We start from the raw sequence: 133,531 nt of genomic DNA, 5'->3' as shown, positions 1-133,531 counted from the left end.
GCACTCGGCAAAGAAAGTGTGTTAGGGATGGGCACATGACCAATGCAGTCTAATAAAACTCTTTCCTACAACTACTGCAAAAGAGAATTTCTTTTTTCCGAGATGAAAGCCTGAAACTGCTAGGAATCAACAGGTGAAAAGAATCTGCTGAGGATGAGGCCAACACTCTTGAGAACAGAGGGGATAGTTAAGTAGAGAGTAAGTCTTAAATTGCTTGGGCATTTGGATCCAATTTGCCTGAAGTACCATGGTCTTTTCTATTTCCCAGGTCAACAAAGTCCTTATTTTGCTTTAGCCAGTTTCACTTGGGTTTCAGTCACTTGCAATAGGAAAAGTTCCTGACTTAGACATTTTAAAGATACTCTGCTAGGCTGAATAGGGAGTAGAAATTTAAAAGGAAAAAAAAAAACCTGCTTGAAAACAAGATTACAACCCTCTTCTGAAATCCTCCAGCAGCTTTTTCTCTACCATGACACTCACCTTACTCTATATTGTAGTCATTCTATGCTTCATCTATTATATTAGGCTGTAAGGCAATGGCACCCCACTCCAGTACTCTTGCCTGGAAAATCCCATGGATGGAGGAGCCTGGTAGGCTGCAGTCCACGGGGTCGCTAAGAGTCGGACACAACTGAGTGACTTCACTTTCACTTTTCACTTTCATGGATTGGAGAAGGAAATGGCAACCCACTCCAGTGTTCTTGCCTGGAGAATCCCAGGGACAGGGGAGCCTGGTGGGCTGCCGTCTATTGGGTCGCACAGAGTCGGACACGACTGAAGAGACTTAGCAGCAGCAGCAGCCATCTGTCTTTAAGGCAGGTTTAAAAATTTTTTCCTATGTTGCATAATTCCAGGCTCCAAAAGTTGCTTTCTCTCCCTCTTTTCCTCTGTCTTCTCTCTTCTCTGCTCTCTTGAGTGCTACCTGGCATGAGGTAGGCACCCAATACATATTTGTGGAAAGAATAAGTAAACACTAGGCACTCAGTAAATGCTTACTGAATTTATGCAAAGATAATAGTTGCAGTTTCTGCTGAGGATGGTGGAAAGAGGACTAAGAAAGAAAAAACAATGGTCAGTAGGGGCAGACCAATATATAAGCAAAGCCAATCTTTTATTATTTTTCAGGTTTCGATTCACAGGGAGATGTGTTCTATGCTTTCCTTAGGGTTTGAGGTGGAATTTTTTTTTCCATCTTTTATGTTGATCTATTTCAACTATGAAGGTTAAATAACTATTAAAGCTTTAAAAGATCAGAAAGTTGTACATGGTTGAGACAAGAATAAAGATGCAAGGAATAGGGGAAAAGAAAAATTGTCTTTATTAAATATTTCCATGATTTATCCATGAAAATGAATGTAAGTTGTGGTCCCTAGAGACTCAAGCAGAAAGATGAACTTGGAGGCTACATTTTGGGCAATTCATTCTGTCCCAAATGTATTACTAAGAATATTTAGCATACTATTTATGTGTTTTGTTTCGTATATATTTTTTTCTATTTGCTATATCATATCCCAGTTTTTTTTCTTGCTGCAAACAGAAAGACTTCTAAGCAGAGCTATATGCTTTCTGCAAAATTAATTAATCTTGCTTTCCTTTTCTATTATTGTGGTTTTTTAAATCCTCTTATTTGCACCTCATATAAACATGAGTATGCAAAGAAAAACATTTTCCTCTGCAAAGAAAAATTCAGGATGTCCTGTTACATTGATGGAGTCACCAAAAGAATCTGCAATAGCTGAAAAAAATCAGTAAAATTCTGAATGATATAAATTGAAATTGTGCTTGGAAAATTTCCTCTATAAAATAAGAGTGAGTCTGCTTGTTTGCGAAACTGTTTTCCTGATCCATATCAATAGCCCTGTCTAAAATACAATGAAATACTTGACTAGCATAGAAAAATTTTTAAATTCAGCTAAGAAGAGAGCTCTAAGACCTACCCCAACATGTTGTTAAAAAAAAAATCCCATAAAAAAAAATCCCACCCCAGTGTGTTGCTTAATAGTTGCTTATTTCAATGACAATATATCCTTTTTTTAACTTAACAAAAATTTATTCATTTCCCACATGCATAGTTTGTATCATGAAAGTTACAGAGCTTGTTTTGAGGAAACATTATGATACAGTGGAAAGATAAATGAATTACTCAAGGGATTTGGGTTCTAGTTCCTCTCACCATCAGTTTTCTCATTAGGAAAGTCAAGGTGTGCTCTCAGTGATTTGTGAAATTCAGGAAATAATAGTGTTTTCAGTCACGATCTTTAGAGTTAGGCATATCTGAGCTGGACCTTTCATTTCAGGATTTACTTTATCAGGGATCTCTGGCATCTAGTTTAATCTCTCTGAGCCTCATTTTCTTCATATGTAAACCATATCAGTAATTGTGATAATTAGGTAAAAAGTGTATTGAAAGTTACTTCTACAGTGGCTGACATATAATGTTACTTCCCTTTCCTTTCCTTGACAGACTTTTAGTGTAGCAACTTGTGTAATTGTTTAAAAATTTGCTCCCCCACTATCCTATATCCCATCTTCTTGCAAAATGCCCAGTACAAAATGCTGTCAATAAATACCTGTTGAGTGGAAGAATGAGTGTCAGTCCCCTTCCCTTTCTCTAGCAGGGCACTCAGTAAATGATTGATGAATGAATGAAATAATTTTAGAAAACAAAAACTGCAACATGTCATTAATAATTATATGGCTGGCACACCTGAGGAAAAAGGAAACACCATAACACCGTAGCAAAACAAGCTGGCACAAATGTAATTTAGAGATAGCATGCCCAGTCCACTGCCTGATTTTCTCTTTAAAAGCTCTCCCCATTGGAGACATATTTATTTTGAAAAGACAAACCTAGAAAATTATCTTTATAATACTGCTTGTGAAAACTAGACTTCAAACTTAAGTTTAAAATCATGAGCATCCCAAGAAAAATATGTCATCATCAAACTCCCCCATGTGAACATTACGTTACTATTTTTTATAAAGTCAGGTTTATTCAAATTGAAGACACCTTTAAAAACTGTTTTTAATGGGCTTTATTTCTGTAAATCAGTTTTAGGTTCACAGATGCTCCTTGCCCCTACATGCGCACCGCCTCCCCCATTTAGCAATATCCCCCATGAAAATGGTACATTTGTTACAACTAGTGAGCCCACACTGATATATCCTTGTCACCTAAAGACCTTAGCTTACCTTAGGGTTCACTTTTGGTGATATACATTTTATGGACTTGGACAAATGTATAACAACATTTTCCCACTATTATAATATCATATGGAGTATTTTCACTGCCATAAAAATCCTTTGTGCTTCTTCTATTCATCCCTATCTCTAACCCCTGGCAACCACTGATCTTTTTATTGAACAGACTCATTTTTTAAAACAATTTTAAAATGTACAGGAAAATTGGGCCAATAGTATAAAAACTTCTCATGTGCTCAACTGCTGCAGTTTTCCTATTATTAACATCTTACGCTAGTATGATATATTTATTACAATTAATAAACCAATACGGGGTTTCCCTGGGGTCCAGTGGTTAAGAATGCACTTTCTAGTGCAGGGGATGGGGGTTCAATCCCTGATCAGGGAACTAAGATTCCACATGTCTGGTGGCAACTAAGCCCTTGGGCTGCAATGAAGACCCAGTGCAGCCAAAAAATAAAAATGATATGTTACCATTATTAACTACATTCCACAGTTTTATTTTTATCTGATGTCCTTTTTCCATTCTATGATCTTATCTAGGATACCTTATTACATTTAGTTATTATTTCTCCTTAGGCTTCCCTTGGCTGTGATAGTTTCTCATATTTTTCTTGGTTTTGATGACCTTAAGAGTTTTGAGGTGTACTGGTCAGGTTTATTGAAGGATGCCCCTCTACTGAAATCTGTCAGTTGTTTTTCTCATGATTAGACTAACGTTGTGGGTTTGGAGGAGGAAGGTCATAGAGGTAAAGCCATTTTCATCACATCATATCAATGGTAAATAGTATCAACCTGACCTCCACTGTTGATACTGACCTAGATCATCTGACTGAAGTCCTGGCAGGTTTCTCCAATGTAAATTTTTGTTTTGTTTTGATTTATTCTTGGATTTTCCCTACCATCCTCTTGAGAGGAAAATCACTATGTGAGTCATTATTAGTTGATTGCATTTTATTATAAAAGCTGTACATTTTCTTCTATTACTTTAGACATGGTGTCTGCTTTAGTTTCATTACTTGTGAATGAGAAGGTTGAAATTCCAACTGTGTTGCATTAGTAAAAGGAGGAGCAGAATGCTTTCCAGCTGAATCCTAATGAGACATGAATGGCAAGGAACTGAAGTTAACAGAAAATTAAAAACCAAAAGAAGTGATCAGGAGGGAGACTAATCGTTTCCAAAGCTCTGTGTCTCATGATCAAAATTATTAAGGGCCTCCAAAGGGCTTCCCAGGTGGCTCAGGCGGTAAAGAATCTGCCTGCAACGTGGAAGGCCTGGGTTCAATCCCTGGGTCATGACGATACCCTGGAGAAGGGAATGGCAACCCACTCCAGTATTCTTGCCTGGAGAATTCCATGGACAGAGGAGCCTGGTGGGCTATGGTCCATGGGGTCATAAACATTCAGATATGACTGAGCAACTAACACACACACACAAAGAGCTTTTGCTAATCTATAACATTATTAAAATTAAAGCTGAGGAAACTACAAAATTCAGATGAAAGAAATTATGTATATATACAAATTATGTATATATGTGTGTATATGCATATGTATATATATGTGTGTATGTATACGTATACATGTATATGTATATATATATATATATATATATGTAAATGGAGAAATGGACTTCCCTGGTGGTGCAGTGGATGGGAATGCACCTGCCAATGCAGGGGACACAGGTTCGATCCCTGGTTCAGAAAGGTCCCACAAGCTGCAGAGCAAGCCCATGTGCCGCAACTACTGAGCCCCCTATAACACTAGAGCCACAACTATTGTAGCCTACGTGCCCTAGAGCCTGGACTCTGCAATAGGAGAAGCTACCACAATGAGAGGGCTTCCCTGGTTGCTCTGGGGTAAAGAATCCGCCTGCAATGCAGGAGTCACAGGAGACGCAGGTTTGTTCCTGGGTAGGGAAAATCCTTTGGAGGAGAGCATGGCAACCTACCTCAGTATTCTTGCCTGGAAAATCCCACGGACAGAGGAGCCTGACGGGGTACAGTCCATAGGATTGCAAAAAGTCAGACACGACTGAAGCGACTTAGCACACAGCACACACACACACCCACAATGAGAAGCCTGAACACCATAATGAAGAGTTGTGACTGCTCACTGCAACTAGAGAAGAGCCCACGTACTGCAATGAAGACCCAGTGCAACCAAAAATAACTGGAGAAATAGTTCATGTTCATGGAATGGAGCATTCAATTTTTTGAAGGTGTCAGTTCTTCCCAACATTATCTGAACACAATACCAATCAAAACCCCAGGAAGCTATTTTGTAGATATCAACACACTGATTCTAAAGTTTATGTGGAAAGGTAGAAGATCCAGACTAGCCAACCAACACTGAAGATGAACAAAGTCCCTACCTCCTTACTTGAAAACTCACTTAACAACTGTAATAATCAAGACAACGGTGTGGTATTGGTGAAAGAATAGACACAACCATCAGAGGAACAGAAACAGAGTCACGCAAATATAGTCAACTGATACTTGACAAAGGAGAAAAGGCAATTCAACCGAGAAAAGATAATCTTTTCAATAAATGTGCTGAAACAAGTGACATCCACATACAAAAAAAAAGGCCTAGATATAGACCTTTCAACTTTCACAAAAGTTTACTCACAATGGAGCATTCCTGAAGGTAATGTACAAAACTATGAAACTACTTAAAGAAAATGGGAGAACACCTAGGTGAGCTTTCATTTGGCAGTGAGTTTTTAGATGTAGCACCAACAGCATAATCCATGACAGAAAAAAAAATGATGTCAGATTTTATTAAAGTTTCTGCTGTAGGAAAGACATGGTTAAAAGTATCACAGGATAACTCACCAACTGGCAGAAAATCTTGGCAAAATACATATGTGATAAAGGACTTGTTTAAAATATACAAAGAACTCTTAAGAAAACAAGTGACCCAATTAAAAAATGGTGAAAAGACTGAATAGACACCTTGCCAAAGAAGATATACAAATGGCAAATAAGCAAATGGAAAGATGCTCAATATCATTGACCATTAGAGAATTACAGATTCAAACAACAGTAAGATACTACTGCACACATATTAGAATGACTAAAACTCAAAACAACGATGCACTAAATGCCGGTGGGAAAGCATTCATTGCTGCTGCTGCTGCTGCTGCTGCTGCTAAGTCACTTCAGTCGTGTCACACTCTGTGCGACCCCATAGACGGAAGCCCACCAGGCTCCACTGTCCCTGGGATTCTCCAGGCAAGGATACTGGAGTGGGTTGCCATTTCCTTCTCCAGTGCATGAAAGGGAAAAGGGAAAGTGAAGTCGCTCAGTCGCGTCCGACTCTTAGCGACCCCATGGACTGTAGCCTACCAGGCTCCTCCGTCCATGGGATTTTCCAGGCAAGAGTACTGGAGTGGGGTGCCGTTGCCTTCTCTGACTCATTTCTAGTGGGACTGTAAAATGGTACAACCTGCTTTGGAAGGCAGTTTGGCAGTTTCTTATAAAGTTAAGCATATTCTTACAATATGATCCAGCAGTTACACTCCAAGGCATTTGAAAATGAAAATATGACTGATTTGAAAGTATGGCTTCACCAAAATCTGGACACAAATATTTGTATTATCTTTACTCATAACTCCAAAATTTGGAAGAACCAAGATGTCCTTCAATAGGTGAGTGAATAAAAAAACTGTACTACATCCATACAATGGGATACTATTCATCAGTGAAAAAAAAAGCAAGCCAAGAACACAGGGATAAATCTTAAATGCATATTACTAAGTAAAAGAAATAAGTCTGAAAAGGCCACATACTTTATGATTTTAATTATATAACATTCTGGAAAAGACAATATGATAGCAACAGTAAAAATTAATGGTTGTTAGGAGCTTGTAGAGGAGGGAGAGAGGGTTGAATAGGTACAGGACAGGCAGTTTTTTAGGGGTAAAATTATTCTATATGACATTTTAATTGTGGATACTTGACTCTATGCATTTATCAATATTCGTAGAAACTTACAGAACATCTAGTGAACCTTAATACATGCAAATTAAAAGAAATCATTTAGAAGGCTATAGGATCCCCAGATGAAACACAGAATATGACAAAATAATTTAACACTATTACATGTATGAGCCAGCTTCAATGAAGAAGGTAGGGAAAACATACTCATTTGAAAATGAAACAAATCTGTAAGACTAAAGACTAAAGAAAATGTATGTAAACACTGTACTCTAGTTGATTAAGTCTTTTTCCCCTGAGGGTATGGCTTAATTCTGATACTGGTTTACATGTATACTGAAATTAAATAACTACGTAAGTGGATAGCAGATGGCAGGACCCAAGCTTCTTCCTGTTGGAGTGGGAGTTTTTCAGATAAACACAGGGAGGTGGGTAGAATAATCCATTTGGTAGTGGATTTGAGTTGAAGAGATCTCCAGGACCTTGTTTATCTTAATATAGATACAGGCAGTTACATATAGAAATATTTACAGATAGGTATATGTGGATGGATTAGTAAACACATGTCTATTTCCTTGCTCTATCAGCTGAGAGGACTTAGAAGCAATGACACCCTAGTAGCAGCAAGCACACCTATAGCCAGACGTTGGCTTTAATACCATTTTCCAATTAAAAAACAACAACAAAGCTCTTTGGAATAATGTCTGGTTCTAGGACTGGAGCTGATTCCAGGTTTCATACACAAGATGAGCCTGGAGCATTTTGTAGTGCCAGAAATAAGGAAATCCATCACACACAGAAAAAAATGACAGGAATATATCAACTGAAAGAGCACTCAATAGCAAAAGTTAAGATAATGTGAACCGCAAAATAAATAAGTTAATCTTAGATTATAACCACAAATATAAACATCTATGAGTCCATATTGATATAAATAATAATTGAATAAAAGGTAAAAGGGGGAGAAGAGACAAATCTCCCATTCAAGAAGATTTTCAAAGAATTTATATACTCAAGGAGATGGAGAGTAACTCCCTAGTTCTTAAGTGTGGTCTGCACATTAAGAGTTTCTTCCAAAGAGAATAGTACAGAAGGGGCAGAGGGAGTAACTTTACAGTGGAGAAATGACACACACTCAGCCAGGTGATCAAGGTTAAAATCAGCAGTGAGGCATCACATTGATAGTATGTACCCTTGGTATAATGTAATGAAAATGGCACTTCTGTCGTTCCTATTTAAAACCTATAATTTGAGTCTAATCATGAGAAAAACATTAAACAAATCCCAGTTGACCAGTGCTCCTCAAAACTGTTAAGGTCAAAACCAAGGAAAGTCTGAGAAACTATCATAGCCAAGAGGAGCCTAAGGAGAAATGAAAACTAAAGGTAATAAGGAATTCTGATGAGATCCTGTGATACAAAAAGGACATTAGGTAAAAACCAAGGAAACCTGGTAAACTATGTAGTTTAGTTAATGATGTATCATTGTTGGTTCATTAATTGTAACAAATGTACCATATCATTTGTAAGAAAAGAAAACTGGATGTAGGGCAAATGGGAACTCTCCCTGTATTAGTTCAATTTTTTGTATAAATTTGAAACTGTTCTAAAAATAAAGTCTCTTAAATCATTAAACCTGAGAAATCATGAAGCTATTTTAATATGCATAAATAACAATGATATGTCATTGCAAGATAACGTTCATAATTTTTTGAAATATGTATTTTGAACTGACATATTTATGAAAAAATAAAATATCTTTTTTTAAAGACAAAAAATGTTTTGTGAGAACAAATATATAATTGGAAAAGGGGAATATTTTATAATTTTTTTCAGATAACTGTGGCCATTCTACTAAAACTAAACTCAATGAGGGGTAGTTTCTTAAATATTAGTTGTAACATGGATTATGAAAGCGTATCAATAAACTTTTTGTATTCTTTACATTAAAATCTTGTATTTTAAATGGAACTTTTACTCATACATAATTTTGTAGCATTATACACTTGCCATTTGGAAAATAATTGTTCACTGAAATATACAGATATTCCAAATGTTAATACATTTCATCAAACAATATAAATATTTAAAAAAATCAAATACATCAGAAAATCCTTAAAGTATTAGAAAGTTGTCATGCTCACCATGGTGAATAAAAGTTTTGCGAATTCCTAATTGTCATTTGGAAGCTTGAATTTAACCTTTAGTAATAAATACTGTCAATTGTTTTACTAAAAGTGACAGGCTCACTTTGTTTATTTGATGTTTTGTGAAAATATTTGCCAAATATCCAAGCCTGAAAAACTATAGTTTGTCAGTTCTTTCAGATAAAAATGTCATTCCTTGAATCAAGTTGTTAGGCTAGCTTACAACTCAACTGTGCAAGTATTTTTCCTGAAGACCACCATTGTACTTTAGTATGTAGGATGTGCCACAGAAAATATTAAAAATAATGTACTCAGTGCTTTGGCTGATTAGGCATTAAGTTGTGTCCAACTCTTTTGCAACCCTATGGACTGTAGCTCACCAGGCTCCTCTGCCCATGGGATTTCCCTTGCCATTTCCTTCTCCAGATCTTCCTGAATCAGAGATCTTGACCCATGCCTCCTGCATTGACAGGAGGATTCTATATCACTGAGCCACCAGGGAAGCCCACTCAATGCTTGGGATCACATAAAGAATAATATCTCTTGATTCATCTAGGATATTCATAAGTGAAATTGGTGATGAAGAATACAATGAATGTTGGTATGATTTGGTACCACTGCCTTCATGCTAATGTGCCAACCCTTTTACTTATCATTGCTTTTGTACCTTCACTTCCAATGTCAATAAATTTTGTAATTTCTTTATGTTGGAATTTTATAAATTATGATTTAATTTTTTGGGCAAACAGGTAGCATTTACATACAAGTCAAGAAGGAGTAGAATTAGGAATGTAATACACAACATGATAAATATAATTAACTGATGTATGTTATGTATGAAAGTTAATAAGAGTGTAAATCTTGAGTTCTCATCACAAGAAATTTCTCTATTTTTTAAATTTTTGTAACTATATGAGATGATGGGTTTACCCTAAACTTGTGATAATCACTTCTTAATGTATGTAAATCAAATCTTTATGTTGCATACCTTAAACTTTTGCTGTGCTGTCAAGGATATCCCTTGGACTGCAAGGAGATCAAACCAGTCAATCCTAAAGGAAATCAGGCCTGAATATTCATTCGGACTGGTGCTGAAGCTGAAACTCCACTACTTTGGCCACCTGATGCGAAGAACTGACTCCTTGGAAAAGACCCTGATTCTGGGAAAGATTGAAGGCAGGAGGAGAACCAGACAACAGAGGATGAGATGGTTGGATGGCATCACTAACTCGATGGACATGAGTTTGAGCAAGCTCCGGGAGTTGGTGATGGATAGGGAGGCCTGGAGTGCTGCAGTCCATAGGGTCGCAAAGAGTCCGACATGACTGAGCAACTGACCTGAACTGAACAAGGGTATCTCAGTAAAACTAGAAGAAAAAAAAAAGACGCATTGGAAGAAACTTCATGACTGGTTAAGGTCAGAAAGTGCTGAAAATAGTATTACAATGAACATAGAAGTTCTTAAGCGAAATATATTTTTAATGAGATGTGTTGATGCAAAGGCTGCTAACATTATTTAATAGCATCAGGAAATTAATTCAAAGAAAAAATAGATAAGTAAACTATATTACATATCCTTTCTCTCATGCCCCATATTTAATCCATTAGTAAGTTTTGTTGATTTTTGTCTCCCATTATCTCAAATTTGTCCATTTCTTTTTGCCATACAGCCTCTACTCCTGACCAAGCCACCATTATCTTACCTCAACATATGATTGATTTCTTCCTTTATTACTCAATTCATATTTCATTAAGCAACCAGTGATCTTTTTTTTTAAAAAAAGATCTGATTTTAAATTGGTATAATCTTACCACTAATCTAATGTCATCCCTTCATACAAACTACCTAATGGCAACCCATTGCATTTAGGATTTAGAAAAAAATCAAATATCCTTATAGTCTACCAGGCCCTGAGAGATGTGGCCTTTCTTTAACTTACCTCACCTTGTGTCCCTTTTACCTTTAAACACTGATTGTCCATAGTGATCTCTTAATTCCTCAAACATAAACATGAGAAAGCCCTTTTCTACATCAGGACCTTCATCTATCCTGTTCTTTCCATTTACGATATTCCTCCTTTCCATCCAAGCTGGCCTAATGCCAAACTGTCAGATATTAGCTGAAATATTACTACTTTAGAGAGGTCTTACCTGATGCCCACTTCCATAGGTCTCTGTGTTATACTCTCGTAACACCAATAGAGAACATCCCTTAATTTGCAGGGTTAACTGTTTAATATTTACCTCTTTACTTTTGTCTGAGCTCTGTGCAAGCAGACGCTGTGTCTGTTTTGTTCATCAGTGAATCTCCTGAAACCACTGCACTACCTGACACACAATACACATTCAATAAATAGCTAATATATAAGTGAATATGATAGGGAACTTTTGATAAGAACAGAGAAGAAATTATGATAGGAGATTTTAAAATATTTTATTTGCTTTTCAAAACACATTTTAAAGAAAAAATAGTTAGCTGTCTGTTGTACTCAGAACTCTTTCAGCTGAAAGTAAGAATAACCAGAAAGACCACTTCAATAAGAAGAGTAGCTCATTAGTTCATGTAACTGAAAGTCTAAGGCATAACACTGAACACATGTGGATCCAGGTGCTTAAATGAAACTCATCAGGAATCTTTGCTTTTTCTCTCTGCTCTTCTGTTGCTTCCCATGCCTGCCTCCCTGCTTCCCCAAGTTGCATGTAGAGAAGAAATGGTCCTAGCAAAGCTAGGTTCAGAGGCTTCATGGACCTTTTAACTTCTAGAGACGAAAACCCCTTCTCAATAGCTCCAAGAAAAATTATGGGGACTTCCCTGGTGGTCCAGTGGTTAAGACTCCATGCTCCTGGTGCAGGGGGCCCTGGTTCAATCCCTGGTCAGGGAACTAGATCCCACGTGCCGCAACTATGAGTTATCATGCCACAAGAAAGACCTGGTGCAGCCAAACAAATAAATAAATTAAAACAAGTAAATGTTTAAAAAAAAAATTCTGTCAATGTCCATCATGGCCTAGGTTGGTCCACGTGTCCATCCCTGGACCAAGAGAATATAATATTCTGATTGGCCACTTGAACTACACGGGAAGAATGAAGCAGAGGGAGTTATTGAAGGGAAAATCAAGGAGCTATTGCTTCAAAAGGGGGATAGATATTGAGGAGGCTAAAAGAGTCCCACTGTAACTATACAGAAAAATTATCTGAAGAGGAAAAATACAGATTAAAAATAAAACTGTATGTAAAATATTTGTCATTGAGAAAAATCTTAAAAGAGAAAAGAAAAATTTCTCTACTTAAAAAAAATCAGTTATTGACTACAGAAAAGAACATGATAATATGAGCTATGAGATAGTGGAATAATAATAACATAAATATGCTAATAGAATATTATCAGGTTTATAGTTAAACTAATCCAAGAACTAATTTCTGCAAATAGACAGTTAATACAGGGATGGGCCCTGTACCGTCAACAGACTATTTTAAGCACCTTCAAATAGTTTCATTCTTCCCAGGAGAAGGGCATGGCAACCCACTCCTGTATTCTTGCCTGGAGAATCCTATGGATAGAGGAGTCCTCCAGCTATAAGACCATTGGTTCACAAAGAGTTGGACACAACTGAAGAGACTTAGCATGCACGCATGTTCATTATCTTGGCTTGGTAAATAGAACTTAAAGTGCAAACATAATATGTAAGATGCCAAGGCCATCATATTGATGACAGAATCAATTTTTTTTTCCAGAATCTATTCTTATATTAATAATAATTATAATAATTTTATATTAGGCTTCTCTGGTTTCTCAACTGGTAAAGAAGCTGCCTTCAATGCAGGAGACTCTGGTTCGATTCCTGGGTTGGGAAGATCCCCTGGAGAAGGGATTCTTGGACTTCCCTGGTGGCTCAGATGGTAGAGAATCCGCCTGCAATGTGGGACACCTGGGTTCAGTCCCTGGGTTGGGAAGATCCCCTGGAGAAGAGAATGGCTTTTTATTAATAATAATTGTTAATAATCTTATATTAATAATTGTTAAATCTCAGAAGTGAAACAGTTTCACTCTAAGTGAAAAGTTGTGTGTAAATTGAATAAAATTAGGTATTTTGCTTAAGTAAAAGAACAATTTGGAATGTTTTACAGTTTTTGATTTCATTAAGCATGCCCAGATATTCCAAGCTTAGTAAATAACATGTCTTAAAAAGATCAAGTAGAATTATTAGTAGAGGAAGCATTGTTATCCCTAGCATGAGTGTAATGGTGATATGAAAAACTGTCATCTGTCTTATTATAACAATAAAACGATTAACATTAAAACAAAGTTTCATTCTTAAGCAACTGAAATCATGGTGCATGCTAATGCGCTTTACTTGTGTCTGATCTTTGCAACCCTATGCACTGTAGCTCACCAGGCTCCTCTGTCCGTGCGATTCTCCAGGTGAGAATACTGGAATGGGTTGCCATACCCTCCTCCAAGATCTTCCTGACCCAGGGATTGAACTCGCATCTTTTCTGTCTCCTGCATTGGCAGGCGGGTTCTTTATCATGGTCTCATATAATTGATAATAAATTGGTCTTATTGAGTTGTCAATGTAGACCTCTAAAGACCTGTATTTAGTTTGAATGATTAAAATGTTTACCCTGATTTGAGTATTAGCCATTAGTTACTGCCTGCAGCCTTCTTTTTTCTAACTGCTGGCATCTGGCCTGGGTGCGTCAGTTGTGACAAGGTTTGTGGATGTACAGTTGATGTCTCAGTTCCACCATGTGTTTGGAATTAAGTTTGTGTGTGCTGCTTAGTCGCTCAGTCGTGTCTGACTCTTTGTGACCATGTGTACTTTAGCCCATCAGGCTCCTCTGTCCCTGGAATTTTTTGGGCAGGAATACTGGAGCAGGTTGCCATTTCCTTCTCCAGCGGATCTTCCCAACACAGGGATCAAACCTGCATCTCTTGCATCTCTTGCATTGGCGGGTGGATTCTTTACCCCTGAGCCACCAGGGAAACGATGATGAGGGTAAATCAGAGTAAACAAAAAAGTGCTTGTAGCTTCCTTCCTATACCTACTTTATTCCAAATAAAAATGAAATTGAAAATTTTACACACAGAAGTTTTAATCTTTTCTTCCTATCCCCTAGGCTATACTCCCTAAAGACACACACTGTATTTTGGAGACCACTGACCTAGAGAAATCCTTATACACAGGCCCCAAAAGATAAATACAAGAATATTCATAGAGGCAACTGTTTTTAGTAATGAAAAAATTGAAAGCAATCTACCTATCCATTAACAGGTAAGTGAGTGAAATTTTTTTGTGTGTGAGTGAAACTTTTAATATTTATTCAATGGAATATGTGTACTCAAGGGACTACCTTAGAGCAGATCAAAGTTAGCTGGATTAGAGCTACCTGTATCATAGTAGACACGTCTCAAAAACATTGTTGAGGATAAAGGAAGTTTTAGTATTATATGTAGCATGATATGATTGTTTGGGTCTTCCCTGTGCCTCAGATGGTAAAGAATCTGCTGGCAATGCAAGAGACCCAGGTTCGAACCCTGGGTCGGGAATATCCCCTGGAGAAGGACATGGCAACCCACTCCAGTATTCTTGCCTGGAGAATTCCATGGACCGAGGAGCCTGGAGGTTATGGTCCATGGGGTCACAAAGCAACAGACACGACTGAGTGACTAACACTACACTACATGATTGTTTAAAACATGTTAAATAGTCATTTTTATAATATACAAAAACTGAAATGTACACATGCATGGCAATCAAAACACTGAAGTCAGAATAATGGTTATTCTGGAGAGGGAAGGAGAAAATTGGGAATGAAGAGGAATGTAGAACAAATGCAATAAAATGGTAAGATCTGACAAAGCTTAGAGGGCATTCTGTTGTTATATATATAATATTCTGAATTACCTTTCTATGTGTTTAAATTATCATGTCAATATTAAAATTTTAATAAGGTAGATTGAAAAGTTATACCAAAGAAGGTATAGGAGAAAAACTAGAAAGAAAAAGCCAGAATTATTTTATGTTTACTCTATGCCAGAGTGGGCTTCCCTTGTGGCTCAGCTGGTAAAGAATCTGCCTGCAATACAGAAGACCTGGGTTTGATTCCTGGGTTGGGAAGATCCCCTGGAGTAGGGAAAGGCTACTCACTCCAGTATTCTGGCCTAGAGAATTCCATGGACTATATAGTCCACGGAGTCACAAAGAGTCGGATATGACCGAGCGACTTTCACAAGCCAGAGCAAACCCAGTAGGAAATGGAGTGGTATAGGCCTATTTACTGAATACTAAAATGACTAGATGGGACACTGAAAGATGAACTCCCCAGGTCAGTAGGTGCCCAATATACTAATGGAGATCAGTGGAGTAGTAACTCCAGAAAGAATGATGGGATGGAACCAAAGCAAAAACGATACCCAACTGTGGATGTGACTGGTGACAGACGCAAAGTCCGATGCTGTAAAGAGCAATATTGCATAGGAACCTGGAATGTTAGGTCCATGAATCAAGGCAAACTGGAAGTGGTCAAACAGGAGATGGCAAGAGTGAACGTCGACATTCTAGGAATCAGCGAACTAAGATGGACTGGAATGGGTGAATTTAACTCAGATGACCGTAATATCTACTACTGTGGGCAAGAATCCCTTAGAAGAAATGGAGTAGCCATCATGGTCAACAAAAGAGGCCAAAATGCAGTACTTGGGTGCAATCTCAAAAATGATAGAATGATCTCTGTTCATTTCCAAGGCAAACCATTCAATATCATGGTAATCCAAGTCTATGCCCCGACCAGTAACACTGAAGGAGCTGAAGTTGAACGATTCTATGAAGACCTACAAGACCTTCTAGAACTAACACCCAAAAAAGATGTCCTTTTCATTATAGGGGACTGGAATGCAAAAGTAGGAAGTCAAGAAACACATGGCGTACAGTCAAGTTTGGCCTTGGAGTACAGAATGAAGCAGGGCAAAGGCTAATAGAGTTTTGCCATGAGAATGCACTGGTAATAGCAAACACCCTATTCCAACAACATAAGAGAAGACTCTACACGTGGACATCACCAGATGGTCAACACCGAAATCAGATTGATTATATTCTTTGCAGCCAAAGATGGAGAAGCTCTATACAGTCAGCAAAAACAAGACCGGGAACAGACTGGCTCGGATCATGAACTGCTTATTGCCAAATTCAGACTTAAATTGAAGAAAGTAGCGAAAACCACTAGACCATTCAGGTATGACCTAGATCAAATCCCTTATCAGTATACAGTGCAAGTGAGAAATAGATTTAAGGGACTAGACCTGATAGACAGAATGCCTGATGAACTATGGACAGAGGTTCGTGACATTGTACAGGAGACAGGGATCAAGAAAATCCCCATGGAAAAGAAATACAAAAAAGCAAAATGGCTGTCTGAGGAGGCCTTACAGATAGCTGGGAAGAGAAGAGAAGCGAAAAGCAAAGGAGAAAAGGAAAGATATTCCCATCTGAATGCAGAGTTCCAAAGAATAGCAAGGAGAGATAAGAAAGCCTTCCTCAGCTATCAGTGCAAAGAAATAGAGGAAAACAACAGATTGGGAAAGACTAGAGATCTCTTCAAGAAAATTAGAGATACCAAAGGAACATTTCATGCAAAGATAGGCTCGATAAAGGACAGAAATGGTATGGACCTAACAGAAGCAGAAGATATTAAGAAGAGGTGGCAAGAATACACAGAAGAACTGTACAAAAAAGATCTTCACGACCCAGATAATCACGATGGTGTGATCACTCACCTGGAGCCAGACATCCTGGAATGTGAAGTCAAGTGGGCCTTAGAAAGCATCACTACGAACAAAGCTAGTGGAGGTGATGGAATTCCAGTTGAGCTATTTCAAATCCTCAAAGGTGATGCTGTGAAAGTGCTGCACTCGATATGCCAGCAAATTTGGAAAACTCAGCAGTGGCCACAGGACTGGAAGAGGTCAGTCTTCGTTCCAATCCCACAGAAAGGCAATGCCAAAGAATGCTCCAACTACTGCACAATTGCACTCATCTCACATGCTAGTAAAGTAATGCTCAAAATTCTCCAAGCCAGGCTTCAGCAATACGTGAACCGTGAACTTCCAGATGTTCAAGCTGGATTTAGAAAGGGCAGAGGAACCAGAGATCAAATTGCCAATATCCGCTGGATCATCAAAAAAGCAAGAGAGTTCCAGAAAAACATCTATTTCTGCTTTATTGACTATGCCAAAGCCTTTGACTGTGTGGATCACAATAAACTGTGGAAAATTCTGAAAGAGATGGGAATACCAGACCATCTGACCTGTCTCTTGAGAAACCTGTATGCAGGTCAGGAAGCAACAGTTAGAACTGGACATGGAACAACAGACTGGTTCCAAATAGGAAAAGGAGTACGTCAAGGCTGTATATTGTCACCCTGCTTATTTAACTTATATGCAGAGTACATCATGAGAAACGCTGGGCTGGAAGAAACACAAGCTGGAATCAAGATTGCCGGGAGAAATATCAATAACCTCAGATATGCGGATGACACCACCCTTATGGCAGAAAGTGAAGAAGAACTAAAGAGCCTCTTGATGAAGGTGAAAGAGGAGAGTGAAAAAGTTGGCTTGAAGCTCAACGTTCAGAAAACTAAGATCATGGCATCTGGTCCCATCACTTCATGGGAAATAGATGGGGAAACAGTGGAAACAGCGTCAGACTTTATTTTTTTGGGCTCCAAAATCACTGCAGATGGTGATTGCAGCCATGAAATTAAAAGACGCTTACTCTTTGGAAGGAAGGTTATGGCCAACCTAGATAGCATATTTAAAAGCAGAGACATTACTTTGCCAACAAAAGTCCATCTAGTCAAGGCTATGGTTTTTCCAGTGGTCATGTATGGATGTGAGAGTTGGATGGTGAAGAAAGCTGAGCGCCGCAGAATTGATGCTTTTGAACTGTGGTGTTGGAGAAGACTCTTGAGAGTCCCTTGGACTGCAAGGAGGTCCAATCAATCCATCCTAAAAGAGATCAATCCTGGGTGTTCATTGGAAGGTCTGATGTTGAAGCTGAAACTCCAATACTTTGGCCACCTCATGCGAAGAGTTGACTCATTGGAAAAGACCCTAATGCTGGGTAGGATTTGGGGTGGAAGGAGAAGGGGACAACAGAGGATGAGATGGTTGGATGGCATTACCGCCTCGATGGACATGGTTTTGGGTGGACTCCGGGAGTTGGTGATGGACAGAGAGTCCTGGCGTGCTGCAATTCATGGGGTCGCAGAGAGTGGGACACGACTGAGCGACTGAACTGAACTGACTGAAAATGACTAGGGATTATGGTGGGCATACCATGGGAGAGAATGAGCCAAGAGCTAAAATCTCCTAAAAATGAGGGGGGTGGGGTGAGCCTGGGACATATATACAGAACAGCCACAAATAAAGAGACTGTGTGATATATCCTGATGACAAGCTGGGGGCTTTTAGGGAGGGGAGGTGGAAGTGATCATCTAGAAGGAACGAGGGCACCGAGCATACCTACTCCATGACAAGGCTCCTAGGGGAGTGCCACGTTCCCTTTAGAACAGGAAAGTTAAGGGAACTTTCCAGAGAAGAGGGTAATGATATAGCAGATTTTGCTTATGACCGATCATGAGTTTTAGAAGGCTCTCAATAAATGAGTGCTTATTAAGGATTAGTGAAAAATGAGATCTAAAATGTATCTAATGATTGTATAAACTCTATGTGAAATGTAAAGTGCTACATAAATGGAAGGCATCATTCCTACCTTTTAAAATGCCTCAACTGAGAAAACTTTATTCTGCTTTCGTGGCTTTTTTTAAACATTAATTTGTATTTTCTAAAAGTAACAATATTCTTTTCCAGCCTTATTCATTTTTCCCCTTATGGTTCCTCTTACATTTCCTATGTATCTTTTCTAAAATCCGTTTGCAGAGAGGAGAAAGAAACTCCTTTTAAGCAATACATCTTCATGCAACTCTAATTGCTTAATCTCCCATTATTTTGTCTGCCTTAAACATAAATACATCGATGACAGGAATTTTAGAGCTTGAAGAGAACTTAAAGATACTGTAATGCAACCTTTTCATTTTACAACTGACCAGAGAGTATATGATTTGCCAAATTGACTTGCCTGGTTACTAGCAGAACCAGGGCTAGAATCCATGCCTCCTTTCCAACTTCCTTCTGTTTTTCTCTAAACAGCAGAAACACAGAAATCATCTGCTAGAGGGACACTGTGTACTGATAGTTGACTGCAGGCTCTGAGGTCAGACTACTGAAGTTCAGATCTTAAATCTGCTACTTATTAGTTGTGTGACCTTGGCCAAGCAACCTAACTGCTTTGTGCTTCAGTTTCTCCATCTACAAAATGGAAGGCATAATTATATCTACTTCATAGAGTTGTTATAATGGTTAAATGAATTAACGTCCTTAAAGCACATACAGTGCTTGGAACATGAAGTGTGACCAGAAATCCAAGCTAGTGTTACTATTTAGCACATACTCTGCTAGCTGCTGATATAACAGAGATTAACAGAGGCCAGGGATATTACTCACAGCTGCTTTTGTTTGGTTTGGAGTTTAATAAACCAAACCAAACCAAAGTAACAGCAAAAAATGCACTTGAAATAATGTTTACAAACCTGGTTATTTCACGTAAAGTTCTAAATTTCCAGTTTCTCTTGAAAATCAGAAGGTCTGACATCTAGTCCCAAATTCAGATGTAGCAACAACTGGCTGGAGCTAAAAGCAGCTACTCAGCTTTAGTCCATACCACTCACATAATGTATTCACATGCTTGCCTCTGAAACTGCATCCCAGGCTTAAGACAAACCCTGTTCTCAAGGAATTCACAATCCAATAGGCAAGATGCATCTGCTAAATAACCCACAATACAGTGTGACAGAAACAAGTACAACGTTGCCAAGCAGTAATCTGAAGGAACAGGGCATGTACTAAATGGTGGAGGGGTTGCTGGTGACGAATGTTGTCAAGAAAGTGGCTTTGAAAAAAAAGGAGTGCAAGAGGGTTGCAGAGAAATAGGATACGCAAAGAACATTGAAATGGCCAACAGTTTGTCCGTTTCTCAACTGATGAGTTCAGTTTTGGAGACTACAGTTAAGAAAAGGACAGGTAGGCTGACACTAGGTAATAAAAGCCCCTTAATTTGGATTTCAGCCAAGAGATGGATAGCCCTTGAGATGTTTTCTGTCATTAAATTCTAAATCTAACTTTAATGCATTTATGCTTGGATATTCTTACCATTCTCTGTCAAATGTCTTTGGACCTTGTGTTTGAGAAAGAAATAATTTACAACTCACAATATTCTATGAAATCTCTTTCAATAGCAAATTGCCACTTCAGGAAGAAGCCTTGTCTTTATAATTGATAAAATACAGTTTTTAGGCTTGTCTGCAAGTAAAGTTTCCTTATCTGTAAATGGGGATAATAGCACCTAACTCAGGGCTAATAAATTGGGAATTCAACTCAATGTAAGTGATGTAAAGAACTTACCAGGGTATTTGATACATAGTAAAAGTGGTTAATTAGTATGTTATTATGATTAGGATATATAATGAGTTTTCTTTGTCTAGCATCCCTACCATTGAAAAAATAAAACATTTCAGTAAGTCAAATATGTATTTTTCATTGAAAACTGAAGTTAAGACTGGAGGCATATTCAGGCTGCATATGGTAAACTGGAGCTGTGTTAGTCGCTCAGCTGTGTCCGACTCTTTTTCACTTCCATGGACTGTAGCCCACCAGGCTGCCCTGTCCATGGAATGCTCCAGGCAAGAATACTGGAGTTGACAGCCATTCCCTTCTCCAGGGGATCTTCCCGACCCAGGGATCGAACCTGGTCTCCTGCATTTCGGGCAGATTCTTTACAGTCTGAGCCACCAGAGAAACCCGCATATGGTAAAAAAAAAAAAAAAAAAAATGTAAAACACACTAGAGAAAAGTGCCAAGATAAAACTTCCTTTCCTTTCATATTGAAAAAGTTTCAAGAATAATTTAAAGATTTTTGTGCAACATAGAACGTGCAAGTTGTCTGCAGAAACTAATTCAACAATAGTTTAATAGTGGTAGTAAAAGTGCTTAGGTAAAGAGACATTTCTCCAGTTCCTGTAGCCTTAAAGAGGAGGAAAAACCCTCAGGCAAAAGACCTTCTCACATCTGACAGTAGCATCCTGGATGGCCTGGAAGCTCGGACAAACACTTGGCGGGAAAAGAATAAATACAGACCAAAATCTCACAATCTGTTTCTGTTTAGTTTATAAACTGCGACCGAGTCTGGCAGCTTTCGTGCCTTGTGGGACTTGAAGTCCAGAGGGGAGAAGCATTCAGGGTAGTTGAAGCTTCGAAGCTGGCAGTCCCAGCAGGTCTGAACGGTAAGGACTACAATTCCCGACACAGACTGCGAGGCCGCGCCGTAATTACCGGCAACCAACCGGACCGGAGCAGGACTCGCTCCATCCCCCGGCTCGGGAGGACGGCCTCCACCAATGGCAGAGCTCTCAGTGCTGAGCCTGCGGGTTAGGTTGTGAGGCTCCGGCGGGGGCGGGGAGGAGCCGAGGGGGTTCTGAACGGGCTCGGCGGCTGGGTGGGTCGGGGCGTTCGGCGCGCCCTTCATTGAAGCGGCGGTGGCCGGGCTGGGCGCCGGGAGTGGGAAGCGGCGGCGCGGCTGGAAAATGCCAGTCCATTCCCGAGGGGATAAGAAGGAGACGAACCATCACGATGAGATGGAGGTGGACTACGCCGAAAACGAGGGGAGCAGCTCGGAGGACGAGGACACCGAGAGCTCGTCGGTCTCCGAGGATGGAGATAGCTCAGGTACGCGACCCAGCGGGCTGGGACCCCGAGTCCTCGCGCCGGGCTAGCGACAGGCCGCTCTCCGCACGCCGGGCAGCTGCGTCCTGCTGGGAGAGCGGGGCGGGGAGAGAGGGAAGGGGCGGAGACTGGCTCCCGGCCCTCCTTGGCACCCAAACTGTTCGCGGGGCGCTGCCCAGCTCCTGGCGGGTCCCGGTTGGCGGGGCGGAGCGGGGCCGGGCGCGGGCCTGGACTCGTCCAGCTCACGGACGCTGCTCGGTTCTGTTCTCGATCCGCCCCGCCCTTCGGACCTCTGGGTAGTGCCTCAGGCTATCCGGAGCGGAAAATGTCCCGCATCTTGTCTGGCAGACGCTGGAAATGCCTTCTCTCCCCACACCGCCGACTTATTATTTTGCACCTTTGCAGCCCTTCTCAGCGTGTGTGGGTTGTCAGGAGCCGAGGGTACTCGGTCTTGGCTGGTTTAGAATTTATTAATGTCAGCTTCCAAGGCAGCGTGTCAGTCAGTACTTGACATTCGTCCTCTTTCGGGGGGCTGACGTGGGAGCTGGGTCATCTGCATCACTTCTGTGAACTTTTCAAGACTGAGAAGGGCCCAACATCAGGACTGATTGGAGATCTTCATATGCTTATAAATAACCGGCTGATTTTTGGCAGCTTTGAAGTTCTCCAAATCTTTTCTTCCCTGCAATCTCTTCTAACTTTGTGCTGTTTCAGATTTTTTTTGTTTGCTTATTTGTTTTTGTTTTCTGTTTTGAAGGGAGTGGGATGGGGTAGAGTGGAGGGGGACAGGTTAACACACAAATCAATTTTTGCAATCTTTTAGGAATGGTTATTTTAAAAAGAAATGAAATTTATGATTACCTGGGTTCTTTTCCTTCTATCCATACAATGAAGATGAGACTTATTTCTTTGTTTTGGCCTGATTTTGGCCATGTGAAGCAAGGATTTGATGACAGGCTGACGACAGCCTATCATCACCCTGATACTCTCTTTTTTAGGTTTCCCTTTCAAAGAAAACCTCCATAGAAATATGTAATTTCAGTCAATAAATCAGCCACCCCGAATAAGTGTTTCTGAGTGACTTCCTTTTGCAGTATTGGGTTCTGCTCAGTGGAAGGTATAAATAGTTATGATCTGACCACAATTAAAGACCTGTCATAGGTCACCACTTGATTCACTTGCCAAATGAACGCTTATTTATAAACAAGATTGTAGAAAATCAGAGGTAAAGGAAATCTTTTCAGTGCCAGGTGGTCAGCAAAGGCTAGTGGGATTACCTAAATTACCATGAAGAATGGGTGGAATTTGGATTGGAGTGGTAAAGTTCAGATGTTTCTGTAGAAGAAGCAATATAAGAAAAAGTGCAAGGCCAGAGCTTAAGCCTTATTTAAAAGAGTGAGAAAACCAGTTTGGTTGGGAGAAGGATTTGAGCTAGAAAAGGAAAAGATATAGGTGTGAAAGACTTCAGTAAAAGCAGAAAGTGGGATTGATGACTACAAGTTTAGGAGTCAATGTAAGAAGAAAAACCCAAGTACAAGGAGAATGGTGGTAGTTTGAGCAGGAATAGAAAAAAAAAAAGATTTGAGATGAAGGTAGAAGATAAAATATTACAGACATGTTGTTTTTGAGGTCCTGATGGTATATTTGAGTCAGAGTGCCCAACTGACAGGTGGTAATGTGGCATTGGAACCTGCCTGGGATGGGAAGCATAATTTGGAACTCATCTGCTTAGTCATGAAAATAGGTGAGACTTCAAAAGTGAGGAATACAGAGAACATCTCTACTATATATGAGTACGTTTTCTAGATCTGTAAAACATTTCATCTTCACATGTTCTTTGTTTTTGTTTTTATGGGAGTCAGGATCTCGCAAAATGACATCTATTTACTAAAATTCTGCCTCTCTAATTTTTATGTTGATCCTTGTGGGCTTTTTTTTTAATTACTGTTTTTTATTCTATCCCAAAAAGTAATGGACAACTTAATTTATGAAGAATATGATAATAATTTGAAGCACAAGTCAGATTTTTTAAGTACAAAGAAATTAAATAAATTTTCCAGTTGCGTGTTGCTTTTGCATCTCTTTTCTACCATTTATCTTGCATGTTAAACTCCCACTGTTTTATTCTGTTCCAACCTTTGTACTGGGCCAGTCCTAAGGCTACAGAAAAACTCTATCTGGAGATATTGGGGAATGAGTCATCTTGAGGGACCACATTTTAAAGAGTCAAGGAATAAGCTCTTAAGAGCCAGAAATAATTTTAATCTGTTTCAGAAAAATATTTTAAAAATCATACTTTCTTGCTGTAGAAAGTAACTAACCATAATTTAATTTTTTCTCATAGTTTGACCTTTATTTGATGATGATCAATATGAACATCATTTTGTGCTTAGGTTATTCTGATGTTGTCAACTATATGTGATGTATTGATAAAAACAGACAATATGAAATATAGGAGAGAGCTGGTAGCTATCAGTTGTTTTCCTTGAAAAGTTTGCTTGTCTTCCTCCTTCCTCTTTCTCACTGACTGACAGTAATTTGGGGAGAGGAAACAGTGGGAGCCTAGAAGTAGGAAACCAAGATACTCTGTGGTAAACATAATGAGATTAATTTTCTGTTTTTATTTGACTTGCAAATTATCCATGTGAGCATTCCGTAAGTGGAATTCCGTAAGTATTCTTGAGCAATATTAACCTTTAAAGGACATAATCATTTTGGTGCTTAAGTTCTGGTGAGTTGGTGGAAAACAAGCCGAAAGTGAATTAATTACTTTATAGTCCTAGTTTAAGGTCAGCCTTTTTCTTTTTGGCTATGCTACAGCATGTGGGAACTTAGTTCCTTGACCAGGGATCGAACCTGTGCCCCTCACAAGTGGGAGCACAGTCTTAACCACTAGACTCCTGCCCCGTCAGCCCTTTAAATCATTTTAAAATGATTTAAGAGTGAATAAAGAGGCTTTCCTGGTGACTCAGTGGTAAAGAATCTGCCTGCCAACGCAGGAGACACAGGTTTGATCCCTGATCAGGGAAGATCCCACATGCCATGAAACAACTGAGCCCATGCACCACAACTATTGAGCCAACTCTAGAGCCCAGGAACCGTAACGACTTAGCCTGCGTGCTGCAACTGTTGAAGTCTGTGCACCATGCAGCTTGTGCTCTGAAACAAGAGAAGGTGCCACAGTGAGAAGCCCATGCGCTGCAACAAGAGAGTAGCCTCCACTCATTGCAGCTAGAGAAAGGCTCACACAGCAACAAAGACCCAGCACAGCCAAAAATAAATAAATAAAATTATTTTTAAAAACAAATAAAATTAAGAAAGTCTAGCGAACTGTTTTAATTCTTATCTGTATTTTACATTAAATCTACAGTGGAAATTATTTTTGATAAATGTTTATTTTAAGTCATAATGTAGGCCTTGCTTCAGATTTCAGCTTTTTCTGTGTTTTTTTTTTTTTACCATTAGAATTAACATTCAGATGTATTTGGAACGTAACCTTAGTTTTATCTTTGATATTTACATTTTATTAACAGAAATGGATGATGAAGACTGTGAAAGAAGAAGAATGGAATGTTTAGATGAAATGTCCAATCTTGAAAAACAGTTTACCGATCTCAAGGATCAGTAAGTAGTAACTTGGGAAGGTCACTGTCACTGAATCTCAACCTTGTCACATGTATACTAGCATGAGAGAAATTATATTCATTCTAAACTATTTTCCTTTTTATTTTTTATGTGACTGACTGACCTGAAAAAGGCTTCAACTATTGTTTGCCTGTTGAAGACCTCATTAACTAATCAAGGGTTTTGAGGCTGGTTTTAGGGGGGATTTAATAAGATTTTTATGTCGATATTGGTAATGAAAGTGTTTTCCTTGGATTGCTGCACCCTTGGTTCTAATATGCTTCATTCATTCCTGTGTTAAATAACTGGATAAAGATAACATTTTTGAAAAAATTTGAGAATAAGAGTTATTTCCCAGAGATGGCATGGTGATTTTTATTTATATCTTAACATTGGATAATGTATACATTGCATGTTTTCACATGCATTGTTTAGTTGGCTTCTCTGTAAGGTTGGAAGATAGTTTTATCTCTCATTTACTCTTAAGAAGATTGATGCTCACAGAGGTTAAGTGATTTGTTCATAGTTTATCAGAAGGTGATAAATTAAGCCAGGCTTTCTGCCTCTTAAGTGCTATGGTGTTCCTTCCACTAAGGCACATTACTTTGGAGGAATTGTAGTGGAATCACAGACCCTGAATCCAGGCTTTCTTGACAGATTCCAAAAGTATAGTAATAGATTCTTTATTATCTACTGTAAAGATTGAATGAGCAGTATATAAAATTCTCAGCCATTTGTCTGGCATATAGTGTATGTTTATAGATACTGCTTTTTCCCCCTCTTTATAATGCCAGAACTCTTACGTAAAGTTGGTAATGCGAGAAGGGGCTCCAGTGATTGGAGAGACTAGAATAGATGCAGATTTTAAAGAAATCTTAAAGGTGAACATTCAGTTTGGAACTTGCTGGCAAGGTCATGGGGCATGATATACTTCAGGAAACATAAATGAAAGGGAGAAACCTTTGATACCATAGATAGTTTAACTTATTCAGAAGCTGCCTCTTCAGTTTGTGGATTCTTTGTGATTTTGCTGCTTATTCTCTTTCTCCTGCTTCTTCTCTAGAGAGGCCCAAAGAAGAGATGAAAGCCCATTTAATATCTGGAATTGCCAGCCTGAAATAAGACAGATTTCGTTACCAGATGAATCCTGCTGTTTATGCCATTTCTGATGTTAACTTTCATTGGTATTAGTGATGAATATATAGATAATGTTCTATGCTAGTGTGACAAATTAATATAAGCAATCCAAAATAATCCATAGTGTAAAATTTTGCCTTTAAAAACCATGATATTTTCTAATGCTAAAGATTTACATTATTAATTTGAAGTTAAAATTAGTTTGGATTCCCAGGAATCCATTATTTGGGCAACACAGTTCCTTCAGTTTATTTGGTATCATTCTGGAAAAGAGGAAGCAAATTTATATTTTAGCATAAGAAATCCATGAAAGAGTGATTCTTAAACAGTTATTTAAGATATATGTATTGAGCTTTTATAGAGCCTTTTTTGGTTATCCAAGAAATGAAAATTGTTGTAAAGCTCTAGTATAATATATTACATAGGAGAAATTTGCATCTAGTGAGTCATTAGGTCTAATCTTGTTCCCCTTGGGGCAGGCAGTTGCTTTGGTTTTTGCTTTCTCATGGCTCACCATGATCACCAGCCGTTTCCCCCTACCAGCATTATTCATTTCTGAAAGTATTAAAAGTAGACTCATTAACACTATTTAATAGGATTCTTTCTCAAGGAAATTGGTATCTATAAATATATTTTTGAAAAAAAAATCTTGGCACAAGGTTTATAATTATTTTTTTGTCTTGCCCCATTGCTTTGTTTTTTATTTTTGTCTTCTCATACTGTGTATCTCTTTAAGCTGTCTCAAATCCTCTTTGGAAGAGGTGGGAAATATAATATTAATAATAATAATAATAAATATCCTGCTTTGCCTGTTCTAGCACTATAGGCCACATATAGCACTCCTTTCCTAAGGCAGAAAATCCACAAACTTTGCAGTTTGTAAAGTGATGGAAGGTGAGTTCTTCCACCTTCTTAAAAAGAGAGAGGGACTTGTCCCACCCAGGTGTCCATTCATTTCAGTGTTCAGCATCCAACAAACATTAATTAGCTTCTATTCTCTGAATAGTATTGCGGTTGCTGCTGCAGGACTCATGATCCTTGCCTTTGATGAGTTTATACTTGATTCCAAGGTTGTTGAAATTATACTGATTTTGAGGAATCTATTCTTTTAAAAGAGTTAATTGAATACTGTTAATTCACATATCCTCTTCATTCAGGATGTCCACCTATTCCGGATACCTTATTATCTATATTTTGTATGAGTTTGATGTTTTTCAGGTGCAGTCATCTTTTGTATTAGTTTTTTTAGCATTTTGTCTGAAGTTGTATTTATAATTTCAAAAACTATTAGTATCGTGTTATACTTTTTGGATTTCATACATTGTATGTTGAGTTTTAGAAAAATTTAACCCAGACATGATAATGTATTATTTTGGAAGTTGATTCAGATGATTTTTCCTTTCTGGTTTTAAAAAAAAGAATATTAACTAGTTATTAACTAACATGAAAACTCAAACTTGCTTTATTCCTTTAAAATCATTATGTAAATCGCTATGCTAAATATAATGATCAATAATAGACAATATTAGTTGTCTTAGTTGTATTAGTTGGTATTTTCAAGAGGAAAGAGCGGAATATTATATGAACGCCAAGTATCATCATGTTTTCAATAGTCAACTGCTATTTATACAAACACCTATAAGCATAATCAGTGGTTTCTTCTGGGAGTTACTATATGGCATCCTTGTGATGTATTATGACATACTCACCTGTGATGCAGTAATAAATGGCAAAAAAATTTTTTACATAATCTTAAATGGTTAATCTGCTTTGAAATTTTAGAATATCTTTGAAATTCCACAAAACCAAGGTTAGAAGCACTTCTCCTAAAGAATGACAGTTTCAACATTTTCTTGTTAAAAAAGTTCTACCCTGCAGGAGTATTGGTAAAAATAAACATTGAGTTGCCTGACATACTGTCTTTGATAATCGAGCTGGAAGTATTGATGGGACAGCTGTCCCATCGGGCCTGTTCACATGTAGCCTCATAAAAAGAGCAACGGGGGTTCTTTGCCCCACTTTTCACTTCCTCGTCTGCCGAGCGACTCCTGTTGTTTTAGCTTCTTCATTCGCAGTCTAGGTGAGCTGAGGATGCCAGGTCTTAAGTTCCTTGGCCTTTGGTTTTACCTTCATCACTGTTTCTTCTTTGTTCTCTTAAAGATGAAGTAGGTTGAATATTGTTACACACTGACTCCTTTTCAGGAGATTTGGGGAGGAGACAGGGAGTTATTTATTTTTGACAGCTAGTAATGCCTGGTATCTAAATTACTCAAAATGATTTGTTCCTTTTAAACTCAGTGTTTATTTGACCTTTTCTCTTAGAATTGATTTGTTCTGCAATTAAAAACATCTACAGTGTCCAGAGGTAGTCATTTTGGTTGTATTTTTTTGATTTGTAAATTAACCATTAAAAAGCGATATATCTAAAAAATAGAAGAACATTTCTTTGTGATTATTTGCATAAAAGTCAAATGATGTAACTGTGTTCTTGTCACCTGAGATCAAGGAAAAAATACATTTGGTAGGCTATTAGACTATGAATGATATTAAGAGATAATGTATAGAAATGGTAAATTGTTAGCCTTTACTGGGCTTTTAAAATTAATATCTTAATTTTTGCTTTGTTAAGACTTTATAAAGAACGATTAAGTCAGGTGGATGCAAAACTACAAGAAGTCATAGCTGGAAAAGCACCAGAATATTTGGAACCACTGGCAACTTTACAAGAAAATATGCAAATTCGCACAAAGGTAGCAGGTAGGAAAGTGAAACATCTTTTCCATATAATAGAATATGAATTCTTCAATAGATTTAAAAGGTGTTTGTCAAATAAGTGGTTGTTGTTAATAGGAGTACAAATGTATTTACATTGACCAGAGTATTATACTATCAATCAGCCCACAGTTATTTTAATTTATTAAATGCCTCCTGCTTTTCTCTGCTGCTGTGGAGGGTTAAATAAAAAAAAAAAAGCCCTCAAATTGCTCACAGTGTTGTTGAAAAGGTATTTCCACATGTGAAACAATTAGAAACCAGGATATTTTCATTGAGGGATACTGTTACTACCATAGTTTATTTTTCTATCAACGCTCAATTTCTCTTAGTATTTTTCATCTTTAAGAGTGATAAAGAGTTCTTATTTATAAAAACATTTAAAAAAACATTTGATTAGGATGTTAAGGAGCAGGGAATTAACCTTCAAACCTGTAGTTCAGTTATAAGTTTTTATTTTGAAAAGTTTGATGATGCATTTGTGACTATGAATAAATGAAGATGTATTTATTTGTATGGTTAAATTTCAATCTTCTGTTTGTAACTGGGATCTGGTCTCAGAATTGTGTCCTACCATGCATAACAAAGGATATATCTATTTGAAGATCATTTAATGATTTTTCATAGTCAAACTAAAAACTGAAATTTACTGGAGATGCTGATTGTTTTCTTTTTGGGGAACAATAATTGATCCTCATACACCTGTTATGTATTAATAATACCTACAGCATTGTTGATAATAGGTTCTTATACTGAATCCGCCTTAAACTGAATTTTAGTCGAATGCTTAATATTAAGTATGTAGATAATGTGATGCTTAATCTGCTATCTTTGCACATTGACTTAGCACATCCTTAAAAGTAAACATGTCCTTACTTCTCTTTGACATTTGAAAAGAACTAAGTGAGACTTCCTAATGTTTTGAGAATATTACTTGAGTCAGTTATTCACTTTGCTACTAGGTGGCCTCCTTTACTTTTTGATTGTACAAAGAGTAGTGTGTGTGATTGTGTTGCTGATGGCATAGTTCCAGATAGCTGTTCCTTGCCTTCACTGTACAAGAAAGAGTATTGCAGTTCTAGGGGCAGCTATGGCATAGAGTTAAGTACGTACATCTAGACCTCTTTGCCATTCTTGTGATGGCGTATTTGCATGGCCTATTTTATGTGTTTTTTTTAGGGTGCCTATTTTATGCGATTGTCTCGGTACCTCCAAGTTAAACTCTTGAACATCCATCCTCTAGGTAAAGCTCTGTCAGAAGCACTCAAACATCGTGTTAATTTATAAATTTGTTATATTAGTTTATACATTTAGTCTTCTTGGAAGCTTTGGACTCTGAAAATAAGTAATAGTTAAAAAATAGTGGTTTCGATGGTTATGGTATCCAGTTGTTAGTTTGAGTATATATGGTTGAGAAACCACAGTTTTTTTGACTCTGTTTCCCTTTTGAGTCCTGAGGCATTGTTTTTCATAGGTGAAGAGTTTTATTTTCATTTTAATCATTCTCTGTCAAGCATTTAGAAATAATTCTTTAGAAAAATGGGTAAGAACTAAAATTTGCAGCGTAGTTTCTCTCTAGCTCTTGAACTCTTAGTTTTGTAGTCTTCTTTGACATATATTTTGACTGAGCCTTGTTATTTCTAGTTTTTAAAGGTAAAGTTAGACCCGCCAATTTCTTCTTGATTCATTTTATAAAATAGGACAGAATTCTTACAGGGAAGTGATAATGAAACTCCTATTGCTAACATAATCAGAGTAATTGTGTTTGGTTGCAGGAATCTATAGAGAGCTCTGCTTAGAATCTGTAAAGAACAAATATGAATGTGAAATTCAAGCTTCTCGCCAGCATTGTGAGGTACTGTTATTTTGCTTAACTTTTAAGCTGATTTCAGTTCTTCAAGTCTTCTTCTGAGTGCAGCAGTTAAAAAAGTAAAATAAATGAAACAAAATTGAATAGTTCTTTAGCTCAGCCCACTTATGCAATTTTTTTTAATACAGTTTCATTGGAAGCTATATTGGAAATGGGACGCAAAGAAAGAATCATACAAAAGAACTAAGTGATATAATTTTAGATGTTTTGCAGCTGTCACCTTAAAAAGACTTTGTAATGATTATGTCATCTGGCATCACCAAAAGTAGTATAATTAGTATAATGTTAAAGACTCAAAAAATGTATATCCAGTAGTTATATAAATTTCTCAATTTTTAAATCTGTTTCCACATCTTAGGGCAAAATTCTCTATGGGGGGAAAATGGATTCTCTCTGTTCTGTTTATTTTTAATAGCACTGGAAAACATAGTGTTGATTTTGCAGATTACTTTTCATAAGACCTAGACAAGATCATAAATAACTAGTGAAAATAAGAACAAGTTCTATGATGATTCTTATCTTAATGTACCATATCTTTATCAACCATTAAAATACTGGGAATAGATAGATATAAAAATGATGGAGCTTGTGTCATTTTCTTGGTTATAACTGAGAAGAAACATCTTTCAATGTTTACTGGCTATTTGGATTTTCTTTTCTAAGAAGTACCTGTATATATTTTTTGCCTTTATGTTGAGCTTTTAGTCTTTTCCTCATTGACTGTAGAGATTCTTCATATATTCTGGATACAAATGCACTGCTGGTTATAAGCTTTGCAAATATTTCTACCCAGGCAATGGGTTATCTTTTTCAATCTTTTTGATGACCTTTTAAACAAAATTTCACATTTTAATGTGGTTGAATTTATCATCTTTCCTTTATAATACTGTATATGTTTCTTGTGTTTCCCCCACTTTGAGTGAAACGATATGTTTTCTTTTAAAATTTGAAATTTTGCTTTTGTTGCTAAACTACCTTTAATTCATTTTCATGTGTGATTAAAGTATGGGTCTAATTTTAATTCTTTGCGTATGGATAGGTAATCTCACTGTTTATTACATACTTCATTGTTTTCCCACTAATCAGCAATTCCATCTCTTTTTTATACCAAATATCCACATATGTGCTGGCTTGTTTTTAGCTTTTTTTTCATTTGTTCCAGTGGTTGGTTTGGCTCCTCTTGCACCAGTTTCACACTTTCTCTTTTTACAGCTTTCATTCTAGTAAGTTGATGACTCAATAGCCTAATAATTTTACCTTGCTCTTTTCCTTCTTACAGTTGTTATTATTATTAATTTTATTTGTTGTTTCGTAACAGCTTTTTAAAAATTACTTTTTTACTTTTTATTTTCTGCTGCTGCATAGAAAAGTGAGTTTCATATATTGATACTATATCCAACCATGTTACCCTTTCTTAATTGAGTGTAAATAATATAAATAAATCATCATATAAATAATAATGTGATCTGTGAATAATGCCGCAGTGAAAGTGATGTATGTATTCTTGGAACCCTTGGTGAAGTTCAGTTGACCATACATGCATTCGTTTATTTTTAAGGCTCTCTATTTCTGTTCCATTGGTCTAAGTTTTATTCTGGTACCATATTGTTATAATTGCTGTAGTTTTATAATATGTTTTAAAATTAGGAAATGTGAGGCCTCCTCACATTTGTTTTTCTTTCTCAAAATTGTTTTGACTACTTGGGGTCCTTTGTATTTCCATATGAATTTTAGGATTGTTTTTTCTATTGCTGTTAAAAAAGTCATTGGAATTTTGATAGAGGTTACATTGATTTTTTAAATTGCTTTGGGTAGTATGGACATTTTAACAATAATAAGTCTTCCAATCCATGAACATGGGCTCTCTTTCCACTTATTTGTGTTTTCCTTTATTTCTTTCATCAGTGTTTTATATTGTCAGTATACAAGTCTTTCACTTTAGTTTATTCCTAAGTATTTTATTGTTTTAGATACTCTTGTAAATGAGATTTTTAATTTCCCATATCTCCTTAATTGTATCAGTTTTTGCTTTATATATATGTGTGTATATATATATATAGAGAGAGAGACGGAGACAGAGAGAGAGTCTGTATTAGCACACATATATTAAAATTTTTGTATTTTTAATGAGTATAACATTTTAACCTTTTTTTTTTTTAATAAATTTATTTATTTTAGTTGGGGGCCAATTACTTTACAATATTGTAGTGGTTTTCGCCACACATTGACATGAATCAGCCATGGGTCTGCAACATTTTATCCTTTTTTTAATACCGTTCTGACTCTGTAACAGTGATTTTTGCCTTAAAGTCTATTTTGTCTTGACAGTTAAAGCAGGTACCCTAGTTTTATTTGGCTTGGCATCTGCCTAATAAAAGGTTTTTTCATTCTTTATTTTTTTCCTCTTTCAACTTTTTTCTGGCCTTGTATTTTAGGTGTATTACTTATAAATAACATATACCTTGATTTAACATAAAACTATTCTAACAATTTTTGTCTTTTAACTGATAAATTTAGTCCAATTATTTTGATATTTAAGTCCAACCTATCCTGTGTTTTTAATTTGTTCTGCTTTATCCTTTTTTAAAATTCTCTCCTGACCTTTTTTTGATAAGTATGTGTGATTTATTGAGTTTTAAAATTACATCAGAAATGTATATCCTCTATTTCTATTTTATTGATTACCTCCACACTTTCCATTTCTGTATTTTAAAGATTATCTTAAATTTTCAGTATGCATACCTCCATTAGTAGAATCTAAATATCAATCAATAGTTCTGTCCTCCTCGATAGAATTTGTATATAAAGGACCTTAGAGCTCTTAACTGCAGTTACTCCCTCCCAAATTGCAAGTTATAGTTGTTCATTATTTCTTACCTTTCATACTTTAGATGAGACATTACTTTGATCTCATAGATTTAGTTCTGTTTAGGTTTATCCATATTTTATTAATACTAGTTACTTGTTCACTGTTTTTTTGTTTTTTTTTTTTATAAATTTATTTATTTTAGTTGGGGGCTAATTACTTTACAATATTGTAATAGTTTTTGCCATACATTGACATGAATCAGCCATGGGTTTACATGTGTTCCCCTTCCCGGACCCCCCACCCACCTCCCTCCCCATCCCATCCTTCTGAATCATCCCATTGCCCCGGCCCTGAGCCCTTGTCACATGCATCGAACATGGAATGGTGCTCTGTTTCACATATGACAATACACATGTCTCAATGCCATTCTCCCAGAACGTCCCACCCTCACCTTCTCCCTCAGAGTCCATAAAATTGTTCCATGCATCTGTGTCTCTTATTCTGTCTCGCATGTAGGGTTATCGTTACCATCTTTCAAATTCCATATATATGCATTAGTATACTGTATTGTTGTTTTTCTTTCTGGCTTACTTCACTCTGTATAATGGGCTCCAGTTTCATCCATCTCAGTAGAACCGATTCAAATGTATTTTTTTTAATGGCTGAGTAATATTCCATTGTGTATATGTACCACAGCTTCCTTATCCATTCGTCAATTAATTAATTTGTCTATATCAGATCTTAGTTGTGGCATGTGGTATCTTCACTGCTGCATGCAGGATCTTTCTCTAGAGGGTATGGGATCAGTAGTTGCCACACGCAGGCTTAGTTGCCCCGAGGCACATGGGATCTTAGTTCCCTAACCCAGGATCAAACCTTCATCCCCTGCATTGGAAGGTGGATTCTTAACAATTGGACCACCCGTGCAGCCCCTTGTTCACTCTTTTTGAGTTGCAACTCTTCCCTGCAGGTTTATGTTTTGCTTTTTTGAAGAATATCCTAGGCATTCCTTCCCTGAAAGTCTTTTAGTTTAGTTTTTATTTGTTCAAAAATAGCTTTATTTGTAAACATTGTGGAAGAACAGTTTAGGGGGTTATAACATTCTAAGATGACAATTATTTCCAGTTAATATTTTTAGGATCTTGTTTTCCACAGTCTGTGCTAGAAGCCTACAGTTATTTTAGATAATTTTTTTCCCTTCCCCTCACTGGGTGCAAAAACTCTTCTCTTTGTTCTTTAGTTTCTGTACTGTGTGTCTCCACAAGATTATTTTTCTCTCCTGACTTGGATTTGTTGTGACTTCTGCATCTCAGAATCTGTTTTCCATTAATTCTGTTTTATGTTTTTTTGTTTGTTTTTTTGGCCACGGGGCACGTGGGATCTTAGCTCCCCGACCAGGGATCAAACCTGCACCGCCTGCATTGTGAGGCGAAATCTTATCCACTGGACTGGCAGGGAAGTCCCTCAATTAATCCTGAAAATTTCTCAGCTGTAAACTCTTCTGGTATTGCCTCTCTTCCATTGTCTTTACTTCCATCTTCTGGAACTCTAATAAGTCATATGTAAGTCCTCATTCTGTCTTTCATACTGCTCAATAGTTAATCCATATTTTTATTCAATAAGTCATTATCAGACATTCTTCAGAGCCTAATTCTGCTGCTTCTTATTTCTGCCAAACCTCACAGTTTGTTTCCTTATTTCATGATTCTGGAGGCTTTATTGGTAGGGATTCTGTGAGCCTTGGACAGAAGACGTAGCTCTTTAGATTGTGTGTATGTGTGTGCGTGCATATGCTCAGTCATTTCTGACTCTTTGCAACCCTGTGAACTGTAGCCCTCCAGGCTCCTCTGTTCATGGGTTTCTCCAAGCAGGAATACTGGAGTGGGTTGCCATTTCCTCCTCCAGGGGATCTTCCCAACCCAGGGATTGAACCGTGTCTCTTGCATCTCCTACATTGGCAGGCAGGTTCTTCACCACTGTGCCACCTGGGAAGCCCCCTTCAAATAGTATCTGCTTTTTTTTCTGCTGAGTTGTTTTAGCCAGATATCCTCATCTGCTACCAGCACATGACTGCTTTAGTTTTTTGGCTTGGGATTTTCTGTGTTTAAATCTCAGATATGTAGAAATCAGACCTGAGATGCTGTATGTTCAGGGAAAACTTTTTTCTCCATTTACGCTCTATGCTGAGACAGATTTTCCTCAGGTTTAAGTCAGCCTTTTCATAAAATGTAGTAGTAACCCTTCAGAACCATGCAGGGATCTGTTACCTCCAAGATCTTTCTCTTTTAACCAAATAGCCACTAAAAACCATGCCTCCTCTGTTCAGTAACCAGCAAATACCCTCAAGGAAACCACAGTTTCAGTATCAGGTTAGCATACTGGTTTCTAGCTCCTTGTTTATGTTTGATCCTTAGAGATATCTCTTATTTTCTTGAGAGATTAGCTGTATCTTTAAAAAGATTTTGTGGTATTCTATCTAGAATGTCTAGATGTGTTGGGAGTTTTATTCAGTTTTGTTTTTTGTGAATATCTAGTGCACTACATTGCCATAAATAAAAGCCAACAAGATAGAGTCAAGTAATGTTTTTTATGTAGGCAATTGTATTGATATTCTTTCTCTTCCATCATTTTTCAGCTTTGAAAGTCCTTGCTTCTTCATAGAGATGCTGAATATTTACCTCAATTTCTTCTGGTTTAGTTATGGCTTGATGTTTTAAATGTTTAATATATAATTACTATTATAATTAATCTCTTTAATTATATAATTAATCTGAAAATACTCACCAGTAGTTCAAGAGCATTTTAAATAGGAAGTAGAAGGTGAATAGGAACTTTAAATATTTAGAGTGTTATGTGTTTTACATTCACTCTCATTTTAATCCTTACAATAATTTTGCAGAATAGGAATTGTCTTGATTGTTATGAATGGGTTAACAAAGACTCAGAGAGGTTAAGTAATTTGCTTGGGAGTCACACAGTTAGTAAGCAGCAGAACAAGGATTGAAATCCTTTGTTTGATTTTTCTAGTTATTTATGTAGTTTAATGTTAAATCTGAACTTTGTTATACAGGGCTTTGTATCTGCTTATTCCTTAGTTCTTCATTTGACTCATATATTAATAATGGAAATAACCCGAGGAGTGAGGGAAGTGGGAAGAAGGAAAACACACTGCCAGTTGTCAGAATAAAAGTTTGATTAGCAACAGATAGAAAAGAGGGGCCAGGACCAGAGACTAGACAGGTTCACGCAGGTATACACACAGAGAGTGTGCCAAAAACCACAGAGGCAATCAAGGCAGCAGATGGTTTGTGTCAAATTAAGGAAGAAAATCATATTTATAGAATACTATAATGTGCCTGAAACACTAAGGTGGGTAGAGATGCTTTATTTAGGTTATCTCATTTAAGCCTCCCCATAGAGCTGGAAATGAGTTTTAAGATGTGATGGCAGGTGGTAGCAAGGTTTCAGCCAGGCCCTTAGGGTTCAGGGTTAGCATTCCTATTTTTAAAAATTGTTGAGAGCTCTTCAGAGCTCTGATTTTTTTTGGTTTTCAATTCATTTGATTGTTTTTTTCTGGTTATAACATTAATAAGTGTTTGATGAGAAAACTTGAGAAATAAGTCTAAAGAAGAGAGTAAAAGCAACCATAATCTACTAAGCAAAAGTAATTACTGTTAATAAGTGTGCGTGCATGCTCAGTCGCTCAGTCGTATGCAACTCTTTGTGATCCCATGAACTGTAACCCACCAGGTTCCTCTGTGCATGGGATTTCCCAGGCAAGAATACTGGAGTGGGTTGTCATTTCCTTCTTCAGGGGATCTTCCCAACCCAGGAATCAAACCCGAATCTCCAGCATGCAGGCAGATTCTTTGTCAGTGAGCCACCCAGGAAGCCCTAAGTGTGTGTATGTTTGTCTAATTGTTTTTCACATAGCTGGTGTGACTCTATGTATACTGTTTGTATCCTAAGATTTTTATAAGCAGCATTTCATAAGCATATCCTATTGCTCTAAATATTTTTTTATTAAAGGGTCATTTTGTGTTTTATTGTTTATTTTTAAAAATTAGAAGATGGTTCTTTTAAGGCACTAGCCTGCCATCTTCTTGATCAGCTGGCCCCCCAAAAAAGTCTCTTTCTTGCCTCAGCCCCTTGTCTCTCAGATTCATTGGCCTGTTGTGCAGCGAGCAGATCAAGCTTAGACTCAGATCAATTTAGCTTAGCCAACCAGGAACTTGCTACTCATGGCTAGCTGATCCTAATCAAGGAATACTGGGGCAAGACCCTAGCAGCTGCTGGGACCATTTGTCCTGAGGTTCTTTCCTTCAAGATTCCCTGCAATGGCCTGGCTGCCCCCAGTTCTTGGCAGTTGAGAAAAGGAACAGACAAACTTCTACTAGTTGATAGACTCAGATTTTGTTTGTAGGGATTCATTAATGACAAACCCAGCCCTGTGTGAGATAGGTCTATAATCTCTTCAGAAACTCGACATCTTCCAGCTCAGTTCAAAACTGAGTGAGCATCCAGCAACCACTGGCTCATTCACTGCTTTGATGAGGTTTCAGCTTTGGAACCCAGAACAATAGAGAGTTATGCACTTAAAGCTCAGAAAAGGATGCAGAACACTATGTGCAAGATCAAGCCATGAGCCTTTGGAGTGGGAGCACTGACTCCAAGACCCTAGGCTACCAGAGAACTAACCCTAGGTGGTATCAAATAGTGAGGACTCACACAAAGGAAACCTCTGGAATACAAGACCCTGCATCACCCATCCACCAGTAGCACCCTGTGCAGGACGCCTCACCTAAACAAACAAAACAAAAATATAAACCAAATCATCAGCAGACAGGAGCACCAACTCACCCAGCCTTGCCCATCTGAGGAAAAAGAAACAAACAAACACGCAGCACAAATCTCACCCTGTACGAAGCTTACACAAACCACTGGACCAAACTTAGGTGGGCAGAAACCAAAAGGAAGAAAGAATTCAACCATGAAGCCTGGGAAAAGGAGACCTCAAGCATAATAAGTTAAAAAAAATAATGAAAAGGCAGAGAAATACCACATGAAGGAACAAACTAGAAACAAAGAAGTCCAAATAAATGAAGAGGAAACAGGCAAACTACCTGAAAAAGAATTCAGAATAATGATAGTAAAGATGATCAAAAATCTTGAAAACAAAATAGAGAAAATGCAAGAATCAATTAACAAAGACCTAGAAGAATTAAAGAATAAACATGCAGAGACAAACAACACAATTACTGAAATTAAAAATACTCTAGATGGAATTAGTAGCAGAATGTCTGAAGCAGAAGAATGAATCAGTGAGCTGGAAGATAAAATGGTGGAAATAACTTCTGAAGAGCAGAATAAAGTAAAAAGAATGAAAAGAACTGAGGATAGTCTCAGAGACCTCTGGGACCATATCAGATGCACCAACATTTGAATTATAGAGGTCCCAGAAGAAGAAGAGAAAAAGAAAGGGTATGAGAAAATTTTTCAAGAGATTATAGTTGAAAATTTCCCCAACATGGAAAAGGAAATAGTCAATCAAGTCCAAAGGGCACAAAGAGTCCCATACAGGATAAACCCAAGGAGAAACATGCCAAGACACATACTGATCAAACTGACAAAGACCAAACACAAAGAAAGAATATTAAAAGCAGCAAGGGAGAAGCAACAAGTAACATACAAGGAAAACCCCATATGCTTAACAGCTGATCATTCAGCAGAAACTCTGCAGGCCAGAAGGGAATGGCAAGATATATTTAAAGTACTGAAAGGGAAAAATCTACAACCAAGGTTACTGTACCCAAAAAGGATCTCGTTCAAAATTGATGGAGAAGTAAAATGCTTTTCAGACAAGCAAAAGTTAAGGGAATTCAGTACCACCAAACTAGCTTTACAACAAATGTTAAAGGGACTCATATAGTCAAGAAATATAAGAGAAGAAAAAAGATCTACAAAATCAACCCCAAACAATTAAGAAAATGGCATAGGAACATATATATCAATAATTACTTTAAATGTAAATGGATTAAATGCTCCAACCAAAAGACACAGACTGGTGAATGGATACAAAAACAAGACCCATACATAAGCTGTCACCAAGAAACCCACTTCAGACCTAAAAACACATATAGACTGAAAGTGAGAGGATGGAAAAATATATTCTATGCAAATGGGAAGCGAAAGAAAGCTGGAGTAGCAATCCTCGTGTCAGACAAAATAGACCTTAAAATAAAGAAGACTACAAGAGATAAGGAAGGACACTACATAATGATCAAGGGATCAATCCAAGAGGAAGACATAACAATTGTAAATATCTGTGCACCCAACATAGGAGCACCACAATGCTATGACACTAGATATCAGTTACAAGAAAAAAACCTGTAAGAAACACAAACACATGGAGATTAAACAACACGTTTCTAAATAACCAACAGATTACTGAAGAAATCAAAAGGGAAATAAAAAAATTTCTAGAAACAAATGACAGTGAAAACACAACTCAAAACCTATGGGATGCAGCAAAAGCCGTTCTAAGAGGGAAGCTAATAGCAATACAATCCTTCAAGAAACAAGAAAAACATCGAATAGACAGCCTAACTTTACACCTAAAACAACTGGAAAAAGAAGAACAAAAAAACCCCAAAATTAGTAGAAGGAAAGAAATCATAAAGATCCGAGCAGAAATAAATGAAAAAGAAATGAAAGAAAAAATAGTAAAGATTAATAAAACTAAAAGCTGGTTCTTTGAGAAGATAAACAAAATTGGCAAACCTTTAGCCAGACTCATCAAGAAAAAAAGAAGAATCAAATCAACAAATTTAGAAATGAAAAAGGAGACATTACAACAAACAGTACAGAAATACAAAGGATTATGAGACTATTATGAACAACTATATGGCAATAAAATGGATAACCTGGAAGAAATGGATGGATTCTTAGAAAAGTTCAATTTTCCAAGACTGAACCAGAAAGAAATTATGAACAACCCAATTACAAGCACTGAAATTGAAGCTGTGATCAAAAATCTCCCAAAAAACAAAAGCCCAAGGCCAGATAGCTTCACAGGAGAATTCTGTCAAACATTTAGAGAAGAGCTAATGCCTATCCTTCTAAAACTCTTTCAAAAAATTGCAGAGGAAGGAACACTTCGAAACTCATTCTACGAGGCCACCATCACCTAATACCAAAACCAGACAGAGACAACACAAAAAAAGAAAACTACAGGCCAATATCCCCTTCTCCTCCTGCCCTCAATCTTTCCCAGCATCAGGGTCTTTTCAAATGAGTCAGCTCTTCGCATCAGGTGGCCAAAGTATTGGAGTTTCAGCTTCAACATCAGACCTTCCAGTGAACACCCAGGACTGATCTCCTTTAGGATGGACTGGTTGGATCTCCTTGCAGTCAACGCGACTCTCAAGAGTCTTCTCCAACGCCACAGTTCAAAGGCATCAATTCTTCGGTGCTCAGCTTTCTGAGCAACTCTCTTTCTGTCCAACTCTCACATCCATACATGACTACTGGAAAAACCATAGCCTTGACTAGACGGACCTTTGTTGGCAAAGTAATGTCTCTGCTTTTTAATATGCTATCTAGGTTGGTCATAACCTTCCTTTCAAGGAGTAAGCGTCTTTTAATTTCATGGCTGCAATCACCATCTGCAGTGATTTTGGAGCCCCCTAAAATAAAGTCTCTCACTGTTTCCACTGTTGCCCATTTATTTGCCATGAAGTGATGGGACCAGATGCCATGATCTTAGTTTTCTGAATGTTGAGCTTTAAACCCATGATCAAGTTGGGTTTATTCCAGGGATGCAAGGATACTTCAATATATGAAAATCGATCAATGTGATACACCATATTAACAAATTGAAAGATAAAAACCATATGATAATCTCAATAGATGCAGAAAAAGCCTTGACAAAACTCAGCACCCATTTATGATTAAAACTCTTCAAAAAATGGGCATAGGAGGAACCTACCTCAACATAGTAAAAGCCATATATGATAAGCCTACAGCAAACATTATTCTCAATGGTGAAAAACTGAAAGCATTCCCCCTGAGATCAGGAACAAGACAAGGGTGTCTACTTTCACCACTATTATTCAACATAGTTCTGGAAGTCCTAGCTATAGCAATCAGAGAAGAAAAAGAAAAGAAATCCAGATCGGAAAAGAAGAATTAAACCTCTCACTGTTTGCAGATGACATGTTACTTTACATAGAAAACCTTTAAGGTAGTATCAGAAAATTACTAGAGCTAATCAGTGAATTTCTCAAAGTTGCAGGATACAAAAATCAATCAATCAAAGTTGCAGGATGCAGAAATCACTTGCATTTCTATATACTAACAATGAAAAATCAGAGAAATTAGGGAATCAATCCTATTCACCATTGCAACAAAAAGAATTGAATATCTAGGAATAAACTTACCTACGGAGACAAAAGAACTGTACGCAGAAAATTATAACACACTAATGAAAGAAATCAAAGACGACATAAACAGATGGAGAGATATACCATGTTCCTGGGTAGGAAGAAGCAATATTGTGAAAATGACTATACTACCAAATGCAATCTACAGATTCAGTGTGATCCCTATCAAATTACCAGTAGAATTTTTCACAGAACTAGAATAAAAAATTTCACGATTCATATGGAAACACAACAGACCGTGAATAGCCAAAGCAGTCTTGAGAAAGAAGAATGGAGCTGGAGGAATCAACCTTCCTGACTTCAGATTATACTACAAAGCTACAGTCATCAAATAGTGTGGTACTGGCACAAAAACAGAAATATAATAAACCAATAGAACAAGATAGAAAGCCGAGAAAGAAACCCATGCACCTATGGGTACCTTACTTTTGACAAAGGAGACAAGAATATACAATGGGGCACAGATAACCTCTTCGATATATGGTGCTGGGAAAACTGGGCAGCTACATGCAAAAGAGTGGAATTGGAACACTTCCTAACACCATACACCAAGATAAACTCAAAATGGATTAATGATGTAAATGTGAGATGAGAAACTATAAAACTTTTAGAGGAAAACATAGGCAGAACACTCGATGACATAAATCAAAGCAAGATCCTCTATGACCCACCTCCTAGAGTAAAGGAAATAAAAACAAAAGTAAATAAGTGGGACCTAATTAAACTTAAAAACTTTTGCAAGCAAAGGAAACTATAAGCAAGATGAAAAGACAGCCCTCAAAATGGAAGAAAATAATAGCAAATGAAACAACAGACAAAGGATTAATTTCCGAAATATACAAGCAGCTCATACAACTCAATTCCAGACAAATAAACAACCCAATCAAAAAGTGGGGAAAAAGCCTAAACAGAAATTTCTCCGAAGAAGACATACAGATGGCTAACAAACACATGAAAAGATGCTCAACATCGTTCATTATTCAGTTCAGTTCAGTTCAGTCACTCAGTCGTGTCCGACTCTTTGCGACCCCATGAACCGCAGCACACCAGTCCTCCCTGTCCATCACCAATTCCCGGAGTCCACCCAAACCCATGTCCATTGAGTCGGTGATGCCATCCAGCCATCTCATCCTCTGTCGTCCCCTTCTCCTCCTCCCCCCAATCCTTCCCAGCATCAGGGTCTTTTCCAATGAGTCAACTCTTTGCATGAGGTGGCCAAAGTATTGAAGTTTGAGCTTCAACATCAGTCCTTCCAGTGAACACCCAGGACTGATCTCCTTTAGGATGGACTGGTTGGGTCTTCTTGCAGTCCAAGGGACTCATTATTAGAGAAATGCAAATCAAAACCACATTGAGCTATTACTTCACACGGGTCAGAGTGACCCTCGTCAAAAAGGCTACAAACAATAAATGCTGGAAAGAGTGTGGAGTAAAGAGAATGCTCTTGCACTGTTGGTGGGAATGTAAATTGATACAGCCACTATAGAAGACGGTAAGGAGATTCCTTAAAAAACTAGGAATAAAACCAGAATAAAACCAGCATATGACCCAGCAATCCCACTCCTAGGCATATCCAAAACTGAAATAGACACATGTATCCCATTGTTCATAATAGCACATTTGCAATAGCTAGAACGTGGAAGCAACCTAGATGTCCATTGACAGATGAATGGAAAAAGAAGTTGTGGTACATATACACAATGGAATATTACTCAGCCATAAAAAGGAACACATATGAATCACTTCTGCTGAGGTGGATGAACCAAGAACCTATTATACAGAGTGAAGTGAATCAGAGAGAGAAATATAAATATCATATTCTAATGCACATATAGAATCTAGAAAAATGGTACTGAATAATTTATTTACAGGGCAGCAGTGGAGAAACAGACATGGAGTATAGACTTATGGACATGGGGAGAGGGCAGGAGAGGGTTAGATGTATGGAAAGAGTAACATGGAAACTTACATTACCATATGTAAAATAGAGAGCCAACAGGAATTTGCTGTATGGCTCAGGAAACTCAAACAGGGGCTCTGTATCAACCTAGAGGGGTGGGATGGTGAGGGAGATGGGAGGGAAGTTCAAAAGGGAGAGGATATATGTATACCTATGGCTGATTCATGTTGAGGTTTGACAGAAAACAACAAAATTCTGTAAAGCAATTATCCTTCAATAAAAAAATAAAAAGAAAAAAATTTTTTCTTCTAGTTTTATGAAGATGTAACTGACATATAGCACTGTGTAAGTTTGAAGTGTGCATCATAGTGATTTAATTTACAGGCATCATGATATCATAAGTTTAATGGGCATCCATCATCTCATTTATATACAAAATTTAAAAATAGAAAAATAAATTTTTCCTTGAGATGAAAACTCTTAGGATTTATTCTTAACAACTTTCGTATATAATACACGGTGGTGTTAATTATATTAATCATGTTGTACTTGTTTATTTTTTTGTTGTACTTGTTTATTTAACTGGAAGTTTGTACCTTTTGATGGCCTTCAACCAGTTTTCCTCTCCCTAAATACTCTTTTAAAAATCTGTTTTTACTGGGTAATGTGTGTACATATTTCTGAAAGCACAGGCTTATAATGCAAAACAGCAGTCTCACTCCTATCTCTGTGTTCTACATGCAAGCAGCAATTGTCTATCTAAATCTTTCATCTACTGCTTCTGGAGTTTAGCCTCATTTCTAAATAATATCAGTTTTGAATAGTACCTTTTGAAAGCTGAGGATTCCATAATAGTTTCCCTCATCTCATTCTTCTAATATTGTTATATCACAATTTTTGTTTTTGTTGTAACAATAACTGTTTTTTACCGACCCCAGAGTTATGCTTTGCTTAAACTTCCCTTCTTGTAAACTATTTTTTTTTTTTACCTTGGAATTAATTGTTTCATTTATTGTTTGTTAGTTTTCTCTTATTTATCAGTTCTCTCCAGAGACTCCAGCAGATTTATGAAAACCCCCAGTGACATTTTCCACATGGTCAGATGCATCAGGTAATCCATGAGACCCGTTTTCTCCATCCTGGGAGCAAGTCTTCCATCCCTGGACCTGTTCCTTTCTGCTCCATCCTTTAGATACTTTCTATGCCAGTTGCATCTCTTCACAAGTAAAGTAATTCCCTTTACTTCTTTCCCTGCTATAATCTTGTCTTCTTTTTTCAGTTTTGTTGAGTAGCTTCTTGGGAAAAAGTGTATAGAAGTTAGTTGTTTGAGACTTCTTGTATTGGTTATCTATTGCTTTATACAAAATTTAGTCACTTGAAACAGTAATCAGCATTTTATTTTGCAGTCTCTATGGTCAGGAATTGGGAGCAAATTAGCTGGGTGGTTCTGGCTCAGGGAATCACATGAAATTGCAGTGAAGAGGTCAGCCTGGGAAGCAGTTATTTGAAGGCTTGCCTGGGGCTGCAGGAGCTGCTTCTGCGGTGATTGACTTAAAGACTGGCAGATTGTTGCTGGTTGTTGGTTGGAAGCCTTATTGCCAGAGGCCTCTCCACAGGCTGACTGAGGGCCCCCATGACCTTGTGACTAGCTTCTCCCAGAGTGACTGGTTCACAAGAGCAAGACAGAAGCGACAGTGTTTTTAATAACCTAGATTTCTGCCACATTCTGTTCCTTACAGATGAGTCATTAAGTCCTGCCCACTTTCAAGGGGACAGGAATTAGGGGCTACGTTTTGAAGGGAGGCATGTCAAAGATTTATTGGACATGTTTTAAAACCCTTACATCTTTCATGTCCAGAACCATCTTTTAACTTACCCTTCAAAGTATGGAATTCTAGATGGTAAGTAATGATGTTTCCTCAGAATTTTGAAGGCATTTTCCCATTGTCTTCTAGCTTCCAGTATTGCTTTGAGAAGCCTGTCATCATTATGAATCCTGATCCTCTGTACATGACCTGTTTTCTTCCTGAATAGCTGTAAGATGTTTTCTTTATCCTTGATGCTATGGAACAGCAAGGTGATATGTGTGTCTCTTTTCAATCATGTGAATACTCAGCGGAACATTTATATCAGGAAACATATCTTTTGTTCTGAGAAGTTTCTTATATTGTTTCTTCTCCATTATTTTCTATTTTCTCATTTTGGAACTCTTATTGGTTAGCTGCTGAACCTCCAAGATTGATCTTTGAATTTTCTTATATTTCATATATATATTATATTATTACATATTATGTAGATCTTATATATTATATTTTTATGGTACTTCCCTCCACTTCCTCCCTTCATTCTTATTTTATTCTTTTTAAGAGTGTATTCAACTTTCTTTTCCAATCCTTTTACTAAATATTTTATTTCCATTTTGTATTTAATTTCCAAGAGCTCTTATGTCCTCTGATTACCCGTTTTTTATATTTTTTTTAACTCCTGTTCTTTTCTCATGGGTGTAATCTCATCCCTTTATGGGTGTTAAATGCAGTTGTTTTGAACTTTTTTTCTGTATCTTGACTTGTTTCTGTTTCTTTATACTTCTTTTTTGTTCATTTGTCTCTGTGTCTTTCATTTTGATGCTTTTCACAAATAACTAGCCACCTTTGGCCATCATTCATATCTAGGAGTAAGTCAATAAAATCTGCCTGTGTGCAGAGCTTGTCAGCTGCTGAGCTCTAGAAGTTTTCTTCTCACTGGTGAGCTTTTTTCTCTTTAGGGCTTTCCATGTATTTTCCCCTATCCAGACCCTTCTTCATTTCTTTCTAGATTTGGAAGTATGACTCAGACTTTTTGAATAGTCCGCCTTTCAAATTCTTTCTTTACAGAGTGCCTGCGTTTGTATAGTGTACATAATGCAGATCTTGGGGTTCTGTCTCAGTTTAGTTATCATGTTCAGAGGTTATGGCATGGCATTGTGCTCCTTCCTTTGTTTGATAACTATAAGTGTAGCTTGTTGATTTATTTTTACATGTTTTCTGTTTACTTCATTATGTCTTTGGGAAGAGAAATATGATCTGGATTCACTTGTAATTTTACTGTAGCAGTTTTTCCCTACTTTTTGAATTCTGAATGTTTGTTATCTGCAGAGTAGTAGTATGGATGTCGGAGAAGGCAATGGCACCCCACTCCAGTACTCTTGCCTGGAAAATCCCATGGATGGAGGAGCCTGGTAGGCTGCAGTCCATGGGGTCGCTGAGAGTTGGACACGACTGAGCGAGTTCACTTTCACGCGTTGGAGAAGGAAATGGCAACCCACTCCAGTGTTCTTGCCTGGAGAATCCCAGGGATTGGTGAGCCTAGTGGGCTTTCGTCTATGGGGTCGCACAGAGTTGGCCACGACTGAAGCGACTTAGCAGCAGCAGCAGCAGCAGTATGGATGTACAATGATTTATGTAGCCAGTACTCTGTTATTGGATTTTACTTTGTTCCTGGTTTTATGCATTACAAGTATTGCTGCTGTAGGCATCCTTTTCCATGCAACATTGGCCAAGGCTGTTATTTCTTTAGGATGGAATCCTCAGCTCAATTACTAGATCAAAGGATATAGTCAGTGAAGTCCTTAATACTTATTTGTAAGTTACTTTCTAAATTGTTGAGTTGGTTTATATTCTCTGTATCACTTGGCATTGTTTATTTATTTTAAATTAATTTGTTTATTTTAATTGGAGGCTAATTACTTTACAATATTGTAGTGGTTTTTGCCGTACTTTGGCATGAACCAGCCATGGGTGTACATGTGTCCCCCATCCTGAACCCCCCTACCACCTCCCTCCTCATCCCATCCCTCAGGATTGTCCCAGTGCACCGGCTTTGAGTGCTCTGTTTCATGCATCAAACTTGGACTGGTGATCTATTTCACATATGGTAATATCCATGTTTCAGTGCTATTGTCTCAAATCATCCCACCCTCGTCTTCTCCCACAGAGTCCAAAAGTCTGTTCTGTATATCTATGTCTCTTTTGCTGTCTCACATATAGGCTTGTCATTACCATCTTTCTAAATTCCATATATATGTGTTAGTATACTGTATTGGTGTTTTTCTTTCTGACTTCACTCTGTATAATTGGCTCCAGTTTCATCCACCTCATTAGAACTGATTCAAATGCATTCGTTTTAATAGCTGAGTAATATTCCATTGTGTATATGTGCCACACCTTTTTTATCCATTTGTCTGCTGATGGACATCTAGGTTGCTTCCATGTCCTAGCTATTGTAAACAGTGCTGCGATGAACATTGGGGTACACGTGTCTCTTTCAGTTCTGGTGTCCTCAGTGTGTGTGCCCTGCAGTGGGATTGTTGGGTCATATGGCAGTTCTATTTCCAGTTTTTTAAGGAATCTCCACACTGTTCTCCGTAGCAGCTGTACTAGCTTGCATTCCGACCAACAGTGTAAGAGGGTTCCCTTTTCTCCACACCCTCTCCAGCATTTATTGTTTGTAGACTTTTTGATAGCACCCATTCTGACCAGCATGAGATGGTACCTCATTGTGGTTTTGATTTGCATTTCTCTGATAATGAGTGATGTTGAGCATCTTTTCATGTGTTTGTTAGCCATCTGTGTATCTTCTTTGGAGAAATGTCTGTTTAGTTCTTTGGCCCATTTATGATTGGGTCATTTATTTTTCTGGTAGGCGTTGTTTATTATAATTGAAAAGAATAAAACAGCTTTGCCAAGTGAAGAATAATATTATATACTGCACATTTTAATTTACACTTGTATTTGTCTGTCTGTCTCTTTTGGCTGTTTTTGGTAGTGAGTATGGACAGTATTTAGATTTTTCTTACTGATTTATCCATGCTTGTTTAATTTCATCTGATGGTTGTTAAGGTTTGTGATGTTGTGGATATTTTTATTGCTTCCTTCTTACCTTTGTTTGCTTTTTAATGTGTCTTTAATTTCTGTGTGCACACATAGTTTTTTAAAACATAACTTGTCCTTCAGATTTTTGTGCTTTGAAAAACTTTCTTTGTCCCAATGTTATTCACTATCTTTCCTTAATTCCTTTAAATTTCATTTTGTAAATTTAACTGTTTAGTCCATTAATTTTTTTGTTTCAGTTCAGTCGCTCAGTCGTGTCCGACTCTTTGCGACCCCATGAATTGCAGCACGCCAGGCCTCTCTGTCCATCACCAACTCCCGGAGTCTACCCAAACCCATGTCCATCGAGTCGGTGATGCCATCCAACCATCTCATCCTCTGTCGTCCCCTTCTCCTCCCGCCCCCAATCCTACCCAGCATTAGGGTCTTTTCCAATGAGTCAACCCTTCGCATGAGGTGCCCAAAGTATTGGAGTTTCAGCTTCAACATCAGACCTTCCAATGAACACCCAGAATTGATCTCTTTCAGAATGGATTGATTGGATCTCCTTGCAGTCCAAGGGACTCTCAAGAGTCTTCTCCAACACCACAGTTCAAAAGCATCAATTCTTCGGCGCTCAGCTTTCTTCACCATCCAACTCTCACATCCATACATGACCACTGGAAAAACCATAGCCTTGACTAGACGGACTTTTGTTGGCAAAGTAATGTCTCTGCTTTTAAATATGCTATCTAGGTTGGCCATAACCTTCCTTCCAAGGAGTAAGCGTCTTTTAATTTCATGGCTGCAATCACCATCTGCAGTGATTTTGGAGCCCAAAAAAATAAAGTCTGACGCTGTTTCCACTGTTTCCCCATCTATTTCCCATGAAGTGATGGGACCAGATGCCATGATCTTAGTTTTCTGAACGTTGAGCTTCAAGCCAACTTTTTCACTCTCCTCTTTCACCTTCATCAAGAGGCTCTTGAGTTCTTCTTCACTTTCTGCCATAAGGGTGGTGTCATCCACATATCTGAGGTTATTGATATTCTTCCCGGCCATCTTGATTCCAGCTTGTGTTTCTTCCAGCACAGCATTTCTCATGATGTACTCTGCATATAAGTTAAATAAGCAGGGTGACAATATACAGCCTTGACGTACTCCTTTTCCTATTTGGAACCAGTCTGTTGTTCCATGTCCAGTTCTAACTGTTGCTTCCTGACCTGCATACAGGTTTCTCAAGAGACAGGTCAGATGGTCTAGTATTCCCATCTCTTTCAGAATTTTCCACAGTTTATTGTGATCCACACAGTCAAAGGCTTTGGCATAGTCAATAAAGCAGAAATAGATGTTTTTCTGGAACTCTCTTGCTTTTTCGATGATCCAGCAGATATTGGCAATTTGATCTCTGGTTCCTCTGCCTTTTCTAAAATCAGCTTGAACATCTGGAAGTTCACGGTTCACGTATTGCTGAAGCCTGGCTTGGAGAATTTTGAGCATTACTTTACTAGCATGTGAGATGAGTGCAATTGTGCGGTAGTTTGAGCATTCTTTGGCATTGCCTTTCTTTGGGATTGGAACGAAGACTGACCTCTTCCAGTCCTGTGGCCACTGCTGAGTTTTCCAAATTTGCTGGCATATCGAGTGCAGCACTTTCACAGCATCACCTTTGAGGATTTGAAATAGCTCAACTGGAATTCCATCACCTCCACTAGCTTTGTTCATATTGATGCTTTCTAAGGCCCACTTGACTTCACATTCCAGGATGTCTGGCTCCAGGTGAGTGATCACACCATCGTGATTATCTGGGTCGTGAAGATCTTTTTTGTACAGTTCTTCTGTGTATTCTTGCCACCTTTTCTTAATATCTTCTGCTTCTGTTAGGTCCATACCATTTCTGTCCTTTATCGAGCCCATCTTTGCATGAAATGTTCCTTTGATATCTCTAATTTTCTTGAAGAGATCTCTAGTCTTTCCCAATCTGTTGTTTTCCTCTATTTCTTTGCACTGATCGCTGAGGAAGGCTTTCTTATCTCTCCTTACTATTCTTTGGAACTCTGCATTCAGATGGGAATATCTTTCCTTTTCTCCTTTGCTTTTCGCTTCTCTTCTCTTCCCAGCTATCTGTAAGGCCTCCTCAGACAGCCATTTTGCTTTTTTGCATTTCTTTTCCATGGGGATTGTCTTGATCCCTGTCTCCTGTACCATGTCACGAACCTCTGTCCATAGTTCATCAGGCACTCTGTCTATCAGGTCTAGTCCCTTAAATCTATTTGTCACTTCCACGGTATACTGATAAGGGATTTGATCTAGGTCATACCTGAATGGTCTAGTGGTTTTCCCTACTTTCTTCAATTTAAGTCTGAATTTGGCAATAAGCAGTTCATGATCCGAGCCACAGTCTGCTCCCGGTCTTGTTTTTGCTGACTGTATAGAGCTTCTCCATCTTTGGCTGCAAAGAATATAATCAATCTGATTTCGGTGTTGACCATCTGGTGATGTCCACGTGTAGAGTCTTCTCTTGTGTTGTTGGAATAGGGTGTTTTTATTACCAGTGCGTTCTCGTGGCAAAACTCTATTACCCTTTGCCCTGCTTCATTCTGTACTCCAAGGCCAAACTTGCCTGTTACACCAGGTGTTTCTTGACTTCCTTCTTTTGCATTCCAGTCCCCTATAATGAAAAGGACATATGTTTTGGGTGTTAGTCCTAAAAGGTCTTGTAGGTCTTCATAGAATCGTTCAACTTCAGCTTCTTCGGAAATACTGGTTGGGGGATAGACTTGGATTACCATGGTATTGAATGGTTTGCCTTGGAAACGAACAGACATCATTCTATTGTTTTTGAGGTTGCATCCAAGTGCTGCATTTTGGACTCTTTTGTTGACCATGATGGCTACTCCATTTCTTCTAAGGGATTCTTGCCCACAGTGGTAGATATAATGGTCATCTGAGTTAAATTCACCCATTCCAGTCCATCTTAGTTCGCTGATTCCTAGAATGTCAACGTTCACTCTTGCCATCTCCTGTTTGACCACTTCCAATTTGCCTTGATTCATGGACCTAACATTCCAGGTTCCTATGCAATATTGCTCTTTACAGCATCGGACTTTGCGTCTGTCACCAGTCACATCCACAGTTGGGTATCGTTTTTGCTTTGGCTCCATCCCATCATTCTTTCTGGAGTTATTTCTCCACTGATCTCCATTAGTATGTTGGGCACCTATTGACCTGGGGAATTCATCTTTCAGTGTCCTATCTTTTTTCTTTTCATACTGTTCATGGAGTTCTCAAGGCAAAAATACTGAAGTGGTTTGCCATGCCCTTCTGTGGACCACAATCTGTCAGACCTCTCCACCATGACCCATCCATCTTGGGTGGCCCCACACGGCATGGCTTAGTTTCATTGAGATAGACAATGCTGTGGTCCTTGTGATCAGATTAGCTAGTTTTCCCTGTCGGCCGCCGCCCCCGGCCTAGGCTCTGCCGGTCACCGCCCCCGGCCCCCGGCCCGGTCGTGGATTCAGAAGTCACTTAAGATGATATGCTTTTTATCACATTTCTGGTGAAGGACAGGCTCAGAACCCTGGAGAAGAAACGTAAGGCAAATAACCTCATGTTGTAGAATTGTTTCTCTGTATCAGTTCAGTTCAGTTCAGTTCTATCACTCAGTCGTGTCCAACTCTTTGTGACCCCGTGGACTGCAGCACACCAGGCTTCCCTTTCCATCACCAGCTCCCAGTGCTTGCTCAAACTCATGTCCATCGAGTCGGTGATGCCCTCCAAACATCTTATCCTCTGTTGTCCTCTTCTCCGCCTGCCTTCAATCTTTCCCAGCATCAGGGACTTTCCAGTGAGTCAGTTTTTTGCATCAGGTGGCCAAAGGATTGGAGTTTCAGCTTCAACATCAGTGCTTCCAATGAATATTCAGGACTGACTTCCTTTAGGATGGACTGGTTGGATCTCCAAGGGACTCTCAAGAGTCTTCTCCAACACCACAGTTCAAAAGCATCAATTCTTTGGCGCTCAGTTTTCTTTATCGTCCAACTCTCACATCCATGCATGACCACTGGAAAAACCATAACTTTGACTAGATGGACCTTTGTCGGCAAAGTAATGTCTTGGCTTTTTAATAAGCTGTCTAGGTTGGTCATAACTTTTCTTCCAAGGAGCAAGTGTCTTTTGATTTCATGGCAGCAGTCACCATCTGCAGTGATTTTGGAGCTCCTAAAAGTAACGTCTCTCACTGTTTCCATTGTTTCACCATCTATTTGCCATGAAGTGATGGGGCTGGATGCCATGATCTTAGTTTTCTGAATGCTGAGTTTTAAGCCAACTTTTTTTCTCTATACAGTTGAACTCATTTTTCTCTTGTCATTTATTGTCATCTGGTTTTCATATGATTTGAAAAGTCACCTTTTTCGTAACATTTTCCACAACCAGAGTCTGTTTCTTGGCTTTTAAATCCTATTCTGCATATCTTTTTATTCCAGTGCAGCATACTTAAAAAAAAAAAGACTGTAGCCTTTTAATATGTTTTGTTCTTTCTCTGGTAATGCTAGTCCTTGAAAATCTCCCAAGATGCTAGTCAAGGTTCAAAACTGTGAGCTGCCTTAGTCAGGGAACTGCCAAGAGGCAGTTGTTTCTGAACCCAGGCCAGAGGGAGACCAGTGCAAGTATGGAACGTTGGAGCCACTTTCCTGGCACTCCCTAACATGACCCTGATGAGAAGGAGGATGGTCTCAGTTGGTGAAAGGGGTCAGGAAGCAGGTTCACTAAGTATACGTGTGAAGATTGGAGGGGTGTAGAAATTTGAAGCCAAATGTGTAGTTATAATTAGTAATACTTTAAAAAAGCTAAATTACATACTGAGTATAGAAGGCTCTACAGGCACCAAAGCAAGGGAATTTGAATGCCTCTTTCTTTTCCAGATGTCTTTTTACCTGCTTCATTTATGACTTTCTTTCCTTCTCATGGAAGGCTCTTGAGGGGCTGGGGATAAGGGAGAGAACAAAGAATAATGAGGATAGAGTCAAGGCACTTCTATTTGTGTAATTTAAAGTATACCTATAGTGTTTTTTAGAGATACATTCAAAACTTCAAACATTTCAGTTCCATTGTACCTTTTTTTTTTTTTAATTGTAAACAATGACTGTTAGGTTTATTTCAGAATTTCTGCTTGGCCTAGGGCAAATATATCAATGAAATACAAAGAATTCACCAGTTAAAAGTCCATATTCTTTTTTTTAATGGTAATTTTTACAAAAAGTTTTTTCATTGAAATATTCTTGAAAGCAAAGTCTTTATCACTTCTGTTTAGCTTTCAGAGTCCTCTTTGGTTGGAGAATCTGGCTCTATTCATAGCCATCACACGATCTTGACTGTCTCTGCAGCCTGTTCTCCCTTCTCATCTGCTATGTTCAGTTCAGTCGCTCAGTTGTCTCCGACTCTTTGCAACCCCATGAACCACAGCACACCAGGCCTCCCTGTCCATCACTAACTCCCTGACTCCACCCAAACCCATGTCCATCGAGTTGGCGATGCCATCCAGCCATCTCATCCTCTGTCGTCCCCTTCTCCTCCTGCCCTCAATCTTCCCCAGCATCAGGGACTTTTCAAATGAGGCAGCTCTTTGCATCAGGTGGCCAAAGTATTGGAGTTTCAGCTTCAACGTCAGTCCTTCCAATAAACACCCAGGGCTGATCTCCTTTAGGATGGACTGGTTGGATCTCCTTGCAGTCCAAGGGACTCTCAAGAGTCTTCTCCAACACCACAGTTCAAAAGCATCAATTCTTCAGGGCTCAGCTTTCTTTATAGTCCAACTCGCACATCCATACATGACCACTGGAAAAACCATAGCCTTGACTAGACGGACCTTTGTTGGCAAAGTAATGTCTCTGCTTTTTAATATGCTGACTAGGTTGGTCATAACTTTCCTTCCAAGGAGTAAACGTCTTTTAATTTCACAGCTGCAATCACCATCTGCAGTGATTTTGGAGCCCAGAAAAATAAAGTCAGCCAATGTTTCCACTGTTTCCTCATCTATCTGCCATGAAGTGATGGGGCCAGATGCCATGATCTTAGTTTTCTGAATGTTGAGCTTTAAGCCAACTTTTTCACCCTCCTCTTTCACTTTCATCAAGAGGCTCTTTAGTTCTTCACTTTCTGCCATAACGGTGGTGTCCTCTGCATATCTGAGGCTGTTGATATTTCTCCTGGCAATCTTGATTCCAGCTTGTGTTTCCTCCAGCCCAGCATTTCTCATGATGTACTCTGCATATAAGTTAAATTAGCAGGGTGACAATATACAGCCTTGATGTACTTCTTTTCCTATTTGGAACCAGTCTATTGTTCCATGTCCAGTTCTAACTGTTGCTTCCTGAGTTGCATACAGGTTTCTCAAGAGGCAGGTCAGGTGGTCTGGTATTCCCATCTCGTTAGGATTTTCCACAGTTTATTGTGATCCACACAGTCAAAGGCTTTGGCATAGTCAATACCCCATGAACAGTATAATAAGGCAAAAAGATAGGACAGTGAAAGATGAACTCCCCAGTCAGTAGGTGCCCAATATGTTACTGGAGATCAGTGGAGAAATAACTACAGAAAGAATGAAGGGATGGAGCCAAAGCAAAAACAACACCTAGTTGTGAATGGGACTGGTGATAGAAGCAAGATTCGATGCTATAAAGAGCAATATTGCAGAGGAACCTGGAATGTTAGGTCCATGAATCAAGGCAAGTTGGAAGTGGTCAAACAGATGACAAGAGTGAACATCGACATTCTAGGAATCAGTGAACTAAGGTGAATTTAACTCAGATGACCATTATATCTGCTATGTAACAGTTCCCTATTCTTGTAGTAGAATGTAGATAATGCTAGACTATTCAGTAAAATTTTACCAAAAGCAGAGGAGTAAGTAAAAGGAAGTAAGCATAGAGAGTAACATGTAATGAGATAATTTTTCAAAGGGGATCTAGTTTTAGCCTTCTTCAGCTCTGCTTTCTCTCTACCTCCGGATTGCTTCAAATTTATAAAAGCCATCTTTTCTCTACCCCTTGGGAGAACCTTCAAGCATAAGTAGACTCTAAATTTCAAACCCAAAAGAGAAGACTTCATGATTGACACTGGAAATGCTGAAAATGGGCATGCCTTATGCCTTCCACAAGAAATCATAACTAACTGTACTCCAGTAGCTACTATGAGACAGTCATATCTAGCTATATCCCAATAGGCTATTGTCTTTATTAGACATATGCATGTGGTAGGTGGGTGGCAATCTGTCACAGCCTTTTGTATGGTAAATCTATATGACTTATCATATAAAATTATAGTGGGAAATGACAACCGACTCCAGTATTCTTGCCTGGAAAATTCCATGAACAGAGGAGCCTGATGGACTACAGTCCATGGGGTCACAAAAAGTTGGACACTACTGAGTGCACACCCACGCACACACACACACACATTGTACTGATGCTCATCCTGTGGCTTTTAAAATAAAAGATACAGTATTTTATAATAAAAAAAACAATGGGCTAGAACAAGTAGACCTGGATTCTTGTCTGATTTACTAGTAAATAGTCTTGTCTCTTAGCCAGTGGCTCAGTCTTTCTATAGTTTTGTTGAAAGATTGGGATATAATTAGTCTGTAATTTTATGACTTTATCTTTAATTGAATTGTTTAAAATAATTATAAAATTTATACTTGAATTTTTCTCTTGATGCTGTATTAGTCTCTTTTAATATGATTGATACATTAGTGAGGAATTGTTCTGATATGAGAAAAAATAGTTTGTTTTACAATGATACATTTTACAGGACAGGCTGTCCATTGTGCTGACAGGGGACCTGCCTGTATCTAAAAGGGGTTATAGGAACTCACTATGAGTTTTTTATGAAGTAAATATTTGCCTCTTTATCATATACAGATTTAGATGTTCTTAAACAATTTAATTGTATGTAGTTCTCTGTATACTTAGATTCTGTACTTTCTAGTTTTAGTTCATTCATATATTTGACATTTCATCTTTGAAATTTTTAAGTTGAATTTAAACAAAAGCACCCTATGTTAAAATACTTAAAGAGTGAGTTATTTGGTACTGTTAGTTAAATATGGAATGATTCTTTTCTTCCTACTTATGTGTGATCTATTTTTTTTTTTCCAGAGTGAAAAGCTTTTGTTATATGATACAGTGCAGAGTGAGCTAGAGGAGAAGATAAGAAGGCTGGAAGAGGACCGGCACAGCATTGATATCACCTCAGGTAAAGGGAACACCGTGACTGTCACATTTCAGTGACACTAAACCTTTGGTTTAATGAGGTGTCTTGTCATATCTAGTCTCCTATACAAATGGTATATAAATGAAGTGTCCTAATGAGAGGGCAAGGAGGAAGACTGCTAAAGAATTTGCTGTGATTGTGAGTGTTGCTTTAATTTGGACTCATACTTCAGAGAGATGTAGAAAATGAAGCACATGAAAAGGAATAAAATAGAAGTGTAACAGGAACAACAGGCATAAGAATAATGTACTGTAAGAATAGTTAAGAATAGTATTACAACCTAAGAGTAGTATTGGGAGACAGCTGCAGTATATATTCTTTGCTCTAAGTCTTGATGTCATGTGCAAGAAGGAATAGAAACCTTTTCTCTTGGTCCTACACAAACTAGGACAAAAGGATGGATATTATAAGGAGGCAGATTTTTGTCTCAAAAAAAGGAAATATTTATTAATCATTCAGTTCAGTTCAGTTCAGTTCAGTTCAGTCGCTCAGTCGTGTCCGACTCTTTGCGACCCCATGAATTGCAACACGCCAGGCCTCCCTGTCCATCACCAACTCCCGGAGTCTATCCAAACCCATGTCCATCGAGTCAGTGATGCCATCCAACCATCTCATCCTCTGTCGTCCCCTTCTCCTCTTGCCCCCAGTCCTACCCAGCATTAGGGTCTTTTCCAATGAGTCAACTCTTCGCATTAGATTAGGCCAAAGTGAAATTGGCTTTTTCAGGGAAAGGCTTTCTACACCTTGGGAGATTTACTGTGTCATCCTATGGTTCTTGCATGTGTATTGTGTTACTTGTTATAAATTCTGTTTCCCTGGTATAGAGTAGGCAGAGCAGACGAGCTGAGCTCTCATGCCATTGTTCCATTAGTTGGGTGACCATGGGTGACAGTTGTTTTAGCTTTTCTAAGTCAGTCTCTTCGTATAATTGAAGTAATGAGACTGTCTACCTGAGAGGTAGCTTCAAAGATTAGTTGAGACCATTCATGTGATGAATATTTAAGTGCCTGACATATATGTTCATCAGTTACTAGGCGTTAAGTGCCAAATTGAATTTTGCTCTAATGAAAGCAGAGGAAAATTCATAAATATATAGCTGCTCATGAAATTATATATAGTCATATATATTATACCCATATTTATAGCATATAAACATAGCCACCAATGCAGTTTTGCTACTATGAAATTAGTCTTTTTTTCCCTTTTATCTCAAGAAATCAGATAATACTTAATTTTTATTTACTTGACAGAGCTGTGGAACGATGAGCTTCAGTCAAGAAAAAAGAGGAAGGATCCTTTCAGTCCTGACAAAAAGAAGCCAGTTGTTGTGTCAGATATCCTTTTTCAAATTTTTGTTTTTTTTTTATTTTTTGTTGCTGTTGTTTTAATGTACGTTTTTGCACTGTGCATATCTTTGTAACTTTTATTAGTATACATTGTCTTTATTTGCATGATCCTGTAATAAGAAAAGATGATTTTTAAAAATGATTGAAAGCAGAATGGTATAGATTAAGCAAGGTAGAGAGGATAAGAAATTTAGCGTGATCTCAACTTTGAAAATTAATATGGCTTTGTAGATCACAAGGGCTTTGAAATGAAGCAGCTGTTTATCATATAGCATGTTTCTCATGTGTACTTTTTGACATTTTTAATGTCTCTGAAACTGGAATGTCTTTAAATTACAGTAATATATACATTCAATCTTGGCATTCCCTATGGTACCCTCCCCTGGCTCCTGCTTTCCCCCTCAGCCACTTCAAAACAGTGATTAGGTTGTTGGTGTGTCTTACTGTTAGAGACACCATAGGATTAAGAGAATATGGTTATGAAGTACTAGAACATACTTATACCGGTACTATGTTTTTTAAAAAACAATTTGGAGTCAGAATTCAGCATGCTGAAGGTTTATGTCTGAAGTCATTGTTCCAGTCTCTGAAAAACAGAAATTTGGAAGTGTAGTTTAAAATCGAAATTCTTACAGCTAAACTGACCTTGACTTTTCAACGTCCGTATATAGTTTATATGTTACAAGATCTTGATATTCTTGAAGACTGGACAACAATAAGGAAGGTATGATTAAAGAGCAATGGAATTCAAGTATATTTTTTGTAGTCTACTTTTTAAGAGTCTATAATTTTTCACTAATATATCAAAATATTGTTGTAAATATGCTTTACTTGGCAACAGTCTCTCTAAGGCAGTCATTACTAATACAGATAACTGTGGATTGCAAGAGTATTTTAAGAGAGGCATGTTAGCAGTTTGATTGTATTTTTTCCTCTGATAACGTAATTAATAATTTATGCAAAAGTATGGAAAAGTATTTAGGTTGCCCCAAAATAGTAATGAATTCCCATTCTGTGCCTAGTTCTTAGCCTGGTACTGGCTCACAGAAGGCACTCAGATGTATTTGTTGAATGAATGAATGTGAGTGAATATTTGAACCTTCATTATACATTTTTGCATTTTGTCATTAAACATTGAAATGTTAGAAGATTTCGTGTGCTTGTTTGAAAGTGGAGTCTTGTTTTCCTATTAAAATTTTCCATTCTCAGAAGCTTCTTAGTTGAGAATTTGAGATTATATTAGGTATTGATAACACCTCTAGAAGAAATTTTTATTCTTTTTATATTCCCATGGTTTTAGACATTACCAATTTATTGAAGCAGGTCATATTCCACTGTGTTTGTTATTAAGCTTGTAAGTTTTATTTATTAAATGGATATCGAAATATACTTTGATTTTGAACTCAGACATCTTTCTTCTTTTTTTTTAATTAAGGCAATGGCTACACTTGGTCCACATAGAGTGAAAACAGAACGTAAGTCATTTTGTCTGATTTCAGAAATCTTCTCTTTGGAGACTTTTCAAGTCATCTACATACTAAACCACTCCCCCATCACTGGTTTCATTTCATCAGTGAACACTGTATGCAGAACTGTGAAAAATTCTTCTGGAGTCTTTGCCTCATATAAAAGTTTCAAGATTTCTGAATGGAATGTATTTCTTCTTTAGTGTTTCAACTGCATTGCAGTTGCTAATAATGGATCAGTAATCTTAAAAGTATTTATTTAGTGTTTTTTAATGGGCTCAATAATTCTGTAGGGGAGGTGTCTGGAGTCCGTGGGTGGCCTTTAGAGAGCCTGTGAATAGGAATTGTGGAATTTCAATTCCACAAGCCTCTGGAATTGCGGGCAAAATTACTTCTGTACCTATATTTTCTATGAGAGAGATTAGGATGCTGGCAGTGGGGTTCATCAAAAATCCTGAAATCACTGCCAAAGTAGTGACGGACATTATTGTCTAGAATAATTTCTCTGTTTCTACTTTCTTTCACTGTATAGATTTGAGCCGTGGATCCCTTGAGTCTCACTGCACTGTTGAGTGGGTCTCCTCCCCAGCCCCTGTTATCTTTAGCATGTGTTTTCTTTGTTTTCTTCATGGCACTTACCACAATTTGTAATTTTTTGATTGTTTACATGTTTACCTGTCTCCTGAGAGAATCGTAAGCTCCACAAAGGTCAGAAATCTGTCTGTTTCAGTCACAGTGCTCAGAAAACATTTGTTGAATGAATGAATGAGTGAATACTTACTGAAAACCTTTTACATACCAGGCACTTTTTGAGGTCAGTGAATGCAGTGGTGCAAGAGTTGAATCTCCTGGAACTTCCTTGAGGGAGGCAGAATGATAATGTATATGTAAATAAATAACTAACTAGATAATGACAAATTGTAATAATTGCTATGAAGGAAATATAAAGCTGTGGTGAAGATTAACTGAGGAGTGGGTAGAGTGGTTGGGGAAGACCTTTCTGTGGTGGTGACATTTGAATGATGCAGAGGGGCGTATTTCATGGTGTGCTTTTGACAATGTGCTTCCATAAAGAATGTTGGGTTTTTTTTTTTTTCCTGCATGAGTTTATCTGATGAATCTCAAATCATTTCTAGAATTTCAAAAAGAAAATTCTACTGAGGGCATTTGCTTTTTACAGTCAAAGGCCTGGGAAATTCTTGGAATATATGTTAAACTTTGCTTTTTTGAAAGTGTCAGTTGAGACAATAAAAAGTGTCAGGCGAGACCATATGAAAAAGTATAATTTTCAGTGGAAATATGGTAACTTAGATTTTAAATCTTACTTAAAATTGGCAGTAGTAAAGCATAATGCATCGTCTCTCCTCCTTACACTTGTCTAGTTATTGATTTATTATATATTGTTTGTGTGTGTGTTAGTCATTCAGTTGTGTCCAACTCTTTGCAACCCCATGGACTGTAGCCCGCCAGGCTCCTCTTTCCATGGAATTTCTCCAGGGAAGAATACTGGGTTGCCATTCCCTTCTCCAGGGGATCTTCCCCACCCAGGGATTGAACCTGAGTCTCCCGCTTTGCAGGCAGATTCTTTACCGTCTGAGCCATTGGGGAATTTTCAGTGGAAATATGACAACTCAGATTTTAAATGTTACTTAAAATTGGCATTAATAATGGATAATATATCTGCCTCTTGCACTTGTCTAGTTAATTGATTTGTTATGTATTGTTTAGCTTTATTAAATAGCTCTATTAAAAACAGTGAATTATATAAAAAATGTAGGAAATGAAATTCTCTTTGTTTTTATTAGATGTAGGTTTGTTATCTAAAAAAATATTTTTAGTGTTTTTTCACATATACGCGTGGATTGGTATTAATGCTTAAATGTTCTGCACTTTTGTTCTTCTGACAATGTCTTATTAAGATAACGGTATTTGAACTGATCCCTTTAGCACCCGTGAAACTGGAAAAGCACCTGCACAGTGCTAGATCCGAAGAGGGAAGGTTATACTATGACGGTGAATGGTATATACGTGGACAGACGATATGTATTGACAAAAAAGATGAATGTCCTACAAGGTAAAAAGGCTTTATTGTTTCAGTGTTGCTCAGTGTTAGAGTGTACTGCATTGTTGTCAGTAAATTTTTGCCGCTTGTGTAGTGCATTCATAATACATTAATAATTGCCTATGGATTTCTTTCTTCTTGTGACATGTGATTTGATTAGCATGTTTGAACACCGGTGTTAATGTTATACACTAGAGTTACATATTAAGTTCATGGACACAAGCATTAACATAAGTGAAAAGATTAGAATTATTTAGCCAGGTAAGAAATCCCATTTGTTAATTCTTACAATAGATGACTTGTTATGATCCTCATATTATGACCTTTAAACCAGACGACTATGAATTTGACAGTGTGCTTCCACCGTGTAGCTCTTAATTCTTAACTTTTGGGGGTATATTTTAGTATTTTGTATAAAAAAAATTACATCAATTAGAATTGGAAAGGAATTGAAAATTAATGAAAATTTAGAATGATGGTAATTAAAGTATAACTTGCAAACTGAAAATTGCCTTTTAAAAGATTCAACCTGTCTGGGCTTAAATAAAGTTTGTATAATTATTTATAGAGCCTTCTAAGTTTTCTCTGGTGTGGCCTTTGGAAAATATTAATGTGCCTCACTTATTTAATTCCTTTAGTAGTTTATTATTTAATCCTCAGAGTTTTTTTATCCTCTACAATAAGAAAATGACTTTTTCTAGGTAGTAATAGTAAATAAAGTGTTTGCATTTAGTATTGAATACTCATTTGAGGAGCAAACTTTTCTCATTAAAGTCCATTGAGCTAATTAATTGCTAGGTTATATATATAATGCCCCTGGGTTTTTTGCTTTATCTTATTGCTTTTGAGTCATATAACTACTACTACTTAGAATCTGTGTGTATGCATGCTAGTTGCTTCAGATGTGTCAGATTCTTTGTGATCCCATGGACTGTAGCCTGCCAGGCTCCTCTGTCGATGGGATTCTCCAGGCAGAATACTAGAGTGGGTTGCCATGACCTCCTCCAGGAGATCTTCCTGATCCAGGAAGATCGAATCCATGTCTCTTAGATATCCAATATTGGCAGGTGGGTTTTTTACCACTAGCACCACCTGGGAAGCATACATATTATATTATATTATATCGGAGAAGGCAATGGCACCCCACTCCAGTACTCTTGCCTGGAAAATCCCATGGACGGAGGAGCCTGGTAGGCTACAGTCCATGGGGTCGCTAAGAGTCGGACACGACTGAGCGACTTCACTTTCACTTTTCCCTTTCATGCACTGGAGAAAGAAATGGCAACCCACTCCAGTATTCTTGCCTGGAGAATCCTAGGGACGGCAGAGCCTGGTGAGCTGCCGTCTATGGGGTCGCACAGAGTCGGACACGACTGAAGCGACTTAGCATAGCATAGCATAGCATATTTTATATATATATATATATATATATATATATTAATACCCCTGGCTTCTTTGCTTTATCTTATTGCTTTTGAGAACTATAACTACTACTGTGTAGCATAGATGTGGTTAAAAAGGAAATGCTTGTGCTCAGTCACTAAGTTGTGTCTGACTCTTTAAAACCCCTTGGACTGTAGCCGGCCAGACTCCTCTATCCATGGGACTTCCCAGGCAAGAATACTGGAGTGGGTTGCCATTTCATTCTCCAGGGGATCTCCCTGCACCATAGAGCAAACCTGTGTCTGCTGTATTAACAGGTGGATTCTTTACTATTGAGCCACCAGGGTAGCCCTAAAAAGGAGATAAAATAGCATAAAAGAGGATTAAACATAAACATAGTTTTAGAAAGACTTCTGTTAGGTTGGTGCAAACATAATTGTGGTTTTGGGCTGTGAATTTTAAATCATTGTTACTAGGTTCAAGCACATCCTTATTAATCAAAATAGGAACCATTACAAACAGCACATTTTTGCCAACGAAAAATGAGTTTATTTCTGAAGCATACAAATCCATGCTTCGAGATGTGGTGAAGTCTTTCTTGGAAAACATTTTCTGCACCCTGCTGGTTGTAGAAGCATTTTGCCTGCAAGAAGTTGTCGAGATGCTTGAAGAAGTGGCTGTCAGTTGGCATGAAGTTAGGTGAATATGGCAGATGAGGCAAAACTTGTATCCCAATTTGTTCAACTTTGAAATGATAGTGGTGTGATGTGCGTTTCGGTGTTTTCGTGGAGAAGAATTGGACCCTTTCTGTTGCATGCTCGCATTGCAGTTTTCAGTGCATCTCATCAATTTGCTGAGCATACTTCTTAGATCTAATGGTTTTGTCAGGATTCAGAAAGCTGTAGTGGATCAGATAGGCAGCAGACCACCAAACAGTGACTATGACCTTTTTTGGTGTAAATTTGGCTTTGGGAAGTGCTTTGGAGCTTCTTCTTGGTCCAGCCACTGAGCTGGTCATTGCCGGTTGTTGCATAAAATCCACTTTCTGTTGCATGTCACAGTCCAATCGAGAAATGGTTCATTCTTGCCTAGAGTAAGAGAAGACGTCACTTCAAAACACGAGTTTTTGGATTTTCAGTCAGCTTGTCAGGCACTCACTCACTGAGCTTTTTCACCTTTCTAGTTTGCTTCAAATGCCAAATAACCATCTGCTACTGCTAAGTTGCTTCAGTCGTGTCCGACTCTGTGCGACCCCATAGACGGCAGCCCACCAGGCTCCCCCGTCCCTGGGATTCTCCAGGCAAGAATACTGGAGTGGGTTGCCATTTCCTTCTCTAGTGCATGAAAGGGAAAAGTGAAAGTGAAGTCGCTCAGTCATGTCCGACTCTTAGCGACCCCATGGACTGTAGCCTACCAGGCTCCTCTGTCCATGGGATTTTCCAGGCAAGAGTACTGGAGTGGGGTGCCATTGCCTTCTCCCAAATGACCATCAGTTCAGTTCAATTCAGTCACTCAGTCATGTCTGACTCTTTGCGATCCCATGGACGGCAGCACGCCAGGCCTCCCTGTCTATCACCCACTCCTGGAGTCCACCCAAACTCTTGTCTGTTGAGTCGGTGATGCCATACAACCATCTCATCCTCTGTCGTCCCCTTCTCCTCCTGCCCTCAATCTTTCCCAGCATCAGGGTCTTTTCAAATGAGTTAGTTCTTCACACCAGGTGGCCAAAGTATTGGAGTCTCAGCTTCAACATTAGTCCTTCCAATGAACACCCAGGACTGATGTCCTTTAGGATGGACTGGTTGGATCTCCTTGCAGTCCAAGGGACTCTCAAGAGTCTTTTCCAACACCACAGTTCAAAAGCATCAATTCTTCGGTGCTCAGCTATCTTTATAGTCCAACTCTCATATCCATACATGACCACTGGAAAAACCATAGCCTTGACTAGATGGATCTTTGTTGGGAAAGTAATGTCTCTGCTTTTTAATATGCTGTCTAGGTTGGTCATAACTTTCCTTCCAAGAAGTAAGCATCTTTTAATTTCATGGCTGCAGTCACCATCTGCAGTGATTTTGGAGCCCAGAAAAATAAAGTCAGCCACTGTTTCCACTGTTTCCCCATCTATCTGTCATGAAGTGATGGGACCGGATGCCATGATCTTAGTTTTCTGAATGTTGAGCTCTAAGCCAACTTTTTCACTTTTCTCTTTCACTTTCATCAAGAGGCTTTTTAGTTCTTCTTTTCTTTCTACCATAAGGGTGGTGTCATCTGCATATCTGAGGTAATTGATATTTCTCCCTGTAATCTTGATTCCAGCTTGTGCTTCTTCCAGCCCAGCGTTTCTCTTGATGTATTCTGCATATAAGTTAAATAGGCCTTGATGTACTCCTTTTCCTATTTGGAACCAGTCTATTGTTCCATGTCCAGTTCTAACTGTTGCTTTCTGACCTTCATACAGGTTTCTCAAGAGGCAGGTCAGGTGGTCTGGTATTCCCATCTCTTTCAGAATTTTCCACAGTTTATTGTGATCCACACAGTCAAAGGCTTTGGCACAGTGAATAAAGCAGAAATAGATATTTTTCTGGAACTCTCTTGCTTTTTTGATGATCCAATGGATGTTGGCAATTTGATCTCAATGATCAATGTTGTGTTCTTTAACAACTTCTCGTGTAGTTGTAATAGGATCAGCTTCGATGATGGCTCTCAATTTCATTGTCAACTTCCGATGACCAGCCACTGCACTCCTCATCTTCAAGCTCTCAGCTCCTTTGTAAAACTTCTTGAGCCACTACTGTACTGTATGTTCATTATCAATTCCTGGGTCAAATGAATTGATGTTGTGAGTTGTCTCTGATGCTTTACGACCCAATTTGAACTCGAATAAGAAAAATCACCCTAATCTGCTTTTTGTCTAGCATCATTTCCCTTGTCTAAAATAAATATAAAATACACAGCAAGTAATAAGTCATTAGTAAAAAAACATAAAGTGAGAAATGTATGTTAAAAAATGATGTATAACATAACCACATTTATTTAAGAATATATTCCAATATCAAATGGCAAAGTTCAACAGTACAAAACCGCAATTACCTTTGCACCAACCTAATATTTAAAGATTAATAGTGTTTAAAAAAAAATCTGTGTGAGTATCATAGATGCTTGACACTGGGAATTAAGATTTGTATTTAGAACATATCCTATAACCATATCGATATAAGTTGGAGCAGTAATACCGTGTAAGGAATGGTTTTAGCTCCACTTTTTTGTCTTTTGGAGGTGGGGTGGGAATGGACAGTGTGCTTTTAATAGTTCCAGGAGCAAATTTTACCAACTCTATTAAGAAAAGAAAGGAGATAATTGTGTTGCTGAATGTGATATTTTTGGCAGCATGCCCTCCTTGTAGCATTCTGATAAATGACAGTTACGTACCTGAGTCTACCCTTACTGTCCAGCTATTTTGGTTTTATAGCTCGTGCTCTAAAATGAGTGGAGGAGGCATATTGTCATTCATTCATTCATATTTTTTTTTTCTTTTTAGTGCTGTAATTACAACAATTAACCATGATGAAGTTTGGTTTAAGAGGCCTGATGGAAGCAAATCTAAGCTTTACATTTCACAGCTACAGAAAGGAAAATACTCAATTAAACATTCATAATCATGATTTAAGTGTTATCTAAATCTACCTTATTAGTGTTACCAAGTATGATGTGCCATGGGAATAAAAAAATGTATTCAATAACTTAATATTCTCATTGAATCATGAGAGACTGTGTATTTATAGGTAGTACTCTAAGTAAACCTCATGTTGATATGTTATTAAAAGAGAAAGTAATAAAAGTTTAGTCTTGATCATTACATTTATTTGCCTTTTTGATCCAATGACCAATAGGTGTATATGGTAGGGGTTTCTTACTAAACTTTTTTCTTTGGTTTTTATGTAAATCTGTCTTACCTTTAGTGAACTGTGTTAGCAATGGCTACATTTATCTGCAGTTTTCTTGATTTTCAAGATCTTTTCTCTGATCATGTATTTGTAAATAAGCCTGATAAAATGTTTTCCTATAAATGGTTTGTAATAGCACATTTGTGTCAAATCAGAACTGAAATTTAAACATATATACGTGAGTATGTATAGACGGCTTCATCAGCTTATTTACAACTGATGGCCTTACTTTACAATCTTATTTTACCCAAAATTAAGCTATTGGGCTTGAAAGCTAAAAGGAGCACTTTTGTAGACTAGCAGCTTTCCTTCTCTTCTTCCTTGATTGTATGGTGATGACCTATTTTTACAGATCATGCTTTATGTTGATTAGCAAAATTAGTGTCAAGTAATTACATGCTTTTTCCTGTGTTTCTTGTGAATCTTTGGAGGGCAGGTATTGATGCCTGGTATTTATGATACAGTATGTAAGTGGGTGGGCAGTAACTGACAGTATTGTGGTACTTGCTGTACATGTCTGCTCTTTTGAAACAGATTTTTAGTAAGCATTTTCCAGAGGTAAAACTAGGTTCATATCCTAATTTTATTTCTAGGGCAAAATAGACAGGGATGATCTTGAATCTGTTCCCAAATTAATATTTTTATCTTTGGTGTTTCTACACTTTAAGGCCACTTTGTGCAATTTAGAAAGTATTGGCCTCTCTTCCCCTAGTCACATTCAAAATTAACTTCTAAAACCTCAGGAACAGTACAAAGATTGAAGCCCTCAATATGGCAGCATAATTGGCTGTAGTATGTATTAGGGTACAACCAAATCAGGTGTTCCTGGTGATCTTATGCACTTTAATTTCTGTTATATTGAGACTTAAGAGGATAAAGAAGAGATCTACTTAATTAACACTTAGGGCAGGAATATCTGCATTTTTCCGTTTGTTTTCTCACTGTTTTACCTCTGCAGACATCTTCCTGTGCAGATCACTACTTCAACGTTGCCAAATGTTAATTAACATATTTGACTTCTGAAATTCGTTATCAGCAAAGTTATGAATGTTGTTCTGTTTCTAATTAACCTTAGCAAATGTACATAATGTCATAATCTGATAGTATTTGACAGTACTTATGTATACAATGTTTCATAAGCATTTTTAATAAGATTTGTATTTTTAAATTTAGTATATAATAAAAAGATGTGTCTGAGTGGCATTCATAGTGTCTTGAATGACTTGTGCATGAGTTCTTTTATTATTTGTAACCTGTCTACTTCTGAGAAGGATTTGAGCCAGTTTACATTAATAGATACGGCGTGTTGAACAAATGTTACTATTTCTCTGTTTCAGCCTCTGTTGCAGATATTTAAGACAGATATTTAAGTTATACTTAATTTAAATATATGCGTGTATGTTCTACTTTAATAAAAATATATTGTATAAGTTCTGAAATTTTAAGTAAAAGTCTTTATTTTAAAAGCCATGATTTAGCACATTTACTTTCAGAACTTCAATGTTTATATCATATAAAACAAATTCCATAATATTGATACTGATTCAGGTAAGCATATGCTTGTCTGTGATTGAAGTACTATAAAATAGATTTCATTGTTGTCAGTTTTCCATTTGACTTCTGGTCAAATAGTTTAGAGGAACTATTCAGTTCAGTTCAGTTCAGTTGCTCAGTCGTGTCCAACTCGTTGCGACTCCGTGGACCACAGCACGCCAGGCCTCCCTGTCCATCACCAACTCCTGGAGTTTACTCAAACTCATGTCCATTGAGTCGGTGATGCCATCCAGCCATCTCATCCTCTATCATCCCCTTCTCTTCCTGCCTTCAGTCTTTCCCAGCATCACGGTCTTTCCAAATGAGTCAGTTCTTCACATCAGGTGGCCAAAGTATTAGAGTTTCAGCTTCAGCATCAGTCCTTCCAATGAATATTAAGGACTGATTTCCTTTAGGATGGACTGGGTGGATCTCCTTGTAGTCCAAGGGACTCTCAAGTCTTCTTGGTGCTCAGCTTTCTTTATAGTCCAACTCTCACATCCATACATGACTACTGGAAAAACCATAACCTTGACTAGACGGACCTTAGTTGGCAAAGTAATGTCTCTGCTTTTTAATATGCTGTCTAGGGGAACTGTTAGAATCTGCCAGATGTGATATAGCAGCTGTTAACCTTATAATCAGCCTCTGTCTTAGGATCAGTATGTGGACCTTTCCTGTCTCAACTTCCAGGATTTCATGTTTAGTCTATCCCTCCCCAACATTTCCCATTAAAAGAATCTAGTCATTACTAACCTGGTTCATCACTAAAAATAGTTAGCAAACAGTAAATGCACACTCCTTTCTGTCCCTTCTCACTGGCCACTGAGTACTTTTCATTGCAAACTTCTTTCATATAAAAGTTGTTTTGATATATGTATTGTTACTCAATACTCAGACACCCCTGGACAGAACCATATACAATCTTAAATAATTGATAATTATTTTAAAAGAAGAACAAGAATGTTGTCTGTTATTTCTGATTTTGATTTTGGATCCACTAAGTCCAGTACACTAAAATTGAATTAAAATGAATTTATAAGATAAGGAAAATGGATGTAGGATGAATGAATACACTAGTTAGGATTTATGTAGTTTCTTGCCAAGTTGGAATATAAACTATTTTAATTGTTAAAGATGAGGAACTCTGAAGTATTTTTAAAAGAACATGCAAGCTCAGAATGGAGTTAGGGAAAACGCATGTTCCATACATTGTCTTCATGGATGAACTGCCAGAAGTATGCCTGATACATCAGGTGGGATTAATTGAGGCATATCTGTCATTGGTCACTGTCGCTCAGAAGTCTTGTCCTTTACCTTCATAGGCCCCAAAACTTAAACTTTATCTATATGCCCTTTTGTGGGCTGAATTGTGTCTGCCCCTCCCCTTAAATTCATATGTTAAAGCCATCACACCCATTACCTCAGGATGTGTATTTGGAGATGGGGCCTTTGAAGAGGTGATTAAGCTAAAATGGGTGTTTACATTAGGCCCTCATCCAGTCTGACTAATGTCCTTATATTTTTTATTTTCAAAATTTCTTTTGAGGAAATTTGGACACACAAAAGTCTGGACAGCAGATGGGTGCACGCAGAGGAAAGACCATATGAAGACAGAAGTCCACCACCTGCAAGCCAAGGAGAGAGGCTTCAGGAGAAACCAAACCTGCTGACAATTTGATCTTGGACTTCTGACCTCGAGAACTGTGAGAAAATGCATTTCTGTTGTCTAAGCCACCCAGTCTGCGGTATTTGTTACGCGAGTCTGTGTTACACGAGTCTGTCAAACTAGTAACATGCCCCGAGTTGACCACTCTGGGAAGGTTAGACCAACTCACTCACAGTGGATTGAAGTGACAGCTGCGTGTCAATTTAATAATTTACACTGGGAAATATAACTAAGGAGACCTGACTCAAGTCAACTACTTGGCATATTGTTTCCTTCTAGGAAAATGTGTGTGAAATCAAACTTGGAATCAAAGATTGTTTTGCTTAAACCTTAGGGAGTCCCCCCACCCCGTCCTCTCATTATGCTGGACACATTGTTAAAATCTGATTTTAAAAAATTCTACTGAAGCATAATTGATTTACAATCTTATGTTAATTTCTGTTCTACAGCAAAGTGATTCTTGTACACATGTATATTCTAATTCATATTCTTTTCCATTATGGTTTATCACAGGATATTGAGTATAGTTCCCTGAGCTATATACAGTAGGACCTTGTCATTTTTCCATCCTGTATAGTTTGTATCTGCTAGTCCCAAACTTCGAATCCATGCTTCCCCAACACCGCTTCCCCCTTGGCAACTGCAAATCTGTTTCCTATGCCTGTAAATCTATTTCTGTTTTATATATGTTCATTTATGCTTTATTTTAGATTCCACCTGTAAGTGATATCATATGGTATTTGTATTTCTCTTTCTTACTTCGCTTAGTATGTTAATGTCTGTGTCCATCCATGTTGCTGAAAATGGCATTATTTCATTCTTTTTATGGTTAGTAATCCATTGTACACATACACCACATTTTTTTTTTTAATATGTATTTTTACTTATTTGGCTCTACTGGGTCTTAATTGTAGCATGTGAGCTCATGTTGAGACATATGTGATCTCAGTTCCCCCACCAGGGATCAAACCCACGCCCTGAGCATTGAGAGTGCAGAGTCTTAGCCACTGGATCACCAGGAAAGTCCCAACACCACATCTTCTTTTTCCATTCATTTATTGGTGAATATTTGGGTCGTTTTTATATCTTAGCTCTTGGAAAATACTACTGCTATGAACATAACATAGAGGTGCATATATCTTTTTTAATTACAGTTTTGTCTGGATAATTTAAGCTTGTAATTTGAATGCCTGCCATGTGCTGGGAACTTTTTTTTTTTAATTTCTTTTTTATTGGAGGATAATTACTTTACACAATTTTGCTGTTTTCTGTCAAACCTCAACATGAGTCAGCCATAGGTATACATATATCCCTTCCCTTTTGAACCTCCCTCCCATCTCCCTCCCCACCCCACCCCTCCAGGTTGATACAGAGCCCCTGTTTGAGTTTCCTGAGCCATACAGCAAATTCCCATTGGCTCTCCATTTTACATATGGTAATGTAAGTTACCATGTTACTCTTTCCATACATCTCACCCTCTCCTCCCCTCTTCCCAGGTCCATATGTCTATTCTCTATGTCTGTCTCTCCATTGTTGCCCTGTAAATAAATTCTTCAGTACCATATTTCTAGATTCCGTGTATGTGTGTTAGAATATGGTATTTATCTATCTCTTTCTGACTCACTTCACTCTGTATAATAGGTTCTAGGTTCATCCACCTCATTAGAACTGCCTCAGATACATTCCTTTTTATGGTGAGTAATATTCCCTTGTGTATATGTACCACAACTTCTTTTTCCATTCATCTGTCGATGGACATCTAGGTTGTTTCCATGTCCTCAGTTCAGTTCAGTCGCTTAGTCATGTCCGATTCTTTGTGACCCCATGAACCGCAGCACACCAGGCCTTCCTGTTCATCACCAACTCCCGGAGTCTACCCAAACCCATGTCCATTGAGTCGGTGATGCCATCCAACCATCTCATCCTCTGTCGTCCCCTTCTCCTCCTGCCCTCAATCTTTCCCAGAATCAGGGTCTTTTCCAATGAGTCAGCTCTTCACACCAGGTGGCCAAAGTATTGGAGTCTCAGCTTCAACATCAGTCCTTCCAGTGAGCACCCAGGACTGATCTCCTTTAGGATGGACTGGTTGGATCTCCTTGCAGTCCAACGGACTCTCAAGAGTCTTCTCCAACACCACAGTTCAAAAGCATCAATTCTTCTGTGCTCAGCTTTCTTTATAGTCCAACTCTCATATCCATACATGACCACTGGAAAAACCATAGCCTTGACTAGACGGACCTTTGTTGGCAAAATAACGTCTCTGCTTTTTAATATGCTGTCTAGGTTGGTCATAACTTTCCTTCCAAGGAGTAAGCGTCTTTTAATTTCATGGCTGCAGTCACCATCTGCAGTGATTTTGGAGCCCAAATAAATAAAGTCAGCCACTGTTTCCACTGTTATCCCATCTATCTGCCATGAAGTGATGGGACCGGATGCCATGATCTTAGTTTTCTGAATGTTGAGCTCTAAGCCAACTTTTTCACTCTCCACTTTCACTTTCATGAATAGGCTCTTTAGTTCTTCTTCACTTTCTTCCATAAGGGTGGTGTCATCCACATATCTGAGGTTATTGATATTTCTCCCGGCAATCTTGATTCCAGCTTGTGCTTCCTCCAGCCCAGAGTTTCTCATGATGTACTCTGCATATAAGTTGAATAAGGAGGGTGACAATATACAGCCTTGACGTACTCCTTTTCCTATTTGGAACCAGTCTGTTGTTCCATGTCCAGTTCTAACTGTTGCTTCCTGACCTTCATACAGGTTTCTCAAGAGGCAGGTCAGGTGGTCTGGTATTCCCATCTGTTTAGGATTTTCCACAGTTTATTGTGATCCACACAGTCAAAGGCTTTGGCATAGTCAATAAAGCAGAAATAGATGTTTTTCTGGTACTCTCTTTTTTTTTCGATGATCCATCAGATGTTGGCAATTGCCTTTAAAATATTTTAAATAAAAAATATATTCTTTTTCAGGTTCTTTTCCATTATAAGATATTGAGCATAGTTCTTTGGGCTATACAGTAGGTCCTTTTTGGTTATCTGTTTTATATATAGTAATGTATATCTGTTAATCCCAAACTCCTAATTTATCTCTCTCCACACCCTTTCCCCTTTGGTACCATAAGTTTGTTTTCTATGTCTGTGAGTGTATTTCTGTTTTGTAAATCAGTTCATTAGTGTATATATATATTTTTAGGAATCACATGTAAATGATATATTTGTCTTTCTCTGACTTACTTCACCTAGTATGATAATTTCTAGGTCCTTTTATGTTGCTGCAAATGACATTATTTCATTCTTTTTTTATGGTTGAGTAATATTCTAGTGTGTGTGTGTGTGTGTGTGTGTGTGTGTGTGTACACATACTACATCTTCTTTATCCAGTCATCTGTTGATGGACATTTAGGTTGCTTCCCTGCCTTGACAGTTGTAAAGAGTGCTGCCTATAACAGGTGTCTTATTTCTAAAACCCAAAACTGATTTTTTTACACTCTTGGCTGAACTTCAGTACTTTTGCACACACTTCAGTTCTACTTTTCCCGGAAAAGACTTCTTCCCCAGCCATGTGGTTCCAGTGGAGCAGCCATCTCGCTCCTGTTCTGCCATTCATGGTCAAAGTTGTTTAGATTAGGTGGGTCTATAACTCAGGCTTAGTCCATGGGGTCGCTAAGAGTCAGACATGACTGAGCGACTTCACTTTCACTTTTCCTGTTCATGCACTGGAGAAGGAAATGGCAACCCACTCCAGTATTCTTGCCTGAAGAATCCCAGGGATGGCGGAGCCTAGTGGGCTGCCGTCTATGGGGTCGCACAGAGTCGGGCACAACTGACACGACTTAGCAGCAGCAGCAGCAGCATAACTCAGGCTGCCTCAGTTGGAACCCTTCCCTAGGAGCTTCCAAATTTTATCTGTGGAAAGAGAGTCAGTCTCCCTTTTATATTGTAACTGGGAAGACAAGCAGTAGGCAGTTAAGCTTCTTGTTGTGTGGAAAAAGATAGTACAGAGAGCTGAACAGATGAGAGATGGACAGGTAGTTCTTGTCACTTAACTTCCTGCTTCCAACTGACTAACAGCCCACCTGCACCCTTGTTTTCCTCATGTTACAGGAATCTTCAAGTTAATACCCCCTTTCCTAATTTTTTTTAGTTGACTTTCTGACACTTAACATTTATCATGAACACCAGGGCTTCAAATTCTATTGATTTCCATCTTAAAAAACATAATAAACTTCTTTAATTTCACCACAACTTCAAGGAATAAAACTAAAGGTATTGGTAGAATTGTTCACGTGAGAAGGAAAAGCAGTCCCTGACAACTGGGAACTGTCTGGTGCTTATTTTGGTATTCTGTTGAACATCAACAGTTGCGTAAAACATCATCAAACAGGGCCACTCTTTGTCCATGACGAAGTGAGACAAAATATCAAGACCCTGCTCCCCCTCATAATCTTGTGTAAGTAGAGACAAAACCAGGGTCAGCCTGCCAACCACAAAAATCCGAAGCCTTCCCCTGTCCTGCCTAATATGAGCAGCTGCTGCTGTCCTATCAGTGATGGCTTTGGCCTTGTTTCATTCCTGCTGCCTTATTCGTAAAACTTATTAAGATGCCTAATCACAGAAGTGCTGCGCTTCCTGACAGTATCCCGTTCAGAGCAAAGCCCCGCTTGTGAATCCAACCCCAAATCTTCTACTACAAGCCCACGTCTTTTAAGTCCTTTCTCACACACCCGCAGTTCCCCACGCTGTGTTGTGCTCCCTTGTGCAGTGAGCAGAAGACGCAACTTGTTGAACTACAGGTGTGTTTGTTACGAGTGGTCTTTGGCTGGAGGGTGTTAACACATGAAACCTTTAAACCTGTTTTGCTTGAAGAGTTCTTGTTAGCTTTAGTCTAAAGATACTTAGGTGTATTCTAGACAGTGTTCTGTCTAGAGCTCCCATTGTGTGATTATAGCTAAATGATAAAATATGGTAACCTTTGATTTTTCAGTTACATTGTAGAAGAATAATAAAAGACAAGGTGAAAGGGCATTTCATGATAGACACGTGTACTGCAATCTGACTTACATAGCACTTTGCTTCCCCCACCAGAAAAGAACGTTAATATTTTAACTACTTTAACCAGGGACTATCTCCTGGAAATGGAAAAGTTGTATTACGATTGCATTTTGATTAAAACCTGAAGGTGGCAGTAAATTCCTACAAGTCTTAGGTGCTTAGTTTGGAATTTGTAATTTTTCATCTAATCATTCAAAATTGTACAGTGAGTCCGCAGTCACATTTAGTTCTGTTTCATACTATTTAAGGGATGTTCAGGAAGAAGATGAAGTTCTAAACGAGCATTATACTGTTATTGCTGTTTACTGATTAAAAAGAATTGACCACATTAAAGGCTTAGGTACGTTCCAACAGATGATATGCTTGAGAATTACTACAGAAACAAAGTATGGAATAAAACAAAGGAAACATTAGAACTTTTCATACAGATCAAAGTGCTCTGAAGGGATGTGGTAGTAAACAGTTTAATTTGTCTATTAAATTAATAGCCCTCTTGTGAGCTTTTGCTCTCCACTTCCCCAGTTTTATCCTCAACATTCTTTAAATAGTTTTGTATGATTGTGTTTTACCTAGTGGTCTACCTATAATCAATAGGTTTTCTAGACTATTATTAATCAGGAATAGCCTAACTGATAATTTCATAAAGGACATTTATAAATGGAAAGTTTATAAATATTAATTCATATTAGAAAATGAATTATTTCACAGATCTTTAACATAAAGATCTAAAACAAGACCATTTCAAGTTCTTTCTCATATTGTCATTCTCTTCATTGTCATTGTTACATTATCATTCATTGTCAATGGTACATTGATTTACACCCAAATTTAGAGTTATGTTTTAGTGATCCCAGTATATAGACACACAATTATTTGAGCTTTGAAAATTGGGAAACAGAATTTCTGTAACCTTACTAGATTAAAGTTAAAATAAACAGGTACTCTATGTATTGGGGCTTCCCAGGTGGCTCAGTGGCAAAGAATCTGCCTGCCAATGCAGGAGACACAGATTCAATCCCTGGGTTGGGAAGATACACTGGAGAAGGGAATGGCAACCATTAATTATCAGTTTAGAAATTATTAAAATATGGATGGTGTGAAATTTTAAGATATTATTTTATCTCTTCACTTAATTTTATTAACTATTTTAAACTATTCAATTCTATTCTTAAGGTTATAGTATAGTAATAAATGACTTTGCTAACCACAGTAAATACAATTTTTCATAATTCATATGATTTATTTTTATTATTTTTTATGGTAGTTTCTCTTAGGCAGTCAGAAATTTTACATGAAGAATGAAAGAGGTTAGTCACGAGTTTGTTTACTTTTGACGAGGGAAAAATGTAAAGTTAGAAGCAAATACATCCTGGGATTTCCCTGGGGGTCCAGTGGTTAGAACTCTGTGCCTGCAGTGCAGGGGACATAGGTTTGACCCCTGGTCAGGAAGTAAGATCCCACATGCCACAGGGTGAGCCAAAAAGTATATATAAAAAAAGAAGCATAGACATCTGACATGAATATTTATTCCTGAAATATTAATAACTCTTCATAGTATAAAATTTCCAAAATAGTCATTTTTAATATAGCAGTTATTCTCAATAGTTATACATGGCTAGCTTATTTCATTTTCAAATAGTGTTTTGATTTATTTGTAATACTTGAAAAAACAGTAAAAAAAAGTCTTTTTTAATATTTTCGTTATAGAATGTATCTAACTTAGTGAGACAACTATAACATTATCCCTCACAGAGAGCCACTAATTGTGCTGTGTGTGTGTGTGTGTGTGTGTGTGTGTGTGTTTGTGTGTATGTATTGTCTTTAAGGGCATTATTTTTAAAGATCTATCAGTGTCATTTAAAAAGAAAGTCTTTTAACTGTAGATTCAGTGTAAGTTAGAGCAATTTTAGCTTATGTGCTTGAATTCCATTTTTCAAATTGAGAGCATAATAGTAAATATAAATATGACTCCCTATTTGTGATCCCCAGCTTAAAATGTAGTTATTACAAATTAAATCTCCATCAGTAATTATTTGTAATTATTGACTCTAGTGGTGATTAATACTGGCTGTCAGCAGAGGGCGCTTTGAGGTTTTTTTTTTGTTGTTGTTGTTTTTTTTGTTTTTCCCTAGTACAATCCCAAGATACTGGCAGCCCAAGAGTCTAGACTGTTTTAAAATTGTCTTCGTAAGAGTAAAGACATTTCTAACATTTCTTCATTTTCTGTCTCAATTTAAAAACTCCCAGACTGTCTGGCAAAGGATAACAAGACCTTCCAAAAAAAGCCAGCTGCAGTCCCAGCTGACAGCACAAACAGGTGTGTGATGGTCCCATGTGGTGAAATCTGATGGGTGTGGAAACTCCCTGAATTCTTTCTCCCAGCCGCTTTCAAACTCCATCATCACTGTCAGTAGTTCTCCCATAGAAATCTAAATGGCAGCCAGAAATGAAAGCCTGTGGTTTTAAAAGTCTAATTTAGTCCATAAGAAAGTAAACACTGAATGGAAAAGAGGAAGCCTGAGGGGGAACCAGTGCCTAGGTAACCTTCTGGATGACGTAGGGCAGTGGCTTCCTTTCTGACAGGGACACTTGTCCTAACACATACACATGTATGCGCACATACGTACCACTCACACACACCTAAAACAAAAGTATCTTGAAACAACATTTACCCTTATAATGTATGAAGGAGGGATCTACATTTCTAAATACTAAGGTAAAATATAGGAAAAAAAAAACAGTTTTTTCCAAGGAACCTGACAAACTTGACTTGAAAGTGTGTTTGGCAGAAACAAAAGGCCACTAAGCATCTAAAACACTTCCAAGGAAGAATAAGGTAAGGGAATATTGTCTTACCAGATACTAGAATTTTAATAAAGATTTTGTAGTTAAACAGTGAGGTATCATTGCAAGACTGGATGCTGAGATCAGTGGAAAGAACAGAGGCTGTAGGAGCACACTCAGCCCACTTGGACATCCATGGATGCTTGATACACAAGAGAAGGAGAACCTCAGAGCCGTGGGGAAAGAGTGGACTTTTCAATAGTGGTTGTGGAAAAATAGTTACTCCTATAGGCAAATATGGAAGCTGGACTTCTACCCTAATACAAAAATTGATTTCAGATGGAGAATTCTGGAGAGATGGTGATGACAGCAGCATGATTTTTCAGTCTCTTTTATTTTTCACATAAAAGCAGTCAGAGAAACCAGATAGCAGAACAAAAGTTCATGGATTCCGTTTATGATAAAACAAAACGGAGAAGTTTCTCTACAAACCCCGAACTATAGGTGGGTGGGGCTAACCCACCATTAGCCACAACACAGAAACAGCATCTGGGTGGGAGGAAGAAGGAAGCAACAGGGAAGAGGAGACCCTTAAAGTAGCCAGCAGGGGTTCACTGGAAGGCAGCATGGGCTGCTTTGAGAAGAGTGGCTGACACTTGCAGAGGTTTTGCTCTCTCCAGTACCAAGGGCCTTGAAGGCAGATGGACTGAAGGTATGGAGAAACCCAGCCCCATGAACTTTCCAAATGTCAGGGATCCACACTGAGGAGAAACTTCTGGGAATATAATCAAAGTTGACCAGGATAGAGACAGTAGAGACTAAGGAGAAAGAAGGTACAGGCTGAAGTGGGGTGTGGTAACAAACAAAAAGAGCTCAGAAAACAAGCCACCGTATTTTGAAGCATCACATAGAAACAACTCAAGGGGAAACTCTAACATTGGAGAAGGTGTCTGTGCTTTGCTGATTCTAGCTGTCCAGGAAAACTGTTTTCATATTAAAAGAAAGTATCAAATTCAAATCCCATACAAAGTTAGTATAAGAAAAAGCTAGAAGTAGAATAACATCCCTAGGCTGGAAAGACATGTCTACAAGTCAGATCAGAACAGTGATCTACTATTTCAAAACCACTCACAGATATTAAAAGAATGTTACAAGACATGAAAGAACAAAATATTTCACAATTAGAAGAACTCAGAAATGAGGTGACAGAACTCAGCAAACAATAAAAAAAAATCATTTCAAAAGGGAAGATGAAACTAAAAGGAGCACAAGAGTGAATAAACCCAATACATAGTCCTTAAAAGAAACAAGGTGAAAAGAGGAAAATTAGAAAGTCAATAAACTAGGAGTTGAAAGGGATTCAAGAGGAAAATGACAAGTACTAAAGACAAAGAAGATTGATTATGATATCCCAGAAGAAGAAAGCCAAAGTGAAGGCATAGAGCAACACTAAAAAATGTAATTACAAAAAACTTTCCTGAGATTAAAAAAGGATTTGAATTTTATATTGAAAGTATAACTGAGAATATTGAATCAGAAGAAGCAGTAACAGGACATAACAGGACATTCTAGTAAAATTACTAAATTTTGAGGAAAAATAAATATTTGGAGGTTATCTAAAAAAAAAAAAGCATATACATATAGAAAATTAGATTATCACTGGATTTTTTCAGTGGAATGTTTTGTCCCAGAAGAGAATTGAGAAACATATTTAAGATACTCAAGGAAAGAAAGTGTGAGGCAGAGATTTTATATTCAGCACACTTGACTTTAAGACATAAAGGGCACAAATTGTCAGCAAACAAGCACTTGGAACAATACGGATGTACTTGGAGGTATTGCAGGCCTGGTTCCAGACCACTGCAATAAAGCAAATATAGCAATAAAGTGACTCACGTAAATTTTTTGGTTTCCCGGTGCATATAAAAGTTATGTTTTCACTATACTTTAGTCTATTAAGTGTGCACTAGCATTATATCTAAGAGAAGACTATACTTACCTTAAATGAAATAATGCTGTTGAGAAAACGGTGCCAATAGACTTGCTTGAAGGAGGTTTGCCACAAACTCAATGTTTGTGGCCATACTGCGTGGCTTGTGGGATCTCAGGTCTCTGACCAGGGATCGAACCCAGGCCATGGCAGTGAAAATACCAAATGTAACCACTACCACCAGGGAACTCCCCCATCAATATTTTGAAAACTCAATATCTACAAAGTGCAATAAAGTGAAGTGCGATAAAACAAGGTATGCCTGTATTCCAGTGAACGCTGCCTAAACAGTCTATAAGAGAATGAGCTTTAGACAACCAAAATGACTAGAGAGATGTCAAAGTACAGGTATTAAATGTATGATTAACTGTATAACTAAGACTGGGGTTAAGAGTTGTGGTATATTATTTTAGAAATAATATGCACTTAAAATACTTTTTCAGCCTATATCTTTAGTGTGAGATGCTGTTTCTTGCAAAATCTACCAGTTTTAGTGTTGTAAAAATCAAACTTGAATAAATTAAATGCCTGATTATTATCTGATTCAGCAAAGAAGTCATTCAGATCACTAGTGAATGAGATTCCTTCTAACGTGAATATTGGTTGATATATATATATATATTATATCTATATACACACATTAAGGAGTAAGACAAATGTGAAGATGTGTATCAGAAGTTCACTCATGTGTCAATGATTCAAATGACCTCTTTGATGAATTGGGTAGTGGTTCTTAGGTATTTTCTCATTTTGGGGGTGTTATTCCAAAATGTAATGGCTATAGACACACTATACTTTTAAGTTTAATTTGCATTATTAACATTTCCTTCATCACTTTCTTAAGTCTAGGCAATCATAAAAAACAATAAATCAAGCCCTAATTTGTAGCCTTTGTCAATTTCTGTGATGTGCATACTGCCACCATGGTCAATTTCAGGCTGCTGATGAGTTGTCACTGAAGGCAGGGTTGAGAAGAGTTGTGAAACCTCTCTCCGTGATAGAGTAATATGGTGTTTCCACCATGCAGTTATAATCGATGTAAAACCTTTAAAAGCATAGCTAGTGATAACATGTAGTAAAATATTTAGGAGATGATAAGTTTCGGGTATTTTCTACCTTTTCTTTCTGTATAATTTAATTGTAAGTTTATATAATTTATTTTTTTATAATGGATATGTTTAACAACCAGCTTGCAAAGTTCCTGAAAATATAACAACTGGCTCTCCTGAGCTAATATGAGTTGGCCCTAGCATACCACTTAATAAGAGGGAGAGAGTATATGTAGTGTGTAATGGCTTGAGAAAGTGGAGTATAACTAGGAAGAGTATATGAATTTTTAAAATGTTTTCTGTATTATTGGTGTTTATTTTGGCTGTTCTGGGTCTTTGTTGCTTGGCGGGCTTTTCTCTAGTTGCTGCCAAAGGGGGCTACCCTCTAGTGTTGATGTGAGGGCTTCTCTTTGCAGTGGTGACTCTTGTTGCAGAGCATGGGCTCTAGGGGTTGTGGGCTTCAGTAGTTGCAGCACGTGGGCTTAGTAGTTGCAGCTCCCAGGATCTAGTGCACAGGCGTAATAGTTGTGGTGCATGGGCTTAGTTGCCTTGCGGCATGTGGGATCATCCCAAACCAGGGATCAAACTTGTGTCTCTTGCCTTGGCAGGCAGATTCTTGACCACAGACAGAATCCTCTGCATTCTTGAGAATCAGAATTTTCATATGGAAGAAAGGAGATATAATAGAAAAGTGGTTACATGAAAGCTTCAGTTGTAATTGAAATTATCGATATCAATATGTGATATTATCAGTATCAGTAACAAGTGTCATATATATTTTGTAGTTCTGTCCAATGAACAGTCCAAAAACAATAATCAACCCAGAAATAGCATGCATCTTTTATGCTTAGATTGTGATACAGTGTAAATTCTCATTATAATTTCTCATTAAAAGAAACCAGGGCGTTGGGGAGGAGTGGTCAAATTGAGGACTTGAGCATGAAATGAACAAGACAAGCCTAAGGCATATCCTGTATTACCAGAGAGAAAGAAAACTGTCAAATACTGCTAGGGTCACATCAAAAGGATTCAGAGGCCAGCTTTAAAGGGCTCCTAATGGTCAAAGATGGAACAATTTGAGCTCAAACATGATGATAATTACAATGGATTGAAGCTCATAAAAATGTTTGCATTGAAAAGCTTATAATGATTGTGTGTATGTGTGCATGTGTGTATATACCCTTTGGAGAATGATAAGGAAGCAACTCATCTTGAAAACTGGTGAATAAAGAGAATGAGTCCAACATTTACCCTGCCTTGCCTGTGTGAGCTATACCACTTGGTAACAAAAGAGTAGATTATTATAAAGGTAATCTAACAAATAAATGAAAATAATATTGCTATTTGGCAATTTCTAATGAATGGCCATAAGCATTAAACATTAATGACTGCTAATATCACAAAATAAAGAGATAATCAGAAATTATATGCCTTTCATAGTCTTGAACCTGAGTCTAATCCAGTTTCTGTATGCAACAGACAATTTGCAGAAATTCAGAGAACAGAAGAAAATTTTGGATTGTACCAACAAAATGCAATCATTAAAATCCAGTCTGTGGGAAACTCTACAGGTTAAATGGCTCAGGTTCTTCAACTGAAAATGCATAAGGAAATGAAAGGGATAAAGGGAGAACTTATAGGATAAGAGAACTCAAAAGACATATTTTTAAAAAATGAGGCAAGAATAACTGATAGTGTGTTGACAAAATTACTTTTAAAAAGCAGAGGAATGATTATCAGAAAAGCTAGATGGGGACTTCTCTGGTAGTCCAGTGGTTAAGAAATCACTTTCCAATGCAGTGGACGTAAGTTCGATCTCTGGTGGGAGAACTAAGATCCCACATGCTGTGGGGCAACTAAGCTCATCTATAGAAGTCTGTACTTCAGCTACTCAATCTGCATTCTCTACAATCAGTGCTCTGCAACAAGAGAAACCTGTGCTCAAGGAGAAGCCCCTGTGCCACAACTCGAGAAAACCCACATGTCACAGCAAAGACTCGGAGCAAAGAATGAAAAAAGCTACATGGGAAGCTTCTTCGTGTGGGAAGAGGAAGAGTGGTGACTGGGATGGGACACATGGAGGAAGCTTCTGGAGGTGCTGACAAGATTCTACTTCTTGACCAAAGTATGTTTGCCTTATGATAATTTCTTGAGTTATATGTGTGTATTGCATGCTTTTTCTGTCTTCACACTTTATTTTGCAATAAAAATATTTTAAGCGATTAATTCCAGATGAATTTTGGGCTTGTGCCAACGTGCTTATGTATCTCATCTGTGAACCAAGACTTGGCTCTTTGTTCCTGTCAGCTAACTGGAGGGAACATCTGTTGGGCCACAGATGTGAACTGAAGGAGGGGTGTTGGTTCTTAGAGGCAAGTGAGTAGGGGGACTGGGTAATGTGTTTGGTTACTTATCTGTGCCTTCTGGATCTGCTCAGTCCTCCCTGATCTTCCCTGATCCCCAACTTACCTCCTCTTGTAAGCAACTCGTGATGCATGATTCTGGTCACATATTCCCTTGGTGTCCCGTGATCAGGTAGTCACTCTCTACTAAGGGCTAATAGCACGTCAAAAGCTGCTTTACAAATGATATCTAACTCCCTGCTATTGTTCCAGAGCCCTGGTAGTCTAAAGTCCCGCTCTCCTGTGTGAGACTTGCCAGAGACTGCAGGGCATCCTTATCTACCACAGATACCTCTAGCTCACAGGATTTGACATATCCTAATCCATGTGGCAGGCCTGCTTGGAGCACAGCCTACAGCTGCTGCCTATCCCTCTCTCACCATGGATGCCATTCAAAAGTAGCAGTGTATGGAGACATCCGGCCAAAGGGTTAGAGTCCCAAAAATGCACACTGTCTCCAAAATCCGTAGAGGACTACTGTTTGCTGTGCTTCCTTCTTAGCAGTAGATTGCACAAGGTGCAGTGAATTGGTCTTTTCTTGGGTGGTATATTTCAGCAGGACTCAGGTCACCCAGTCTCACTCAGGACAGCTTGCTTCATTAACAGGGCAAGTCCTTGAATGATTGTGTAGTCATCTTCCACTTTCTGATATATATATTTCTTATCTACATTCAGAGGCCTCCGTGACTCCCACTGCATCCTCCCAGGGCTCAAGTAATTTAACAAAATGTTATTAATGTAACTGACCAGCGTCATATTCTGTGGAATGCCCAGATAATCAAAGTCCCTTTGGACTGTATTGTAACAGAGAGCAGGAGAATTAATGTAACCCTGGGGCAAGACCATGAGTGCGTATTGATAGGTGTTGTAAATGAATGTGATTTGCTTCTGATCTTTTTTCCTCATAAGGATTTAAAAGACTGCATTTGCCAGGTGAATAGCTATACACCATATGCCGGAGTTTGTCAATCTGTTCCATTAAACATAGCGCATCAAAGTCAGAGCAGCAGCTCGGATTGGGGCTGACACTCGGTTAAGTTTACAGCAGTGCACTCTTCTTGGTTAAGTTTACAGCAGTGCACTCTTCTGCCCTGATCGGTGTGATTTTTGCTGGGCCTGTAACAGAAGTCTGTCTCAGATTGCCTGCCGAGGGATTCTGCAAGGATTAGGGAGAGGGGTGTGTAGGGGACAGAAATCAGAAAATTTGAGAATAGAGAAAATTTTATCTATGTTATAGAGATGTGAAGGATAGAAAATTAACATAATTAGAAAAACAGAATTCCATAGTTTCTTCTCAGTGTTGAGAGCCCATGTTTGGTTATGACCCTAAAACCATAGTTGTGGTTCAGTTTCTCAGTCATGTACGACTGTTGGTGACCCCATGGACTATAGCACGCCTGGCTTCCTATCCTTCACTATCTCCCAGAGTTTGCTCAAACTCGTCCATTGAGTCGGTGATGCCATCCAAGCACCTTATCCTCCGTTGCCCCCTTCTCCTGCCCTCATTCTTTCCTAACATCTTTTCTCGTGAGTCGGCTTTTCACATTGGGTGGCCAAAGTATTGGAGCTTTAGCTTCAGCAGCAGTCCTTCCGATGAGTATTCAGGGTTGATTTCCTTTAGGATGGACTGGTTTGATCTCCTTCCTGTCCAAGGGACTCTCAAGAGTCTTCTCCAACACCACAGTTCAAAAGCATCATTTGTTCTGCTACTTGACTGATTTTGTCCCAGCAAAACTCAGAGGACAGTAGGAAGAGTCAGAGAGTTGGGTCACCCAGGGTCAGAAGGGCTACAGGACAATGGAATTTTAAGGCTGTACTCCAGTATTCTTGCCTGGAAAATCCCATGGACAGAGGAGCCTGGTGGGCTACAGTCCAGGGGGCCACAGAGTCAGACACAACTGAGCAAATTTTGTTTTTTTGGCCACACCATGGGACAGATCTTAGTTCCCTGATCAGGGATTGAACGCTTCCCTGGCAGAGAAAGCGCAGAGTCCTAACCACTAGGCTGCTAGGGAATTGCCCAAAGCTGTGCTCTTAATACGTTGTCTATTCTACCCTTGACATTTTCCATTTCTTCCATGGATGTTGATCTGGTTAAGTAATGCTTGTTATTTCTATTTTTTAAGAAAATTTTGTATTCATACATATTTTTAAAGTTTTAGCATAGAGTTGTAGGTAGTATTTTGTAAAGAAAAAAAATTCCATCGTCTGTCCATGGAATTCTCCAAGCAAGAATACTGGAGTGGGTAGCATGTGCTTCTCCAGGGTATCTTCCCAACCCAGGGATCAAACCCTGGTCTCCCACATTGCAGACAGATTCTTTACCATCTGAGCCACCAGGGAAGGCCCATATCTGTGGTTAGCACCCCATTTCTTTCCTGCCTGTCTGTATATATTCCTTTTTCTCGACTAGCTAGAGACTGGTGTTTTCATTTTGCTCCTCAGGGAAGCTGTTCTTAGATTTATTTTTCAGTTGCACTGGTTCTAAACCCCTTTTAGGGCTGTTCACATCTGATTCTGTTTCCTGCATCAGACAGTAGGCTGTGAGGAAAGAGACATACCTGGAGGTTCCTCTGACCCCAGGAACACTTGACTCCAATGTCTTCCACAACCATGGATTCAGTTCATTTTGATACGATTGACTTAAATCTTCCTGTTTGGTAATTTTCCTTTAGATTCTAAAAGAAATTAGAAATTTTATTACATCTGCCCTAGTTTTTTTAGTTTAGGGCTTATCAGTATGGGTTTTCCACTTCCAACAAATCAATGGAAAATTTTTACACATTCTATCTTATAGGTTAAACAGATCTAGGCAAATTATTGTATATAGGATGGAGAACAAAAAGGTCCTACTGTATAGCACAGGGAACTCTATTCAATATCCTGTGACAAACCAAAATGGAAAAGAATATATATGTGTGTCTGGGTGTGTATATCATCCTAAAGGAGATCAGTCCTGGTTGTTCATTGGAAGGACTGATGTTGAAGCTGAAACTCCAATACTTTGGCCACCTCATGCGAAGAGTTGACTCATTGGAAAAGACCCTGATGCTGGGAAGGATTGGGGGCAGGAGGAGAAGAGGACAACAGAGGATGAGATGGTTGGATGGCATCACCGACTCGATGGACATGGGTTTGGGTAAACTCCGGGAGTTGGTGATGGACAGGGAGGACTGGCGTGCTGCGATTCATGGGGTCGCAAAGACTCGGACACGACTGAGTGACTGAACTGAACTGAACTGATATATATAATGGAGTCACTTTGCTGTACGGAATAAGTTAACACAACATTGTAAACAAATATACTTCAAAAAAAATTTTTTTAAAGGCTCTATTTACTGGGGGCCAGGGGACAGGGCATGCGGGAAAGAAAGGAGATGTCAGAAAACTCTATTTTATGATTTCTGAAATTGGACTTAAGAACTGATGTTTGAATTGTTATCCAGCTAGCAACTTGCTGGCTTTGGGTATAGCTTCATTGCACAGTACTAATGGTATGAATACAATAGAATTGAAGAGGTTAATTTTCTTTCTGCAAGAATATTTTGGTAGAGTGTTTGTGAGTGGGTGAGATAATGGGCATTTGGCCTTGTATGGTGCTTGGGGAGATGAATATCATTACAGCCAGTATGATGGACTATTTGGTAATATCAAAAGACTTGAATATGCACATACCCTTTGTCCCAGAAATACTGCTGCTAAGAATATATCCTAGGATAATAATATAGACAAAAGGGCAAAGATATATGTATGTACATAGGTATTCATTGCATCAGTTTAGAACAGAAAAATGGAAACTGAAAATTTTGAATAATAGTAATTTGTATAGATTCTGATATAGCTATACAATCGCTAGAGAATTATGCAGGTATTTTGCAAAAACATGAATATGTGTTTGTATGTGTGTGTTTGTATATAACTGATACTTAAAAATCTGGACAGGAGTTTTAGTTAAGGTACCAGCAGGACCCAGATGGCACACTCAATTTGAGCCAGGTTCCATATAGGGGTTAGGAGAAGGCAATGGCACCTCACTCCAGTACTCTTGCCTGGAAAATCCCATGGACGGAGGAACCTGGTAGGCTACAGTCGATGGGGTCGCTAAGAGTCGGACACAACTGAGCGACTTCACTTTCACTTTTCCCTTTCATGCACTGGAGAAGGAAATGGCAACCCACTCCAGTATTCTTGCCTGGAGAATCCCAGAGACGGTGGAGCCTGGTGGGCTGCTGTCTATGGGGTCGCACAGAGTCGGACACGACTGAAGTGACTTAGCAGCAGCAGCAGCAGCAGCCATAGAGGGGTTATTCACAGGTGTAGGCAGGACATAGAGAAACAATGAGGTACACTACAAGAACCTGGACCTGATAAGGGTGTGGAGGGTGGGATGTTCTTACCACATCTGTGCCTGCCTAAAGTAGCCAGCCGTGCTGTGTCACTTCTTCGTGACCTCATGGACTGTAACCTGCCAGGCTCTTCTGTCCATGGGATCATCCAGGCAAGAATACTGGAGAGTGGGTTGCCATTTCCTACTCCAGGGGATCTTCCTGACCCAGAGATCAAACCCACGACTCCTGTACCTCTTGCGTTAGCTGGTGGATTCTTTACCACTGAGTCACCTGGGAGGCTTGAAGGAGCCAGAGGAAGAGGCTATTAGGAAGAACTATGTGGCATTTTGACAGGATTTGTGACTTTTCTTAAAGTGATGGAGTCTTCCCAGAGCAGCTCCACAGTGTGGTTGCTGGAAAATGAGTATCTTGGCCTTTCTTTTCTTCCTCTCCCTACTCTCCTGCTGGTGTCCTTCATTCATTTGAGCTTAACCACAAGTCAGACTGCAAAGAGTCCATTGATGCAGTCCATGTAGATCAAGCTATAAAACACAGAGCAGGGTGGGCAGGATTCAGAGGGGATCCCGAGGGGACAATCAGAAAATACCAGCTCAACAGATATACAGCAATATGTTAATAGAGGTTATGCTGGAGAGTGGGATTATGGATTCACATTTTTGTCTGTTTCTTCTAATTTCTCGAAAATGAACATATCTGACATACGAGTTTTAAAAGTTCTGTGGGTTTTTTTGGTGTGTGTGTGTGAAAATAGTTTACCTTAAATTATCTGAAAATTCTTAACTTGCTTTACCAAAATTTAGTTGTTTTGTATCTGAATGCCTTCTCTTAACCCGTAAAGCTTATTTATTTAAACAATATCCTCCTCAGGGTTTCTTAAGTGACAAAACAAGGAGTTCGCCTAATTCCAGCAGATGTTAACAATTGGGGTTGGGGTAGGGATTTAGCTTTATTTGGGAATGCTTATCGCCTTTTGATGAAATTATTGGTGCCACTGTGACATTTAAAGCCATTGTATGGAAAAGCAGTCTGAGTTTCTCAGAAGAAAGGAGCTTTAAAAGACGAATGTAATTCTTTAATCCTGATAGAATATGGAATTTAGTTGGATTAGTAGATAGCATTATTAAAACATTATTCTTGAAATGAATTTATTAGACCAGATTAAGATAAAATAGCCTATTTTATGTCCTTCAGGGGTGCATATAGAAACATTTATGTTATTGATTTTTGAGCACTTCTCTACCATGGAGGAACCTTAATGTGTATGTAAGTTCATTTGTATTGTTTCTTTTTAGATTCCACATATAAGGGATGACATACGATATCTCTCCTCTGTCTGACTGACTTCATTCCATATGAGTCTCTCTAGGTCCTTCTGTGTTGCTGCAGATGGCACTGTTTTATTCTTTTTAGTATTAATACAATATTCCATTATATACATGTACCATATCTTCTTTATTCATTCCTCTGTCGATGGACAGTTAGTTAGGTTGCTTCCATGACTTGGCTGTTGTACACAGTGCTGCAATGAACACTGGGGTTATGTATCCTTTTGGATTATGTTTTTCTCTGGACATACGCCCAGGAGTGGGATGCATGGTCATATGGTAGCTTTTTTTGGCCTTTTATACAGTTCATGAGGTTCTAACGGCAAGTATACTGGGGTGGTTTGCCAATCCCTCCTCCAGTGGATCACATTTTGTCAGAGAACTCTCTGCCATGACCTGTCCATCATGGGTGGCCCTATTTGGCATGGCTCATAGCTTCATTGACCATAAAGAAGGCAGAACGCCAAAGAATTGATGCCTTCGAACTGTGGTGCTGGAGAAGACTCCTGAAGGTCTCTTGCACAGCAAGGAGATCAAACCAGTCAATCTTAAGGGAGATCAATGCTGAATATTCACTGGAAGGACTGATGCTGAAGCTGGAGCTCTAGTATTTTGGTCATCTGATGTGCATAGATGACTCACTGAAGTCCCTGATGCTGGGAAAGATCGAGGGCAGAAGGAGTAGAGGGCATCAGAGGATGAGATGACTGGATGGTATCACTGACACAATGAACATGAACTTGGGCAAACTCCAGGAGATGATGAGGGACTGGGAGGCCTGGAATACTACAGTCCATGGGATCACAGAGTTGGACACGACTGGGTGACTGAACAACAACATGGTAGCTCTATTTTTAGTTTTTTAAGGAATTTCCATACTGTTCTCTATAGTGACTGTGCCAGTTTACATTCCCACCAACAGTGTAGGAGGGTTCCCTTCTCTCCATACCCTCTCCAGCATTTATTATTTGTGGAATTTTTTGATTATAGCCATTCTGGCTGGTGTGAGGTTATATCTTGTGGCTTTGATTTGCATTTCTCTAATTAGCGATGTTGAAATCTTTTCATGTGCCTATTGGCCATCTGTATGTCTTCTTTGGAGAAATGTCTACTTAGGTCTTCAGCCCATTTTTTGAGTGGGTTTTTTGTTTTGATGCTGTTGAGCATCGTGAGCTGTTTGTGAATTTTGGAGGCTCATCCTTTATCGGTCACATCATTTGCAATTATTTTCTGCCTATCTGTGGGTTGTCTTTTCAATTTATTATTTCCTCTGCTGTGCAGAAGCTTTTGAGTTTAAGTAGGTCCCATTTGTTTATTTTTGTTTTTATTTCTATTTTTCTGGGAGACGGATCAGAAAGGACATTGCTGTGATTTATGTCAGAGGGTGCTCTGCCTCTGTTTTCCTCTAGGAGTTTCATTGTTTCCAATCTCACATTTAGGTCTTAAATCCATTTTGAGCCACAGTCTTTTTCTGACTCTCTTTTAATTCTTTCACTTTTAAAGACTTGTGATTAAATTGGACCTCCCTCCCAGATAATATGAGGTAATCTCCCTGTAATTCTAACTGCAACCTTAATTACTCTTTGGTGTAATATAACATATTCAAGGGTTCCAGGAACAGAATATGAACATCTTTGGGAGTCATTATTTTGCCTAGCATAGTCTATCTTCTGGACCCTAAGTATACCAATACACATCCCATGTGTAAAATATATTCACCATATCACAAGATCTCTAATTAAAGCATCAACACAAATAAATAATTCATCTAAACCTCATTAGCTCAGAAATCCCAATCACAACTCTCATCTAAATCATGTATGGGGGATTTTCCTGCCTACCGCATACATGTTACATACTGAATAAGTAGATCAAGATAGATAAATGACAGTAGATTTCTCATCTGAAACACGACGAGTGAGAAAATAGTGGAGCAACCTCTTTCAAGTACTGAGGGGAAAAATTGTTAATTAGAACTCAATACCCATCAAAATATGTGTATTTTATTCAATCTCAAATAAGACAAAAAAGAAGAGAAGGAAAAAAAGTAAATGGGATATACAGAAAGCGTAGTAACATGATAGACTTTAACCATACCAATGACGGCACGAAATGTAAATGTTTGAAGACCCTAATAATTACAAGGCATAGATTCCCACATTGGAGTAAAAGAGTAAAACTCAATTATATGCTGCTTGCAAGAAACACACTTTATTTAAATTAATTTTTATGGGAGTATAGTTTGTTTTCTGTGAAATAATTTGTTTTCTTTGATGCAAGTAATATGACATTTTTCAAATCTCAGAATGTAAAAAATATTTCTGAACAGTAAGTGTTTGGGATTCCTAGAAATTCTGGGTAGCAGAGATTCTTCGTGAACTTTCTCTTTGAGGAACAGGGACAATTGGGAGTTTTTTTCTCCCCTACTCCTCGGTGTAAAGATTAGTTGAGAGATTGAGTCTTCACTTAAAGATTATTTCAAAACTTTCTTAACTAGTGTTTTTCATTCCTAAAGGAGTGAAATCAACCTCTTTACAGTGAGTTTTACATCTGTTCTCAGCTGATCTCCCTCAATTGCTGGCTATTTCTAATTTCAGCTAAACTATATGGTATTTGACACAGAATCTAAAATAATTGTATTGGTCATTTTTGTCACATTTCAAAGATGCAAGCGTTAAGAACATCTCTGAAAGTGAAACAGGGCAGTGAATGTGCAGATGTCAGTTGACATTACCTGGCTTTTTCTTTCCCTTTAGTCAGTTATGTACATTTATGGCTCATAATGAGCACACTTGTCTGATATTTCTAGTTAGAGCCAATTGAAGCAAATGGTTCATCACTTTCTAACGTAGCTATTAAATGTCTCTGCATTTAAGCCCTAAACGCATGCCTTTGGCTCAACTAACACATTTTAATTTGTTTGGTTTTCATTTTTTTTAGAATTGGAATTCTGGTTATATAAGCTAAAGTTTTGCACAATACTCATTAAATTATTTTACCCTTTAAAAACAGCACAAATATGTATGTTAGCCTATGTATATATATGTATATGTTTTTAAACTACTGTTTTGATAGAAAGCTGTGAAAATGCTGCAGTGTTGTCGTTCAGTTACTAGGACGTGTCCCCCTCTTTATGACCTCATACTGAAGCACGCCAGGTCCCTCTGTCGTCCACTGCCTCTTGGATTTTGCTCAAACTCATGTCCATTGAGTCAGTGATGCCATTCAACCATTTCATCCTCTGTTGTCCCCTTCTCCTCCCACCTCCAATCTTTCCCAGCATTGGGGTCTTTTCCAGTGAGTCGGCTCTTTGCATCAGGTGGCCAAAGTGTTGGAGCATCAGCTTCAGCAACAGTCCTTCCAATGAATATTTAGGATTGATTTCCTTCAGGGTTGATTGGTTTGATCTCCTTGTTGTCCAGGGGACTCTCAAGAGTCTTCTCCGGCACCACAATTTTAAACCATCAATTCTTTGGCAGTCAGTCTTCTTTATGGTCTAGCTCTCATATCCGTACCTGACTACTGGAAAAACCGTAGCTTTGACTACATGGATCTTTGTTGGCAAAGTGACGTCTCTGCTTTTTAATATGCTGTCTAGGTTTTCATAGCTTTTCTTCCAAGGAGCAAACGTCTTTGAATTTCATGGCTACAGTCAGAATCCACAGTAATTTTTGAAGCCCAAGAAAAGAAAATCTGTCACTGTTTCCATTTTTTCCCCTTCTATCGGAGAGGGCAATGGCACCCCACTCCAGTACTCTTGCCTGGAAAATCCCATGGATGGAGGAGCCTGGTAGGCTGCAGTCCATGGGGTCGCTAAGAGTCGGACACGACTGAGCAACTTCACTTTCACTTTTCCCTTTCATACACTGGAGAAGGAAATGGCAACCCACTCCAGTGTTCTTGCCTGGAGAATCCCAGGGACGGGGAAGCCTGGTGGGCTGCCGTCTATGGGGTCGCACAGAGTCGGACATGACTGAAGTGACTTAGCAGCATTTGCCATGAAGTGATGGGACCAGATTCCATGATCTTAGTTTTTTGAATTGAGTTTTAAGCCAGCTCTTTTCACTCTCCTCTTTCACTTTCATCAAGAGAATCTTCAGTTCCTCTTCACTTTCTGCCATTAGAGTGGTATCATCTGTGTATCTGAGGTTGTTGGTATTTCTCCCGACAATCTTGATTCCAGCTTGTGCTTCATCCAGCCCAGCATTTCACATAATGTACTCTGCATATAAATTAAATAAGCAGGGTGACAGTATACAGCCTTGTGGTACTCCTTTCCCAATTTTGAACCAGTCAGTTATTCCATGTCTGCTTCTTGACCTGCATACACGTTTCTTAGGAGACAGGTAAGGTGGTCTGGTATTCCCATCTCTAAGAATTTTCCACAATTTGTTGTGATCCACATAATCAAAAGCTTTTAGAGTAGTCAATGAAGCAGAAGTAGTTGTTTTCCTGGAATTCCTTTGCTTTTTCTATGATCCAGGGAATGTTGGAATTTGATCTCTGGTTCCTCTTCCTTTTCTAAACCCAGCTTGTACATCTGTAAGTTCTTGGTTGAGGTACTGCTGAAGCCTAGCTTGAAGGATTTTGAGCATAAACTTGCTAGCATGTGAAATTAACCCAGTTGTATTGTAGTTTGAACATTCTTTGGCATTGCCCTTCTTTGGGATTGGAATGAAAACTGATCTTTTCCAGTCCTGTGACCACTATTAAGTTTTCCAAATTTGCTGACATATTGAATGCATCACTCTAACAGCATTATCTTTTAGGATTTTAAATAGCTCACCTGCAATGATAAAGGACAGAAATGAACAAGGACCTAACAGAGCAGAAGAATTAAGAAGAGGTGGCAAGAATACACAGAAGAACTATGCAAAAAATACCTTAATGACCTGGATAACCATGATGGTGTAGTCACTCACTTAGAGCTGGGCATCCTGGAATGTGAAGTCAAGAGGACCTTAGGAAGCATTACTATGAACAAAGATAGTGAATGTGATCGAATTCTAGCTGAGCTATTTAAAATCCTAAAAGATAATGCTGTTTAAATGCTACATTCAATGTGCCAGCAAATTTGGAAAACTCAGCAATGCTGCAGTCCATGGGGTCACAAAGAGTCAGACATGACTTAGTGATGGAACAATAACAACGACAGCAAGAATGTCCAGATATTTGAGATATCTGTGGCATTTTTCTTCTAACGATCAAACTATTTAAGAAGAATATTTACTTTAAGAATTATCAGAGTTCAGTTCTACATATAAGAGAAAAAGGACCAAACTGATAATTAACTAAAGTTTAATAAAAAGTCAAATTATATAAATTTAAGGTGTATATGAATCTCTTAAACATTTTTGAATCTAACTTATTCTGGGATCTCATACTTTTCACCTTGAATCTTGAAATATCTGTTCAAGATCCCTAATCAATTGACTTCAAAATCAGTAGATCATCAAGATTATCCTGAATGGGCCTGGCTTAATCAGGTGAGGCTCTTAAAAGCTGGTCTGGACCCTCCCTGAGGTGAGAAACTCTCTTGCTGGCTTTGAATAAATAAGCTGTCACAAAATAAGTGGTCATGTGGAGAAGCCCATGTAGCAAAGAACTGTGAGTGACTCCTTTGGAGCTGAGGGTGGCCTTCAGCAAGAAACTAAAACCCTCAGTTCTATACTGCAAGGAACAGAATTCTGCTGACAGTATGAAGGAGCTTGGAAGTGGAACTCGCCCCAGTTGAGCCTCTGATGACCCAGTGGATGCTTGGATTGCAACTCGGTGAGGCCTGAAAGCAGAGAGCTCAATTCAGTTTGCTTCTGACCTGCAGAAACTGTGAGGTAATTGATGTGTGTTGTGTGTAGCTGCTAAGTCTGTGGTAACTTGTTACACAACAACAGTGACCTCACACAGTCCCCTCATCTCTAATCTCTTCTAATTTTTCTTTCATGCTTGGTTTTTCTGAATGAAAATTTTGGTAGTATTGAGATTTCTCCTCTGCGTAAAATCTTGCAATAACTTCCCCTGGTCTAAAAGATGAAGTTGACACTTGCCAAGTATGTTAAGAATCTTCATGACCTGGCACTCATCTACCTTTTCCTCTCCTCCTCACACTTCTCTTGTGCATCCTGTGCTGTTATAGTGGATACCTCTGTGTACCAAGCACTCTTTCACTTCCATGCCTTTGTATGTGTCCTTTTTCTCTGATTGCTTATCCTTTCCACCCCCTTGTAGGCAGTAGGATTATTTCCTGGTATTCCTGTGTCTTACTTCTGGGTATATTGTAGGATGGCACTTGCCTTCTCCAATAAAGGTAGGTATAGCCATGTAACTTGTTTTGGCAAATGAAAACAAAGCAGAAGTGACAAATATCTCATAGACAGAGACTCAAAGAGCCATTGAATAATTTATGAAATCCCCTTTTCTTGCTGTAGTAATTAGTGGTGCTCTGGACAAAGGAGACTCTGTCTGTCTGGGTCCCAGAGTGAGGAGACATGAAGGGTCCCCAAGCCAAGCTGACAGGTTTGGGGTCAACTATAAGTCTTTGTTGTTATAAGCCACCAAGACTTGGGGATTTGGGGTTCCTGGGGGATAATTTATGTTATACTGATGGATATGTCACTCCCTCTTGTTGAGATATACATCCTATAGACTCAGCTCAAATTCCTGACTTCTCTAGACAGTGAAAGGTTTTCTCTGTGTTCCAATAGATGTTAAACCTACCTCTTTATCTCTGTAGTATCTATGTCATAGATTGCTGTGAGGGTTACTTGAATAAACAGATAAAGAGCTTATTAACAATAGCTGGCACATTCAGTTCAATTCAGTCGCTCAGTCGTGTCCGACTCTTTGCGACCCATGAGCTGCAGCACACCAGGCCTCCCTGTTCAACACCAACTCCCGGAGCCCACCCAAACTCATGTCCATCGAGTTGGTAATGCCATCCAACCATTTCATCCTCTGTCATCCCTTCTCCTCCTGCCCTCAATCTTTCCCAGCATCAGGGTCTTTTCAAATGAGTCAGCTCTTCACATCAGGTGGCCAAAGTATTGGAGTTTCAGCTTCGACATCAGACCTTCCAATGAACTCAGGATTGATCTCCTTTAGGATGGACTGGTTGGATCTCCTTGCAGTCCAAGGGACTCTCAAGAGTCTTCTCCAACACCACAGTTCAAAAGCATCAATTCTTCGGCACTCAGCTTTCTTTATAATCCAACTCTCACATCCATACATGACTACTGGAAAAACCATAGCCTTGACTAGACGAACCTTCGTTGGCAAAGTAATGTCTCTGCTTTTTAATATGCTGTCTAGGTTGTTCATAACTTTCCTTCCAAGGAGCAAGCGTCTTTTAATTTCATGGCTGCAATCACCATCTACAGTGATTTTGGAGCCCCAAAAATAAAGTCTCTCACTGTTTCCCCATCTATTTGCCATGAAGTGATAGGACCAGATGCCATGATCTTAAGTCCCCAAAAAGGATTAGCTGTTCTCATCACTGGGGCTTCCCAGGTGGCTCAGTGGTAAATAATCTGCCTGCCAATGCAAGAGATGTAGTAGATGTGGGTTCCGTCACTCGGTCAGGAAGATCCCCTGGAGGAGGAAATGGCAACCCACTCCAGCATTCTTGCCTGGAAAATTCCATGGACAGAGGAGCCTGGCAGGCCATAGTTTATGGTGTCACAAAGAGTTGGACATGACTGAGCACACACACATGCATTCTAATTATTATAGCACCTCTCTTGTTGTATTGCAAGCATCTGTTAAATATTTGTCTGTTTAGACAATGCTTATTTGGAGAGCAAGGACTGTGTTCTTTTTCATCATTGTGTCACCTGGCCCAGTTCCTAGAACATAGAAGGTATTTACTATATATTTGCTAATAAATGTATATTTAATATATTCCAGAAACCCCGATTTCTAAGTTTTCCATGCAAAAATCCCCAATTTGTATTTTGTTACCGTAATTTATAGTGTGTTTGAGAATGTTATACTTCTCATTATTTTCATAGCTGTTGAACAATGAGGGACAGTTACTAGACTACATTTAAGATTTTAGTAGACTTAAAGTCAGCCTGTGACCTTTGACAAGTTGTTTAATCTTTTTAAGCTTCTTTATCTTCATCTTTAAAATGGGTGCCTACCTACTTCATGTGATTGTTATAAGGAATTAACTAAGTGTGTGTGTGCTCAGTCATGTCTGAGTCTTTGCAACCCCATGTAGCCTGCTAGCCTCCTCTGTTCATAGGATTTTCCAGGCAAGAATACTGGAGCAGGTTGCCAGTTCCTGCTCCAGGGGATCTTTCCGACCCAGGGATCAAATCTGTGTCCCTTGTGTCTCCTGCATTGACAGGCAGATTCTTTACCGCTGTACCACCTGGGAAGCCCCATTAACTAAATAATTTTTTGTAAAATAGCACAGTACTTGGACAAAGGAAAACAATGAATTTTTTAATGGTTGACTTACATATTGTGAAATGATTACTAAATAAGTTTAATTAGCACCTGTCATCTCATATAGATACAATAAAAAAAGAAGAAAAAAACTTTTTTGTTAATTATTTATAATTTGTTATTATTAGTTCTTATATTTACGTTTGTCTTTTCTTAGCTAGCTTTAAGTGTCTGTTTGAAAAATTAGGAGTTTAATACTTCCCCCTTTATTTTTCATAGAAATGATATGACAATAATTTTTGCCACATGCCTTGAGTTTTATACTCTCATTGTAAGTAACATGAAATAATATTATGCCTATTTAACTATGAATTAAAAAAATACCAGATGTTTCTGTTGTCATTCTATGAGAAATTCACTCATGTATTTAGCATTGTCAATATAATACAATTCTACAAAGACCCTCAGCTTGTCCAAAGAGATGTTAGATGTGAAAAGCACATTTTACCTATCTTTTCTGCAATATCACCTTTACATTGTTTCTAACTCAAATAACCAAATATTATCTGTATTAAATCTAGATGTACCATTTTTTACAGCTCCTTGCATCTTTAAAGGTAGCTGCCAAAAATACCAGAGAAGGAAATGGCAACCCACTCCAGTATTCTTGCCTAGAGAATCCTGTGGATGGAGGAGCCTGGAAGGCTGCTGTCCATAGGGTCACACAGAGTTGGACACGACTGAAGCGACTTAGCATGCATTCATGCATTGGAGAAGGAAATGGCAACCCAATCTAGTATTCTTGCCTGGAGAATCCCAGGGACAGAGGAGCCTGGTGGGCTGCCATCTATGGGGTCGCATAGAGTCAGACACAACTGAAGCGGCGCAGCAGCAGCAGCAGCAGCCAAAAATACTGTCAGTGGGTAATCTTTAAAACCTTCTAGAAACCCTGTTCAGTTCTTTTCAAATGAAATTGCAATCTAGTTAAAACTAAATATCCCTTTAGAAACAGAAGATTAAAAAAGAAAATGGCTTAAAATGTGACTCATTCTTCTGGTTTGAGGTTTTAAACAGACATGCAAGGGAGAGCAAAATATAGATTTTTATTTCATGAGGAGTAAGAAAAATTACCTTAGTGGTAAAGTGATACCATTTTGCATGAAATACTGCAATTTCTTGAAAGAGTAATCAAAAAACTTATTTGGATCATTGTTAGCAAAGTTCACACTAAGTTTCTTCAAAACATAGCTCCTAATGTTTCTCCCAGCTTTTCATAGATCTATAATGGTAGAATAAGGAAAATATTTGATATTAGGAGATATTTCCTCTGCATCATAATGAAACTTCCAATTATCGTCTTCACTATTTTAGCAAGATTTATATTACTGTAGATGAAATTTTAGTCCTTTTTTCTTTTATATACCATGTTCCAAAATTAATTACAATACTCTGAGGTATAAACTGTGGTGAATGAGTGTTTGGAATTGATTTTTTCTTATAAAATATTTTAGAAGTTAGAAGTAGCCTTAAGTGATTGGACCAGTTTAAGATGTACTTTACTTTTAGAAGAAACTAAAGCACTTTGTTCACCATCTATTATACCTTTTCTTTGTCAGTTTCCCCTGTTGTAAAGAATACAATTTGTTGTTATCATAATCAAAATGATAGAATGTATGTTTGAAAAATAGGATTCTTATAAATTCCTGACTCAGAGTTCTCCAAGCCAGGCTTCAACAGTACGTGAACCGTGAACTTCCAGATGTTCAAGCTGGATTTAGAAAAGGCAGAGGAGCCTGAGATCAAATTGCCAACATCCACTGGATCATTAAAAAAGCAAGAGAGTTTCAGAAAAACATCTACTTCTGCTTTATTGATTATGCCAAAGCCTTTGACTGTGTGGATCACAACAAACAGTGGAAAAATCTTAAAGAGATGGGAATACCAGACCACCTGACCTGCCTCCTGAGAAATCTGTATGCAACAGATCAAGAAGCAACAGTTAGAATGGGACATGGAATAGCAGACTGGTTCCAAATTGGGAAAGGAGTACGTCAAGGCTGTATATTGTCACCCTGCTTATTTAACTTATATGCAGAGTACATCATGAGAAATGCTGGACTGGATGAAGCACAAGCTGGAATCAAGATTGCTGGGAGAAATATCAATAACCTCAGATATGCGGATGACACCACCCTTATGGCAGAAAGTGAAGAAGAACTAAAGAGCCTCTTGATGAAAGTGAAAGAGGAGAGTGAAAAAGTTGGCTTAAAACTCAACATTCAGAAAGCTAAAATCATGGCATCTGGTCCCATCACTTCATGGCAAATAGATGGGGAAACAATGGAAACAGTGACAGACTTTATTTTTTTGGACTCCAAAATCACTGCCAATGGTGACTGCAGCCATGCAATTAAAAGACACTTACTCCTTGGAAGAAAAGTTATGACCAACCCAGACAGCATATTAAAAAGCAGAGACATTACTTTGCCAACAAAGGTCCATCTAGTCAAAGCTATGGTTTTTCCAGTGGTCATGTATGGATGTGAGAGTTGGAGTATAAAGAAAACTGAGTGTGAAGAATTGATGCTTTTGAACTGTGGTGTTCGAGAAAACTCTTGAGAGTCCCTTGGACAGCAAGGAGATCCAATCAGTCCATCCTAAAAGGAATCAATCCTGAATACTCTTTGGAAGAACTGATGTTGAAGCTGAAACTCTAATACTTTGGCCACTTGATGCAAAGAACTGACTCATTGGAAAAGACCCTGATGCTGGGAAAGATTGAAGATGGGAGAAGGGGACGACAGAGGATGAGATGGTTGGATGGCATCACTGACTCAATGGACATGAGTTTGAGTAGGCTCCAGGAGTTGGTGATGGACAGGGAAGCCTGGCATGCTGCAGTCCACGGGGTCACAAAGAGTAAGACACGACTGAGCCACTGAAGTATAACTAACTATAAATTCTTGACTCAGATGACTTAGTGAATTACTGTTGGAGCTGTTATTTTCATACCAGGAAATTTCCAGGTTAGAAATTTCATATGCAGAATTGGCAATTATATGTTTATTTGAACACACAATGATGCGATTACAGTGCCACTGTCAGCAATATTTTCTCATGCCTTAAAGCTTACCACTAAACACTTAAAAATCTGACTGTTAGTTAACAAGTAATGATGTAATTGGTTTGTGTTTCTAGCACTTATTGTACTCATATGAACAACAAAATAAGAACAAAAGTAATTTCTTCTGGGATCCATTATTTACTTCCTTTCCTCTAAAGGTAAAAGCTGCACTAGAAGAGTAATTTAGAAAAAAACCTTTTATGAACAAAACATGCCACGTTTCAACTTCTTAACTCATAAAAACATCTGCATTTTCAAAGGTGTAAATTGTCAATCATGACAAAACCACCATATCGGCATCTAACATAACAAGAAGGTAAACATCATCGGCAGGGCGATCCTGTGCTTAGCGCAGGGTGTTCCATGTGCTGGCGTTTGGGAATCAGACGGACCTTGGCTTCTTCCCTAGTGTCTTCTTTTCGCTGTGTGAAACAGCCAAGCCGCTCAGGGCCCTTTGGTCTTAGGTCTGCAAATTTTAAAATGGTGATAAAAACATTGCAGCCCTAGGGTGTGGCTCACGTGGTAAAGAATCTGGCTGTAATGAGGGAGACCTGGGTTCGATCCCTGGGTTGGGAAGATCCCCTGGAGAAGGAAATGGCAACCCACTCCAGTATTCTTGCCTGGGGAATCCCATGGACAGAGGAGCCTGGTGGGCCCCAGTCCATGGGGTGGCAAAGAGTCAGACGTGACTGAGTGACTAACACACAACACAAAAGCATTTATCTCCCAAGGTTGCTGTGACGGTTAAATAAACCCTTGTAGAATATACTGTTTGGTACAGGACAAGTACTTAATCCTCTAGAGGAAGAAATGACAACCCACTCTAATATTCTTGCCTGGGAAATTCCGTGGACAGAGCAGCCTGGTGGTTACAGTCCATGCGGTCGCAGAGTCGGACATGGCTTAGCACACACACACAAGCACTTAATACTATTACTATTACTATTACAAGTACTTTCATATAAGGTCTCTCATTTGAGATAATTAGCTCCTGGATGACAACACAGCTTTTATCACAGAACTATGTACAAGCATTTAATAAGCATGATTGCTACTGGATTTGTTCAAATGAAAAAGCAGCATATTCCCCTTGCTTTGATGTAAGATCACAATGTATGAAAGGTAATATTCTTTACTCAAATTGTTACTGACTTTAAACTATTTAAAGGTACAATTTCATTCATTCGCCCTTGTGAGGCTTTATTCCACAAACTGTCTATTACCCCACTTTATAAATGGGGAAGAGAAATGTGAAATAATTTCCCTAAGGTGAAAGGCCAATCAACTCTATAACCAACCTTCATTTGGTGATGAAATGTTTGAAATATGTTGTTATCTTCTCATTTGGCTCTTGGTAAATCCTGAAATTTTCAAATCTAGTTGAGGAGCATCTGAACACACAGGAGTGAAAAGCAGGCTAAGAGAGGGGTGGTGTGAAGCCTTTGGTAGTGACCCTGCCATCCAGTCTTGGCCATTTCTGCCTTTAATCTTCTCAGTAATCAGCAAGTGTTAAGTCCATTTTAAAACTACCCTGTAACCTCCAACCTCAAGAAAATGAAGAATGGTTTGGGGAACAGTTAAAAGTCCCATGATATGTTGAGAATTTTTTATTAATGAGAGTTCTTGCAAACACATTTCACCCAAAGGTTGAGAGTTTTTTCCTCCCTTGATCTGGATGGAGTTAAGTTCTTGCTAGAAGGAAGCAGAGTGGCATGACCAGTATGACCTGGTCTCAGAATGACCTGGTGGACAGCTTGCTTTCGGGAGTATTTCTAGCGGTGGATGACAGTTGCTGCCATTCTTTTACACCCAAACACGCTGCTGACAGTGGTGGCCAGTTTACTCAACAAAAATATCTGGGTTGCAACTGAGCTAACTGACAAATTTCAGTTTTTTCCTGGGGACAAAATGTTCTAAGAGTCTTGTGGGAAAAGAGGACAGACATAGAGACTTTATTATTTCATTCTGATTTATGCTTGTTGCTAATTTATGAATGGCTTCCTTTTAATTAGGTGTTTTTTTAATTTAAAACAGTGTTTGTGACTCTAATAACTCCCAAAGCACAAACTCGGGACATTAACTATTGGGTGGGTGGGTGGGTTTCAAAAAGTGTTTCAATCACAAGGCTATAACTGATTGTACAGCACATGAAAGAATTATTTATTATTTTACAGGATAATTATGGAAACATGAAAAACAGCTTCCACTGCTAAGTAAAACCCAACTTCCGTTTTTCAGAATTACAAGTTTTGTTGTAAAAATTTTGAACCCAATGAACATATTTGCTTTAGATTTATGAGTTAAGGTAAGTCAGAAGGGGGTCTTTCATTTGGGTGTTTAACCAGGAAACTTATTTTGAAAAGGAAAAAATAAAACTAGTTTTAAATTTCTTGTTTCTTTGCAGATAGTTTCCAAACCTGAAGGCATAACTGAGGATAAAAGTAAATGGAAAGGGACATTAAGGAGTCAGTGGTCATATGAAAGAAAGCACACTAAACAGTGTCATCAGTAAATTACTATAACCCCCAGACACTTAACACCCTTGAAACAAGTGCATGACAAATAATGCTTTTATGGGTATACTTAATAATTTTTTCCCAAGATAAAAATTAAAACCAAAGTGTTTCATAGAGTCATTCTGAGATAATCTTTGAAATATTATCAAAAAGGAACTGGTCTGTTTTATATTTCAGGGGGGAAAATGTTCACATTTTAGAATAGCATTCTGTGATTATTTTTAATGGGAAAATAAAATATAGGTGACTTCTCCAGGAATCAATATCCTCTTTTCTCCATTCTTGGTGTTTTGCAGGCTGATTAATTTGCAGAGGTTGAGTTTGATTGCTGCTGAAGTAGAAAGCATTATAGCTTCTCTGTTATTCTTCAAGCCACTTGGCTAAAGTCTACCGTTCTCTCTCTGTGTATTTATCTACCTTTCCACGTGGCGCTCAGCACTGGAGCTTTGGGCCTCTCCTAAACATATTGTGAAAATCTATTGTGCTGAACTCTCAAGTCTTGCTGTGAATAGGTAACTACCTCCCCCTCAACCCCTACCCAAGATAGCTGTTCTGTGAGGTAAAGGTAAATGAGCCAGACAGAAACAGGCATTTATAAAACAGCTTTGTGTGTCTATGAAGAATGTATCCAGCTAAATTTTGAAAGCAAAAAGGGGAGGTTCTGAAGGTCATAAAATTTATATAAATCATATAGAAATTAAAGAAATAATGACCGAAATAAAACTTGCTCAACATCTAATGTGTGGTATTTTTAAGAAGAATTCAGTATTTTCAACACTCACGGTATACTGTCTTGGTTATGGTTATTGGTTATTAATCAATCCTGGATAAATATTTTTTTCAGTTTTTAATGAACAGTTAATTGAATGAACTATATCATCAATCTTCTTTAAATCATCTCTTTTCAGATCTTTGAAACATTTGAAACAAAGCATAAAGCAAAAAGCAATATTTTTGATAGGTCAATTCTTTAATCAAATATTTCTCTATATTTCAAGTATTTCAGCATTAAATAATTGGGATTATTGTAAGTTATTTGACTTTAAGTATAGATATTCTCAAAGTTGCATAAATATGTGTGTTGGAAAAAAACTAGGTAACATTTGTATAGCTAGCTCCAAAGGTTAATTTGGTTTAAATACAAACCGAGTCAGTATTATAAAAGCCTTTCAATATATTTGATCTGTTTTTCGGACATATGATTATAAGTTATTGTACAGCTTGTTAGAGTGACTGTCAAAACACATTAAAAATACAAACTACATAAGTTCATGCCCTTTAGAAGGAAAACTCAGTTATAAGATAAATGTATTTCTTATGCAGATAGAGATTTATGCTTTAATAATTATGGTTATGTTTATATAATGAAAAATGGAAAGTTCTTCAATTTCAGTAGTTGTTGAAAATGTTAATTCATTATATTTTCTGAAACATGTAAAGAAAGCATTAAATCCTTTAATATAGAGTCTATACATAAAATAATCTGAATTCTTTCCCAGAAGCAAATCTAGAATCAGATTGGTGAATCAACACTATTATTGCCACTGCAAACAGCTACTTAAGAAATCTGCTCCCAATTAACCTTATAGACAAATGAAAAACCATCTTCTAAAAACAGACACATTTATTTCTGTAAATATGTAAATTCCTCAGCATTTCTACAATGTTGAAATAAACTGTTTTCAATCTGTATTTATAGATTAGAGTTGGGAGCAATTTCTCTATCCTTTACAAACAGCCTTGACTGCCTACTCTGAGTTCAAAACTGCCTTAAATGTGTAATTTTTTGTATACAAAAGGCATTCTAAAATTGTATTATGCAGTTATTGTGCTAAAAGAATGACCCTTGCCATGCTTTGTTTACTGAATGTCAAATTTTCATTTGTATTACAGCTGTGTACCACAGCAGTTTCAGTTTTGTATGAAGGGCAACTAATGCACAAAACAGTCAAACCACAGAGCAGTAATTAGTCTGGAAAAGATCAAAGTGTGCTCTTCTAAATCCAGCCAATTTGCTCTGGGTGTGCAAAACCAATAGTCTTTCTTTTGCTAAGGTCTCTTATTAATTTTTGCTTTCGTTTGCTGCAGAGCAGCTGCTTTACTGTCAATCCAACATCCTGCTTAAAAAAAAATCCATTTTGATGCCACAAATGCAATTTCAATGGGTTTAGGAATAATAACCAGCTTTTTTTTTTTTTCCTATCCCACTTCTAGGAGATAGAAACTTGAAAGTTTTCAGCATCTGTAAAGTGAAAGCAAGCAACAGAAGGCATAGCACTGTTTGGATTTGTTGCTCTAGAAAAAGCTGAAGATGAATGATCTGTAAATATTTCTGCTTTTAGTGCTTTTAACCAGCTTTGTTCTTATCTGCTGCTTGCCTCTCCTTTTAGTATGTTTTTCTTATCCTTTTTATAGTCACATTATGGTTTTTTAATGGAGATATTGAAAGATCCAAATTATTAACTAAATTGATGATGGCAGAAAAAAAATTGAATGGTTTACATCTCTTGGAAAGCAAACACTAAAATCAGTAGTATCACTTGCTATTTTCTTGATGTAATTATTATTATTTTTGACTTAGTATGCAAGTGGTCACTGCAAATGATAAATAAACTTTATTAGAGGAGGTGATTCAAACTTGTGAAGGTGAAAAAGTACAATACCGTCACTTAAAAAATGAAATATAATCTTGGAGAATATACTTTACGTGTAGTGTATGCATTTCTCCCCTTCTCCATTTCTGTCATTTTGCCTATAATAGTCTCTCTGGCAGAAAGTAGAAAGAAAAAAGCTGGTCAGTTTATTGATTCCTATTAATATGGCAGCTTTTCTGTAATTGTTACCTTGAACTCTGCTCAAATATTTTCTTTCCTCTCTCTCTCTATATATATAGGTATAATATATGTATATATATAATATATTAATATATATATAATATATTTCTTAGTAAATTTCTTTACCCAAGCAATGGATAATAACATGTACTAGCTGAGTAAATCTGTTTTTGTGTGTTTACTGTCTCAACAATTTTCCTGACTTCACAACAAACCACTTAAATTTTATTCTGAGTTATAGTCCACTCCAAATATATGCCAAGTATTTGTTTTAGTGTCAATATAATCAGACACTGAAATACAGCACCCCCAAACCAAAAAGTGTAATGATACAGAGAATTTGCATAATGAAAAGAAGCATAATAATTCAATCTCATTTACAATAATTGATTCATAAACAAATGCATCATGTCCATGAAATGACCAGATAGGTTTATTCTGGAAATATTTTCAACTGAACAAAAATTTAGTGCTTTTGAAAACTAACAAAATGATCATACAGAGAAGTTATCTCTTTCTTCACACAGTATGTACAAATCAGGCACTAACTACTGATTTTACTCTGAACTAACCATGACATTCTAAATTAACTTCAGCTTCAGAGCCCTCATCCTTTTATTATAATATTTGGTGTCTTATTAAAGTTTGTCATTGCCCAGGTGACTCAATGGTAAAGAATCCTCCTGACAACACAGGAAATGCAGGAGACATGGGTTCAATCCATGGGTCAGGAAGATTCGCTGGAGGAAGAAATGTCAACCCACTCCAGCATTCTTGCCTGGAGAATCCCGTGGACGGAGGAGCCTGGTGAGCTACTGTCCATGGAGTCCCAGAGTCAGACATGACTTAGCGACTGAGCATGCATGCACGCTATAGTCCTTATGATGCATTCCATTCTTTTTCCACTATCATTTTTGAGGGGCCAACTCTGAGGATAATAATGTGGTAGGAATACATCTATGCTAGACATTAACTAAATATATTTAACCTATGTTTACAGCTGCTATTATAGAGTCTTTACCTGACTCGCTTATAAGACAAGTTGAAACATGACATTAGGCAGATAAAATAGCCTCAGGGAATGTATACAAAATCTCATTTAGAAAATTGTTTAAAATCTGGGCTGAAATTTTTTTGTTGTTGAGGTTTGATTGATACACAGCATTGTATTAGTTTCAGGTTTACAACATAATGATTTGATATTTGCATGTATTGTGAATTGATCACCATGATAAGTGCTTGACATTCATCACCATACATAATTACAGAATTTTTTTTCTTGTGATAAGAACTTTTAAGATCTATTCTTTTAGCAACTTTCACATATGCAGTACAATATGGACTGAGATTTTTTTTAAAAGATACTGAGAAAGAAAGAGGTTCTAGAAAATTTAACAGACTTTCTTCCCAGAAAAAGAAGAAAAGCTAATTTATGAACTGTACATTGGTAGTCACTATCGATTTGTATTAAACTGTTAAGAGAGTAGTTTGTGAATTCTTGCAAAAGTAATTGCCATTGGCCAATGCAGTAAGGCAAGACAAAGATGTAAGAAATGTTAAGGACAAAAAAGAAAGACACAGAAAACTTAAGACAACCAGCAGAGTATTAAAAAAATTGGCAGACAGTGAGGTGCTGGATAGCAGACCAATGATAACAACAAAATCATCAACAGAGTTCTTTTATATTTGCCCTGGTCAATTAAAAAATAATGGAAATTGTGCCTTTCATTATAGCAACAAAACTTGAAATATCTAGAAAGTGATCTAACAAAATGTAGAAAATACTTGTGGAAAAATATTAAAATTCTATGAAAAGGCCCAAAGAAACTTTTGTCTAATATGATCTCAGCTTTTTATTTATTTATTTATTTTGATTTATTTGGTCATGTTGCATGGCATCTTAGTTCCCTGGTCAGGGATCAAACCCGGGCCCATGGCAGTGAAAGCACCGGGTCCTCATCACTGGACCACCAGGGAGGCCCTGATCACAGCTTTTAGAAAAGAGTTTGAGACATGGTAGACACTGAAGAAATATTTGTTGAATTAATGAACAAATCTGAATAAATGAAGAGATACATCATTGTAATCAGTGGGAAAGTTAAGATTGTAGAGCCCTTAATTCTTTCTTTTTCCAGTGCAGTTCCAGTATGGTAGAGGAAAACTTTAAGGAGGATAAGTGGGATTGGAAATGTGGTATAAGGGAGAGTAAGAGCAACAATGGGCCTCTCTGGTGACTCAGTGGTGAAGAACCTGCATAGCAATGCAGGAGATGTGGGTTTGACCCCTGGGTGAGGGAAGATCTCCTGGAGAAGGAAATGACAACCCACTCCAGTATTCTTGCCTGGGAAATTCAATGGACGGAGGAGCCTAGTGGGCTACAGTCCATGGGGTCACAAAGAATCAAGACACAACTTAGTGACTGAGCACACACACAACAGCAACAACAACATAAAATAAAACAGCAGCCGGGCAGATATTGATGATAATAGGATACCATGAACCAGTCAACTCAGTAACAGGTGCCTGAGAGCCAGGAGGGGCAAAATGAAATAATACAATTTTCAATTAACAGAAGCTAGCAAGTGATGAAATAAAATTGGAGACTGTGTCTGATGGGCTTGATAGTTGTCACTATCCAAACAGCACTTGAGTCATTTGATGGACTGTCTTGAACAACATGAAATAGGATAAGCACAAGGAGGAAGCCTTGTTCTTAAGTCCAAAGACTCGACGACAAAAACACAGTATAAGAGAAATGCCTTAATGATACCACATGTAAAAAATTTAAGAGTTTAGTTAATTTTAAGCTCAGTATTAATTAACAGGAGGAAATAACTGACCCTTCTCCTTCCCCAAATACAGCAAAACAATCATTTTTAGGCTGCATTAATCAAGAAATAAAGTATAATCATATAAGCTGAAACTCTTAACTCTGTAAGCCCAGCCTTCTGATATCAATACTTATCTCTCATAGCAATTCAGATTCAACAGATATATGAGCTTTCTCTCCTAAATCTGCTGTTCTCTTGATATTTCTTGTCTGGGAAGGCCTGTCTTGGTAAGTACTCTACTACCAGTGAAATTACTTATGCCCCTAACTATGGAGTCATGTCATGCTTATTTCAGATCTTTTCCTTATCCCCACATAGATTTGGTTTTCTGTGTTTGTTTTTGTTTTTCATGTTAGCCATTGTTCATCTCTCTCTCCACTGCTATCATATTGTTTTAGGCCTAACTACTCTGTTGTTGTTTAGTCATAGACAAAGTCATGTCCAACTCTTTTGTGACCTCATGGACTGTAGCCCTCTGGGCTCCTCTGTTCTCTATCCTACTCAACTCTCAGTTTCCTAGCTGGTCAGTCTCCAATCTTGCATGACTAGCTACACAATTTCTAGGGTATACATTCTTAAAACACAAATGATGATTTAATTTCCCAACTCTAAACACTTCCATAGATTTTCATTCTTCTTTCCCATTACCTGTGCTCTATCCATAACAGTATTGGAGCGTGCATATCCAATACAAGTATAAATGTACATATATAAATATTTATTTTGTACATGATAAAACATACACAAAACAAATTTTAAAAGAATGAGGTACTCTAAGAATTTAACTCATTCAAAATATCATTTATTAATAGAACACCTATTTTGCAATGTATTTAAATAGGATTCATTAATTTTTAAAAACTTGACTTAAATTTTTTTTGATAGAGTGATTCGTGGTTCAGTTTTGTTTTTTTTTTTTTTTTGATGCTTGCTTTTGATTGCTGCAGGGGATAAACACAGGGTACTTCAAAAACAAAACCAAATAGAAATGCATCATTGGCTATGATTAAAACAGTTTGTATTTTTCAGTTCCATCCAACAATTATCCAACCTTTTCTCTAAAATTTGAGTAATACATTTCCAACTTCCATAATTTCAATCAGTTGTTCTTGTGAACTAACTAAAAGGCATTACATTTTAATGTTTTGTGTTTTTTTTGAACAAAAAGAGCTGCCATGAAATCCTTTATTTACAAAATTTGAGAATGTTAGAAAATCTTTTTTGTGCTTTGAAGTGTGCAGGTGTGAGAACAACACTTTCACATTGTTTTTGCTAATGAAATTGCATAATAATAGAAATGGTGCCATTTCAAATATGCTCTGTCCATACATGTTTCTTTTGAAAAATTGTTTCTGTCTCACTCATGGCTAGACTCTCATCTTTGTTCTGAAAGGACAGATTAAGTCTATTTATTTATTAAGGATAATTTTTCTGCAGCAGTTTTAGATTTATAACAAAATTGAGAGGAAGGTCCAGAGATTCCCCATACACCCCTCTACACAATGCCTCCTCAATTATCAACATCATTTACCAGAATGGTACACTTTTGACCAAAAATGAATATTTGTGACATCATAATAACCCAAAGACCATGGTTTACCTTAGGGTTCACTTTTGATGCTGTATATTCTATGGGTTTTGACAAATGTATAGTGAAATATATCCATGCTAATACCGTTCAGAGTATTTCAGTGCCCTAAAAATCCTCTTTCTTCTGTCTATTAATCTCTCTTCTGTCTCCCACTCTGGGCAACTCCTGATGTTCTTATTGTCTCCATAGTTTTACCTTTTTCAGAATGTCATATAGTTGAAATCATACAATATGTAGCCTTTTCATTTTGGCCTCTTTCATTTAGTATTAGAGTAAGTCACCCACATATGAATGAACCTTCAAGTTGTGAACTTTCAAAGATGTGAACATGCGTTCACATGTCCAGTCATGTAAGTTAGTTTATGTGTTTGGTTTATATTGTCATATGTGTGCATTGTCTACAAGCAGAGCAGGAAACGGCAAAGGGATTTTCTCTGTTTGAGGAGGCACTGTTGGTTTTTGAGGCATGAGACCCAAGTGCAGAACTGTACACAAAGTTTACAGTTGGTGTTGTCAGTGGTTCACATTTTGGCCCTTCTAATAGGTGTGAAGTGTTATCTCGTTGTTTTATGTTTCTCATTGTTTGCATTTGCGTGATGACATGTGATGGGGAGCATCTTTTCTTATGTTCATTTTCCATCTATATATCTTCTGTGGTGACGTGTGTGTTCAGATCCCACTTTTCAATTGAGATGTTTGTTTTTTTGCTGAGTTTTAAGAGTTCTTTGTATATTTTCAATAACAGTCCTTTATCAGATGGTGTCTTTTTAAAGTACTGTCTCCCAGTCTGTGACTTGTCTTCTAATTCTCTTGATGTTGTCTCTTGCAGAGCAGAAGTTTTAAATTCTAAAGAAGACCAGCGTATCAGTTGTTTCTTTCATGGATCATGTCTCTGGTGTTGTATCTGAAAAGACATCACCATACCAAAGGTCATCTAGGTTTGCTCCTATTATCTTCTAGGAGTTTTACAGTGTTTTGTTTTACATTTAGGTCTATGATCCATTTTGAGTTAATTTTTGTGAAAGGTGTAGGCCTGTATCTAGATTAATTTTTTTTTTTGCATGTAGATTTCCAGTTGTTCCAGCACAATTAGTTTAAAATATAATCTTGACTTCATTGTTTTGCCTTTGCTCCTTTGTCAAAGACCAATTATCTTTATATGTGTCTATTTCTGGGTTCTCCATTCTGTCCATTGCTCTATTTGTTGGTTCTTCTGCCAGTGCCACACTGTCTCGATTAGTAGTTTTACAGTAAGTCTTGAAGTTTAGTGTCATCGGTCCTCTAACTCTGTTCTCCAAAATTGTGCTGGCTAGCCTGGGCCTTTTACCTCTCCATAAAAACTTCAAAATTAGTTTGTCAATATCCATGAAATAACTTGCTGGGATTTTGATTGGTGTTCGTTTACTTTAAAAAAATCTTCTAGGTAGTATGCTAATGACGAGCTATTCTCATCATAGAAAAGGTAAGCAAATTTTGGACATTTATTTGTAAAAGAAAAATGTGCAGCTCATCTTTATATGTGAAAGTTCCTTTTACATTCTTTGCTGTGAGATAAATGTCTGCTAACCTCAGATTTGCATGATAACTTTTCACCTCATTAAAAGGTGATTTCAAATTATTTTAAAGATATGGGCTACAGTTTAAAGGATTTGTTTTTGTAAAGTTAATGCCATCAGCAAAATATTCATCTGGATTCATCATTTTTTACCCAAATTTGCTTTTAATGATGCAGGTAATGAACATTTTCCATTGTCTTAAGATTTCCTTTTTTTTTCCTTTCAGTCAAGTTTGTATATATACTCAGTATTTCCTTAATGTAGCCTTTTGAAAAGAGGTCAGTACTACTAATGAGAACATATATTCCCCTCTACACTTCACTGTGTTGGCTTGCAAAAAAGTTCTTCACATATTTTATTATTGACACAGTATCTAACAAAATTAAAAATAGAAACTTGTTAGCAGTATCTATAGTTTATCCAATGGTTTAGTGAATTTTCTAGTACTTATTTTTTCAAATATTTAGCTCTTTATCTATCTATTTAGCATTTTAACTAGTCACCGTCTTAAGCTGGGTTCCCAAAGAAGCTGATCTTGAGGCAAGAATTTGAGTGGTAGTAATTTATTTGGGAGGAGTAGATCCCAGGAAGCATGGATGAGGGATGGCAGATGTGAGAAAAGAAAGGAGGGGATGATCCAATAAAGGAGATGTTGTCAAGCGAGTTCCTGCTGTGGGAAACCAGGGTTCACTCCCGTGGAGAGCTTAGGAGCCAGTACCGAATTTTTCCGAGGGCTGCCCTGGTGGCTCAGGGGTGAAGAATCCGCAACGCTACCGATGCAGGAGACAAGAGCTTGATCATGCCTCAGAGCAACTAAGCCTGTGTGCCACAACTATTAAGCCTTTGCTCTAGATCCTGGGTGGAGAAGGAAATGGCAACCCACTCCAGTATTCTTGCCTAGAGAATCCCAGGGACAGAGGAGCCTGGTGGGCTGCCATCTATGGGGTTGCACAGAGTCGGACACAACTGAAGCGACTTAGCAGAAGCTAGATCCTGGGAGACGTAACTACTGAGCCCACGTGCCACAGCTCCTGAAGCCCACGTTCCCGAGGGCCTGTGCTCCACAAGACGAGCAGTCACCACAATGAGAAGCCCACACGCTGCAACAGAATAGCCCCTGCTCACCGCTACTAGAGAAAAGCCTGCACAGCAACAAAGACCCAGCACAGCCAAAAATACAAATGATTTTTTTTTTTAAGAATTTTTCTCAGTTGTTCCACTTGAAGCAGAGTAAATATTCTCTGACTCTTGTCTGTCATTGGCTAAACATTAATCACCCAGTAAAAAAGTCCATGGATAGAGGAGCCTGGCAGGCTATAATCCATGGACTTGCAAAGAGTCAGACATGACTGAACACCTGAGCATGCAGACCCCTGACATACACTTTGGCCTACCTGTTTGCAGATCTAGAGGGAACCCTCAGACACAGGGATACTGGTGCTGCTGCAAGATGTCCACAGGAGGAAGAAGACTCTTGAGAGTCCCTTGGACCGCAAGGAGATCAAACCAGTCAATCCTAAAGGAAATCAGCCCTGAATAGTCACTGGAAGGACTGATGCTCAACTTGAAGCTCCAGTCCTTTGGCCACCTGATGTGAAGAGCCGGCTCACTGGAAAAGACCCTGATGCTGGGAAAGATTGAAGGCAGGAGGAGAAGGGGACGACAGAGGATGAGATGGCTGGATGGCATCACTGACTCAATGGACATGAGTTTGAGCAAGTTCCGGGAGGTGGTGAAGGACAGGGAAGCCTGGCATGCTGCAGTCCCTGGGGTTGAGAAGAGTCAGACACGACCGAGCGACTGAACAACAACAAAAAGTTCTGGGTAGAGTCACTACATCATCTGCTGGGGTCTCCATATGGCCTTGAGAATGCTTTTGACCATGTTTCCTAAGGCAGGAAGAAAATAACCAAAGTTATTAAGTAAAAACTGCAAAAGAGGCTTATAAACTTTATTGAGTTTAGTAAACTTTGTAAGGTCTTCATATTCTACATGTAAATTCATATCTTAAGTCATATGTCAATGACTTAACAGATTTGAATGTGTTGTTAGCATTTTTACCTGACAAAAAGATTCTACATGGAGTAGAAGGATTAGCTCTCCCTTTTTTTAAACTTATTTTGCTTATCTTATTAGAGTTTTTGGTTTTGGCTTTCTTTGATGAGATCTTTCAAAAGTCACTTGTCTATTTTGTGAGGGTTATTTACTTTAAAGTAGCTAATATATGCAGCATTTTAAATAAAAACAAACAAGTTAGCCATGGTGATGGCTAACTGTCCAGGTTTTCATGTGTGGAATTCCCATTTTTCTTTCAAGTTGCTTTGCTTACATGTCACTGTTTGTGATATGTGACAGTTTGACATTTAAACCTATTGAGGGTGCCAGTGTCAATTCAAATGAAATATTAGTAATGCTTAATATTTGACTAGTTCTTGGGGTAAAAATCACTTAAAATAGAAATTCTCATACTCAAATGCTTCTTTGAGTATGTATATGAGTTCATACTTCCCATGCTTCATACCCAGCATTTCATACCCAGTTATAATGAACTTTTTGGAGTTCCCTGAATTTATCATGTTGAGTCTTTATGTCAGGGCTTTTGCTTATACTATTGCTTCTTCCCAGAAAGCTCTTTCTGTGTGGATTCCTTGGTAATACCTCTTCTATGAAACTTTTCCTGGCTCTTTCTTACTCCCCAGGGAGCACTGAAAACATACTCTTGAAATGTTAGTGTATTCTCCACCTTAGCCCTCATCCCTTCTGTTGAACATAGTTGGTGACATTCATGGCTCTTCCTCTAGACCATTGCCTCCCTGAAAACAGAGATGTTGTCTAATTTATCTTTGTATCTCCAGCACAGAGCCCCAAACAGACACATAATCATGCTTGTTGAATTAACCTCTGGAGGTGATAGTCATCTATTATATACACAGTATCATGGATATGAACTTGGGCAAACTGGGCAACTGAACAACAACATTGGTCAGTTAGCACAGAGGATTGTGTGTAGCTCTGGGTGCCTCTTGAAGAAAATCTTGGAAAACTTGTATGTACTCAGAGGAAAAGAATTCCAAACAATGTCATGAGACCAATTCTAGCCTGAGACTTGTATAGGATAACAGGGAAGGGGAATTTTGGTTTTAATATAAGGAAGAATTATCTAACAGAGCTGCTTGAACATGGGATGAAGGGCTTTGGGATATGGTGAGTTTCTCGCCATTGGAGGTGATGAAATAAAGCCTGAGTTGGATAACCTCCTTGAGCAGGCTGAACAAGGGCTTAAAGCATCTGGAGTGATCATAGTGAGTGGAGGAGAGTTTAGATAATCTTTGGATTGAAAACAATCAAGCTGAGATTTGAAATCATTTGATATGTCTAGTGATAGGTCTAAACTTTAGTAGATACTATTTCAAATAAAAAAACACATACACCACAGTGAGGCTATTGTAAGTAAACAATTTCTGTCATTCAGAATCTCGAGACCCGGATGATACACAACAGTAATGTAGCTTTGCCTCTCATGAGTCAGGCTAAGCAAGGTTTTGAGCATGTACTGATGCTGTTATTTTTTTTTTTTTCTGAATATAACTAGACATTTAACTTGCTTCCTCTTTTCATCTTAGAAGGAGAACACCTTCACTCCATCCAACTATGGATTTAAAATTTACAGTCTAAAAGTCCATAACAAACTGAGTATTGAAGAAAAGGCAGTTATCTTTATATATTTAGGGTTGCCTAAGACAGAATTTTAAAAGAAAAGACTGAGCAATTAAAACTTAATTCAGGAAATAAACAGTATTATCATAGGCCTAACACTGCAGAGAGAAGAAAATAATCTAATGATGACACCCCTAAATGGTGAATCTTATAGAAACTGAGAGGTTAGCACATAATAAACTATTATACAGAGACCATAAGGTCCTACTGTGTAGCATAGGGAATTACATTCAATATCCTGTGATAAACCCCAATAGAAAAGAATATGAAAAAGAATATATATATGTATAAGTGAATCACTTTGCTATACAGTAGAAGTTAACACAACATTGGAAATCAACTATACTTCAATAAAATCAGTTAAGAAAAGAAATCAAGACTCAGTGAGGTTAAAGGGACATGGCTAAATGCTTGCTGTACAATGCATTGGTTTCAAAACCTAGACCCCACCCCATCACATGTAATTCCCCTTCTATGGGTTTCTCCTTTTTGCTGCCTCAAAAATTTAAGATGTGTCCCCTACCATGAACAGACTTTTGCAATCTCTTAAAGGCATAAGACATATGCATAAAACAGTTAGGGAATAACAAAAATACAATCAAATGCAATATATGTCTTACAGCTAAAGAGTAGTTTGGAAGGTCAACAAGGTGAGAAATCACAGGCTAGAGGATGTGAATGTTTTATTAAGAACAACTTTGAAAATAGCTCTGAAAGATAATTAGGCTTACAAATTTTTTCTTTGGTTCCCAAAGTTCATGTTGGCTTTGTCCACATTCATCAGGGCCTTTTGCTCTCTTTTATTTCTTTCTAGTTTTACTACTACTCATACTGGCCAATAGGATGCAAGCATCTAATTGCAGCAAATTCTTATACATTCCAAGTGACCCCCACAAAACAGGTTGCCATGGTAACCAAACAAAAAGGGATTGGAAAACAGAAGGAAAGTATATTTACTTAATGTCTGATGGGCTCTCTGCACAATTTTCATGAGACCTGTTTGCTGGCTTTCTTTTAGGTTTGGGTGCCAGTCACCACTTATTTTTTAAGCCATTAAAAGATTAAAAACTTTATGTGGCCTTTCTAATATAGAAAGTTGTACTGAGCAGTGATGTTACCAATATTAATTTTTAAATATATAAATCTCATTTAGAAATGTTGATTTAGTACATGAAATTAACACAGGAGATTGCAGTTCTTGTCAATGGAATTGAAGTGAACAGAAGGCTCATTTGATGATGGTAAAGAGTCTTTTAAGAATGCTACAAGAAAGGGAAGTGACAGTAGATTTGAAATAATTTTGTTAAAGGCCCTCCTATTTATTTTGCCACATCAATAATAAAGATGTTCACTAACCAGTTGAGATAGAGACTTCATTGATAATTATTTTATGTAGAAAGTCTTAATTAGTAGACTACATAATTAAGAATTTATTGTGTTCTGGCTAGTTTTAATCCTTTGGTGAAGGAAGATTTTGACAATGAAACAAAGTCATTTAGGCTCATAAAATAAGTCTAACATTTTCTGAATTGGGAACTAGGACCCACACTCTACATCCCATCCATTGTCTTGGTACCTCTTTGAAGTGCAAAAACATCAGAACTTCAAAGGCAGTCCAGAAAGATGGCATCTGCAGCTTACGGCCAACTCTGGAAATGTAGACAAATTTGCTAGGGGTGTTGGCATAACTGACTTGTCATTTTTTATTTATCATTATTTTTATGTATTTTTACTTATTTGAAATTTTATTTTGTTTTATTTTCTAGGCCACACTGTGTGGCATGCAGGATCTTAGTTCCCCCACCAGAGACTGAACCCATGCTCCCTGCATTAGGAGCTTGGGGGCTTCCCTGGTGGCTCAGATGGTAAAGAATCCGCCTGCAATTCCAGAGATCTGGGTTCAATCCCTGGGTTGGGAGGATCCCCTGGAGAAGGGCATGGCAGCCCATTCTAGTGTGCTTGTATGGAGAATACCCATGGACAGAGGAGCCTGGCGGGCTATGGTCCATGGGGTTGCAAAGAGTTGGATATGACTGAGCATGCACCCATACCTTCTTTGCATCTTTCTAGGTTAGTTCTCTTATTCTAGCAGCTGAGCATATGATTCTTGGAGCAAGACTTTTCTTCAGTGAAGGGATTTGCCCCTTAGGAGTAGAGATGACACAATGCAAAGCTAATTCTGCTCTAGGGTCACAAGGAAAAAAAGGTAAAAAAAAAAAAATACAGATTTTCCCCATATAAATACCACTTGCTTGTAACAACAATAACAGAATACACAGAAGAATGTTCATTATGTATCTGTATTAATGCCTTAAATGTGATCTATGTTATTTTTGTACTTTGGGATGAATATCTATTCCCTCTGCCTTCCAAACTGGGCCGTTTATGTGAAGGATGGTTATGCAGCCTTCACCAGCATCATCAACATCTGGCTACCGTGTCGCCACAAAGGAAGAATTAGAGCCAACATGAAGTCTAATTCCTATTTGGAACGTTTCTGTATTGCAACCTCCAATTCAGTCATTCTTTGGAAAGGAAGTGGCAGGTTTGAGTGAATTTTGGAGTTAAGATCCAATAAGAACAATGGTCAGTGAGCTCCAGCATAAAGGTTAATGGAGGCAGGTTTTATTCTGAAGAGACAGATTGGTAGATACATTCTTATGTTAAAGTCCCTATATATGTTATCTAGTTCTTGTAAGAAAAGGCCAGGTTTTAATGTCAAAGGAATGTTATAAAGAGTTCTTCACTGAAGTTAGGGAGATTGGGAGAGTAACTTTGTCCTTCATTTCCAGTGAAAAATGCAGACTGAGGGGGGGGAATAAGGTTTCTGCTAAACTCTTTCTGATTTCCTCAGCAGCAGCATTTAAATACTTGGTTTTCTAACTTATGAAATAATTGATACTGATTTTTCCTTACTTAACTAGAATTCATTCATTTGTTCCATTTCTGTCCAGTGAGCAAAAATGCTCTACGGCTTTTCCTGGCTGTAGTTTTAATTAATAGTCTCAATAATCTGAAAAAATTTTTAGACTCTTCAATAAGTGACCTAAAGATAATTTAAAAAATTGCTCCCCTGGCAACAACGACCTCCCCTCCTCTTGCCAACACCCCCAGCAGCCTTTTCCTGATAGCAAAAAGGGGCTCGTGAGCGGCCTCAGCTGCTTTCTGTTTTTTCATTTGTTAACCCGAGTCCACTGAGGCTTGTCAATAAGTCCCTTAAGTATCCACAGGAATCCCTGTCTTTCCTCAGCTTCCTCTCTCCCAAGGGGCCCATTATCTCTATTAGCCTGCCATAGAGAAGGCAGACATTCGTGACATGCCCTAACTCCTCTGAAGTCAAGGATGCCTTCAAAAGCGAAGTTTGGGTGGTTGGGGGAGGGGAAGTAGCGCAGGGGACCACGGGGAGGAGGGAGGGAACCGTAAGCGAAGGGACAGCTGGGGGATTGGCCGGCTCTTCTGGGAATTCTGCGAAGCCTCTTTGGAGGCAGGGAAGGAAGTAAAATTCAGAGGCATCTTTTAAAAAATGCTGTAAAGGTTCTGACTTCTTAAGCTGATCTACGTTAAGGAATAAAGATGAGAGAAATAATGCCAGTCAGTGGGCCAGGTATGAACCCAACCCTATTTTCACTTATATTTGCTATTTTTTAAAGGGACCGTTACATTCTCTATTTGGCAGTATACCAGAGGAACCAAAATGGGAGAGCTACAGCATCACACGGGGCTTCCCTGGTGGCTCAGATGGTAAAGAATCTGCCTGCAATGCAGGAGACCCAGGTTCGATTCCTGGGTCAGGAAGATCCCCTGGAGAAGGAAATGGCAACCCACTCCAGTATTCTTGCCTGGAGAATTCCATGGACAGAGGAGCCTGGTGGACTACAGTCCATGGGGGTCACAAAGAGTCAGACACGACTGAGCGATACACACACACACACACACAAAGAGTCAGACACGACTGAGCGATACACACACACACACACACACACACACACACACACACACACACACACACACACACACACACACACACACACACACACACACACACACACACACACACACACACACACACACACCATAACATGGTTGTGGTCCTGGACCAAGATCTAGGTAGGTTTCCTCAAGTGCTATCCCAGTTAGAGAAGTATGGACTCTAGAAACACCTATTCTGACAAGAAGTCATAGATTAAAAAAAAAACGATTTAAGTTTACACCTTAAATAGCTTTGGGTTAAATGTGATTAAGGAGAGAAATTATGAAGAGAGCAGGCAGGAAATTTTTTTCTCAGTGGACTCATATTTCATTTCTAAAACTCAGGCAATTGCTTCTTTCACTAACGTGTCATGCAAGTATTTTCTTAGGGAATTGGGGACAAAAATTCCACTTCTGAGGAATAGAAGATTGAAGACTAAGTGACTTTACTATTTAAAAATAACTTTTTCCAAGTATAAAAATAATCTATGTCCATTATAAAAAATTAAGGACGAATTAATGAGTTCCACACGGGGGAAGATGTGATGGTAAGATTCTCTATTCATTTTTTAAGAGTGAAAAAATGGTTTGAAAGAACTGAAGCAGTTTTCATATATGTTTGACTTGTAGTGAGGGGCCAAGCAGAATGTTGAGCCTTCCTGCAAGGCTGAGGTTGTCCTGATTATGACTTGGCTCAGGAGACTGTCATAAGGGTTTAAGGATTAAGAATCCGGGAGGCAGCAGTGTTACCACTATTAGGTACATTTGGCCCATGGTGTTACCAAATTAGATTCATTTGGCCCACCTGCCCCAAATTAAAAATGAGGTTTACAGCTGAGAAAGAGTGTATTGACAAAGCAATCAAGCCAGGAGACTGGAAAACAAGTCTCTGAGCTGCCTCCCTGAAGATGTGGGGGTGGGGATATTTATGGACCGAGCAGGGTGGTCTTAGGGGAAGGGGGGAAGTTGATTGGAGGCAGGGGTAAAAGTGAGGTAATTGGTGTTCTACACAGGTGTATCTAGGTTAAATTTTTCGGCATATCAAAATGGAGGCGCTGAGCCGTGATTGGAGAATGGAGTTTTCAAGTCTTCTGACGTCACCAGGTGAGGTTTAAGACGCCGGCGCAAGCTCAGTTTTAGGGTCCGTGGTCTCAACCTGCCCCAGCCCGCCTGCATTGGACAGGAGCTGACTACAGATTCCTGTAAACCAAGTGGACTGTATGAAGCTGGGAAGGTATGCAACTCAAGAGAAAAAAGAAAAGGGGGAAAAAAAGCTAAGTAAACTGAGGTTAATGAAGAAAGGATTTTAACAAGCTATTTCCTTCTCTGTTCTGTAAGACAAGCTTGAGAATTTCTGTTATCAACTTCTGTTAACTCTGTGGGTCACCGTTTCAGTGGTGTGGCTCATCTTGGTGTCAAGTTTGAGTGATAGTGGGACTTAATTTTGGACTATTCGGTGAGTGGGAATGCTGTGTGTTTGTGAATAATTCAGAAATTCAGGGGTCTTCAAGTGAGTTTGGAAAAAAAAAAGTTGTGAACATCTTAACTGGTTGGTTCCTTTTATGTTTCTTCTCAGACATACCTGCTTAGAAGGAAAAATTAGGAGCTACTCCAACTTTTTTTCTTTTCTCTTTCATTTGCCCTGACTAGGGAAAGAGGTGCTGCAGACTTGGTTTGGTTATCATACCTTCAAAAATTAGTTGCAATTCAAGATGTTTTCTTATGAGAATTAGCACCCAGGGCCATAATGTAACATCTGTTTTGCATACAAAATAAAATACTGCAAACAAATCAAAATATTCCCGTGCTGAACTGAAATGCTCTTTTAGTGCTTTGGGGGTGTTACCTGAGGCAATGCTTTATCTGCTTCTATGAGAAAAGGGCTTTAAGAAAGCTTCTCAATCGAAGGTGTAAACCTCAGAACAATTGGAAACAAATGGTACCCACTTCCTCTCCCACCCAGAATGTCTTCTGCAAGCTTGCCCAGGAACCAGAAAGGAAAGGAGGCCTAACTACACTTTCATCTGGAGGTTGGAAGCTGGAGAGAGGATTGAATTGCCAGTGAACTTTGCACTGTGATTTCATATTGAAGTGGCTGCATCTGTGCCACCTGTTGATGGCATGATTGGAGCATTAGTCCTGGCTCAGCCTCGGCACCATTGATAACTCTGCTTAACATCACCCCAGGGGAGGCTTTATTAGAAGACCAGTCACTTTGCCTGGGCAATGGTGTACATTGGTGCCCCATTCAACCCTTTTTTCCGACATTAGCACATTTGAATGGGCCACCAGTGAAGCCATTCAGCGAGAACATGCAACCAGGGTTTCTGGGTGGCCTGGAGCTGAGCTGAGAATTCTTGTTAATGGACTGTGAGACTTAGCCTATTGAGGTACATGAACTCAGTGACCAAAGAAAAGTGAGACAAAGATATCCCTCACAGGAACATGTAGGTCAGAAGTGGACAAAAGCAGACATGGACCAGTCAAAGTTTTTGATTACTGAGCTGAAAAGGGAACACGGATCCCTGTGGGGTTGCTCCGCAAGAGCTATTTGACAGAAATCTCAAAAATGCCCTCACACCCTGAGAGGAAGGCATTTACCAGAATTGCAGGCAGTGTGTGAAGTTATTTTAAAAATGTTTTTTCCTTCCACTTGTCTTTGTGGTAATTTCCTATTTGGCAGTACTTAGAAAAGGCCCTAATAACAAGAATGAGAAGAAAGGGTTGCAAAATTGAACTGGAAAAAGCATGCTTAAAAGTGAAAGGTGATCATGGGCAGCATTCCCAATGTCGCTGGTACGCTGAGTTATTTTCAGGGTCTAAAGGGACCAGAAAGTGTGCTTTGGGAACCAGAATTTGTGCATGTGTAGTATTATAATTTTAGTAGATTTCATTTTCACTCTTAAGATATAGGATAAAAAATACATTGTTTTGAAATTTTGCAAAAATACAAAAGAATAACTGAAAAAGGTTAAGGAATCATTTATGATCTATCTACATGATTAATTATAATAATAGCTTGCTTAATAGTGATTAACCCTACACTGTTGCTTCTCACTTCTATGGGAGAGACATCTGTCCTGTATTTAGATGTGTCATCTATGTAAATATCTAAAGAACTAATACTCAGGTGCATTGTGAAATTTGAAAAGTGTTCTGTAATTTTTTCAAGATGATATTTTAGTAACTATATGAATACTTTATTCCAAACCAACTTTATTAAAATGATTAGAATTTTTACAACTTTTTGAGATAGCAATATGTTTTAAAATATTCAGAATTTTGGTTTTGTGAGATCTGGGGAACCTAATAATACCTGTAATCTTGTTCCATAAAAGGAGCTGAGAAGAAAGTGTGTGTGTGTGTGTGTGTGTGTGTGTGTGTGTGTGTGTGTGTGTGTGTTTAAATCCTGTCATAAGTAAGGGAATGATTTTTTTTTTTTTTTTTTTTTTTTGCTTTTTCAGAGTGGGTTTTAATTTATCTTAGAATAAAGACTTGAACAAGAATAGATGATGAATAAACAGTTACAGACTTCAAATACATACCTTCCTCACATCAATACCATGAACTATTATCCAAGCATATTAGATATTTTGTAACAATGTGGGAAATATTTATAGTGCATTAAAGAGAGGAAAAAATACAATCCAAGATGATGACAATGATGCAAAAGTTATATCACAAAAACATACAAACAGTTAATCAGTTGTGTAAGGATGATGGGTTCTAATTTTATTGCAATGTCTTCAGAGAATATGATCTACATGAAACCTACTTGATGTTTGTTGAGGCCTGCATGAGTTCTGTTTTATATAACAGAATGTGATAAATATTCTCAGTGTGCTTTTAAAGAACATGCATTTTCTATTGAATACAGTGTTCTATATAGGCTTGTTAGATAAATCTTTTTAATTGTATTCAAATTTTTTATACCTTTCCTAATCTTTAGTCTGATTGATATATAATATTAAGGGAGTGTGTTAAAATCTCTTGCTATGATAGAAGATTTGTTCTTTCTCTTTAAATTCTATTAATATTTGTTTTTTCTATTTTGAGGCTATATTACTTGGTACATAGAAGTTTAGAACTATCGTATTTTCTTGATAAATTTTTCCTTTCATCATCTCTTTATCCTTGGTAATTGTTTGGCTTAAACTACCTTTTTGTCTGATACAAATATAGCTATACCAATTTGTTGTTAGTATTTTCTTGATATAACTTTTCCTTTGTTGCTTTCACTTTTTTTGCAATTTTATATTTTTTTTTTTCTTTTTTCCTTTATTTTTTTATTTTTTTATAAATTTATTTATTTTAGTTGGGGGCTAATTACTTTACAATATTGTAATAGTTTTTGCCATACATTGACAAGAATCAGCCATGGGTTTACATGTGTTCCCCTTCCCGGACCCCCCACCCACCTCCCTCCCCCTCTCATCCTTCTGGATCATCCCATTGCCCCGGCCCTGAGCCCTTGTCACATGCATCGAACATGGAATGGTGCTCTGTTTCACATATGAAAATACACATGTCTCAATGCCATTCTCCCAGAACGTCCCACCCTCACCTTCTCCCTCAGAGTCCATAAAATTGTTCCATGCAACTGTGTCTCTTATTCTGTCTCGCATATAGGGTTATCGTTACCATCTCTCAGATTCCATATATATGCATTAGTATACTGTATTGTTGTTTTTCTTTCTGGCTTACTTCACTCTGTATAATGGGCTCCAGTTTCATCCATCTCAGTAGAACCGGTTCAAATGTATTTTTTTTAATGGCTGAGTAATATTCCATTGTGTATATGTACCACAGCTTCCTTATCCATTCATCTGCTGATGGACATCTAGGTTGCTTCCATGTCCTGGCTATTGTAAACAGTGCTGCGATGAACATTGGGGTACACGCGTCTCTTTCAATTCTGGTTTCCTCGGTGTATATGCCCAGCAGTGGGATTGCTGGGTCATATGGCAGTTCTATTCCCAGTTTTTTAAGGAATCTCCACACTCTTCTCCATAGTGGCTGTACTAGTTTGCATTCCCACCAACAGTGTAAGAGGGTTCCCTTTTCTCCACACCCTCTCCAGCATTTATTGCTTGTAGACTTTTGGATAGCAGCCATTCTGACTGGTGTGAAATGATACCTCATTGTGGTTTTGATTTGCATTTCTCTAATAATGAGTGATGTTGAGCATCTTTTCATGTGTTTGTTAGCCATCTGTATGTCTTCTTTGGAGAAATGTCTGTTTAGTTCTTTGGCCCATTTTTTGATTGGGTCGTTTATTTTTCGGGAATTCAGCTGCAGAAGTTGCTTGTATATTTTTGAGATTAATTGTTTGTCTGTTGCTTCATTTGCTATTATTTTCTCCCATTCTGAAGGCTGTCTTTTCACCTTGTTTATAGTTTCCTTTGTTGTGCAAAAGCTTTTAATTTTAATTAGGTCCCATTTGTTTATTTTTGCTTTTATTTCCAATATTCTGGGAGGTGGGTCATGGAGGATCCTGCTGTGATTTATGTCGGAGAGTGTTTTGCCTATGTTTTCCTCTAGGAGTTTTATTGTTTCTGGTCTTACGTTTAGATCTTTAATCCATTTTGAGTTTATTTTTGTGTACGGTGTTAGGAAGTGTTCTAGTTTCATTCTTTTACAAGTGGTTGACCAGTTTTCCCAGCACCACTTGTTAAAGAGATTGTCTTTTCTCCATTGTATATTCTTGCCTCCTTTGTCGAAGATAAGGTGTCCATATGTGCGTGGGTTTATCTCTGGGCTTTCTATTTTGTTCCATTGATCTATATTTCTATCTTTGTGCCAGTACCATACTGTCTTGATGACTGTGGCTTTGTAGTAGAGCCTGAAGTCAGGCAGGTTGATTCCTCCAGTTCCATTCTTCTTCCTCAAGATTGCTTTGGCTATTCGAGGTTTCTTATATTTCCATACAAATTGTGAGATGATTTGTTCTAGTTCTGTGAAAAATACCATTGGTAGCTTGATAGGGATTGCATTGAATCTGTAGATTGCTTTGGGTAGAATACTCATTTTCACTATATTAATTCTTCCAATCCATGAACACGGTATATTTCTCCATCTGTTTGTGTCCTCTTTGATTTCTTTCATCAGTGTTTTATAGTTTTCTATATATAAGTCTTTTGTTTCTTTAGGTAGATATATTCCTAAGTATTTTATTCTTTTTGATGCAATGGTGAATGGTATTGTTTCCTTAATTTCTCTTTCTGTTTTCTCATTATTGGAGTATAGGAATGCAAGGGATTTCTGTGTGTTAATTTTATATCCTGCAACTTTACTATATTCATTGATCAACTCTAGTAATTTTCTAGTAGAGTCTTTAGGGTTTTCTATGTAGAGAATCATGTCATCTGCAAACAGTGAGAGTTTTACTTCTTCCTTTCCTATCTGTATTCCTTTTATTTCTTTTTCAGCTCTGATTGCTGTGGCCAAAACTTCCAAAACTATGTTGAATAGTAGTGGTGAAAGTGGGCATCCTTGCCTTGTTCCTGACTTTAGGGGAAATGCTTTCAATTTTTCACCATTGAGGATAATGTTTGCTGTGGGTTTGTCATATATAGCTTTTATTATGTTGAGATATGTTCCTTCTATTCCTGCTTTCTGGAGGGTTTTAATCATAAATGGATGCTGAATTTTGTCAAAGGCTTTTTCTGCATCTATTGAGATAACCATATGGTTTTTTTCTTTCAATTTGTTAATGTGGTGTATTACATTGATTGATTTGCGGATGTTAAAAAAACCTTGCATTCCTGGGATAAAGCCCACTTGGTCATGATGTATGATCTTTTTAATATGATGTTGGATTCTGTTTGCTAGAATTTTATTAAGGATTTTTGCATCTATGTTCATCAGTGATATTGGCCTGTAGTTTTCCTTTTTTGTGACATCTTTGTCTGGTTTTGGAATTAGGGTGATGGTGGCCTCATAGAATGAGTTTGGAAGTTTACCATCTTCTGCAATTTTCTGGAAGAGTTTGAGTAGGATAGGTGTTAGCTCTTCTCTAAATTTTTGGTAGAATTCCGCTGTGAAGCCGTCTGGTCCTGGGCTTTTGTTTGCTGGAAGATTTCTGATTACAGTTTCGATTTCCGTGCTTGTGATGGGTCTGTTAAGATCTTCTATTTCTTCCTGGTTCAGTTTTGGAAAGTTATACTTTTCTAAGAATTTGTCCATTTCTTCCAAGTTGTCCATTTTATTGGCATATAGCTGTTGGTAGTAGTCTCTTATGATCCTTTGTATTTCTGTGGAATCTGTTGTGATCTCTCCATTTTCATTTCTAATTTTGTTGATCTGATTCTTCTCCCTTTGTTTCTTGATGAGTCTGGCTAATGGCTTATCAATTTTGTTTATCTTCTCGAAAAACCAGCTTTTAGTTTTGTTGATTTTTGCTATGGTCTCTTTTGTTTCTTTTGCATTTATTTCTGCCCTAATTTTTAAGATTTCTTTCCTTCTACTGACCCTGGGGTTTTTCATTTCTTCCTTCTCTAGTTGCTTTAGGTGTAGAGTTAGTTGATTTATTTGATTTTTTTCTTGTTTCTTGAGGTACGCCTGTATTGCTATGAACCTTCCCCTTAGTATTGCTTTTACAGTGTCCCATAGGTTTTGGGTTGTTGTGTTTTCATTTTCATTCGTTTCTATGCATAATTTTATTTCTTTTTTGATTTCTTCTGTGATTTGTTGGTTATTCAGAAGCGTGTTGTTTAGCCTCCATATGTTGGAACTTTTAATAGTTTTTTTCCTGTAATTGAGGTCTAATCTTACTGCATTGTGGTCAGAGAAGATGGCTGGGATGATTTCAATTTTTTTGAATTTACCAAGGCTAGATTTATGGCCCAGGATGTGATCTATCCTGGAGAAAGTTCCATGTGCACTTGAGAAAAAGGTAAAATTGATTGTTTTGGGGTGGAAACTCCTGTAAATATCAATTAAATCTAATTTGTCTATTGTATCATTTAAAGTTTGTGTTTCCTTGTTAATTTTCTGTTTAGTTGATCTATCCATATGCGTGAGTGGAGTATTAAAGTCTCCCACTATTATTGTGTTATTGTTAATTTCCCCTTTCATACTTGTTAGTATTTGCCTTATATATTGTGGTGCTCCTATGTTGGGTGCATATATATTTATGATTGTTACGTCTTCTTCTTGAATTGATCCTTTGATCTTTATGTAGTGTCCTTCTTTGTCCCTTTTCACATCCTTTATTTTAAAGTCTATTTTATCTGAAATGAGTATTGCGACTCCTGCTTTCTTTTGGTCTCCGTTTGCATGGAATATGTTTTTCCATCCTTTCACTTTCAGCCTGTGTGTGTCCCTAGTTTTGAGGTGGGTCTCTTGTAGACAGCATATATAGGGGTCTTGTTTTTGTATCCATTCAGCAACCCTTTGCCTTTTGGTTGGGGCATTCAACCCATTTACATTTAAGGTAATTATTGATAAGTATGATCCCGTTGCCATTTACTTTGTTGTTTTGAGTTCGTGTTGAAACATCCTTTCTGTGTTTCCTGTTTAGAGAAGATCCTTTAGCATTTGCTGGAGAGCTGGTTTGGTGGTGCTGAATTCCCTCAGCTCTTGCTTGTCTGTAAAGCTTTTGAATTCTCCTTCATATCTGAATGAGATCCTTGCTGGGTACAGTAATCTGGGTTGTAGATTATTCTCTTTCATTACTTTAAGTATGTCCTGCCATTCCCTTCTAGCCTGAGGGGTTTCTATTGAAAGATCAGCTGTTATCCTTATGGGGATCCCCTTGTGTGTTATTTGTTGTTTTTCCCTTGCTGCTTTTAATATTTGTTCTTTGTGTTTGATCTTTGTTAATTTGATTAATATGTGTCTTGGGGTGTTTCGCCTTGGGTTTATCCTGTTTGGAACTCTCTGGGTTTCTTGGACTTCTGTGACTATTTCTTTCCTCAATTTAGGGAAATTCTCAACTATTATCTCCTCGAGTATTTTTTCATGGCCTTTCCTTTTATCTTCTTCTTCTGGGACTCCTATGATTCGAATGTTGGGGCGTTTCATATTGTCCCAGAGGTCCCGGAGGTTTTCCTCATTTCTTTTGATTCTTTTTTCTTTTTTCCTCTCTGCTTCGTTTATTTCCATCATTCTATCTTCTACCTCACTTATCCTATCTTCTGCCTCCGTTATTCTACTGTTGGTTCCCTCCAGAGTGTCTTTTATCTCCTTTATTTCATTATTCATTCTATATTGATTCCTTTTTATTTCTTCTAAGTCCTTGATAAACATTTCTTGCATCTTCTCAATCTTTGTCTCCAGGCTATTTATCTGTAACTCCATTTTGCTTTCAAGATTTTGGATCATTTTTATTATCCTTATTCTAAATTCTTTTTCGGATAGATTCCCTATCTCCTCCTCTTTTGTTTGGCTTTGTGGGCATTTCTCATTTTCCTTTACTTGCTGAGTATTTCTCTGCCTTTTCATCTTGTTTAGATTGCTGTGTTAGGCGTGGCCCTTCTGTATTCTGGTAGTATGAAGTTCCTCTTTGTTGTGGAGGTTCCTCACTGCGGTTGGGGTTGGACAGGTGGCTTGTCAAGGTTTCCTGGTTGGGGGAGCTTGTGTCGGTGTTCTGGTGGGTGGAGCTGGATTTCTGCTCTCTAGAGTGTAATGGAGTGACCAGTATTAATTTTTGAGATGTCTATGGATTTGGTGTGCCTCTGGGCAGCCTGTATATTGATGCTCAGGTCTATGTTCCTGCGTTGCTGGAGAATTTGCGTGGTATGTCTTGCTCTGGAACTTATTATCTCTTGGGTGGAGCTTGGTTTCAGTGAATTTATGGAGGCTATTGGATGGTCTCTTATTAATTAATGTTTCCCCTGGCTTTCAGTCTTATTCTTGCAGTAGCCTCAAGACCTCTCCTTCCATACAGCCTCAATAATAAAACTTTTAGGTTAATGGTGAAAAGATTCTCCACAGTGAGGGATACCCAGAAAGGTTCACTGAGTTACATGGAGAGATGAGGTGGGGGGGGTGGGTTGAGGTGACCAGGAGGGGAAGAGGGGAATTCAAATGTGGAGAGAGCAATCTAGCCAGTAAGCACTTCCCTCTGTGCTTTCCACAGTTTGGAACCCTCAGAGTGATTCACAGAGATACATAGAGAGGGGGGAGGAAGGTAACAGAGGTGAGCATGAGTAGAAAGGGAGGAATTAAGAGGGGAGAGAGAGATCTGGGCAGTATCCTGTTCCTGAAGTGTTCTCCGGTACCCAGAACACCCTCAGAGATTCACAGAATTGGGTTGAGAAGAGAAGGAGGAGGGTGGGAGATAGAGGTTCCCTGGGGGAGAAGAAAGAGCATCAATAGGGGGAGAGAGTGATCAGGCCAGTGATCACACTCCTGAGTAAAAATGGGTCCTAAAGATTGGGTTCTTAAATGTACAAAGTTGATATCAAATATGTAAAACACAGATTAAAAATCTAGAGTAGAGGTTAGACTCTTATAAAACTTACAATCTAAAAAAAAAAAAAAGAAAAAAAAAAAGAAAAAAGGGAACAGTGTAAAAAGAAAAAAAACAGTAAAACAGTAAAAAAAGAAACAGTAAAAAAAATGTAGAACAGGAAAAAAAGCATTAAAAAAAAAAGAAAACACAAAAGGTATAAGATATATGTATGTAGTTTGCTTCAAAAATAGGGGTTTTTTTTTTTTTTTGCAAGTTAATAGTGGGTTATGAAAATGAAAGTTAAAGGTGTAATAGAGGACTTGAAGAAAAAGGAAAGAAGAGAAAAAAAATTTTTTTTAATTAAAAAAAAAAATTAAAAAAAAAAAAAAAAAAAATAATAATAATAATAGTAAAAAATATATATATCCCGGACTTTCTCTGGAGCTGTTGTGAGCAGTGTGGGATCTGCTCAGTTTTAGATAGATCCTTATTCCTGCTTATACTTTTCAAGATCTGTAGGTCCTTTTTAATGCAGTCGGTATTAACTACAGGGATCTTAATCTGTTGGCCTGTCCCTTCCAAAGCACTTCCCTCTGTTTATTTGGCTTCTGTTTGGAGATCTCTTCAGTATCTAATTTCCGCCCTGCAACAAAGCGGTGGAGGTGATCTCTTTAGGTTCGCTTGTTCAATCGTGCTGTGGGGAGGAAGGAACACTGCAATTCTGGCGTGTGTGTGGTAAGCTCGCAGTGTCTCGGCCGCACTGGGTTCGCCCCCGCTCACGGCGTGTGTGCTTTCCCCGTCTACCCTGCTCAGGCTTCAGGTTACTCGGCCGGGGAGCGGGCCCTGAGCTGCGTGCACTTCCCAGGTCTAAGCCGCTCAGGTTCAGGCTCCCGGTTACTCCACAAAGGCGCAGACTCGGTTTTGCCCGCGGCTTGTGCCGTTCCCGGTCGGAGCTGCCCAGGCGGCCAGGAGTTTGGCGAGGGCGCTGTCCCCTGTTGGGGCGGTGCGGCTTATCACCTCCCTGGTCCCCGCCTCGGTTTACGGGCGCGCCCGGCTCCGGTGTGCTTTGTGTCGGTTCTGGGGAGCTGGTCTCTGGCTGCGACCCTCCCGGCTGCTGTCGACCCTCCGGGATCTCAGGCAGTCTTTGCTTAAAAACTGGGAGCCTGTTTGCAGTTTGGTAGGGGGTGCCCTCTCTGGAGCCGAGTTTGCCCCTTTCCGGCTCTGGCGGGCCCCGCCTGCCCGCTGTGTCCGGCGGGGGATGGCGCGGTCCGCAGCCGGCTAGCTCTCCTCTGGTATCGCTCAGTCCTTTGTTCTGTGAGCGGGCCGGCAGTGCCTTAGAGTTGGGCTTTTCGCGGGATAGTTCTCTCTCTCTCGCTGGCCCACAGTTTAGGTTACTATCTCACGTTAGCTCCCTCAGATTGCCCTCGGGGCACTCGGGCCCGGTCCTTACCCTAGGCAATGCCGCCCGCTCCTCTCCGTTCAGCCCCCACTTGCTGGTGGCGGATGATGCGAGCGTCTGGGGTTCTTTGCTGGGAGTTCGGGAATGATTTTTATACGGGAAGTATTCTATTTTAAAAAGTGTGACTGAGTGACTTCTCTGGTGGTCTGATAGTTAAGAGTCAGGGCCGGGGCAATGGGATGACCCAGAGGGATGGGATGGGGAGGGAGGTGGGTGGGGGGTCCAGGAAGGGGAACACATGTAAACCCATGGCTGATTCATGTCAATGTATGGCAAAAACTATTACAATATTGTAAAGTAATTAGCCCCCAACTAAAATAAATAAATTTATAAAAAAAAAAAAAAAGAGTCTGCCTTGAATCGCTAGAGTTGCTGGTTTGATCCCCGGTCTGGGAACTAAGATCACAGAAGGAGCAACTAAGCCTGCAAGTCGAAATCACCACAACAGAGATCCCATGTGCTGCAGTTAAGACCCAGTGTAGCAAAATAAATAAATAAATGTTAAAAAAAAAAAGTGGGACTGAAGGAAAAGGAAGAATCATACCTTGAGAGGAATCATATCCATTTATACTGAAACAGAATTTTATGAGGGTGGGGGCTTCTGGGTCCATTTAGCCTATTGTAGCCATAGTATGATTGAGGCCTCCAGAGGTTTAGTCATTTGCCAGAGACCCACTTAGTACCTGGACTTAAAAGTAGCACTTGATCTCGAGGGAATTGTTTCGTTACAACAGTAATAGATCTTTCTTTGTTAAAGGCTGGAATCCTTACATTTAGAAGCTGGTTTACCTCCTATTGGGATTTCCCTGGTGGCTCAGACTGTAAAGCATCTGCCTACAATGCCGGAGATCCGCGTTTGATCCCTGGGTAGGGAAGATCCTCTGGAGCAGGAAATAGCGACCCACTCCAGTACTCTTGCCTAGAAAATCCCATGGATGGAGGAGCCTGGTAGGCTACAGCCCATGGGGTTGCAAAGAGTTGGACACGACTGAGCAAC

General features: G+C 38.2%; 1 protein-coding gene and 3 long non-coding RNA genes across 6 annotated transcripts; 3 read left to right on the top strand and 1 right to left on the bottom strand.

Moving 5' to 3' along the window:
• Positions 1-21,869: 21,869 nt before the first annotated feature.
• On the top strand, positions 21,870-69,207 carry BRMS1L (BRMS1 like transcriptional repressor). 3 transcript variants are annotated; one of them, XR_014070724.1, is made up of 10 exons: positions 21,870-22,129; positions 25,660-25,750; positions 29,517-29,644; positions 31,435-31,514; positions 57,689-57,785; positions 59,054-59,137; positions 59,809-59,873; positions 60,585-61,323; positions 62,563-62,689; positions 67,599-69,207. XR_014070724.1 is itself a non-coding variant. In XM_081547898.1 (10 exons), exons 1-10 carry the CDS (start codon positions 21,988-21,990, stop codon positions 67,714-67,716), a joined length of 972 nt encoding a protein of 323 aa, XP_081404024.1. In that variant the 5' UTR covers positions 21,870-21,987; the 3' UTR covers positions 67,717-69,207. The 3 variants fall into 3 exon arrangements, 1 of the variants encoding a protein (XP_081404024.1); XR_014070725.1 differs by having other exon boundaries at positions 60,585-61,429; XM_081547898.1 differs by having other exon boundaries at positions 60,585-60,624.
• A 17,405-nt stretch (positions 69,208-86,612) lies between these two features.
• On the bottom strand, positions 86,613-97,776 carry LOC145528829 (uncharacterized). The gene is made up of 3 exons (XR_014070728.1): positions 96,871-97,776; positions 89,063-89,352; positions 86,613-87,160 (listed from the first exon to the last, which is right to left on the bottom strand). It is a non-coding gene; the product is annotated as an uncharacterized LOC145528829 (long non-coding RNA).
• Positions 97,777-99,543: 1,767 nt separating this feature from the next.
• LOC145528828 (uncharacterized) lies at positions 99,544-108,842 on the top strand. Its single transcript, XR_014070727.1, has 5 exons — positions 99,544-101,567; positions 103,840-103,970; positions 104,478-104,693; positions 106,396-106,503; positions 107,675-108,842. It is a non-coding gene; the product is annotated as an uncharacterized LOC145528828 (long non-coding RNA).
• Positions 108,843-120,512: 11,670 nt separating this feature from the next.
• LOC145528830 (uncharacterized) lies at positions 120,513-121,940 on the top strand. The gene is made up of 2 exons (XR_014070729.1): positions 120,513-121,227; positions 121,693-121,940. It is a non-coding gene; the product is annotated as an uncharacterized LOC145528830 (long non-coding RNA).
• The last annotated feature ends 11,591 nt before the right edge of the window (positions 121,941-133,531 follow it).

The sequence above is a fragment of the Giraffa tippelskirchi genome, chromosome 12, assembly GCF_054371585.1.
Source record: "Giraffa tippelskirchi isolate mGirTip1 chromosome 12, T2T-mGirTip1v1.2.pri, whole genome shotgun sequence".
NCBI classification, from domain to species: Eukaryota; Metazoa; Chordata; class Mammalia; order Artiodactyla; family Giraffidae; genus Giraffa; species Giraffa tippelskirchi.
Note: the sequence above shows the minus strand (reverse complement) of the source record. Positions and strands in the feature narration are given on the sequence as shown.

Bases quoted from the DNA above. Each gene is read 5' to 3' on its own strand.
- BRMS1L (XM_081547898.1), top strand. From the start codon at position 21,988: ATGCCAGTCCATTCCCGAGGGGATAAGAAGGAGACGAACCATCACGAT. The intron at 22,130-25,659 runs GTACGCGACCCA...TTTTATTAACAG, and splicing joins CGAGGATGGAGATAGCTCAG to AAATGGATGATGAAGACTGT. The intron at 60,625-62,562 runs GTAAGTCATTTT...TGATCCCTTTAG, and splicing joins ACATAGAGTGAAAACAGAAC to CACCCGTGAAACTGGAAAAG.